General features: G+C 37.1%; 1 protein-coding gene across 1 annotated transcript; it reads right to left on the bottom strand.

Annotated features, from left to right (window-relative positions):
• Positions 1 to 39,383: 39,383 nt before the first annotated feature.
• On the bottom strand, positions 39,384 to 138,055 carry LOC149796061 (uncharacterized). The gene is made up of 10 exons (XM_089964169.1): positions 137,998 to 138,055; positions 135,454 to 135,537; positions 94,563 to 94,584; positions 87,448 to 87,614; positions 72,112 to 72,335; positions 69,596 to 69,726; positions 55,159 to 55,243; positions 53,664 to 53,883; positions 48,010 to 48,145; positions 39,384 to 39,750 (listed from the first exon to the last, which is right to left on the bottom strand). The coding sequence occupies exons 2-10, from the start codon at positions 135,517 to 135,519 to the stop codon at positions 39,671 to 39,673; spliced, it is 1,131 nt and encodes a 376-aa protein (XP_089820295.1). The 5' UTR covers positions 135,520 to 135,537; positions 137,998 to 138,055; the 3' UTR covers positions 39,384 to 39,670.
• Between the last annotated feature and the right edge of the window lie 6,124 nt (positions 138,056 to 144,179).

The following is a 144,179-nucleotide window of genomic DNA, read 5'->3' as shown; positions in this document are numbered from 1 at the left end:
TTATACGTTGATGATTTTCTAATATGTTAGCACATGAATACAATTGAAAGACAACTGCAACAAAATATAAACAAAATTCAAAATTCAAAATTCAAAATTGGGCCAATGCAAACGGTTTCAAATTCTCGAAATCAAAAACGGTATGCATGCATTTCTGTCAGCTACGAAAACATCACGATGAACCGAACCTCACGCTGGATGGAACACCTATTCCAGTTGTTGAGGAAACAACATTTTTAGGTATAATCTTTGACAGAAAAGTGACCTTTATTCCACACCTAAAGAACTTAAAAGCTAAATGCTTAAAAGCACTTAACCTACTTAAAGTAGTAGCGCACACTGACTGGGGTGCTGATAGAAAAGTCATCCTAAATTTATACAGAACGTTTATTCGCTCCAAACTAGACTATGGTTGCGTTGTGTATGGTTCAGCCCGAAAGTCATATCTTAAAATGCTTGATCCAATTCATCATCAGGGAATAAGACTGTCTCTGGGAGCATTTGAAACATCCCCGTGTGAAAGCCTTCTAGCTGAGGCGAATGAACCACCGTTATCGCATCGTAGAGAAATTCTTTCCTCACAGTATGCTCTCAAATTAAAATCAAACCCTCTGAATCCTGCTTTTTCGGCTGTCTTCCAACCCAAATACAAAACTTTATATGAAAATAAACCAAACGCCATACCTTCCTTTGGCATTAGAATATCATCCAGCCTTGACACTACAAATATAGATCTTTCTAAAATTCAGAAAACATCCATCTCCGAAACACCACCCTGGCTAATTAAACAACCAAAAGTTCTTTTTACGCTACACGATGGAAAAAAATCAGAAACAAACCCTTCTGTCTTCCACAACTCTTACCATGAACTCCTCACCGAATTTAAAACCTACACCAGAATTTACAATGATGGATCAAAGGATGAGGAAAAGCTGCTGCAGCCTTTGTTTGTGGAAATTACAAGTTCGCTTACCAAATGGAGCATCAATTTTTACAGCCGAAATCAGAGCAATAGATTTTGCTCTGCAACATATAGAAAAGAAACACATTTTAAACAGTATCATCTTCTCCGACTCGCTATCAGTACTCCAGTCACTACACAATAGAAAACTGGAGAACCCATTATTAAAAAACATATTCGTCAAAAATACCGAGCTGAGTGTCTCCAACAAAATAATATACTGTTGGTTACCTAGCCACATTGGCATTCAAGGTAACGAAAAAGCAGATCGCGCAGCTAAAATGGCCCTTACTCAAGAACCATCTGATTTCAAAATACCATATACTGATTTTAAACCTTGTATCAGAAAGTTCTTTCGTCAGAAGTCGCAGGCATCATGGAATGATGCCGTGAATAACAAACTTCATGCCATCAAGCCAACTCTAGGAGAATGGACTCCTTCCTACAGAACCATTCGTAGGGAGGAGATAGTCATTGCAAGAATCTGAATTGGTCATACTTATGTCACCCACACCCACACACTAAAAGGTGAAGACCCACCAGAGTGCGTTTCTTGCAATGAACCACTCACTGTCAAGCACTTTATGATAGAGTGCTTTGCCCTACAACCAACGCGCGATCGTTATTACATTGTGCATGATATCAAAGAACTTTTTGATACCATAAACATCACTCGTATTATAGAGTTCCTGAAAGCCGTAAATATTTACTCTAAACTCTGACTTTTATGCTATCACCTTGTGCAGTTTTATGCAATATATATACCGTGCCATTTTAATACCTATTCATCTTTTTTACATCTCCCGTTGAATGGGAAGCTTTATTTTGCACCGTTACCATCTTACCGCTTTTAATTTCCACCATTTGTTCGTTTATATCGCTGGTCGATATAGGACCTTTTATCAGTTTTTAAAGACTATACAAATAACACTTTGTTTTGCGCTAAATAGCCTAACAATGCTGATGCGCCGTTGAAAATCAACTAATCAATCAATTAATCATTATAAATATTTACAATCCAATTCACAGTTCACAACATAGCACTTTAAAAAGTTCATAGACTTCTTCTGTCTCTTTGTTCACTCTCTCCGTTTTTTAAATTTCTTCACCGTCACAGTCTTTTTCTCCTCTTCCTCCTCACTTTCTTCCCTTCTTCTTTTCTTCTTCTGTTTATTTTTCTTCACCTGTCTGCTTTCTTCTTCTTCTTCTTCCTCTCTATCACTCTCCTCTTTTTCTTATTCTTGCTCCTGTTGTTTCTTAGGGCAATCTGGAGACCAATGTCCTTTTTCTTGACAATCATAACAGGTATCTTGACTTTTGTCTCTTTTAGCCCCTGCTTTGCTTTTTTGACGGTTTGGACACCCTGGAGACCAATGCCTTTTCTTCTGACAGATATAGCAAGTATCTTGACTTTCATCTCGAAAGGAAGGAGAGTAGTCCGACGACTGGTCTGAAGAAAATTTTCTAATGACCCCTCGCAAAGCTCTGATGAAACGTTCGATTTGTGTGGTCTCTTCCATCGTTGTGCTCGGTTTGAGAGTGAAATGAATAGTGGAAGGACAAGACACATACCATTTATATACGTTGGTCTGCCATGACTATAAAGAAGCGCGTGGTATTTAAATTTTAGTCATTTGACGTTTTGCTATCAAGATGAAACGATCCAATTCATTTGAGAAGAAAGAAGAAGAAATTAAGAGGCAGAAACGTGATCTATCGCCTCGTACCAGACTGAGGTCTTGGCACAAATTCATGTCAGTGATTTTGAAGATAACATGAGTGAACCAGAATCCAAACCACGAGAGTTTTCCTCCAAACAAAGTTCACCACCCTTAGTCAACCCTGAAAAATACTATTCCATTCGAGAGACGGAAAAGCGTACCTCTAGAAAATTTAGAACCACAGCTTACAAATACATGGTGAAGTTTAAAGATTTCAAGTCCTAAGTACCGTTAGAGAAAGCAGAAGGGTTCATTACCGAGATGTGGGATTCTTTGCTCACCTCACTCAAGCGCCAACGTCAACCCAAAGAAGAAGATCGCTTGAGACTTTCCATACAACACGACGGCTTGAAATCTCCTGTGTGGATCGAGATTAGCAGACATGCAGAACTGACCGCTTCCAAAGTCATGGACAAGATTCAACACGTGCAACAATCTAATGACCAGTTTGACATCACAGATGGAAAAGCCACACTGGACATGACCCACGTCTCTCCTCCTCAAAGGACTGGACAATGCAATAAGGTGTTATTGGTGAACGGTCTTCGCAGCACCAAAAAGAGCCTCGTCCAAATTCACAATTCTCAAGACTAGATGTGTTTAGCCAGGGCTATCGTGGTGGGACGAACCTATGCCAACAAAAACGACACGGCAGAATGGAAAAGAGCCTGAAAAACTATTCAACAATCGGACCGAGCAAAACAACGAAACGAAGCAGAACTCCTGTTACAGCAATCCGGCTTGCCCAAAGACAAACCATGTGGCATTCCTGAAATGCAAAAATTTCAGGATGTCCTAGCTCCACGTTACACCTTGAAAGTGCACCCTCAAGAAGTGCGCGGGCCTCTGTTGTTTCGAGGAAAAGACTTTAAGGATGGAAAATACATTCACCTCTATCATCACGATGAACATTTCGATACCATTACCAGTATCACCCCATTCATGGGATACAGTTATTACTGTGAGAAATGTGACTATGGCTATAACAATCGAGAGCAACACAAGCATTGTGGATCGAAATGCTCAGGATGTTTGGACTCTCAACCCTGTATGAATGAAGGGCAAGAACGAGTGCATTGTCCTGCTTGTCTGCGCACGTTTGTCAGCCCTGACTGTTACCAACAATATTTGAAGACACAAGGTTGACAGACGAAATGTGCTTGTCAACTCCTGAGATTGTGCCCTATGTGTGGACAAGGCATACTTACCAATAATACCAAGGCACACGTTTGTCGAGGAAAGAAAAAATGTCACATTTGTCTCCACATCGTCGACTTGGAACACCAGTGCTACGAGCAAAAATACCAATCCCAACCAGAGAAAGAGGACGGTCACAAGAAGAAAGGCAATTTCATCGTTTTTGATTTTGAATGCATGCAAGAGACTGGCATTCACGTTCCTAATTTCTGCGTCGCTCATCGAGCGTGCGAGAAGTGCATTCAAGAACCTATCTTCAGTCATTGCCCTCACTGCAGCAAAATTCCTGGAGGGCGTGAAAAAATCTTTCGAGGACCAAAGAGGCTAGACGATTTTGCCAAATGGGTCTTAGACCCCATCGACAAGACGTGGAGCCAGGAGGACATCGAACGTTACGGAGATTGTCATCGTCATGCCACGGTGATGGCTCACAATTTCTCGGGATACGATGGACAGTTTCTTTTGAGATAATATACGGAACATGGTACCGAGCGTCCTAAAGTCACATTGAACGGAGCCAAAATCATTTTCATGCAAGTGGGACAAGTGCAGTTTAAAGATTCAATGAGTTACTTGGCCATGCCTTTGAGTCAAATGACTAAAACGTTTGGAATGACAGAAATGGCTAAAGGGTACTTTCCACACTTTTTCAATACGGAAGCCAATCAAAATACCGATCTACCCCATTTGCCTGAGGCTCACTATTACGACCCCGACAACATGCGTACCGAACAACGAGAAGCTTTCTGCGCTTGGTACCAGGCCCATGCCTCCGACCCTTTCGACTTTCAGGAAGAAATGTTAAAGTATTGTCGTTCCGACGTGGACATTTTACGGCGATGCTGTGGAAAATTTCGAGTACTGTTCATGGAACATGGAGGGGTCTATCCTTTAAAAGAAGCTTGCACCATTGCCTAAGCGTGTTCCTTAGTCTACCGGCAACGATTCATGCCTGAAAACACCGTGGCTGTCATCAGTCCTCAAACGACCAACTATGTCAAACGTCAATACTCGGTCAAAGCCCTACGCTGGTTACATTACTTGTACGACAAGGAAGACAAATGGAATCAGCATGTCCGCAAGGGAGGGGGCGAAAAGACCATTGGAACGCTTTCGGTCGATGGCTGGGACTTAGAAAACCCCAAGATCGTGTACGAGTTTAACGGTTGCTTATTTCACGGATGTCCCGTCTGTTACCCTGACCGTGGCACTAAAAATCAGCTTTTACAACGAACCATGGAAGACTTGTACAGGCCACTTGTCAGAGACGCCTAAAGTTAGAACAGGAAGGATACCAAGTAGTGGAAATGTGGGAACACGAGTACGATCACAGTTTGAAAACCGATCCTGAGTTTAAACGCATAGTGGAAAGTTACCATTTCATGGACCCCCTGAACCCGAGGGATAGTTTGTACGGAGGAAGGACCAATGCCACCTGTTTGCTGTACCAAGTCGACGAAGAAAGGAGAAGAAATCAAATACTCGGACGTGTGTTCGCTGTATCACTACGTGTGCAAATATTGTCGCTTTCCTGCAGGGCACCCACAATTGTTAACGGAACACATCGACCCGAAAAACATTCGACAGTACGAAGGCTTGATCAAGTGCAAAGTTTTGCCTCCCACCGACTTGTACCATCCCGTCTTACCTCACCATTGCCAAGACAAACTGATGTTCCCTTTGTGCCGTACTTGTGCTGAGACGTGCAAACAAGACCAACCTTGTAAGCACACCCAGGAAGAACGGACCTTGACGGGAACCTGGGTCAGCGTAGAATTGTTCAAAGCTCTGGACATGGGATACCAACTGTTAGAAGTGTACGAAATTTGCCACTTTCCCAAGACACAAAAATACCACAAGGGAGACCCCAGTCAGAGAGGCATTTTCGCAGACTACGTGGATGCCTTTTTGAAACTGAAGCAAGAAGTCAGTGGTTATCCGTCCTGGTGTCACACTCCTGAAGATCAAATACAATTCAAAGAGAAATACTGGGCACAAGAAGGCATCACTTTAGATCACATCTAGAAAAACGAAGGCAGGCGATCGCTTGCCAAAGTGATGTTAAATTGCTTATGGGGGAAAATGGCACAACGACCATGTTTACCCAAGACGGAATATTTGGCACAACCTTCCCGCTACTTCCAGATGATTCACGACAAAACTAAATTCATGAAACACGTGGACGTCGTTCGCGAACATTTGATATTAGTGAATTACGAAGAAGATCTGGACTCTGTAGAAGCCGACCCCTTTGGAAATGTCATCATTGCGGCTTACGTGACAGCTTATGCTCGCTTAAACTTGTGCGAAGCTTTAGAACTGATAGGGGAACGCGTCCTGTACTTTGACACGGACAGTTGCATTTACATCGATCACCCGAGTCAACATCACCCTGACATCGAAGGAGACCGTTTAAGAGCCTGGACAGACGAGCACCCCGATGACAAGATTCTAAGTTTCGTCAGTGGTGGTCCAAAAAATTACGGCTACGAATACCGGGACAAACAAGGAGAAGTGCACACGAAGTGTTAAGTGAAACGATTGACTCTGAATTATCGTACCAGTCGAGTGGTGAACTTTGGGGTATTGAAAGAAGCCTTGCAGTCTAGAGAAGATGAACACTTTAAAGTGACCACCTATCAGCCCAACAAGATTGTACGTTTACCCACTCACCACATCGTCAGTCGACCCTTGGAAAAAGTCTATCAAATCGTGTACCAGAAGCGAGTGCGGCTTCCCAATCACTTTACGTTGCCGTATGGACATGTCGGTATAAAACATTGGTTGTAAGAGGAGAGCCACCCACCAGAAGTATGACTTCGCCACAGCAAGAATCGAGTGAGAAATCCAGTGAGAACTCCAAGTTCAAACCGTACCATTTTCCGGTCTTCTTGCCTGACTATTGTGATTGTGCCCGTCGATTGGACACGTTTCAAGCATGGCCTACGGATAGGGAAGGATTACCTTCTTCGAATGTTTTAGTTAGAACAGGATTTGTCTACTTGGGACCTGAGTCTGGATTGGGATACGAAGTACAGTGTTTCGCTTGCGGACTGAAGTTACCAATGGATCTACGTATCTATAAAGATTCAGCTATTATGGAACATTCTCGATGGTCTCCGCACTGCCCTTACCTTTCTATGTCCTTTCTACCCATTACACTACGGTACAATTATGACGGTACCTTAGAGACGGTACCTTCCAAAAATAGACATAAAAAAGGAACGATGTACAAGCTTGAGACTGCATTGCGACTAGTATAAAAAGGGGCTATGGTCAAGATCGATAGTTCATTGTCACTACAAAGACCAAGCGAACAAGATGAATACTTTCAGAGAAACACAAAAGAAGTTCAGAAAGGCACAATTCAAGTTTAGGGCCTCTGAAGTGGAATGCGATTGTGAGCCTTGAGATGGGGACGATGCTGTACATTGTGACCTTAGCGATGCTGTAAAGCATCATGGGAACTTTGTTCTCACTATCCTTATCATGGAAAGTGATGCTGTGTGTGTCAAGCCTGAGGGATGCGAAAGCGATGCCACTCGTCCTCTTGGACACTTTACTGGGTTTCGTTTTAAATGTGGATGTCCACCTTCACGTCTACCTCCCTACGGATGTCATCCAGCCCTGAGCAATCTCCTGTCCATGTCACCCAACCCTCATCGAAACGAACCTATGAAAGACGAATATTCGTTTCCTGTGCGTTTGTCGGAATACTGCGACTTTGAAAATCGCCTTCAATCGTTCAAAGGAAAATGGCCTAAGTATCTGAGAGGATCAACCCCCGAAGAATTAACCAGAGCCGGATTTTTCTGCTTGGGCGAAGGGGATAAAGTCAAGTGCTTCAGTTGCGGTGTGTCACTTCACCACTGGGAACCACAAGATTCGGCCTACCAAGAACATGCTCGTTGGTCACCGAATTGTAATTACTTACCCTTAGTGGGACCGAGACATTGAAGTAACTTACCATGTCGTTGAAGAAGAAACCAGATTGGTTAGGAGTCAAATGTTGGACATCACCGAGACCAGTATTTAAACTTCATTTCATAAACGATATTGAATCATTACCTAAAGAACTGCAAGAGAAGATTTACAAGGAAGTTTGGCAGGGACTTGCCAGAGTGAAATCTCAATGGGTAACTGTAGAACTTTTGTGCCGAGAAATTCATAAGAGGAAAGTGAAAAAAGTCAACCAGTATGTTAGATTTCTCTGGGTCAAGTGTGTATTCATCCTATTATATCACTCTGGACCGTTTACATCAAAGAGTTCAATGAGATTCTTGGACGTTACCCTGAATGGCAGTGGTCAGAAATTACTTGCTATGTGGATTACTTTTGCTCTAGGAGAAGATTGTGAATTGTACGGACTGACCTATTTATGGATACTTTACAAGAAAACATTCGTGCTTTGCCTGTGGAGTTGAGAGAACGCATTTACCGAGAGCTGGTCAAAATACAAGTCAAACGTAAAGAACAATTTCATCCGTTACGTCACCAGATCTTTAACCACTGGTACCTGAATGGTATAAGAGAACTGATTCGTCAGAAATTGTTTCAGTGGTCAGACCTTGTTCAACACTGTGAGGTAGTGAATCAACGAAATGTTCGTGATTTTGGTTACTTCGAGATTCACCTAGAGCAACGCATTGAGAAAGACGAGTTAAAGGATTTCCAACATATTTTACGTGGAATTTGCCTAGCGGAAGAGGAAACTTCTAAACGAACTTTGAAGTGTAGGTTACAGTATGCAAGATTTAGATTCCCAACTGGAGAACGAAGATCTCTAGTTAGAAAGTACCTTTATTGCTTCCGAAATAAAGAGACTATAAAAACAGGAATCCATGCCACAGCTTATGTCACAAGTGATTGAACAGATTCCGTGGAAGGAACTCAATGACCATATTCAAACCGTGGATGATTATCATCAATTATTACAAGAACTGTATCCAATCAATTTAGGACGACGCATAGTGTGTGTCTTAGTGACTTGCTTTCCGGGATTTCGTTTACCAGCCGATTCCTTGTGGACCCTTTACGAACAGTACTTATGACCCAAACGTCCTTAAATGGTCACGAAAGACTCCTTTTGCTCAAAGCCTTGCGTTTTCATCTGGATACTTCTCGACCTCTACAGGAAAAAAGGATTCGTCAACTTTTAGCTACCGAAGAAGTGTATGACGATGTGTGTGTAGCTTATGACTTACACCCCCATTGGACAGATGTCCGTGCCTGGAAAAAAGGGGGTTTTGAGGTTTGGACCCAAGAAGTGGCCCAGTATGCACGAGAGTTGTTCAAGGAAAAAAGTCACTTTCAAACAGTGTTAGTGACAGTGTCAGAAGAAGAAGAACCCGTCACCCAGGACAGGACTGTAGAGGACATGCCTGAAAGACCCTTTCGTGAGGACACTTGTGTGACCTTACCCCTTATAGAACCGGTCAGAACATTACCTAGAACATGTTGTACAGAAACTTGTTTTTATTCCACGTTAATGGTTTTCCTGTGCCTTTTATCGTTGTACTTAAGCCTTTGGCTTTTATGTATTTTTGTCTTTCGTATTCATGTTTAAAACATTCAATAAACGTGTTCTGAAAAAAGTATATAAACTCTTGTCTTGCTTGTTTTCGTGTCACAAGTGACATTCCTGACACTATGGCTACCTCTCCTGTCTCTGCTCTCTCTTCCTCCACTGTCAAAGTCATCGACGAACACTTAGATCGTGCCAGTTGGAAGGCTTTGTATATTCGCCATCCCTTTAACAAGCTCATTGCTGGACCTAGCGGTTCAGGCAAAACCGAATTCGTCCACCTCATCGCATCGTGTGGTGTTACAAAGATTGGCAATCGGCGTACAGCCTCTTGCGAGAAAGTCAAGGCGATTCCATCATGTTTGTGGAAGGCATTCCTAAAGAAGACGACGGCATCGTCTCTGACTCCCGTCAAACCCATTTCGTCATTTTGGACGACATGTTAGGAGAAGACGAAGAAGAAATTAAACTGTGGTTCACGCGCAAAGGACATCACCGTAATGCCAGTGTCGTTTACATCACCCAAAATTTGTTTCAACAAAGTAAAGCCCATCGCACCATCAGTCTCAATGCGCATTACGTGGTCTTGTTTAGAAGCCCTCGAGATAAATCGCAAGTGCAAGTCTTAGCTAAACAATAAGTAACGCCTTGGCTGACTCAGGCGTACGACGATGCCACACAAAATCCACACGCTTATTTACTCGTCGAATTGAATCCTACTACCCCCGATGATTTGCGATTTCGTACCCAATCGTTTCACCACTGGTGCCAAGATGGAGTGCCTGTCCTGTACACGTCTCCGTCCTCGACTTAATTTCACTCCAAAGAAAAATCTATAAAAACCTCGGACACTTTTCGTTTGTCTCACACAGTTTGAACATGACGTCCCTTCAGTCGCATCTTCCCGTCAAATTGATTCGTGCCTTGTATGGCATCAGTCGAGAAAAAAATCCACAAATACGGGCTCGTATCTTAGAAGCTAGTCTCAAAGATGTCTTACGATGGTTCACGGTGACAGCACATCAATTACTTCAACGGATCATTCAGATTCCTCATCAAAACAAACGCTTTTTTGATCGAAACAAAGTCGCTCTGACCCAACTGGCCGATCCCCGCATCGACACTCAAACCAAAAAACAAATCATTTTGAAGCCTGGAGGGAGCGGTACTCTAGAAGGGGTCATCATTCGCTCTCTCTTAAGATGGGATCCTAATGCTCCCAAAGTTCTCCCCAAGAAAAAAGCCAAACGAAGCTCCAAGAAGAAGAAAAAGAGCCACGGTGGCAAGACCATGTCCCCAAGGAGACCCGTGTTTCCAAGAGCTTCTCCAGTGGCGGGACCCTCCTCTTACCAGTCACCATCCCGGAAAAAGAAAAGCCCCCAGAAAAAGAAGCAGAGAAAAAGTCCCCCAAAAAAGAAAGGTCCACAGAAAACTAGTCGCAAGAGAGGCACTTCGGCCACGACGCAACCTTACACTCGCAAACCACGACCTGCAACGGCGGTGACCGCGTCTCCGGTAGCCTCAGGTTCATTCACTTCTCCGTTGATGACACCAAGAACTGAGAAGTACTTGGAGTCGTTGATCACACCAAGAACTTATCCGTTGATGACCCCAAGAACTTCCCCAGTGGCAGGTCCCTCCAATTTAGTGGCAGTGGCCGCTGCACACAAAGTACCTTCTCCCAAAATCAAAGTTCAAGAAAGATCGGGTATGTTACAAAGTTTACTGGATTTGTCCAAGCAATAACTAGCTCGATTTAGTCCGTTGCGTACCCCTGCACGACGTGTCATGCCTGTCCTGAAGTTAATACGACGTAAAGACAATCAGTGGCGACGCGTTCCAGTATAAAAACGGTGTGCAACCAAGTAGGGGTATCAGTCTTTTGGTGCTCCTGAAGACTCAAAGATGTCACCCTCCAGAAAACATCTCTCTTCTAAACAACCCCAAGGAAAGAAAAGGAAAGGACTGCCTCCTCGTTTAGTCAAACATGGGGACATGTTATCTGTCCTGTCCAAAGCTTCTCCATCCCTACGATAAAACTCATTCAAACAGCCTCCAAAGAGGTCATCATTACCGTGTGCGAATGTTGTTTGAACGTGTTGAAAGGCACGATCCCTTTGTCCAAACACCAGAAACAATGTCCCCCTGCGGGTCCGGGGTTGTAGAACTGGCCCGACGTGCCTCACTACGTGTCGTAAAAGGCGACTAAGTAGAGGCAACCTGTTTGCCGTGGGTTGCGTCCCGTGTCGGAGGAGGAAAGGATCCTGGTAGTTGAGCAGAGGCTTTCCCTGCAACACACTACTTTGGCCTCTACTTCTCTTAGACGGGTGGTCGGGATGGGCCCGGTTCCGACAAATCGGCTGGTCACGCCGAGCCCTAAGAGGCCTTTATTTACTCTCTCGCCTTCTTTATCTGTCTACTTGTATCTCTCTTGATACCACCGTTGCCCCTAAATTCTCTTCCTTTATCTTTCCCTTTTCTAAGTCTTAGAAGACTTCCTAGAAGGCAGTGGCTTAACGGGTCAATCGGGGGGTAATTTTACCGACCTTAGAAATTGGCGACTTCAGGGTCAACCAAAGGTAATTTTATCAACTGAGTATGGCATCTGTGTATCCCTGGCACTTGAAAAGTGTCCCCTTGTTGGGCCTCTTGGTTTGTGGGGAGCACGGGTGCTGAATTTTTATTCAAGCCAAAATGGAAAATCAAAAAAATCAAAATAAGCGTACCAAAACGGGAACTGACTCAGATGATGAACCATGCAGTGTGGAATCGTTTCCTCGCTTCATGGTCATCAAATCAAAAGATGAAACCAAACCCCTAGCCGCATTATCGCCATTTATAATCGAAAAGACTATACTTGGATTAGTCGGCAAACCAAAAAGCGTTAAAAAGATTAAATCAGGTGGTCTGCTTGTGGAGTGCGAACGTAAAGCACACACTGAGAACATTCAAAATATTAAGGTATTTCATGACATCCCAGTGACTTGTTTCGCACACACATCTCTAAATACATCAAAAGGCGTCATTCGTTGCCGTGACTTGGCTGGAGTCAGCGACAAAGACATCGTAGAGGGGATGAAAAGTGAAGGTGTCACTGCAGTTCGTAGGATTCGTATCAAACGAAACAACGATCTGCAAGACACCAACACCATTATACTCACCTTCAACAGACCAACGGTACCTAAAGTTGTCAAAGTTGGGTTCTTACAAGTTAGGGTTGAGGTATACATACCAAATCCCCTCCGATGCTACAAATGTCAAAAATACGGTCATCATGAAAACCGCTGTTCCAGAAACCAAGTATGTGGACGATGTGGAGACCCTTCTCATCGGGAATCCGAGTGCAAAGCCACTCCGCATTGCGTCAACTGCGGCAAGGAACACCATGCAAATTCAAAAGATTGCGATATATGGAAACAGGAGAAGGAAATCCAAAGGATCAAATACGCATCCAACATCCCGTATCCAGAGGCCAGGAAGCTTGTACAAACTAGAACATCACTCCCCGGCCCATCCTTCTCAACCATAGTAAAGAGCAATCAAAAAGCAACGAAAGACGCCCAAACCCAAACAGACCCACCTGAATCCCCTTCCGTCTCGAACATATCGCATTACAAACCCCCAAAAAACTCAACAACGTTCAACAATCCTCCACCATCAAAATCACCAAACAGTAAGAAAAAGTGGACAGCAAATAGGCAGCAAAAAGGGTCTGATGACCCAATAAAACTGCACAATAGGTTTGGAGACTTTGAGGATATGGATGCAGAAGAATCTGTTCCATGTCCTCAAGGTGGCTCCAGACCTAACAACAAAAAATTCACCCCCGTACTTCCTCCAGATAAATAACCAAAGACATTGCCTCCGCGAAAGGTCTAACCTAGCTCCAGAATCTTCAATATAAACTTGTAATGAAGAACACCATCATACAATGGAACTGTAGAGGACTTAAAGCCAACTACAATGATATTCTTTTGCTCTTAAACGAACGTGATCCTGCAGTACTATGTCTTCAGGAAACATTTTTGAAAGATACAGATAACATCAGACTTAAAAACTACTCCCTGTTTAACAACTACTCTCATAATGTTGACAGAGCCTCAGTAGGAGTCTCTGTTATTGTGAACAACAGAGCCCCTCATAGCGTCATCCCTCTAAACACAAATTTACAAGCCACTGCTGTGAGCGTCACTCTGCATCGGGTGATTACCTTTTGTTCTATCTACATACCACCAAACACCAATTTAGTAACAAATGAATTAGACGAACTTGTTCAACAACTCCCCGCACCCTTTATTCTACTCGGTGATTTTAATGCCCATAACATTTTATGGAGTTCAAATCACATAAGTGACAGAGGTCACAAAATAGAAGACTTCATTTCCAGACACGATTTGTGTCTATATAATACCAAATCACCGACATATTTACACCCAGGAACTGGTACATACACGTGTATTGACTTGACAATTTGTACCCCATCGCTGCTTTTGGTCTATGAATGGAAGGTCGCTGATGACCTTCACAGCAGTGATCACTTTCCAATCTCTCTTAACAATAGCAACGTTACAATTGACGAAGCAGTTCCACATTGGAATTTAAAGAAGGCCGACTGGGCCAAATTTGAAACACTTTGTACAACTAGACTTAATAGGGATACTGTCTTAAACGACAATAACCCTTTTCAATATTTTACTTCTGTTTTAATCGACAATGCAGAAGAATCCATTCCCAAGTCCTCACCAAACGGTAAAAAACTCTCAAAACCATGGTTCATAAAAGAATGTAACGAGGCCATTAGACAACGCCGAGAAGCACTGAAAAATTTTAATAATCGTCCAACACCCGAAAATTTAACTAAGTACCGTATTGTTCGGGCCAATGCTCGCCGCACGATTAAACAAAGTAAAAGAACATCATGGAAAAAATACGTTTCAACTCTAAACTCTCGTTCCTCTATAAACAAAGTTTGGGACACGATCCGCAAAATCAATGGAAATAAGAAATACAATTCCTTTCGACATCTCAAAGTAAACAACAAGAATATCAATTCCAAACATGACATTGTTAACATACTTGCTGATAGCTTCTCAAAAAATTCCTCCTCCTCTAATTACTCAGAAGCATTCAGAGGATTAAAAACTCATAAAGAAAAGACACGGTTGAAATTCACATCGAATAACTCAGAAAGTTATAATCAACCGTTTACAATGTATGAGCTGAAGGAATCTCTGAATAAGGCCCACGATACATCCACTGGGCCTGACGAAATACATTACCAGTTTTTGAAACACCTCCCAGAACCTTCATTAACAGCCCTTCTAGAAATTTTCAACAATTTATGGATTACTGGTAATGTACCTAAAATCTGGAAAGAGGCAACAGTAATACTAGTTTCCAAACCCGGTAAAGATAGCGCAGATCCTAACAGCTATCGACCAATTGCACTCACAAGCTGTGTGTGCAAAACAATGGAACGAATGATCAATTCTCGGCTTGTCTGGTACTTGGAAACTAATAATTTAATATCTCCTTTCCATTTTAAACAGTATCATCTTCTCCGACTCGCTATCAGTACTCCAGTCACTACACAATAGAAAACTGGAGAACCCATTATTGAAAAACATACTCGTCAAAAATACCGAGCTGAGTGTCTCTCACAATATAATATACTGTTGGTTACCTAGCCACATTGGTATTAAAGGTAACGAAAAAGCAGATCGCGCTGCTAAAATGGCCCTTTCTCAAGAACCATCTGATTTTAAAATACCATATACTGATTTTAAACCTTGTATCAGAAAGTTCTTACGTCAAAAGTGGCAGGCATCATGGAATGATGCTGTAAATAACAAACTTCATGCAATCAAACCAACTCTAGGAGAATGGACTCCTTCCTACAGAACCATTCGTAGGGAGGAGGTAGTAATTGCAAGAATCCGAATTGGTCATACTTATATCACCCACACCCACATCCTAAAAGGTGAAGACCCACCAGAGTGCGTTTCTTGCAATGAACCATTCACTGTCAAGCACTTTATGATAGAGTGCTTTGACCTACAACCTACGCGCGATCGTTATTACATTGTGCATGACATGAAAGAACTTTTTGATAATATAAACATCACTCGTATTATAGAGTTCTTGAAAGTTGTAAATATTTACTCTAAACTCTGACTTTTATGCTATCACCTTGTGCAGTTTTATGCAATATACATACCGTCCCATTTTAATACCTATTCATCTTTTTTACATCTCCCGTTGATCGGGAAGCTTTATTTTGCACCGTTACCATCTTACCGTTTTTAATTTCAACCATTTGTTCTTTTATATCGCTGGTCGATATAGAACCTTTTATAAGTTTTAAAAGATTATACAAGTAACACCTTGTTTGGCGCTAAATAGCCTAAAAGTGCTGATGCGCCGTTAAAAAACAAACAATCAATCAATCAATCTTTTATATCGCTGGTCGATATAGGACCTCTTATAATTTAAAAAAAAAATATTGTACAAATAACATTTTGTTTGGCGCTAAATAGCCTAACAGTGCTGATGCGCCGTTAAAAAAAAAAAAAACAATCAATCAATCAAGCAAGCGTACAACCAATCTTACCATCGAAGGATTGGACGTGCCCCGCAAGCGGTGACTCCCGAGAACGTAGTGCTGGTGTCTGATCGCCTGTTTGGTACGTCCCCGACGAGGGCTGTCCCCAAGAAAAGTGGAGTGTTGGCCGTAGGAGATTGTGTACGCATTGGCAAAACCAAACGCACTTTCGACAAAGGTTACTTACCTAACTTGACTACCGAATTGTTTCGTGTCACTTTACGAGTGCATGGTCGTCATCCTGCCGTCTATAAATTGGAAGACATGAACGGAGAAGTGCTCAAAGGAACGTTTTATTTGCCCGAGTTACAACGTGTCACCAAAAAAGAAGACGACGTGTACGACATCGAAAGCATTTTCGAACGCAGAGCCCGTAAAGTAGGCAAACGACGTGTCAAAGAAGTCAAAGTACGCTGGAAAGGATTTCTCCCAGTTTTGATTCTTGGATCGACGCTTCGCAAGTCATCGACTATAAAAAGAAGTGACCATCATGCCCTTTCACACAGACTCAGCTACGGCAACCACTCCTTCACCCAGTTCTTCTCTGCACGATTTACAGAAACAACCCTTGTGGGTGTGGTGTGGAGAACGTGTGCCTAAAACGCAAATCTTTGTGGTGTATTGTGTCATTGGGGCAGCCGTTGCCAATTTGAATTTGCAACAAGGAGACAGACAATTGTAGACCATTTTATTAAGCAGTTGCATCGGTTACCTGCTTCCCAATCCCTCCCTGAAATTCTCTTCCAACGGGATCAACGGGAACCTTGTGTCCAGTGCCAGTGTCAGTCACCAGTCCAATAACAACAACAACCCCATTTTGAGCGGAGACACTCCTCTGACTTCCAGTAACCCCTCGGACAGCCACAGAACTCTGGAATTATGAGTCACACTAACAACCAATTTTACTTAACCTTACCCAGTGACAGTTCCATGGAGGTGTTTCCCAACAACACGTTGTGTTGTTACACAGGCAAATTACCCCAGGCCATCCAATTAGATCACGAAGCCCATTGTGAAGTGGCTTTAGTGGAAATCATTCACCCGACCCAAGTCCTCAATGTCCTTCCCAATCAAAATATTTTTACGGTGGAAGTTCATGACGAGCCATTGCAACAGTACTTGAATGCCCACGTCAAATATGATAAGAAAACCCCTGGTACAAAAACTTAAAAGTCGACCACCTATCACTTGTTCATTCCTCCAGGCTATTATTTTAGTGGTCAACATCTGGTGAGCACCATTGCTTCCAGGTGTAATGTCGTGTTTCTTAAAGCTTTGGAGAGTGTCAAAAAAGTGTCACCCTGGAATACCACAAAGTAGCTCGTCGCTTCCTAATGAAATTTCCTGAGGGGGGTAAAATCATGTCCATTTTATTTTGTCCTGAATTGTTTGACATTTTGGGTGGGGACACGGAGACGAGGATGATCATGCTCAAGAAAAACGAATTGCCAGTCATTTCAGACAACGATTCATTTAGCAAGTTATTTCGTTCCCCAGTAGAACTGAACCAAGGACTGAATTTAATCTTTGTGTACTCCGATGTGGTGGAGTACAACGTGGTGGGACACACCTCCGTACCGTTACTGAGTGTCATTCCTTTCAAAGTGGATTATGTCACGAACGCTGACGAGGAAGGTGGAAACACTTATCACGTACACAGCGAATGTGTACATCCTCATTATTTGCCTGTCAGTAAGTCGTATTTGTACAAAGCTTGGGGTCTCATCGAAATAGAATTCGTGTTGAATGAGTGGTATAAAGGCTTGGATAAACATTCCTCCATTACCGTCTCTGGAGTGCCGTCGAATCGAATCTCTCTTTGACCAGAGTAAGAAGTCGGAGTTAAACGCCTTTTACTTGTCAGACATTTTCAAGCAAAAAGTCAGTATCGAATTGATCACTTATCATTACCTGTGAAGAAGAAAAAAACCACACAAATAAATGGATACATGGGAACTTTATTACGCTTTGAACCACAGTTCGTACACTGCTTCTTGGAATCCTGTCGTCTGTGCTAAAGATGAACTCCCTCATCGCAAACCTCAAGACCATCAAGCTTATGTGATCAACACGGACGACAGTCATCTCCCAGGAACCCACTGGGTAGCCGTCTACTTTCCTCAAAAAGGATGTGTGGAATATTTCGATTTGTATGGATTGCCCCCTTTGGAAGACGATATCATTGACTTTATGAGAAGAAATGCTTAGACCACACAATTCAATAATGTGAAATTACAAGGCACATATTCCTTGGTGTGTGGACAATATTGTGTGTATTTTCTGCATCATCGCAGCCTGGGCTATTCCTTAGAACATTTAGTGACTCATTTTGATCCTCGTTCTTCTTCTAGAAACGCACGATGAACCGAACCTCACGCTGGATGGAACACCTATTCCAGTTGTTGAGGCAACAAAATTTTTGGGTATTATCTTTGACAGAAAACTGACTTTTATTCCACACCTAAAACACCTGAAAGCCAAATGCTTAAAAGCACTTGACCTACTTAAAGTAGTAGCGCACACTGACTGGGGTGCTGATAGAAAAGTCATCCTGAATTTATATAGAACGTTTATTCGCTCCAAACTAGACTATGGTTGCGTTGTGTATGGTTCAGCCCGAAAGTCATATCTTAAAATGCTTGATCCAATTCATCATCAGGGAATAAGACTGGCTCTGGGAGCATTTTAAACATCCCCCTGTGAAAGCCTTCTAACTGAGGCGAATGAACCACCGTTATCGCACCGTAGAGAAATGCTTTCCGCACAGTATGCTCTGAAATTAAAATCAAAGCCTCTGAATCCTGCTTTTTCGGCTGTTTTTCAACCCAAATACAAAACTTTATACGGAAATAAACCAAACGTCATACCTTCCTTTGGCATTAGAATATCATCCAGCCTTGACACTACAAATATAGATCTTTCTAAAATTCAGAAAACGTCCATCTCCGAAACACCACCCTGGCTAATTAAACAAACAAAAGTTCTTTTCACGCTACACGATGGCAAAAAATCCGAAACAAACCCTTCTGTCTTCCACAACTCTTACCATGAACTCCTCACCGAATTTAAAAACTACACCAGAATTTATACGGATGGATCAAAGGATGAGGAAAAGGCTGCTGCAGCCTTTGTTTGTGGAAATCACACAACGCAAGTTCGTTTACCAAACGGAGCATCAATTTTTACAGCCGAAATCAGAGCAATAGACCTTGCTCTGCAACATATAGAAAAGAAACACATTTTAAACAGTATCATCTTCTCCGACTCGCTATCAGTACTCCAGTCACTACACAATAGAAAACTGGAGAACCCATTATTAAAAAACATACTCGTCAAAAATACCGAGCTGAGTATCTCCCACAATATAATATACTGTTGGTTACCTAGCCACATTGGTATTAAAGGTAACGAAAAAGCAGATCGCGCTGCTAAAATGGCCCTTACTCAAGAACCATCTGATTTTAAAATACCATATACTGATTTTAAACCTTGTATCAGAAAGTTCTTTCGTCAGAAGTGGCAGGCATCATGGAATGATGCTGTAAATAACAAACTTCATGCCATCAAGCCAACTCTAGGAGAATGGACTCCTTCCTACAGAACCATTCGTAGAGAGGAGACAGTCATTGCAAGAATCCGAATTGGTCATACTTATATCACCCACACCCACATACTAAAAGGTGAAGACCCTCCAGAGTGCGTTTCTTGCAATGAACCATTCACTGTCAAGCACTTTATGATAGAATGCTTTGACCTACAACCTACGCGCGATCGTTAATACATTGTGCATGACATGAAATAACTTTTTGATACTATAAACATCACTCGTATTATAGAGTTCCTGAAAGCCGTAAATATTTACTCTAAACTCTGACTTTTATGCTATCACCTTGTGCAGTTTTATGCAATATATATACCGTCCCATTTTAATACCTATTCACCTTTTTTACTTCTCCCGTTGATCGGGAAGCTTTATTTTGCACCGTTACCATCTTACCGTTTTTAATTTCAACCATTTGTTCTTTTATATCGCTGGTCGATATAGAACCTTTTATAAGTTTAAAAAGATTATACAAGTAACACTTTGTTTGGCGCTAAATAGCCTAAAAGTGCTGATGCGCCGTTAAAAAACAAACAATCAATCAATCAACCTACACAATTTCGTGACATGGACGATGTGGAGACCCTTCTCATCGGCAATCCGAGTGCAAAGCCACTCCGCTTTGCGTCAACTGCGGAAAGGAACACCAGGCTCATTTATAGGAATGCGACACATGGAAACAGGAGAAGGAGATACAGAGGGTTAAATACGCATACAACATCCCCTATCCAGAGCCCATGAATCTTGTACAGGCTAGAACATCACTCTCCGGCCTGTCTTCTAAACTATAGTGAAAATCAGCCAAAAAAGGCAACGAAAGACGCCCAAACCCAAACAAACCCACCTGAATCCCTTTCCGGCTCGAACATTCCGAATAACAAACTCCGGAAAAACTCAATATCTACTCAAACAACATTCAACAATACTGCACCACCAAGATCACCAAACAGTAGAAAAAGTCGCAAACAAATAGGCAGCAAAAGGGGTCTGATGATCCAATAAAACTGCACAATAGGTTTGGAGACTTTGAGGATATGGATGCAGAAGAAACTGTTCCATGTCCTCAAGGTGGCTCCAGACGTAACAACAAAAAATACACCCCGCACTTCCTCCAGATAAATAACCGAACAGATTTCCTCCGCGAAAGGTCTAACCTAGCTCAAGAATCTTCAATATAAAGTTGTAATGAAGAACACCATAATACAATGGAACTTATCGAGGACGAAAAGCCAACTGCCATGATTATCTTCTGCTTTGAAACGAACATGATCCTGCAGTACTATGTCTTCGGGAAACGTTTTGAAAGTTAACATCACACTTAAAAACTACTACCTGTTTAAGACCTTCTCTCAAAATGTTGACAGGGCTTCAAGAGGAGTCTCTGTTATTGTAAACAACAGCGTCCCTCATAGCGTCATCAATTTAACCATAAATTTAAAAGTCATTGCTGCAAGAGTCATTCTACATCCAGTGATTACATTTTGCTCTATTTATTTACCACCAAACACTAACCTAGTACCAAAAGAATTAGACAATCTTGTTCAACAGCTTCCCGCGCCATATATTTTACTCGGAGATTTTAATACCCATACAATTTTTTGGGGATCAAATCATATAAGTGAATGAGGTCACAAAGTTGACGGCTTTATTTCTAGAAACGATCTGTGTCTCTATAAAACCCCAAAAAACGATATATTTACACCCAGGAACGGGTACATACACATGTATTGATTTGAAAATATGTTCTCCTTCGCTGCTTTTGGACTATGAATGAAGGTCGCTGATGACCTTCAAAGCAGTGATCACTTTCCAATATTCCTTGAAAATATTAACTCTACAATTGACGAAGCAATTCCACAATGGAATATAAAGAAGACCGACTGAGATAAGTTTGAAACACTCTGTAAATCTAGGCTGAATGAGGATACAGTTTTCAATGTTAATAACCCTATTCAGCATTTTACATCTATTGTAACCGAGATTGCAGAAGAATCTAACACCAAATCCTCACCAAACAGTGAAAGAAAACCAAACCCTTGGTTCACTAAGGAATGTAAGGAAGCCGGTCGACAACGCCGAGAAGCATTCAAAAAGTATAACAATCATCCGGCGCCCAAAACATTAAGTAAATATCGCATTCTTCGGGCCAAAGGTCGCCGCCCAATCAAAGAAAGTAACCGAGCTTCATGGAAGAAATATGTTTCTTTTCTAAACTCACGATCCTCTATTAAGAAAGTTTGGGACACGATCCGCAAAATAAACGGAATGAGAAAACAATTTTTCCGACTTCTGAAACTTAACAATAATTTTAGTTCAAAACGTGACGTAGCAAATGTTCTTGCTGACACATTCTCTAAAAATTCCTCATCATCTAATTATTCAGAATCCTTCCAAAAACTGAAAAGTCAAAAAGAAAAGTCACGTTTAAAATTCACATCCAACAACTCGAAAAGTTATAACCAACTGTTCTGACTTTCGGAGTTTATGGAGGCTTTGGACAAGGCCCATGATACATCCGCTGGGCCTGACGAAATACATTACCAGTTTTTAAAACACTTTCCAGAATCAAAATTAACATCTATATTGAAACTGTTCAATGATTTATGGATAACTGGTAATCTACCTAAGATCTGGAAAGAAGCAAATGTAATACCAGTTTCCAAACTAGGTAAAGATAGCGAAGATCTACCAACTATCGACCTATTGTACTCACAAGCTGTGTGTGCAAAACAATGGAACGAATGATCAATTCCCGGCTTGTATGGTTCCTGGAAACTAACAATTTAATATCTCATTTCCAAAGTGGCTTTCGATATTGTTGTAGCACCAACGATCACCTGGTTAGACTAGAAACATTCATTCGCGATGCATTTATCAAGAAAGAACACTTAGTAGCGGTTTTCTTTAATTTAGAAAAGGCTTATAACACGAATGGAAGTACGGGATACTAAATGACCTGCACGATGTAGGTTTAAAAGGCCGTCTGCCCTCTTTCATATCCAACTTTCTCTCAGACAGAGAATTCAAAGTACGAGTGGACTCTACCCTCTCCGATCTGCACGAGCAAGAGATGGGTGTGCCCCAGGGCAGTATTTTATCTGTGACGCTCTTTAACATCAAAATTAATAGCATCACCAAGTGTTTGACTCCTGGTGTGGATTGTTCCTTATACGTTGATGATTTTCTAATATGTTATCGGTCAAAGCACATGCATACAATTGAAAGACAACTGCAGCAAAATATAAACAAAATTCAAAATTGGGCCAATGCAAACGGTTTCAAATTCTCGAAATCAAAGACGGTATGCATGCATTTCTGTCAGTTACGAAAACATCACGATGAACCGAACCTCACACTGGATGGAACACCTATTCCAGTTGTTGAGGAAACCAAATTTTTAGGTATAATCTTTGACAGAAAACTGACCTTTATTCCACACCTAAAGAACTTAAAAGCTAAATGCTTAAAAGCACTTAACCTACTTAAAGTAGTAGCGCACACTGACTGGGGTGCTGATAGAAAAGTCATCCTAAATTTATACAGAACGTTTATTCGCTCCAAACTAGACTATGGTTGCGTTGTGTATGGTTCTGCCAGAAAATCGTATCTTAAAATGCTTGATCCAATTCATCATCAGGGAATAAGACTGGCTCTGGGAGCATTTAAAACATCCCCGTGTGAAAGCCTTCTAGCTGAGGCGAATGAACCACCGTTATCACATCGTAGAGAAATGCTTTCCGCACAGTATGCTCTGAAATTAAAATCAAACCCTCTGAATCCTGCTTTTTCGGCTGTTTTTCAACCCAAATACAAAACTTTATACGAAAATAAACCAAACGCCATACCTTCCTTTGGCATTAGAATATCATCCAGCCTTGACACTACAAATATAGATCTTTCTAAAATTCAGAAAACATCCATCTCCGTAACACCACCCTGGCTAATTAAACAACCAAAAGTACGTTTTACGCTACACGATGGAAAAAAATCCGAAACAAACCCTTCTATCTTCCACAACTCTTACCATGAACTCCTCACCGAATTTAAAAACTACACCAGAATTTACAATGATGGATCAAAGGATGAGGAAAAGGCTGCTTCAGCCTTTGTTTGTGGAAATCACACAACGCAAGTTCGCTTACCAAATGGAGCATCAATTTTTACAGCCGAAATCAGAGCAATAGACCTTGCTCTGCAACATATAGAAAAGAATCGTATTTCAAACTGTATCATCTTCTCCGACTCGCTATCAGTACTCCAGTCACTACACAATAGAAAACTGGAGAATCCATTATTGAAAAACATACTTGTAAAAAATACCGAGCTGAGTGTCTCCCACAATATAATATACTGTTGGTTACCTAGCCACATTGGTATTAAAGGTAACGAAAAAGCAGATCGCGCTGCTAAAATGGCCCTTTCTCAAGAACCATCTAATTTTAAAATACCATATACTGATTTTAAACCTTGTATCAGAAAGTTCTTGCGTCAGAAGTGGCAGGCATCATGGAATGATGCTGTAAGTAACAAACTTCACGCAATCAAACCAACTCTAGGAGAATGGACTCCTTCCTACAGAACCATTCGTAGGGAGGAGGTAGTCATTGCAAGAATCCGAATTGGTCATACTTATATCACCCACACCCACATACTAAACGGTGAAGACCCTCCAGAGTGCGTTTCTTGCAATGAACCATTCACTGTCAAGCACTTTATGATAGAGTGCTTTGACTTACAACCTACGCGCGATCGTTATTACATTGTGCATGACATGAAAGAACTTTTTGATAATATAAACATCACTCGTATTATAGAGTTCTTGAAAGCCGTAAATATTTACTCTAAACTCTGACTTTTATGCTATCACCTTGTGCAGTTTTATGCAATATATATACCGTCCCATTTTAATACCTATTCACCTTTTTTACATCTCCCGTTGATCGGGAAGCTTTATTTTGCACCGTTACCATCTTACCGTTTTTAATTTCAACCATTTGTTCTTTTATATCGCTGGTCGATATAGAACCTTTTATAAGTTTTAAAAGATTATACAAATTACACTTTGTTTGGCGCTAAATAGCCTAAAAGTGCTGAAGCGCCGTTAAAAAACAATCAATCAATCAATCACTACCCTCTCCGATATGCACGAGCAAGAGATGGGCGTGCCCCAGGGCAGTATTTTATGTGACTCTTTTCAATATAAAGAGCAATAGCATCACCAAATGTTTGACTCCTGGTGTGGATTCCTTGCTATATGTTGATGATTTTCTCATGTTATCCATCAAAGCACTTGCATTCAATCGAAAGACAACTACAGAAAAATATTAACAAGATTCAAAATTGGGATAGTACGAACGGCTTCAAATTCTCGAAATCAAAAATGGTATGCATGCATTTCTGTTAGTTACGAAGACACCACGATGAACCTAAACTCACGCTGAACGGAACACCTATTCCAGTTGTTGAGGAAACAAAATGTTTAGGTATAATCAGTGACAGAAAACTGACATTTATTCCACACCTAAAGAACTTGAAAGATAAATGCTTAAAAGAACTTAACCTACTTAAAGTAGTAGCGCACACTGACTGGGGTGCTGATAGAAAAGTCATCCTGAATTTGTATAGAACGTTTATTCGCTCCAAACTGGACTATGGTTGCGTTGTGTATGGTTCAGCCCGAAAGTCATATCTTAAAATGCTTGGTCCAATTCATCATCAGGAAATAAGACTCTCTCTGGGAGCATTTAAAACATCCCCGTGTGAAAGCCTACTAGCTGAAGCGAACGAACCACTGTTATCGCATCGTAGAGAAATGCTTTCCGCACAGTATGCTCTCAAATTAAAATCAAATCATCTAAATCCTGCTTTTTCGGCTGTCTTTCAACCCAAATACAAAACTTTATACGAAAATAAACCAAACGCCATACTTTCCTTTGGCATTAGAATATCATCCAGCATTGAGAGTACAAAAATAGATCTTTCTAAATTTCAGAAAACGTCCATCTTCGAAACACCACCCTGGCTACTTAAACAACCCAAAGTACTTAAGAAAAGCGATGAAAGAAAATCCGAAACAAACTCTTCTGTCTTCCACACCCCCTGCGGGTCCGGGGTTTTAGAATTGGCCCGACATGCCCCACTACGTGTCGTAAAAGGCGACTAAGTAGAGAGCAACATGTTTGCCGTGGGTTGCGTCCCGTGTCGGGGGAGAAAAGGATCCTGGTAGTTGAGCAGAGCCTTTCCGATCCAATACACAACTTTTGCCTCTACTTCTCTTAGACGGATGGTCGGGATGGGCCCGGTCCCGACAAATCGGTTGGTCACGCCGAGACCTAGGAAGTCTTTATTTACTCTCTCACCTTCTTTATCTTTCTCCTTGTATCTCTCTTGATACCATCGTTGCCCCACAGTCTATTCTTTATCTTTCCCTTTCCCAAGTCTTAGAAGACTTCCTAGAAGGCGGTGGCTTAACGGGTCAATCGAGAGGTAATTTTACTGACCGCAGAAACTGGCGACTTCACGGGTCAATCAACGGTAATTTTATCAACTGAGTATGGCATCTGTGTATCCATGGCACTTGAAAAGTGTCACTTTGTTGGGCTCCATGGTGGGTGGGGAGCACGGGTGCTGAATTTTAATCAAGCCATCATGGATAATTAAAAAAAGACACAAAAATAAACGTAACAAAACTGGATCAGAGTCGGATGATGAACCATGTAGTGCGGAATCCTTTCCTCGCTTCATGGTCATCCAATCAAAAGACGAATCGAAACCACTTGCTGCTCTATCGCCATTTATAGTCGAAAACTAAAATAAGGCGTCGTACTTGTAGAGCGTGTGCGCAAAGCACATACTGAAAATATCCAAAAAATTAAAACCTTTCACGATATTTTAGCAACCTGTTTCGCCGACTCTACACTTAATATATCAAAAGGAATAATTCGTTGCCGTGACCTAGCTGGAGTCAGCGACAAAGAAATCGTCGAAGGCATGAAAAATGAAGGTGTCACTGCAGTCCGCAGAATTAGTATCAAACGAAAAAACAATCTGCAGGACACCAACACTATTATACTCACCTTCAACTAGCCAACAGCACCTACAGTGGTCAAAGTTGTATTCCAACAATTTAAGGTTGAGATATACATACCAAATCCCTTCCGATGCTACAAATGTCAAAAATACGGTTATCATGAAGACAGATGCTCTAGAAGCCAAATATGCGGCCGATGCGGCGACCCCTCCCATCGGGAATCAGAGTGCAAAGCCACTCCGCATTGCGTCAACTGCGACAAGGAACACCAGGCTAATTCAAAGGAATGCGACACATTGAAACAGGAGAAGGAAATCCAGAGGGTTAAATACACGTCCAACATCCCCTATCCAGAAGCCAGGAAGCTTGTACAAGCTAGAACATCACTCCCGGCCCATCCTTCCAAACTGTAGTGAAAAGCAACCAAATTCAAAACCTTGTACGAAAATAAACCAAACGCCATACCTTCCTTTGACATAAGAATATCATCCAGCCTTGACAGTACAAAAATAGATCTTTCTAAATTTAAAAAAACGTCCATCTCCGAAACACTTCCCTGGATACTTAAACAACCAAAAGTACTTTTTTACGCTACACGATGAAAAAAATCCGAGACAAGTCCTTCTCTCTTCCACAACTCTTACTATGAACTCCTCACCAAATTAAAAACTACACAAGAATTTACACGGATGGATCAAAGGATGAGGAAAAGGCTGCTGCAGGCTTCATTTGTGGAAATAACACAACGCAAGTTCGCTTACCAAATGGAACATCAATTTTTTCAGCCGAAATCAGAATGGACTCCTTCCTACAGAACCATGCGTAGGGAGGAGGTAGTCATTGCAAGAATCCGAATTGGTCATACTTATATCACCCACTCCAATCTACTAAAAGGTGAAGAGACACCAGAGTGCGTTTCTTGCAATGAACCATTCACTGTCAAGCACTTTATGATTGATTGTTTTGATCTGCAACCTACGCGCGGTCGTTATTACATAGTCCATGACATGAAAGAACTTTTTGATACTATAAACATCACTCGTATTATAGAGTTACTGAAAGCAGTAAATATTTACTCTATACTCTGACTTTTATGCTATCACCTTGTGCAGTTTTATGCAATATATATATACCATCCCTGTTTAATAACTTTACATCATTTTTCATTTCCCCCTGCGGGTCCGGGGTTGTAGAATTGGCCCGACGTGCCTCGCTACGTGTCGTAAAGGCGACTAAGTAGAGGCAACCTGTCTGCGTTGGGTTGCGTCCCGTGTCAGAGGAGGAAAGGATCCTGGTAGTTGAGCAGAGGCTTTCCATGCAATACACTACTTTGGCCTCTGCTTCTCTTAGACGGGTGGTCGGGATGGGCCCGGTTCCGACAAATCGGCTGGTCACGCCGAGCCCTCGGAAGTCTTTATTTACTCTCTGACCTTCTTTCTCTTTCTCCTTGTATCTCTCTTGATACCACCGTTGCCCCTATATTATATTCCTTTATCTTTCCCTTTTCCAAGTCTTAGAAGACTTCCTAGAAGGCGGTGGCTTTACTGGTCAATCGGGAGGTAATTTTACCTACCTTAGAAATTGGCGACTTCAGGGTCAATCAAAGGTAATTTTATCAACTGAGTATGGCATCTGTGTATCCCTGGCACTTGAAAAGTGTCCCTTTGTTGGGCTCCTTGGTGGGCGTGGAGCACGGGTGCTGAATTTGTAATCTAGCCAAAATAGAAAATTCCAAAAAAAATCAAAACAAGAAAACCAAACCTTTATCTGACTCTGATGAGGAACCATGTAGTGTGGAGTCATTTCCACGCTGGTCATACAGTCAAAAGATGCCACGAAACCGCTTACCTCACTCTCTCCGTTTGTGATCGAGAAAACAATTACAGGTCTGATTGGAACACCAAAGAGTGTCAAAAAAAAAATGAAATCGGGTTGCCTTCTTGTGGAATGTGAACGAAGAGGTCAGACAGACAATATCAGGAAAATAAAAACTTTCTTCGATATTCCAGTGACCTCATTCGCTCACACCACACTGAATACGTCCAAAGGCGTGATTCGTTGTCGTGACTTGGCTGGAGTCACCGACGCAGATATCATTGAAGGAATGAAAAGTGAAGGTGTCACTGCAGTCTGTCGAATACGTATCAAACGTAAAAATAACCTGCAGGACACCAACACCATTGTACTCACCTTCAACAAACCAACTGTACCCAAAGTGGTCAAAGTTGGCTTCTTGCAAGTGAAGGTTGAGATATACATTCCAAACCCCCTTCGATGCTATAAATGTCAAAAATACGGCCATCACGAAGATCGATGCTCAAAAAGCCAAATATGTGGCCGATGAGGGGACAATTCTCATCAGGAATCTGATTGTAAAGCAACCCCGCATTGTGTCAACTGTGGAAAAGAGCACCACGGGAGTTCCAAGGATTGTGATACCTGGAAAATGGAGAAGGAAATACAGAGGGTAAAATGTACATCCAACATACCCTATACAGAAGCCAGAAAAATCGTTCAGGCCAAAATAGCCCATCCTGGCCCATCCTTCTCCACCGTAGTGAAAATCAATCCTAAAACAACGAAGGACTCTTAAACACAAAAAGAAACACCCGATTCAACACCAAGCTCAAACATCCCTCATTACCAAGCACAGAAAAACACGGCATCTACACAAACTACATTCAATACCCAACCACTGAAATCACCGAAAAGTCAAAAAAAAAGTCTCACTGAAACAGACAATAAAAGGGGTCAGATGACCCCATCAAACTCTATAACAGGTTGGAGACCTAGAGGACATGGATGCAGAAGAATCTGCTCCATGTTCTCAAGGTAGCTCCAGACCTAACAACAAAAATACACCCACGTAATTCCTCCACATAAATAACCAAACAGATTGCCTCCGCGAAAGGTCTAACCTTGCTCCAGAATCTTCAATATAAACTTTTAATGAAAAACACCATCATACAATGGAACTGTAGAGGACTTAAAGCCAACTACCGTGATATTCTTCTGCTTTTAAATGAACATGATCCTGCAGTACTATGTCTTCAGGAAACATTTTTGAAAAATACAGATAACATCACACTTGAACAGTACTCCCTTTTTAACAACTATTCTCAAAATGCTGACAGGGCCTCAGGAGGAGTATCTGTCATTGTGAAAACAGAGCCCCTCATAGCGTCATCCCTTTAAACACAAATTTACAAGCCATTGCTGTAAGCGTCACTCTTCATCGAGTGATTACATTTTGCTCTATTTACTTACCACCAAACACTAACCTAGTTACAAACGTATTAGACACCCTTGTTCAACAACTTCGCCATTTATTTTACTCGGGGATTTTAATGCCCATAACATTTTATGGGGATCAAATCATATAAATGACAGAGGTCACAAAGTTGAAGACTTTATTTCTAGACACGATCTGTGTCGTTGCTTTTGGACTATGAATGGAAGGTCGCTGATGACCTTCATGGCAGCGATCACTTTCCAATCTTCCTTGTAAATCTTAACTCTACAGTTGATGAAGTAATTCCACAATGGAAATTAAAAAAGCCGACTGGGCCAAGTTTGAAACACTCTGTAAAACTAGGCTGAATGAGGATACAGTTTTCAATGTCGACGACCCCATGCAGCATTTTACATCTATTTTAATAGAGATTGCAGAAGAATCCGTTCCCAAGTCCTCGCCGTATTGTAAAAGAACCGAAAAACCTTGGGTCACTAAGGAATGTAAGGAAGGCATTAGACTACGCCGAGAAGCATTCCAAAAAAATTAATAATCATCCGACGCCCGAAAACTTAAATATATATGGCATTGTCCGGGTCAAAGCAGCCGCACAATCACAGAAAGTAAAACAGCATCATGGAAGAAATATTTTTCTTCTTTAAACTCTCGTTCCTCTGTTAAGAAAGTTTGGGACACTATACGCAAAATAAACGGAAAGAGAAAACAAAACCCTCTCCGACATCTGACACTGAACAATAACAACTTTAGTTCAAAACGTGACATTGCAAATATTCTTGCTGACAGTTTTTCAAAAAATTCCTCATCATCAAATTATTCAGAAGCCTTCCGAAAACTTAAAACTCAAAAAGAAAAGTCACGTTTAAAATTCACATCCAACAACTCGGAAAGTTATAATCAATTGTTCTCACTATCGGAGCTTAGGGAGGCTATAGATAGGGCCCATGATACATCCCCTGGGCTTGACGAAATACATTACCAGTTTTTGAAACACCTTCCAGAATCATCATTAACATCTCTTTGAAACTCTTCAATGATTTATGGATTACTGGTAATGTACCAAAAATCTGGAAAGAAGCAACTGTAATACCAGTCCCCAAACCCGGTAAAGATAGCGAACACCCCAACAGCTATCGACCTATTGCACTCACAAGTTGTGTGTGCAAAACAATGGAACGAATGATCAATTCTCGGCTTGTCTGGTATTTGGAAACTAACAATTTAATATCTCCTTTCCAAAGTAGCTTTCGATATGGCCGGAGCACCAATGATCATCTGGTTCGACTGGAAACATTTATTCGCGATGCATTTATTAAGAAAGAACATTTAGTAGCGGTTTTCTTTGATTTAGAAAAAGCCTATGACACGACATGGAAGTACGGGATACTAAATGACCTGAACGATCTAGGTCTAAAAGGCCGTCTGCCCTCTTTCATATCCAACTTTCTCTCCGACAGAGAATTCAAAGTACGAGTGGGCTGTACCCTCTCAGATCTGCACGAGCAAGAGATGGGTGTGCCCCAGGGCAGTATTTTATCTGTGACGCTCTTTAACATCAAAATCAATAGCATCACCAAGTGTTTGACTCCTGATGTGGATTGCTCGTTATACGTTGATGATTTTCTAATATGTTATCGGTCAAAGCACATGCATACAATTGAAAGACAACTGCAGCAAAATAACAAAATTCAAAATTGGGCCAATGCAAACGGTTTCAAATTCTCGAAATCAAAAACGGTATGCATGCATTTCTGTCAGCTACGAAAACATCGCGATGAACCGAACCTCACGCTGGATGGAACACCTATTCCAGTTGTTGAGGAAACCAAATTTTTGGGTATAATCTTTGACAGAAAACTGACCTTTATTCCACACCTAAAGAACTTAAAAGCTAAATGTTTAAAAGCACTTAACCTACTTAAAGTAGTAGGGCACACTGACTGGGGTGCTGATAAAAAAGTCATCCTAAATTTATACAGAACGTTTATTCGCTCCAAACTGGACTATGGTTGCGTTGTGTATGGTTCAGCCAGAAAATCGTATCTTAAAATGCTTGATCCAATTCATCATCAGGGAATAAGGCTGGCTCTGGGAGCATTTAAAACATCCCGTGTGAAAGCCTTCTAGCTGAGGCGAATGAACCACCGTTATCGCATCGTAGAGAAATGCTTTCCGCACAGTATGCTCTCAAATTAAAATCAAAGCCTCTGAATCCTGCTTTTTCGGCTGTTTTTCAACCCAAATACAAAACTTTATACGAAAATAAACCAAACGCCATACCTTCCTTTGGCATTAGAATATCATCCAGCCTTGACACTACAAATATAGATCTTTCAAAAATTCAGAAAACATCCATCTCCGAAACACCACCCTGGCTAATTAAACAACCAAAAGTACGTTTTACGCTGCACGATGGAAAAAAATCCGAAACAAAACCTTCTATCTTCCACAACTCTTACCATGAACTCCTCACCGAATTTAAAAACTACACCAGAATTTACACTGATGAATCAAAGGATGAGGAAAAGACTGCTGCAGCCTTTGTTTGTGGAAATCACAGAACGCAAGTTCGCTTACCAAATGGAGCATCAATTTTTTGCAGCCGAAATCAGAGCAATAGACCTTGCTCTGCAACATATAGAAAAGAACCGTATTTCAAACTGTATCATCTTCTCCGACTCGCTATCAGTACTCCAGTCACTACACAATAGAAAACTGGAGAACCCATTATTGAAAAACATACTTGTAAGAAATACCGAGTTGAGTGTCTCCCACAATATAATATACTGTTGGTTACCTAGCCACATTGGTATTAAAGGTAACGAAAAAGCAGATCGCGCTGCTAAAATAGCCCTTTCTCAAGAACCATCTGATTTTAAAATACCATATACTGATTTTAAACCTTGTATCAGAAAGTTCTTACGTCAGAAGTGGCAGGCATCATGGAATGATGCTGTAAGTAACAAACTTCACGCAATCAAACCATCTCTAGGAGAATGGACTCCTTCCTACAGAACCATTCGTAGGGAGGAGGTAGTCATTGCAAGAATCCGAATTGGTCATACTTATATCACCCACACCCACATCCTAAAAGGTGAAGACCCACCAGAGTGCGTTTCTTGCAATGAACCATTCACTGTCAAGCACTTTATGATAGAGTGCTTTGACCTACAACCTACGCGCGATCGTTATTACATTGTGCATGACATGAAAGAACTTTTTGATAATATAAACATCACTCGTATTATAGAGTTCTTGAAAGCTGTAAATATTTACTCTAAACTCTGACTTTTATGCTATCACCTTGTGCAGTTTTATGCAATATACATACCGTCCCATTTTAATACCTATTCATCTTTTTTACATCTCCCGTTGATCGGGAAGCTTTATTTTGCACCGTTACCATCTTACCGTTTTTAATTTCAACCATTTGTTCTTTTATATCGCTGGTCGATATAGAACCTTTTATAAGTTTTAAAAGATTATACAAGTAACACTTTGTTTGGCGCTAAATAGCCTAAAAGTGCTGATGCGCCGTTAAAAAACAAACAATCAATCAATCGAAATCAAAAACGGTATGCATGCATTTCTGTCAGTTAAGAAAACATCACGATGAACCGAACCTCACGCTGGATGGAACACCTATTCCAGTTGTTGAGGAAACAAAATTTTTTGCTATTATCTTTGACAGAAGACTGACTTTTATTCCACACCTAAAACACTTGAAAGCCAAATGCTTAAAAGCACTTAACCTACTTAAAGTAGTAGCGCACACTGACTGGGGTGCTGATAGAAAAGTCATCCTGAATTTATATAGAACGTTTATTCGCTCCAAACTAGACTATGGTTGCGTTGTGTATGGTTCAGCCCGAAAGTCATATCTTAAAATGCTTGATCCAATTCATCATCAGGGAATAAGACTGGCTCTGGGAGCATTTAAAACATCCCCGTGTGAAAGCCTTCTAGCTGAGGCGAATGAACCACCGTTATCGCATCGCAGAGAAATGCTTTCCGCACAGTATGCTCTGAAATTAAAATCAAACCCTCTGAATCCTGCTTTTTCGGCTGTTTTTCAACCCAAATACAAAACTTTATACGGAAATAAACCAAACGTCATACCTTCCTTTGGCATTAGAATATCATCCAGCCTTGACACTACAAATATAGATCTTTCTAAAATTCAGAAAACGTCCATCTCCGAAATACCACCCTGGCTAATTAAACAAACAAAAGTTCTTTTCACGCTACACGATGGCAAAAAATCCGAAACAAACCCTTCTGTCTTCCACAACTCTTAATATGAACTCCTCACCGAATTTAAAAACTACACCAGAATTTACACTGACGGATCAAAGGATGAGGAAAAGGCTGCTGCAGCCTTTGTTTGTGGAAATCACACAACGCAAGTTCGTTTACCAAACGGAGCATCAATTTTTACAGCCGAAATCAGAGCAATAGACCTTGCTCTGCAACATATAGAAAAGAAACACATTTTAAACAGTATCATCTTCTCCGACTCGCTATCAGTACTCCAGTCACTACACAATAGAAAACTGGAGAACCCATTATTAAAAAACATACTCGTAAAAAATACCGAGCTGAGTGTCTCCCACAATATAATATACTGTTGGTTACCTAGCCACATTGGCATTAAAGGTAACGAAAAAGCAGATCGCGCTGCTAAAATGGCCCTTTCTCAAGAACCATCTGATTTTAAAATACCATATACTGATTTTAAACCTTGTATCAGAAAGTTATTTCGTCAGAAGTGGCAGGCATCATGGAATGATGCTGTAAATAACAAACTTCATGCCATCAAGCCAACTCTAGGAGAATGGACTCCTTCCTACAGAACCATTCGTAGGGAGGAGATAGTCATTGCAAGAATCCGAATTGGTCATACTTATATCACCCACACCCACATACTAAAAGGTGAAGAGCCTCCAGAGTGCGTTTCTTGCAATGAACCATTCACTGTCAGGCACTTTATGATAGAGTGCTTTGACCTACAACCTACGCGCGATCGTTATTACATTGTGCATGACCTGAAAGAACTTTTTGATAGTATAAACATCACTCGTATTATAGAGTTCCTGAAAGCCGTAAATATTTACCCTAAACTCTGACTTTTATGCTATCACCTTGTGCAGTTTTATGCAATATACATATACCGTCCCATTTTAATAACTATTCATCATTTTTACATCTCCTGTTGATCGGGAAGCTTTATTTTGCACCGTTATCATCTTACCGTTATTTCATTTCTACCATTTGTTCTTTTATATCGCTGGTCGATAAAGGACCTTTTATACGTTTTAAAAGATTATAGAAATAACACTTTGTTTGGCGCTAAATAGCCTAACAGTGCCGATGCGCCGTTAAAAATCAATCAATCAATCAATCAATCAATCTTCTAGAAACGATGTGAAAGTAGAACGATGGTTTTGTGACCATTATGCTGGTCTTTTGTGTCAAGCTAGGAAACGTAGTGTCTATCAATGGCCTAATGACTTTCAACAGTGGAAATAACAATTTCATTCACAACGTTGTCAGCCCTGTCCAAAACAATGTGTTAGTTGAAAAAAAATGTTTGTGATTAGAAAAAAAATGTTTGACGTTATATTGTATGATTATTGTTAAAAATGTTAGAGTTGTTTGTTAGTGTTAAGTGATTTTGAATAAAAAATGTTGTGTTTTGAAGAAAAAAAATGCCTTTGTGGTTTGTTTTGCTATAGAATCTTGATTCATGCTCTTTGACATCTCTCTATCCCTCCCATGGCACTCATTAAACGTTCCGACTCGAAAACCGTGTAGAGATGTTTTCCTTCACCTCCGCGCTTTAACTTTAAAAACCGGGGTTAGTCTCCAGTCTAACCATGCATTGTCGACTCATCCTCCTACGAAGATGTGCTCCAGACTAGCTAAGCTAAACGAAGCCTACGTGAATTTGCATAGGGTCAGACACAGTCTGATACCGAAGCCAGAAGAGATAGAGAATGTGAGAATGTTAAAAGTCACTGAAGACCTGATAGAAGAGCTCTTCAGAGAAGAAATTAACAGGGAGAAAGAAGAATGGACAGAGAAGTACAGACTTCAGAAACAGCAGAGAGATCAGCAACAGCAACACCAGCAGCAGCAGCAGTAGCCTGAACCTGACAGAGGCTTTGTTGACTGTCGTATCGACACCAAAGAGTTCTTCTTCTCTTTCCGAAGAAGCAGACCTTATCCTGGGAGAAAGCCTATCGTCAGAGGAGGCCGCAATCTTAGAACCTAAAAAAGATTGCATTAGCAAACAAAAAAAACAGCCCTTTTCAGGGCTACCCCAACCTCTAGAAAAGAAATAACAATAGATTGCCTATAATAAGTTAAACAAATAGAAGTGCGTGTATAAGCACATGAATTGTTTATCTTGCTTAGATAGTGTGTTTGTGATTGTAAACGCTCATGTACGTTTGTGTGGATACTCGATTATGATAATGAGTTTTTGTTGTTTGAGGTGTGGGAATAGTAGATTTGGGTTTGATTTGACTGCTTTGCGTATATGGATGGTATATTATTTGTTTAATGAAAACTTTTTAGAATAGTGATGGGTAATATCAAAAAGTAAGTGAGTTTTTCTTTTAGGTCCGCGCGTTGTTTGGTCATGATCTAGGTAATATAAGTTTTGTCTAACGGGATGTTTTCCTTCACGTCCGCGCGTTTTAAGGGATGATCTAGGTAATATAAGTTTTGGGTTTAGGGGATGTTTTCCTCCACGTCCGCGCTTTTCGTATAAATTGAAAACCGCTAGTCAGTCTAGCTACCCTTGTTGATTGATCAACACTAGAGAATGAACACCAGCCTAGCTAAACTGTTAGAACTCCAGATGCACCTGGAATATGCCAGGCGCATACTAAACGAACTGGCCACGGAGACCATAGTCGAAGGGGGAAGGATAAAGAAGGAAGAGGAGGAGAGAAGACAGGGGGAAGAGGAGGAAAAGAAAATAGGAGAGAGGATGGCTTACAATATTCCAGAGACAGAGGATTGGGGTGCTGAAGCCAATTATCCTCCCTCTGCGCTCCCAGTCAAAACAGTCAACTGGAAAGATTGGAGTAGAAGATGTGTGTGTGGTGCCAGGCCTGGAAGGTGCCATCATTAACTAGGTGTAGTGGAGTTCTTAAAAAAACAGCCCTTGTCAGGGCTAGCCAAAAAACTTGAAAAGAGATAGTAATCCATTTGCCAATGTGTGTATGTAGAGTAGTGTGAATATAAACACTGACTCTTTTTTCCTAGTGTGAGTGTATGTGTTTGTGTTTGTAAGCGCTCACGTACGTTTGTGTGGATAGTAGATTATTAGGTTTTGTAAGTGATAAAGTAAGTGTGTGTGGATAGTAGATTTGTGTTTGATTTTAATGCTTTGAGTGTGTATAGTAGATTTTGGGTTTGTTTATTGCTGCTTCGCGTATGTGGATAGTAGATAATATGAGATGAGAAAAGTCGGGGATGTTTTCCTTCACGTCCGCACATTTTAAGTGATGATCTAGGTAATATAAGATTTGAGTCTTGGGGATGTTTTCCTTCACGTCCGCGCTTTAACTATAAGAACTCATAGCATTCGTCGTTCGCGCCATTCTACGGAATAAGCGAAAAGAAAATGATAGCTGTATCTGACCTGTTCAACAACTTAAAGGAAACATACTATTGGATGATAGACAGTGAATATGTAGTGGAAAGAATTGAAAGAGAATGGACGATAAGAAACAGTCTGGACGTTGCTAACAAACTAAAAGTAGCCATGGAGAAGATAGAGGAGTTAATAGAAGAAGAAGTGAAGAAGTTGAGAGGGTTTATTTATCCTCCCTATGTCAAAATTGGAATGTTAAAAGAGGCCTTGGATAATGTTTTAGAAGTAAGGTGTTTTTTTGGAAGGAATGGTGAAATGGTCAGATTGGCCCTTTGTCAAAAGAGGTCTGGAAAAGCTGAAGAAAGCTGAAGAACTAATCAGAAAAGTAATGGTGGAAGAAGTAAAGAAGATAAAGGAGAAATGGAGTAAAGAAAGAAAGGATAAGGAAAATTTAAAGAAAAAGGAAGAGTTTGAGAGGCTCAATCAGAATTCGATAAAAGTTCAGGAAAAGTTCAGAGCTCTAAGCCATCCTGACTGGATGCCAGAAAAGGAGAAGAAGAAGAAGACAGGAATAGTGGCAAAAGTGAGAAGATGGTTGAAGAAGTGGAGGAGTTAGAAGAAGAAGAAGAAGAAACCCAAAGGCCCTTTTCAGGGCCACTCATAGGTCTCGAAAAGAACTTGACTTTCATTGCCTATCCCTTTTTTATAAAAATGTCTGTTGTTTATAGTGTGTGTGTGTGTGTGTGTGTGTGTGTGTTCTATCCCTCTCTCCTGTTCCATTTCCATAGACCCATAAGGTCGGGACCATATTAAAATAGGGTCCCGACCCTGTTCCATTCCCCTTGACGGTAAACAGGCCCACGATTTATTCCCATGTTCAATTTCCCTTGACGCTAAACAGGCCCACTCTGTTAAATTTCCCTTGACGCTCAACAGGCCCAAGATTATTTTTTTCCCATGTTAAATTCCCTTGACGCTAAAAAGGCCACCGATTTTTCTCCATGTTAAATTTACATAGACGCTAAACAGGACCAGGGTGGTTTTTAATGCTAATTCCCATTGACGCCAAACAGTCCCACTTCACTGCTTCTATATTATCACACTTCTTTTCCAACCCACCCGTGGCCACTATACCACGGGAAACTGCGAGTAAAGGTCCGTTAAACGGAGTATTGTACTTATGATAAGCCTACTGTGTAATGATAATTCACGCTAGATTCCAAACTGATCCAAAAGGTTGTAGATATGGGCTGTGCTGAATAGTAGTATAATTTTATACTGGTCGACAGTAGCTGGGCGTTGGACAGTAACCGGGTACTGGTCATTACAAATGACGTATTGATTATTGATTTCTATTGAAATCATTGAACACTCGATTTCATCCTTTCTAAGAGTAATTAATGTCTCCGCTATTTTTGCATAATCCAAAATTTCTGACAAATTATTTATCTTTCCTCTCTGAGGTCAACGAAGTTCAAATTCTTGTTACAATATAAACACTGTTAGATTATTATATCAATGTTTTATTAAATGCTAACGGAAGGCAGTTAACTAATAGACAATTTAAGAAATCCATTAAAAATACATATATTTATCAACACACCATCACCGTAATAAATAAAATCAATAATCAAAAGAACATGGAACTTCTAATTATCATGTATGAAGATTTATTTCATTGTGAAGAGAATCGATGCAAAATTTCATATACAGGTGTAGGCTTGGTTTCCGGTTAATAACAAGTCGTGTTTTACCTCTTTTAGAAAGCAATGTCTATTCTAAACGTCAGACAAATATAAAAAAGCCGTAATACGAATTTTGTGAGAAAAATATTTTTATACATGCAAACTGAAAGCTGTTTTAGAAAATGCATTGAAACTAAGTCAAACTAACCGCAAAAGATATTTAAAACATGAAACAGCTCTTTAGATAAACTGCATCTACCTTTCCTTTAAATTATATGCAAATAAGTCAATAATGGTATTTATCCAAGTACAATTCGAATAACCGTCTGAGAGAAAAAAAATTGTGAAGCAAATAAGTTTACTCTTGACTGATTACAATGTATGATCCGAACAATGTATAATTTTAATCAGGATATATTATCTTTGATATAATAGTACTTTTTATACAGATTTGTAACTGGAGGTTTTGTTTTCCTTCGTTCGCTTCTTGCCAGCTACATCAACAGATTGTCACAGATAAGACTTCCAACTATCCAAAGAAAAGGCAGACTTAATGCCAGGCGATATGAGGATTCTGAAAAAAGCAAGAGTTATTTATGTTTGAAATGCTACTTTAAATATATTACCCGACTCCTCGGGATATGGTAACACTTACTTTCCTGCACGTTTCAACTCCTATTTCCCCTCCAGATATATCCCCCAGAAAAGGATGGAATGTAGTCGTTGGAATAAGGATTCGTGCATATTGTAAACACCCGCCGCCGGAATACTGAGTTGCACTCCCGGAAGGGAACGAATTTAAAACATTCTCTAACCTGGATGGTAATATTCTTCCTCAGTATCTAGTGATATCACTCTATACTGTCATGCATCTTAATGTAGGATTCAGTCCAGGGATAGGACTTTCCTCTCTCTCTCTCTCTCTCTCTCTCTCTCTCTCTCTCTCTCTCTCTCTCATGCATGCATATATATCCTCTGCTAGAAATCAGAACAAGTAGAAGACCACCGTGTTTGTTTGATAAGATGTATAACAAAACAAGTTTCCGTGAACATTTGAAAATGTAAACAAACTATGTTGTTATAGATTTAACACACACACACACACACACACACACACACACACTTATATGTACTGCATTTGCATGGGAAAATATGAACGAGTTTTTGGATGGAATACTGCACGACCTTGGGAGTGAAGTATATCCATCCGATAAAACGAGTTCATATTTTCCCATACAAATGCAGTAACCTTTTTATTATATGCTCATTTTCTTATTCTACCAAAGGCTTAATTATATAAACAAAATACACTACAAGAAGCAACGTAAATGAATGTATGCCGTATTCCAAACTAAATACACAAGCGCAGATTTATCATTAGACAACATCATTATTAATGCGCACATAACTCCGCCCAGATACATTTGAACTTGTCGCGCGCTAGACATAAGTTTCGAAAGAAATGGCGTGTCTAGTTAAAATTGAAATTTGCAGTCATATTGTGAATGAATGCGCATCGCAACAACTTTTCCATTTGATCTGGAATGAATAGATTTTGGTACTTTGTTTCGATTCGACGAAAGTTTGTGATTTTGGACTTGATTCATCTGTGCAAATTGTACATGAAATGCATCGGATTGAAGCGGCGTGGGAGAAGCGTGTTTACATCTGCATGTGTGTTTGTTCTGTCATTGACTATTTGAAATCATTATGTGGGGAAAATATGAAGTGTTTCAATTGCAATTATCAAAAAGACGCTACTCAATTTAATGTTTATTTCATTTTGAGTACAGTAAGGAAGATGTAATTGCACTTGGAATATAGTCGAAATTACAGTACAGTTTCGAAATGTGTAATTAACTTGATTATCAAGCTTGAGAACTCATGACATGGCTCATGTAATTCGGATTTGCAGAACTAAGAAAGTACATTTTGAGGAAATTCTGGATGTAAAACTGTAAGTATATTTTTTTGCAATTCTTATTATCGGCTAAAGGAGACAGTTTATGCCTTTATAGCTTGCATGTTATTTGTAGGTACCAAGCAATTTTATGAAATCTGGTATCTATCGCAAAATCTGAAACAATGTATCAAAACGTTAACGTGGAATATAGCAAAACAGTTGGTATGTTGCAGTCCACGAAACATCTGCTTTAGTTCATTCAGAAACTAATTTAATCAACCAAAACGTATTGCGTCTACTATGCCAATGTACATGATTTGTTTACAAGGTAGTTCCTAATACACTATTGGGCACACGTGTCGAGCGCGTGGGTGCAATATGAAGGTGTGCAATATCGTAAAATATTGAACGATTCTGATAATGTAAAGTTAACGGAGAAATAAATGAGCATATATATATATATATATATATATATATATATATATATATATATATATATATATATATATATATTAATACAAATAGTACTATCACATAAGTTAGATAATTTTTAAGTCGCACTAAAAGGAGATTCTAACCCAGGTCCGCGGGTGAACGGCACACATCGACTTGCCTGCACAGACGAGCCCATATTCCCGTGAGACTAAGCACACTTCACCAAAATTTCATGTTTCTCAATCAGTGTGATATGCACTCGTGTGTAGCAGACACACTTGCATGACGACCTAGTAATTAATTCTCATGTATCTACACATCCATTCCGGATTCCTATGAAAGAAATTAAGTTATATATAATTAGTTATAGAGAATTATAAATATGCACCAGACAGAACGGAAAGTGCTATGTCTGTATTCTACAGAAGAATGATTAATAATAGCAGGCAAAATTAATGTTTTAATACAAATAATATTATCGTACAGGTTAGAGATTTAATAATAATCAATTCTATATACCTTGATTTCTCTAACCTGTATGATAGTATTATCTGTATTAAAATATTATTTCTGCCGACTATTATCAAGCATTCTTTTGTAGAATCCGGCGTGTCGCGGGAGGAAAGGATCCTGGTAGTTGAGCAGTGGCTTTCCGATGCAATACACTACTTTGGCTTCTACTTCACTTAGACGGGTGGTCGGGATGGACCCAGTCCCGACAAATCGGCTGGTCACGCCGAGCCCTAGGAAGTCTTTATTTACTCTCTCACCTTCTTTATCTTTCTCCTTGTATCTCTCTTGATACGACCGTTGCCCCTATATTCTATTCCTTTATAGTTCCCTTTCCCAAGTCTTAGAAGACTTCCTAGAAGGCGGTGGCTTAACGGGTTAATCGGGAGGTAATTTTACTGCCACTAGAAACTGACGATTTCACGGGTCAATCAAACGTAATTTTATCAACTGAGTATGGCATATGTGTATCCCTGGCACTTGAAAAGTGTCCCCTTCTTGGGCTCCTTTGTAGGCGGGGAGCACGGGTGCTGAATTTTAATCAAGCCATCAAGGATAATTAAAAAAAGACACAAAAATAAACATAACAAAACTGGATCAGAGTCGGATGATGAACCATGTAGTCTGGAATCCTTTCCTCGCTTCATGGTCATCCAATCAAAAGACGAATCGAAACCACTTGCTGCTCTATCGCCATTTATAGTCGAAAAGACTATACTTGGATTAGTCGGCAAACCAAAAAGTGTCAGAAAACTAAAATCAAGGGGTCTACTTGTAGAGTGTGAGCGCAAAGCACATGCTGAAAATATCCAAAAAATTAAAACCTTTCACGATATTCCAGTAACCTGTTTCGCCCACTCTACACTTAATACATCAAAAGGACTCATTCGTTGCCGTGACCTAGCTGGAGTCTGCGACAAAGAAATCGTCGAGGACATGAATAATGAAGGTGTCTCTGCAGTCCGCAGAATTTGTATCAAACGAAACAACAATCTGCAGGACACCAACACTATTATACTCATATTCAAGAAGCCAACAGCACTTAAAGTGGTCAAAAGTTGGATTCCTACAAGTTAAGGTTGAGATATAATACCAAATCTCCTCCGATGCTACAAATGTAAAAAATACGGTCATCATGAAGACAGATGATCTAGAAGCCAAAAATGCGGCCAGTGCGGCGACCGTTCCCATCGGGAATCATAGTGCAAAGCCACTCCGCATTGCGTCAACTGCGGCAAGGAACACCAGGCTAATTCAAAGGAATGCGACACATGGAAACAGGAGATGGAAATCCAGAGGGTTAAATACACGTCCAACATCCCCTATCCAGAGGCCAGGAAGCTTGTACAAGCTAGAACATCACTCCCCGGCCCATCCTTTTCAGCTGTAGTAAAGAGCAACCAAAAAGCAACGAAAGACGCCCAAACCCAAACAAACCCACTTGAATCCCCTTCCGAATCAAACATTCCGCATTACAAACCCCAGAAAAACTCAACATCGACGCAAACAACATTCAACAATACTCCACCAACAACATCACCAAACAGTAAAAAATAGTCGCCAACAAATAGGCAGCAAAAGGGGTCTGATGATCCCATAAAGCTGCACAATAGGTTTGGAGACTTTGAGGATATGGATACAGAAGAAACTGCTCCATGTCCTCAAGCTGGCTCCAGACCTAACAACAAAAAATACACCCCGTACTTCCTCCAGATAAATAACCAAACAGATTGCCTCCGGGAAAGGTCTAACCTAGCTCCAGAATCTTCAATATAAACTTGTAATGAAGAACACCATCATACAATGGAACTGTAGAGGACTTAAAGCCAACTACCATGATATTCTTCTGCTTTTAAACGAACAAGATCCTGCAGTACTATGTCTTCAGGAAACATTTTTGAAAGATACGGATAACATCACACTTAAAATCTACTCCCTGTTTAACAACTACTCTCATAATGTTGACAGGGCCTCAGGAGGAGTCTCTGTTATTGTGAACAACAGAGCCCCTCATAGCGTCATCCCTTTAAACAGAAATTTACATGCCATTGCTGTGAGTGTTACTCTACTTCGAGTGATTACCTTTTGTTCTATTTACATACCACCAAACACCAACCTAGTACCAAACGAATTAGACAACATTGTTCAACAACTCCCCGCACCCATTCTTTTACTCGGGGATTTTAATGCTCATAACATGTTATTGGTTTCAAAACACATAAGTGACAGAGGTCAAAAACTAGCAGAATTCATGTCCAGACACGATTTGTGTCTCTATAATACCAAATCACCGACATATTTACACCCAGGAACGGGTACATAGACATGTATTGATTTGACAATTTGTTCCCCATCGCTGCTTTTGGACTATGAATGGAAGGTCGCTGATGACCTTCACAGCAGTGATCACTTTCCAATCTCTCTTAACAACACCGACGTTACAATTGACGAAGCAATTCCACATTGGAATTTAAAGAAGGCCGACTGGGCCAAATTTTAAACACTTTATACAACTAGACTTAACAGGGATACTGTTTTAAACGACAATAACCCTTTTCAATATTTTACTTCCGTTTTAATTGACATTGCAGAAGAATCCATTCCCAAGTCCTCACCAAACAGTAAAAAACCCTCAAAACCACGGTTCACAAAAGAATGTAAAGAGGTCATTAGATAACGCCGAGAAGGACTGAAAAATTTTAATACTCGTCCAACGCCCGAATACTTGACTAAGTACCGTATTGCCGGGCCAAAGTCCGACGCACGATTAAAGAAAGTAAAAGAGCATCATGGAAAAAATATGTTTCAACTCTAAATTCTCGTTCCTCTATAAAGAAAGTTTGGGACACGATCAGCAAAATCCATGGAAGGGGAAAATACAATTCGTTTCGACATCTCAAACTAAACAACAAGAATATCAATTCCAAACATGACATAGTTAATATATTTGCTGATAGCTTCTCCAAAAAATTCATCATCCTCTAATTATTCAGAAGCCTTCAGAAGATTAAAAACTCACAAACAAAAGACACGGTTGAAATTCACATTGCAAAACTCAGAAAATTATAGTCAACCGTTTACACTGTTTGAGCTGATGGGATCTCTGAATAAAGCCCACGATGAATCCGCTGGACCTGACGAAATACATTGCCAGTTTTTGAAACACCTCCAGCTCTTCTGGAAATTTTCAATGATTTATGGATTACTGGTAATTTACCAAAACTTTGGAAAGTGGCAACAGTAATACTAGTTCCCAAAGCAAGTAAAGATAGCGAAGATCATAACAGATATCGATCAATTGCACTCACAAGCTGTGTGTCCAACACAATGGAACGAATGATCAATTATCGGCTTGTCTAGTACTTGGAAACTAACAATTTAATATCTCCTTTCCAAAGTGGCTTTCGATATGGCCGGAGCACCAACGATCATCTGGTTAGACTAGAAACCTTCTTTCGCGACGCATTTATCAAGAAATAACACTTAGTAGCGGTTTTCTTTGATTTAGAAAAGGCCTATGACACGACATGGAAGTACAGGACACTAAATGACCTGCACGATCTAGGTCTAAAAGGCCGTCTGCCCTCTTTCATATCCAACTTTCTCTCAGACAGAGAATTCAAGGTATGAGTAGGCTCTACTCTCTTAGATCTCCACGAGCAAGAGATGGGTGTGCTCCAGATCAGTATTTTATCAGTGACACTTTTCAATGTCAAAATTAATAACATCACCAAGTGTTTGACTCCTGGTGTGGATTGCTCGCTATATGTTGATGATTTTGTCATATGTTATAGATCAAGGCACATGCATACAATTGAAAGACAACTACAGCAAAATATAAACAAGATACAAAATTGGGCAAGTACGAACGGCTTCAAATTCTCGAAATCAAAAACGGTATGCATGCTTTTTTGTCAAATACGAAGACATGATGATGAACCTAAATTCACGCTGAACGGAAAACCTATTCCAGTTGTTAAGGAAACAATATTTTTAGGTATACTCTTTGACAGAAAACTGACTTTTATTCCACACCTAAAGAACTTGAAAGCTAAATGCTTAAATGCACTTAACCTACTTAAAGTAGTAGCGCACACTGACTGCGGTGCTGATAGATAAGTCATCCTGAATTTATATACAACGTTTATTCGCTCCATACTGGACTATGGTTGCGTTGTGTATGGTTCAGCCAGAAAATCATATCTTAAAGTGCTTGATCCAATTCATCATCAGGGAATAAGACTGTATCTGGGAGCTTTTAAAACATCCCCTTGTGAAAGCCTTCTAGCTGAAGCGAACGAAGAATCGTTATCGCATCGTAGAGAAATGCTTTCTGCACAGTATGCTCTCAAATTAAAATCAAACCCTCTGAATCCTGCTTTTTCGGCTGTTTTTCAATCCAAATACTAAACCTTATACGAAAATAAAGCAAACGCCATACCTTCCTTTGGCATTAGAATATCATCCAGCCTTGACAGTACAAAAATTGATCTTTCTAAAATTCAGAAAACGTCCATCTCCGAAACACCACCCTTGCTACTTAAACAACCAAAGGTACTTTTTATGCTATATGATGGAAAAAAGTCTGAGACAAACCCTTCCGTCTTCCACACCTGTTAGCAAGAACTCTTCAGCGAATTTAAAATCTACACACGGATTTACACTAATGGATCAAAGGATGAGGAAAAGGCTGCTGCAGCCTTTGTTTGTGGAAATCACACAACGCACGTTCGCTTACCAAATGGAACATCAATTTTTTCAGCCGAAATCAGAGCAATACACCTTGCTCTGCAACATATAGAAAAAACGTATTTTAAACAGCATCATCTTTTCCGACTCATTATCAGTGCTTCAACCACTACACAATAGAAAACTGGATAATCCATTATTGAAAAACATACTCGTCAAAAATACCGAGATGGGTGTCTCCCGCAGTATAATATACTGTTGGTTACCTTGCCATATCGGTATTAAAGGTAACGAAAAAGCAGATCGCGCTGCTAAAATGGCCCTTACTCAAGAATCATCTGGTTTTAAAATACCATATACTGATTTTAAACCTAGTGTCAGAAAGTCCTCACGTCAGAGGTACCAGGCATCATGGAATGATGCATTGAATAACAAACTGCATGCAATCAAGCCAACTCTAGGAGAATGGACTCCTTCCTACAGAACCATGCGTAGGTAGGAGGTAGTCATTGCAAGAATCCAAATTTGTCATACTTGTATCACCCAATCCCACATACTAAAATGTGAAGACCCACCAGAGTGCGTTAATTGCAATGAACCATTCACTGTCAAGCACTTTATGATAGAGTGCTTTGACCTGCAACCTACTCGCGATCGTTATTACATTGTGCATGACATGAAAGAACTTGTTGATACTATACACATCACTCGTATCATAGAGTTCCTGAAAGCCGTAAATATTTACTCTAAACTCTGACTTTTATGCTATCACCTTGTGCAGTTTTATGCAATATATATACCGTCCCATTTTAATACCTTTTCATCTTTTTTCATTGACATAGAATATTTACATCTCCCGTTGATCGGGAAGCTTTATTTTGCACCGCTACCATCTTACCGTTACAATTTCAACTATTTGTTTTTATATATCGCTGGTCGATATGAGACATTTTGTAATTATTAAAAGATTATACATATAACATTTTGTATGGCGCTAAATAGCCTAAAACAGTGCTGATGCGGGTGAAAAATAAAATCAATCAATCAATCAATCAGTAGTATCTAGGGATATCACTTTACGTTCTGTCTGGTGTATATTTATAATTCTGTCTATGTCTGTCTGTCTGTCTCTCTCTCTCTCTCGATCTCGATATATATATATATATATATATATATATATATATATATATATATATATATATATATATATATATATACATATATATATATATATATATATATATATATATATATATATATATATATATATATATATATATATATATATATATATACCATGTCTGTCTCCACTGCTTTTCTGATCAACTCTGTTGTTATCCAGATGATCATTTACTAACATCGTTGATTTCAAAACATGCACCGAGTTGCCAGTTTCTCGTCTTCTTCTACCACTAGCAGCTGGTTGGGACCTCTGCTTGAACAGAAAATACAGCACACACAGTGGATACAAGACACAAGTTGCAATCTTTATTTCACTCAGATCACATTATAACAGATGAGGAATACAAATGAGCCTATCAGTGTTAGATGAACATGATTGTAACAAGATTAAACTAATCGTATTTTACAGCTGGCAAGTTATAAAAAATTTAGAGCCACAGAAATGAAAGATAGATATATGCTATATAATTGAACTGTATCATAATAACCCATATAAATGGCATAGAGTCATGAGTTCGTTTCATCTGGGATTTAAAACAAAATTCAAATTTAAAATTTGTGACTTACTATAGCCATGTTTTTTTCTCAACTATCATTATAAGTAAAGACAATTAAATATGTGGTGATACTTATCACTTATGTCATTTCCAATACATACACCACAAAATCGCTCCTCTCTAGGATGGCATCTACATCTTCTTGTCTCTATTAGTAAATGATGTTTTTTAAATTATAAAGAAGACGTGACTCTTAGATCGCATGCGAAGTAAATAATCCTCAAACTTCAAGTATGTTTTAAAAGTTCATAGGTTATATCCATTCTCTAAGAGTTTTTATCGCTATTCCAAAGTTTATAATAAATGTCATATTATTCTTTACTGAACGAGCGTGTATACCGTGTATACTCATATATAACTTTCACATAATTTAATCAACGACACGTATTTGTAATTTTCTCGTATCACATATTACTAGCTCATATATTACATTTACATACATGTTTCTTTTCCTTCACTCTAAACCAAAATTTAACAATATTTGTTTTCACAAGAAGAGTAAATTTGTCTGCATTGGATTTTCGTTCCTTTCCAGGGCCAGGCACACGGTCTATATCTCCCATGACTTTTACTCAATTTGGCAAGCAAGACATACTTTGTGCAACTCGTAGATTATAATCATTACTAATCAACGAAATTGAAGGTTCCCAATGAAGCAATCAGAGTAATACAAAAGTACGCAGTGATGCAAAACAGTAACCGGTAAAACCTACTACGACAGTAGATAAGTCTTTGAGATTATTATAATAATCCGCGTTTTGTGTTTGTTCGCAACTATGATAAAGAAACAATATAAATCAGGTTATTGATTTTTTTACTGAAGTGCGAGCACTACAGAGTATGGCAGGAAAGTGTACTGCCACAGAATATTTTAGTAATGTTTTAAAGGGGTTTAAGGCGGGCGCTAATGTTAAGTTTAAAGTACCAGATGACTGGCATGTAAGGAATGATGCACCAAAACGTAAATAACGGCCTCCTTTCAATACATCATACAGATTTATCAAAGAATGATCTCAAGATGTGTTTGTTTAAAACCACCTATCCGAATCACACTGATACATTGATTAATTTACGAGTAATTTTAGAACAATAATGATACATGCTTAGCAAAACTTATGAGCATAAAAAGATACAAAAATATATGATATTGTGCAAGAACAATGAAGTCCTTGGTGTTGATTAAACCATCTACATCTCCAGCGAGCGAGGCAAAAAATGCAAATCAATCTTTTGATGTTATGAGCGAATATTCTAGCAGAATAAATATATCCAAAAGCCAATACTTTACACAAAGGATTTTTGCATTAAAATAAAACAATGGAATCTGGACTCACCAATCTTAAATTCACTACTACTAAAAACAATGAGGCAAACGCTATTGAGCAAATATACAAAGACTTCGAGACATTTGATGTTATTGGATATAAATGAATAAAGTGCGGTCGAACTGGAGTTGATGTAATCCTTTGTCTTGATGAGTCATTTGAGCTACTTTGTTTGCGAATGAATTCTATGATGATTCCAAAAAGAAAAATCTTGTTGATTTGACAAAGCCTGATTTAAAATTTCGAACTACACTAAAATCACTAAATGGACTCTGTGAAATCTATCCACCTTGTCTAACTATTAGTGTGCAATATGATCCAGAGGAGGAGATAAAAGAGCGACGACGATTATCCTGATCAAATTTATCTATTTCAACCAGCTGGAGAACGTATGTGAATACCAGTTAGATAAATCTTACATGTATAAATAGTGTAATTTATATCTATATTCTCTGTAACTCATGGTACATTATTTTATTTAATTTTTGTAGTTTTTATTCATGATTGTAAATGGTAAAGAACATCTTTTGTTATAAATTATATGAGACTTGGCTCTGTTAAAAACGCAAATAAATAGATGCTCACGTACCTGTTAAAAGTTAGCAATAGTAGTCGTAATAATAAGACTTAAAATGGTGCTTATGGAATAGATTTTCAGTGCCTGAGGAGATACGGAAATTTTGAGAATAATTCTGTTCTTTTCCTTTGGTTGATCGATGTCATGTGAATATGCCGATTTCATCAAGATTAATAGTGTATTCTGTCACATATGGTCTATTGAGATATACAGTGTATATAAGGAGCAAAGTAAGCATTCAGATTCATTCCGAGTTTTTGAGTCATTGTGTTCATGTTTGTAAATCTGCAGATGTGTTTTGTATTGTACTTGGAACGTTTTCGAGAGGAAAAACATTTGTTTGGACTGTTCGTGGGAAGAAAAAGTGCTAATTATTTGTAGCATGATTTTAGTCTGGAACTGTTATAAATTGTTCGAATGAATTATGGACAGTGCCATCTTGACAACGTCACATTTTTTGTAGGACCAGTACATTGCCGCTATTGAAATTTATACGGAACTTTTCATTCGTTTAGGACTTTCAAAGACATTTTCTAAGGAATAATTTGGATTCACTTCATTACATTGTAAGTTCCTCTCTAATTTTTCATTCATGGTGCTTCAGCCAACGACTACATGCACGCAAACACATGTTTGGTCTGAATTCAAATGTAAACATCGTACGTGGCTATCACTATGTGTATCTGGACAACGATGTGCTGTTGCTTGCTCAAGTTTTTAAAAAATTGTGCGACTCTGCCAGGCAGGTTTACAATTTAGAACCCTCGCGTTACTTCACATCATCTGAAACGTTTTGGGATACGTTTACGTCAAAAACTAAAGCCGAGTTGGATTTAGTCACTATATTGACGAAAACGTGTTTTCCAGCTTTCACTTCGTAAAAGCATTTATATGGCGAACCACATATACGAGATTTGCAAAGAAGCCAAACATAGATGGGCGTGACCCCACTGTCCATGAGTTTCAGTGGATTTATGTACCGTGTATTGGCATACAAAAACACAGAAACGATTACAACAGCAATACTGAATAGGCATACTTCTTTGAAGTTGATATAGACAATCCGGAAGATTTACACAGTGCACTCAACGATTGTCCGTTAATGCCAAAAGCGTTTTTGGTGACTTGTGGGTGGTTATTTTCGTATCAGTGTGCAATCGTGAATGAATCAGGACACACATTTACTGAATGTACCAAACTTGCCTTAGGTCTTAGGAACAACCACAAATATGTACTACATGTGAAATCTGGAGTCATACTTGCGACTGGGAATGCATGTAACCAAGATCCATCAAGTTCCTCGATTTCATCAACAAGTTTGGATGGCCCCGTACATACAGATGAACACGTATCTAAGAACAATGACCACAAATGGGTTAGAGAAAGATTTATTTAAACTAATGAACAATATAGTGAACAAAATAAGCTTCGAAGGCTCTCCTCTGACCACTAGACAAGCATTCGAACCTCAGAAGATCTTCAACTGTGGGCTTGTTTTTCGTTCACAGTAAAAACTTGAAACCGAAGTAAAAACCTGAAACCGAAGCTGACAAAAATACCATATGTTGGATCACCTGTATTGGACTTCTTGAAGTTGCTCATGTATGAGCTTTATTACGAGAAGATCAAATCGCTTGCCCGGATGCATGTCAAGATGCTTTATGCCGACACTGGCTTGCTTCTGATGCATATCACCATTGACGACGTGTATGCGGATATAGGATCGAGTACTCTCGCGAACAAATTTGATGACAGCGTTTTTCCAAAGGAACATACCTCGTTCAGCAACGCCAACAAAAAGGTTGTTTGCAACTTCAAAGACGAAGTCTTATGTACGCCAACAGAATAATATCTGGGACTTCAACCGAAATTGTAGTAGATTGAGGTTGGATCTAGAGAAAACTTTACGAAAGCCAAAAGTGTTACACGCGTGGTTATGCAAAAGAATTTCCGACATGGCATATATGTGTGGACTGTCTTCGCTCGCTGAATTCGTGCACAAGGTACATATCATACCGTCTCGAAACGTCCAATAGATATATACCGATATACTAAAGTAAGTTTTGTCAACATTTCATACCTGCACACTCACGGCTTTTCCTTTATAGACACGGGAGCTCTGGAACTTGAAGTCCCGATAAATATCAACTTATTTGCTCCATATAAAACACACGTTCTTGTGATCGTAGTTTTACAATTACGTGCTTGAACAAGCGCTGGATTGCCAATACGTGTATATGTGTAGCATCGGGCATAATGTGAAGACATGATTGCATTATACAACAATTGTCCTGTGCGTTCTCTTGGTTACAGCTCTGCATCACTACGTTTATCTTGAATGAATCTGGCTACTTGTTTGACCCCTTTCACTTTCGTGGACTATTAATGCTAATAATTTATGGGTTGCAGCTTGCTTGCTAAAATAAGCAACATGGAAAATAGAGGCCATAACCAAACAGAGTAACAGCGAACCCAAACAGATAAATCCACTCTACTTCAAATGAACTATAAACGCTTTTCCTCCTGTTTTGCATTGCTCATTTATTAAAGGAACACGTGTTTACATTTTAATATCCGTCTTAAAACAAATATTATGTGTGAACTTCCAATGATATTCTCTTCCTTTCTCGGATGTACACAACATTATTATTCTTATAGTACGGACAGATTGTTTCTGTTTCCTTTGGTAGTTACTTTGTCGGTCAAGCTGTATACTAGATTCAACAAACAATATTGTATTATATATTAAAGTTTGCTAATTGTCCTTAAACTTCCATTTTTGGCTCGTAAGAACTCCAAGATGTTTGCGTTTTTATAATTTGTCTCATTGTAAGCCTTTATCTGAAAATTTAATGAGACATTTAGTATAACACAAACAGTATAATTTTGAAACATCACATTTTCAATATTTTTTCTGTTTATAAGCTTACTGATCTGACTGAGTTCTGAACGAAATATTACGCGCTAAAATTATAATCAAATTGAATATTAATACTTTATATGGTCATAATACGAAATAATATTGGAGATATCGTTCTTCGCAAATTAGAGCAAAGCAAACATTTAAAAAGCACACATTATCTGTTTTTATTTTTATTGTAAATCACTGAATTCTTATATACATAAGACTAAAGTATAACTATGAATGAATAAATTCATCTTATTTATATTTTTATTTTTTTTATAAATACCGAACGTTTATCGTTTACAACGAATTATGCTTTCTTCTGCAGAGCCACTCATTGTCATTAGTTTAGAAACCTAGCGGAAATATAACATTGCGACGTATTACTAAATCTACAAACTTACGAAGCTATTTTCGGTGGTACAATTCATTTGGTCACTGGTTTGACTTTTGCAAACCTCAATGGCACACTCAATAGTTACACTGTTGCTATCTCTAAAGCGAAACGCATGAAGAGTGGATCGTATGTACACCTTGTCGCCGTTCGCATGCCAATTGGTGGACGTAGTATTTACTGCTGTAAAGTCTGTCATCAGTGCCTTTGTCATTTCATCTACCGCCTTACTAACAAGGAGAGGAATGAATAATTATTTTCATTACACATACAGAAAGCAAATTGTGCAGAGAATTTTCGCTTTCACTCGGCATACTGTTCAATACATCATTTGACTGATCATATGAATATTGATCCGTATCTGCGACTCTCTCTCTCTCTCTCTCTCTCTCTCTCTCTCACACACACACACACACACACACACATTCACAGCAATATGTCAAACATTACAAAGACTATTACGATTTCACGATATATGTTCGTCCCTATTAAACTAATGGAATATACATGCTCAAAACTATCATTAAAATAATCCTAAATTGTTTAGTGCACGAGTATACAATGATAAACATACTACCTTTATTCCTTCACTTCATGAACACGTGTTCTAATTTTCCATTTTTCTGTTCTGTTTTATTTACTGATAGTAGTTATAGATATTTTAAAATAAAGCAAGAAGTTAATAGGAAAAACCTTTTGAACAGTTAGATTGGGCTTACTTTTCTTTTCTTCACGATATGCCATGATTGTAAATTTTTCTTCAGGCAGGGCTATTTGTCGATATTTCCTTGATTTATTTAGGGGATATGCAGTCTGAGACAAGCAGGATATATATATATATATATATATATATATATATATATATATATATTAAATCAGCTTTGCACAACTACTTTGTGGTAGTGTGAATTGCATAATAACGAGATTAGCATTCGGTCCTTTGATTCTGGTGAAAGGTTTGTTTTGTTAAAAAGGAAATATACGAGTGTTCTATAGACGTAAGAGTAATTTAGAATTGTTGATTCGTTGCGAATGCTGGTATTTCAATTTCTTTAAATGTTTCAATGCTATAAAAATTATGAATAAATGAAGGCCACTCCGATCGACAGTACTTTGTATGATTTTTGGTGTTTCAATACACTGTATGTATTAACTGGTATGGTCTTATGAGTCATCCACGCAGAACAGTATGCTTATTGAATATCATTTACTTTAATATCCTGTCTTTGAATCATATTGCAATAATGCTACTCGGTAGATGTAACAGAAGAATACAATATTGTATTTTGTATTTGAGCCACACGAGGTGATTCAAATGAAACAAGTATTGGATTCTGAATCCAAAGGAGACAGGTTTGCTAACATTTGTATATCCTGAATTAGCCTTTAACTATTTAGTAATTGTAAGTAGTACAGATCCACAACTTTCACAACAGTATTAACAACAGGTGCGTTTAATATTTCTCACTCGTTACAGTGAATTTTAAAAATATTGAAATTCATACCTATTTTTAACAAGTTTTATAGCGGTTTGGTCGTCTCGAGTTCTTTCGTATGCACTGCATTCTTGTAGACGATACCATGGACCAGCTAAAATTATACATAACGCATGGAAGTTTATTCAAGACATATCTGGTTCCCTCATATAACGGATCAAATCTACAATTACAATATTTCAATCAATTGAAATATTTATTCAATACTAACTTATATTCCTTCATTACTCATAACAAACATATATTTTTCAAACTTACTTATATGTGCACGCATGCATTGAGTCTTTGTCACCATTCATGTACATAAATTTGATAGAATATGTGTATATTTGTGTGTGTATATATATATATATATATATATATATATATATATATATATATATATATATATATATATCAACGTCATCTCCACAAAACACATATCAGACCCGTTTATAAACTGTATACGCAACTGCTTGTTCTACAACTACTAGAGTTATCATACACCTATTACTCTTGTTGCAGCTGACATTTGTAACCTTTAACCTCTGAACACTATCTTAAGTACATGATGGTTATAAAATGAAGGCATCCCAAACATCAAAGGGAGTGTCCTATTTTTTTTAATTGTTTTGGTTGTGATAATCTTATGAGCAAAATGTTTTCATGTGGTTGAAAACTGCATAATTTCTCGACGATAAATTTACAGTTGGTACACAGTAGCATGTATTAATTACATTTTTATAAAACAAAATGCTTTATGGTCATGATGGTTGATTGTCATCCTAATATTGTTACAAGTGTATGCTTTTAAAATAAATAACAGAAAAGAGGAAAGACATCAAGCTTTGTACAATTTAACAAATAATTTTTTTCCCTAGAATACAAAGTGAAATACAAAATGAGATAAAAAGAACACCTACACCTGCAAGACGATTGCTTATAGTGGATGTGCATTAAAAGACCCGGATTCAGCCAATGTGGCTATGTGAGAAAGCTTGTCAGTAGCTTCTCGTGGGTCGATGGTTCTTTCCGGGGGTTTTCCCGGGTTCTTCCTCCACCATTAATAATGGCCGCCATGTATATCTTATCGTGTGCTGAAAAATGGCGTTAAACCGTACAACAACAACAACATTAAAAGACCCTCCGGGAAAGCTCCTTTCAAGTTGCGAGCATCGCCTTGCAAAAGATAACAATAATTAAAATAGTTTTTAATTTAGCAAATCTAAAAAGTGTGTTCTTTTTGTATTTACGTATCCGTGTATAGATTTGACATACTGTAATGATTATTCACTTTTAGCACATAGGATTGGTGTTGGTAGGACACTTGTTAAACATAGTAATTAGCCATTTAGCAGGTTCAGTCGTAGTACTCTATCGTATACGGGATGTATGCGTTAGTTTCGAAACGTTCCTGATATAGGAGAAACATATTGTGGTATTCTCATATATACGTGTTTATTAGTCAAGAAAATAGGACACCTTTTGTGCATGACGTGATCCAGTCTGGTTTGGTAGAATGGGTCATAAAACACCCATCTAAGGATTTAAATTGTATATTGATACAGCTAAACAATGTGAAGTTAGGGAAAATATACATTTTTGTCGTAACTGTTTCGTGTTCAGCTTCAATAGAGAAACATTTTATGGTATTACCGCATTTTGGAATTCTTCACTGATCGTGTATTGTGTATTAATGTCCAGGTAAATAAAGAGAAAACAACGACCTCAAAGCAAATACAAGCAATATGCTTACTGAGTTCTCGTTTATTTCCACTTGAGCTTAAAATATAACTTCTTATAAAAATCTTATTTAATTACTAGTTTTTGTAAGATCCCTAGTTTGTGGCAATACATTTATTTTAAATGCGGTTAGATTTGGATAACGTTTGAATATTATATTTTATTTGTGGATCGTTTTGGAGCGGATAACTTTATTGCAAAGAAACGTAAGGCTCTCCAACATAACAACTAGAGGGAATAAAAATACTCGCAATATAATATAGGCTAATTTAATAGTAAAAATGTATAGTTGTCATTTATTTGTTATTGTTCCGTATACAAGAGGGGCGGCCTCAATTTAAATTAGATCTAATTTAGTCCATTCTAACTGAACACTAATATATTGCGAGTTACGTTATATAATGTTATGGTGGAAATCGTACAGCACATTTGACACAGATCGTTCTTGTTGTCAGCTTATGAAATCTACAAGGCACTTATTTCCTTTCATCAGGTGCATTTAGGTCCATGACTTACTTGTTTTTCCTCTACCCCACCTCACCTCTCCATTCTGCCATCCCTTTATTGTTCGGATATTGACTCTATGCAATATTCTGCTTAGGTTTCATTAAACGCTTCAGTCTAAAATGTCTGAGCACCATTTTGAAACATCTCAATAAACATGTATATAAACGATTATTGTGCAGCAATCAGCAATGTAAATGTTACAGAATCAATAAATAATAAATAAATAAATATGCCTTCAAACGTGAGGAAATTAAGAAAATGTTAACTAAAGACGAAGATATTACCTTCGAAAAACTTTAAACAAACACAAATTTTACATTTGCAACAACGAAGATATGCATTAAATTTTTAATGAAATTGTACACTATTTTAAGAAGATCATCTAACTAAACAATTTGACAGTTTTGTTCTTTAAAAGCTCATCTAGACTTAGCAAGTAAACGTATGAAGAGACTCAAGCCAGGAGAGTTGGGTAAAAATTTTAGTATGACTGAGCTTGTCCACATAACCTTATCAACATAAGGGAAACGCAAGCTGTATAAGGATTATTATTTGCATTACTTCAAACACTAACTGTAAATAAAGTAAGCTAATGTTGATGGCAGATGTCTCTACGACCAGAATATTAAGCATTGCACTTAGGTATGCAAATACTTGTCAGCCGTTTAGATGAAGTATATGCAAAGTTTTTCCTGAAGTGATTTCGATATCAAACCCTGTATTACAGAAATATAGGTATATTAATTTTCTTCTTATAATGTGAAAGTCGTTTTCAATATACACAGAATTCACAGACACCACCAAAATGCAATTGTGACCGATACAATACTTATTTAAAACGTTTCTAGTAAAACAAAGAGCATTAAAACGTGAGTCTCATACATCTATAAACTTGTGTCATATAGGTGAGAAATGTTATATTGATAGAAAAGAAAGAAATACATGTAAACATATATTTGTAAATAAATCATATTAATATAAATATGAAATGTATCAATACCTCAGAAGGAAACTTTTCTCCAAGAGTAATATCATCACAGATACACCTTCAATAATGTTGTTAGCATAATTGTGTAATATATGCTTAACTTTGTTTTCTATACACCAGAAACAATATCAGAATACAAAAGTATGCGTTATAATGTGGATACTTCGATATAAATGAATCTAGAAGACTGTTCAGTTGTAGCATTTAACAACAATTAATATCAGCTAAATGTTCTGTAAGTTATTTATAGTAAGTTTAGAAAATTCATTGTGCCAGAAAAACCTATACCGTGGGTACACTTGTACAATAGGCTCGAAATTGTGCCTACAATTTGCTATATCCCTGAGAATAACAGCAGCAAAGCTCATGCCATTATGGTCATAGTTCCATTTTAAACCAATCGAGAAGCCATTAGCTTACAGAGAAACTATAATAACATATGATATTCACAAATGAACATGGTTTATAAATCTATGATATATCTGTTACAAAATAAAATGGCTGCATATACAGATCGAGACATCAATTTTATTGTGTATTTATAAGGATGGTATTTTAAATTAAACAGATCCAGAACACAGGCTACTGGTCATTTCTAACTCGTCACTTATTTTTGAAGATATTACAAAATGAGCCAGCTGAAGAGGCAAGCATTTAAACCAGAACGATTAGGTATATCTTATATGAAGGAAGGAATTCATTGTTTATTAGTTCATGAAAGAAGGAAAGGAATATATAATTAAAAACTTATGCCGATAAATAATGTTAGATTAATGTAACTTTCTATATAACATCAAAATATTACATAAATAATGTGAATAGAACAATGAAACATTTGAAAGACTTGAAATTAAAACATATTTTAAAAACATATATTTACCCGTACGAATATATGGACGGCATTCAATGGTTTAATACCATCGATATATTCCAGCTATGGCATCAATATAAAATCTTTACACAAAAGTGAATGATTCTGACATATCAGATGATATATATCAGTGTTCAAAAGTTTATAGAACATTTAAAGCTTGAAACATTTTGAGATTTAAATGACCTGTGCCATATATGATACCGTAATATTATGAAACAATTAATAAAAATAACACTAATAATAATAATGAATACTTTGTATAGCGCCTAATCGTTAGAGGCTCTAAGCACTTTACAACATTAGACAACACCTATAACATAAAAACATATACAACGATACGATTACAAAAAACAAACACCGTGAAATTAGAAAACATAAAAAAATGCTGAAAATATTTAACTTAGGTCTTTAAGTTTGTTCTTACAGTCCAAATAAGTGAGTTTTAAGAGCATTCTTGAATGGGATCAATTTGTCTTTGTGTCTAAGTTCAATGGGCATTTCATTCCACGTTGCTGGGCCCTGGTATGCAAAAGAACGTTGTCCATATGACTTCGTTTTCTCGTGGGAATAATGACTATACAACTGTCAGAAGATGAGCGTAAGTATCTTGCTGGTGTGTACACATGAGTGAGGTCGGATAGGTATGTTGGACTGGAGTCCGTCAGTGAATCGTAGCACAGAGAACACATTTTGTGTTTGATTCTGGATCGAATGGATAGCCAGTGTAGGGTATACAGCAGCGGGGAGGTGGGCTCTGATCGTGGTATGACCCGAGCAGCTGTGTTTTGAAATTTTTTAAGTTTCTTGGAGTAGATATTGAGATGAACCAGACATAATTGAGTTACAATAGTCAAGTCTTGAAAGTACTAATGAACACACAAGTATTTTAGTGGCATCAACTGAAAGATATTTGCGAATGGAGCTGATGCGTCTCAGCTCAAGATATGGATTCTTGCTTATGTTCATGACAGAGTAACACCAAGGTTTCGTACTGACTGTGTGAATTTAATTATGGTGTGGCTAATATTTATTGTTTGAGGTAAAAGATGTGAATGAGAAAGTCTTTGTGTTGTGATCGGAATGGCCTCAGTTTAATCATCATTCGTCTGCAGCTTGTTACATGTCAAACATGATTTCACACCAAAAATGGACTTCTCTACACCTTGGATGGTAGCATCAACTTCAGTTGGGTGGCTAGATTTGTATATTTTGGGTGTCATCAGCGTACAAATGGTGAGACACTGGATAAAGGAATTTGTAAAGTTTGCAATTAAACTAGATATAGCTTATTACTGATGTGCACTAGGCAAATCTGGGTGTTGAATTCAAACCGTTGACATATTATGACATATTTCTGATAAAAGGGTTGGGAATAAGTGGAACAAGTAGCATGATAGCACATATCAATACACGACAAAACAATGAATAGTATTGTGACAACGATTGTGTTAATGAGAAATGTTATGATGCAGATATTTTTTAGTACATATTTCATAACGTCCTCTTTGTCCGGCCAAGACCCAAAACAGTGACAAATTAGTTCTTTACAGCAATATTTGCTTTTTAAAATGCCAGACAGCAGTGAAGTTGTTTACGTTTTGAAAGGGTAGTCTTGACATTACAATTTCAAGGACTAAGTGTAATCTTCAAAGAAATTAATTAAAGATATCAGCGATTTATCATACTTATGCATGAAGATGTTGAATGATTAAAATGGCACAAACCAAATTGCATCATAACTTTATTATCTTTGCTGCAAAAGTAAAAGTTTCCGTTATTGCAATATATATATATATATATATATATATATATATATATATATATATATATATATATAGAATACAGAGTCTGTTGAACAATTTCACTTACAACATTTGATTTTATGCGTAGCTTAGTATAATTCATACAGTCAAGATGAGCCTTTGTCTTACACCTCGATGAATTGGTTTCATTAATTTAATTATCTTGTTTCGTTTTGGTTGAATCGGATTCACATTGGGAACGATGTTAAATAATCACAATATGATTCTTTCATAAAATGATATCCTCCGAATCCGTTTTATCTTTAAGTAGAAGATACATGAATGTCGCTATTATTTTAGAATAACTCTTAAAACAACACAACCGTATCTTCCATCGGACATGATCTATATTTTAGCCGAAGCTCTTGTATACATATATCTTGCAAACTTGATGACCAAAACCGTGTTAATATTATTACAATAAGTTATGAACAATTGCTCCAATATCATTTTATTTTGCTTTTGCTGTGTTAGATTATTTCAAATTTTATTTTGCTTTTGCTGTGTTAGATTATTTCAAATATAAAAAATTAGAGGATATAAAATATCGTCTCCTTAATGTTTTGTAGTATCCTTGTATTTTAGAAATTAATAATAATAATAATCATCATCATCATCATCATCATCATTATCATCATCATCATCATCATCATCAACTTGACCAAATACATGATCATCATTTACAAGATTTTTTAAGCATGTTTTCATTTCAAACTCTCCTCCAGTGGTACCCATTGAATATGCTTGTAAATACTTAATAAGGTGTGTTTCTTTACGCAACGAACATTTGTTTGCAGTTTAAATGAACAAAGTATTCAAACCATTGGAGAAATTCACTGTTCATGCCACTAGACAACACAAAAACGTTCGCATTCAAAAGTTTCTGATAGTCTACTAACTTAAGAACTTCAGAATACAAAGACGAATTGAACTTACCTATTATGCACGAAACATACAAACGGAAAATATGTATAAACGGGATTTGAAAAACGACATCACGAAGATATGTCCAATCTATATAATGCTAGAACTAGTATAATTTCCTGACCGTTGTTAGATGTGATAAGTTTCATTGTGGTGTCATATATATATATATATATATATATATATATATATATATATATATATATATATATATATATACATACATAGCGAGAGAGAGATGTCAAAAGGACAACAGTAAGAAATCTGAAAATATAAATGTTTCGGGTTTAAAAAAGATGTAGACTAGTAGCTATGTTTTGGATACATTTGTGTTGCATTTAGTATAATTAATAAGGACTGTTGACAGTATGCAGTAAAGTCTCAAATGAGAATTAGATTGGGCTGTTCTATCCAATTATAAAGTTAGCCATTAGGAATAATACAACTCATTTCCAGTGCTCTTTAATTCCATTTGTTAATAAAATATCATTTTGTTTTGAATGTTAATGTTGTCTACGATATACCAAGTCTTACCCAGTTTTTTTTCCAACTGCTATTAGTATAGCATGTGTCAAATAATGAACATGTAATATTATGATAACTAAGACGATGCTCATTTCTAATACTATCAGATGTGTGATGTTGAGGCATTTATGATACAACTCAAGAAATGTAACACAAAGTATCTTCTACGTACTGTCTTTCTTTTTTTTTCTCACTTAAACATAATGTATGTCCCTGTGGTATCTTCTCGTCCTATATTATGTATGGTATTAGTCCTCTGTGTTAATGTTCGTTGATTTGTTATATCCATTTGCCTTCATTAATATATTTGCATTGTTTGATAACATTTAAAATCCTCTCCGCATGAAAAGAAGACAGCGAAGACATAATATAAGAGAATTCTAGCTTTAGTAACGTAAATGTAAAGGTAACTTCACCAAAACCAAAACATTCACGCACCGTTTAACTTGGTAGATTTATGGTACATGTACGTTCACACGAATTGGCAAATGCAAAAGGGGGAGTCAGCAGATCACATAATGCTGATATTGATATAGCTCGAAATAAATAAATAAATGCCACTATTAGCCGAAGTGAAGTGGAACATCTGGTTTTGGTCTCTTGTTCATTTGAACCATAGATGGAAAAATTTTACACGCTGTGAGAAAAGGTAAAACCAAATATTTATCGATAAATGTTATTAATTTAGGGCTAAGTTATAGACTACAAAGGTAGACTCAGACGGTAAATAAGACGAGCACAAATTACGATGCAACATTTAGTTATATTAATACTCTTGCCAACACAAGTTTTTTGAGATAGATACTGAAGTTTACACTTGGTCCTCAATCCACAAAGAAGTTTAAACTGTATTACTTATAGTTTTATTTACACAAATGACAATCATCTACACGTTGCAAATTGGCTTTCAGTTGACAAAGCTGCTACTCGGTATTGTTTTGCAAAGCAAACGGACACAAAATAAATACAACATAACACGTGGCAACATCAGCAGTTTATTTCTGTAATATCAAATTGCAAAGCATTATCTATTCAAGTCATTTCAGCCCAATAGAGGTACTGAAGAGAAATATTTGTGCACAGAGGCGGCGTTTGGAGTACGCGGGGCCTAGGGCCGACCATGGCCACGCGTGGCCGGAGTATCGGTATCTCGATTGGTATGTTACTGCAAACATTCATTATGTCTAAACTAGATCAACGTTCGCGATTTCGCGGCGAATTTTTTTTTTTTTTCATTGTTATACTGGAGATAGACGGGACATCGCCCGCCTAGCCCAATGGCTCCCGCGCAACCCTGCGAACATTTGAAAAACTGAGATCCAAGTTATCGGACTGCCGTTGCCCGTTGACTGCATCTATGTGCATCTGTGCTGCCACCTGTTAATTCCGTTACGAAGTTGACTAAGTTGACTTCACAACTTTGCGTGCATTACGTGCGGCCTGTATCATCGTTTCCAATTAACCGAAGAATATAGCTTGACAAACTCATAAGGACGACCTTATGCCTGAAGCACGGGTCCCCCTCAAGAGCGGGGCCTGGGGCGGTCGCCCCACTTGCCACCCCCAAACGCCGTTCATGTTTGTGCACGACAAAAGGTTCCAGAGGAAGAAAAGATGATTAAATGCCAATAGATCATAAACACGAATTATGGACTCTTTAACCAAGCAACATGGACGATAATTATTCTATATCCCTCAATTTTTTTCTCCAAGCCAATGATATAGTCATTCGGCTAGTGAAAAATTGTTTCCATCCGTACATACTTTTACTGTTCTTCTTTTTTCAATCCATCTATCTGTTCACACAATAGAAGTTATTTATTAATTTATATTTTCAGTTGTTAAAAAATTACTCTCAAATCTTTAAGTTTCTGCAAATCAATCACGTAGTTTTCTTGTTTTTTTGTAAATGTATAAAACAGTTTCTTTTGTCACGGAAACGTGTATATTTTTGTTTAAATGGATCTGAGAAAAGATCTACGTACAGCATTGACCGAGATTTTTTAAAATAATTTTATCATACATTATTTCGATGTAGTGAGTTCGGTTCAATCCAAGCTGCACAAGCAAAGTGCTTGCGATGAGAAAACCGATATACCTGGAGCGCACGGGCCGTGCATTGCAACATAGCCTGCTTACATATAGGCTCAAGGTATATGATAACGTTACATTACGAGAAGTCTTGTTAGTAAGCGCCCAGTTTAAGGCGCATATATCCAGCTCTAGAATTCAGTTATGTGAACTGTTTTTCCTATCAATGTTATAGGATATAATAGATTTCTTTGCTGTTCTAACATGTATTGTGTATTTGTAGATAGTAACGAACTACTTAATGCTATGTAAGACTTATTAGTCTATTTTCTAGTTTACCAGTATATAACTCGACAGAAAGGTTGCTGTCACATCCATGGTTGATGTACTGAGGGACGAGAGGATGTTCCTTAAAGTTCTGAAAGACGGTAACTGTCGGGCGCAGATACGCATAAGAACCTGATAATTGTTTACAGTAGTCCTGTTGGAATACATTACTATGAAGTAAATAACTGAACGTACGCGCATGCGTAACGTATGTCATTGTATTTTATACATTATCGTGTCACATGCATTACACTTCTTTAGGATTTACATTTTTCCGCTGTTCGAGTTTTGTTTTGGGGGCAGCCATCGTTTTGACTGTGAGGAGTGATGATGTGTTTGTCAAAGTCAACCCCGGCTGTTTATGCTGCCAGTGTTGGACAGTGTGACGGCTGTTGAGCTGTCGATACTGTCCCTCTTTATTATTGAGCTGTGTCTGTGATGTGATGTGATGGAGCTGATGCAGGGCTGACAAGAGGGGAGGGGGTAACGGGGATATCCTCGGGGCCCAGGCCCGTAAGAGGGCCCGGGCCGAACAATACATTTTTTAAATTTCATAAAAGAATGTTTTAACAAAAACTAGGAGAGCCCCGGATTTTTCTTACCACAGGGCCCGTGATCAATCTCTACGGCCCTGAGCTGATGTAAAAGCCAGTGACTGTCCGTGTTTTAAGTGTGCGTCGGGCCACTGTAGAGCTGTTGGTTTGTCAACTCTGCATCTATGCGTTAGAGTTGTGTTCTTAGCCGTAGTACTGGTTTGGATGTAGAGTGGTGGTTCTTGTGACATGATACATACCTAGTGTGATGCTGTCGGTGGTGACGTTGGTTCGTAGATTAGGGTTATCTCATGTCAAGGAAACCAAGCTCCGGGACCAAGAGGCCTGCATAAAACAAGAGATGCCTGGGCAGGCAGGGATGGGCGGGCCATTCATGTTGGCTCCTTGACCATTCGATTGCGGTGGGACTGAAGATACCAGGTGCTAGTTATCTGGACACCAGAGGTTATCTCCCACCTTTGGGTTACATATTGTCACTACTCGGTCATACAAACCAGCCTCATTGCTATAAGATCAATACTGTCATCATCGCAATTTAAGCGAACATCATTTTTGTTATCTGAGCTAACATCATTATCGCTTTCTGAGCGAAAATCGTCTTTGTTACTTGTGTGCGGAAGTTTTTGTTGTTTTTGTTGAACATGGTTATCATTATATTGGAAGAATCATTATCGTTATTGAATTTGCACAGATTTATCACTATTTCAGCGAGAACTTGTGTTGATCTTTGCAAAACTTCACTATCTGGGTTAAAGCTTGTGATTAGCAATATGAATCTTTCATCATTATTTGGGTGAAACTTATTGTTACTATGACTCGTCTCATCATTTTTAAGTGGAATCGTATTGTTGGAGTCGTAAATCTTTGTTGGTTTTTTTTTTTTTTTTTGTTTAATTCTTCTCAGTTAATTTTTCGTTTAAGTTATAATTCGTTCTGGTTAGGAACAGTTTTATTTATGTTATTTGAATAGTATGCATCATTATGTTAAATATCCAATATTTCGAAAGTTGGATTTTCTACCTTAAAAACATTTATAAATAAATATTGGATTTCCATTACCATTCTTAGTGTCTTCGTTTTAAAATGGCCCCAACCCGGTCTATCTTGTGACATCGTTACAATTAGTTATATTCCATTGTAATTATAAACTGATTTCCTTTCCAAGAGAAATATCCCATTTTTACATTTGTGACAGGTGTTTTGTGTGTTACATTGTTCTCGTATTCCAAATATACAACTAATAATCAGGCCATAAATTATCTTTCCGTAGACATCAATGTAAACTTGTAAAAATTGTTTTGTTTTGAGTAAGTATTACATGTAATCGGGATAATTTTATTTCTATCGGAAAATTCAACGTTCCACAAATCGACCTAGCTTGCATTAGTGTCGTATGTACGCTTGTATAAAGAGCTAGTAAGAATACGGGTATCACTCTCCTGGCATATCACTATGATCTCTTAAGGAGACGCATACCTCCCCATAGGCAGTTCTATCCACCGTGTCGCACCTAAGTAATATTGTTGTTGTTGTTGTTGTAGGGTTTAACGCCATTTTTCATCACACGATAGGCAATACATGGCGGCCAGTATTAATGGTGGTAGAAGAACCCGAGAAATCCCCGAAAAGAACCACCGATCCTCGAGAAGCTACTGGTAAGCTTTCTTACATACCCACATTGGCCGAATCCAAGACTCGAACCCATGCAGACAGAGGTGAGATGGCAGTGATCCATTACGGAGAGCGCTTTAGACCACTCAGCAACTCGAGGCCCCACCTAAGTAATGACATTTTAAGGTATTATTTATTAAATGAGCTATATTCTATAATATGTAGCGGCACCTATGACAATATGGATATCGATCAACCCGTAAACAAACTGAAGATAGATAAGGCTTCATAAAAGGTGTGAAATTGTCGATCAATCTATATTTAAATTACACGATATGTTTTACCACTGAGTTTGTAATTTTGAGTGCATAGTTATTCATAAATCTAATGTTTTGTCGCAAATTCCGAATATATCCACGTCTAATTACATGCCGCTGAAAATGCCTTTTATTTCGAGTTGAATGAGCCATTTTCATCCCTTTCAAAAAAGTTTGTTTTTGTACGGTGAACGTGTTAGAAAAAAAGGATTTGAATATGTATGTTTTCCTTACATTTATGAAAGCTAGCTCTGATAGAAAAGTTGAATTAATAATTCCTCATCTATTATGTAATACACTAGTATGCATGCATTTTTGTTGCATGTGCAGGGTGATTACTTTCCCGCTATAGCAAAATCATATTATAGGCAAGTACTAATAAATGAGATATTTTGTAAGGTATTTCTAGATAAATGTACCATTATAGACATTCCAAAATTTGTATCAGCAGTTGTGTCTTCAGCATCTAGGATGTAATTGATGGCAAGTATCTTCTCTTGAAGAATTAGACCTCCATTTCATTATTGTAGACCTCAACGTTAACATCTGAGAGTATAAAACTGTTTTATGCACGATACGAAGTAGTACAGAACACTTGCTCTTTCTGCCCGGAGCACATAATACATTTTTCTGAACAATAAAAATGTTCCTTGCGGCATTTTCTCGAGATAAATATATGTAATTACCGATAAAGCTCATGTACTCATCACTTCTTCATCGGTGAGCCGGACTATATATACTTTTCATGCGTAAATATTATCGAAATCGTGTACGTACAGACTGAACTAGTTTTAAGCAGTGATTCAAGTCTCTGAAGATTTTAGGAAAGATACTAAAGCCTGATTTGCACGTCTTAAATACGGTACCATTGATTCCCAACTTTATTACCGGTACAATCACTCAGTAATTGGTGGTCCGATTCAAACATGAACGTTGTTTTCTTCTATATGATGTCGTAGATCACCCAAGATTGAAGGATCTATTGTGACATCACGTCATGTATCTAACAGTAGCTGTCATTCGATGCGGCAGTTATCAGTAAAACTATCTACTCATATGGGCAAAGCATATTTTCTCAGTATTGTGGAATTGTCACTAATATATTTCACTATTTCTATGAATTTAAGTCACTTATTTGTGTAGCCTGCAGTTCTCTTGACTCCCTCATGTACATTTTATTTACTTATCTGGCAATATCAAAATATATATTTCACTACTGAAGGTTTACAAATGCGAAGACAAATGATATAATTTTCATAGAATTCTTCAAAAACTCCATTGCTATATCATGTCAATCGTACACTGCAAATATATATGGAGCTTTGGTGCATCTGACCCAACTGACAATATGTCTTTAAATATCGTAGATTAAGAGGGTTGTAGCCATGGGTTACTGCATCACGTGGGCAGAGAAGGTGCTGAATCAATTTTATTACACTGTTGAATTTAAGCCCCGTTGGAACCGTGAGTTGAAAGGCTATCAGCTTAGAGGAGATTGAATTTAGATTTATGGCTGTATTCATTCATTAATTTGCTTATTTATGTATTGCAAAGAAACTAATAAACCAATGACAAATAATAAAAATGATTGTTTTTCCTGACCGAGCATTCTCAATTACTAAACTGTTAGTATATGCTCATGTCTTGTATAACGATATGCCTTTGAATATTCATCAACTTTAAGTCAAAGGCTCAAATTGTTTCTTTTCTTCTTTTTTTTTTTAAGGGTGGTGTTGTCATATTTTTGTTTCACGTGGATTACATTTAGTATTACTTTTATTGATTTCATCTAGCTATAATATTTCAAACACATAGAAAATCCAAAACGAAAAAAAAAGCGCAGTATAGTTAAACAAAACTTATAATACCTCCAAATTCCAAGTATATTCTTGAAAGAGACTGAAGTTGTCAAAGTATTTTATTTCTGCATTTATTTTCTTTCTTAATTTTCTATACAATGCCGCTACGATCATACAATGCATTAACCAAAACATGGCAATCAAAGTATAGTTACTGAATATATATTTTCAAGTTGGCAGCTGTGGTGGGCATACCGGTTATTCGAACGATACAATTGTAGTTTTGAACCAGACATTGTAATTGATTCGTGTGCAAAGGGTCCTGGCCATCAAAGACAGTGCTATAGGAGGAGTAGAAATAACACACCTTTACTAATGGATGGACGATGGTCAACATCTGTCACATAAGTTCTTGTAGTTAATGATTAGTGGCGCTAAAGGGATTTAAATGTACATTTTACATACCGGGCCCGCTGATGACTACCAGCAGCGTTTGTCCTATCGTCACTGCACCAGTGAGTTGGCTGTAATCTTCTTTGACAATGATCATATCTAAAATAGCACCATATTCGTCTGCTTGTACAGTATTTGGTGATCTGTAAATTTTCAAAAACAATAAATCCACTCCTGCGAATCGGGTATCTAGGACTGATCCTCTATAATTGATTAGTTACAAAAACAGACTGACGATAACAACCACTAAACAAATAGATGCAAGGCAGTGATTGAATATATCATATAATGCTATTTAAAGCGTTGCAAATTCTCATATAAGACCAGGATACATACAAAACATTGAACAACGATTAAACAGTAAGACCTAGCTTAACAGGCCCTGAGACGGAAATAATTTAAACAATTTAGATTATATTTTTACCATCTATTCTTGCACCAATCCTCAGTTAACAGACATATTTTGTTCGACCCATGTTATTTTTGCTTATTTGCAAAGGTTGTGTTGATTCCCATTCTAAATTTCGGACATTCCAAATGATTCTGTCCAGTCGCTTGGTTCTGGCCTTGACTTAACCTCATTCATCAGTTTTATTTATTTGTGGTAATAATTATGATTTCCTTCAGTATATATATATATATATATATATATATATATATATATATATATATATATATAAATATATATATATATATAGCATTATGCCAAATAATATTCTAAGTCTAAACTTAATCATTAAAAATCATGTTAGCAATTACAATACTACCTTGATCCCAGCTAACATGATCGATATAGATTATATTTGGTCATGTATAAATTTTGAAACTCTTTTAGAAACATTACGTACCGTTAGAGTAACTTTCTTTATTTCGTATTCATGTAGGTCTCCTCGATAATTCAGTTTGAAATCGGTCAAGAATTCATTAATGTGTAGTACTTATCTTAGCTAATTTATTGTTCCTCAGAGGGTTAGGGAAATGAATTTATTGGTGGTCATTTAATTGTTTCAAACACATCATATTATTGGTAAGGACAAATATCTTTCTCAGATATGCTCAATCCGCGTTGCTCAAATGTTTAAGTGTTTCTATGCATTGTCATTTTGTATTTTGTTTCTAGCGATTCACCCATAATTAATAAGTTTTGGAAATCTGACTGTTTTGTGACATAACCGTTGTTCTCTGTAGCAATTAAATCTACTATAAACCCGTTACTCATTTTGTTCTAACATATTTTCATACTACCAGTCATAACCATTTAGCCACCGCGACTCAACGCACAAAATTGAATTGGATATTTTAAATTAACGCCATTGAGTCTTATATCTCAGCCTGATTCTATGTACTCAATATGTGTGACTACATGTATATATCTCTCTAAACATTGTTATGCAAATCTTATAAAGCTGTTCATTTTATAAAAATATGTCACGCAACAGAACTTACACTATACCATTGGGTACGCTATATCGATTATATAGAAATGAAGTGGCAACATGGAAGAGAAAGTCTGGATAATTTCATATCAAAGGCAAACAACTTCCATCATTCAATAAAATTCACGACAGAAAAAGCTCAAGGACATCCTAGTCATGGAGAAGCTAACGCCAGTCAGAAATCAAGACCACCCAAGTCAATCTGGTCACTGTGGCGATACAAGGTGCAAAACCTGTCAACATATGATAGAGATCAGGACATTTTCTAGCACAGTGACTAGAGAAAGACTAAACATACATGGTCCAAACAAAACGTGCAAAACAGAGAATGTTATTTATCTCATCACATTTAAGATTTGTAGCAATCAGTATATAGGAGAAACTGAAAAGTTACTCAAAAGGATCAACTTTCGTAGATCTGACTGAATGACAAAGAAGCTGTACAGAAGCTCGGTCGCAGCAAACTTCTCCTCCACTGGCCACACTTTCAGTGATGTAACACTTAACGCAATTACTCACATATTTGCTTAATACCCTATAATTATTACCATGACAATGAAATATCCAGGATATAATTTATTATTACATAAATTTACATAAAACAATAGATGTTGTTATGGCTCATCCATTTCTAGGTCAATAAAATATTTTCCAGCATCTCCAACAAGTTGAAATAAACTAGTTGAAACATAATTCATTTAAAGGTTTAATTCCTGTAGAATAAGCCGTGAAAGGTTTTGCAAACACAACGGTTTTTGTGTTTTATTTGTTTGTATTGTATATGTTTTGTATTTGCCTTTGAAGAAGACTCATTGATACTCGAAATCGCTTAGGCTAGTTAGATACTAGTTTAGCACTGTTCGTTGTCAGTTTATTGCATTTATCTTAATCAATCCTTGACACACGTGATCTCTTGCTGGATCCAGTGCACTGGAAAGGATTGTTATTCGCCATATATATATATATATATATATATATATATATATATATATATATATATATATATATATATATATAGATAGATAGATAGATAGATAGATGCACGTGTATGAGTTTGTGTATGTGTGACAGCTAGATGCATTAGATACTTACTGGGTGGTTAAACTTAACATCTTTGTAACCACAAAATTATGGGGTATCTTCCCATTGTCGTCAACCGCCGTTTCCTTAAAGCATTTTAAAGTATATGAAAGAACATCCTGCCCGCCAACTATAAATCCCTTTGGTGGTTTAGATGCACTTTCGTGTTGATCTGTCCTTCCTCTCTCCTGGTTTTGATTTGAAATCTTCATTAGAGTAATTGTGACTAGCTTGTCCTGAAATCATTTTTATACATGTGCTTACCACATATCATGTTAACTGAGCGTGGAACAAAATGGAAAATAAAGTTAACTTCACACTTTATAATGATTACCAAAAATAATATCGAACTATAAGACGTGCAAACATTAACGACGAGTGCTATGTATATGTATATAACATGCATTATTTTCATAGCAACAATTTATATCTGAGTCATGAAGTTAATGGCAGTTTTAATATTAATATCCTATGGTCCTTGTATTAAATTTAAAGATGAGTCACGTGTGTAGTGCGTAGTTCCATGCATAAGGTTCCATGCTGAAAGGTACAGTAATAAAAGTAAGCATCAGATGATCTGTTTTTCAGGACACGAGTTCTGAAATGCCTAAATGACCTAAATTATTATTAGTCATTGTAAAACATGTTCTTTACTAGATCAGGTTATTCTGGAATGTTTGTACGTTGCTCCATAATTACTTATTAGCTTTGTATGTAAGAGAATTATTACGTGGAATTTGACATTCTTAGTAGTAAGTCAGTGCTGGAAGATTTATATTGGGAATTATGATTGATTTTTTTTAGTTTAATTTATCGTTGGAATTACAATGATCTTTCATTTAAGGACTATTTGAACATATAACAGCTGTACAAAATTAACGTCAATTCATTTAAAGAGTACTTGGATTTATTGCTGTCACGGAATAACTCACTTAAAGATATTTTTCTGTATTTTGATACATCATACAATTTTGAATACATTTGGAACTCGTTCGGATTACTCAAAACGTTTGGAATTGAGAGAATAGTTAGGACCTTAGGAATTCATTCGACATAACTGAAATGTATTTTTAATTCTTTCACGTTGTAATTTAGGGAAATAAATTATACTTTCAATTAGACCAAGCTTAACTGTGTTTTTGCTTTTCTTGTTGCTTGTTTTAAGACCATACAGTATTAACAATAAGGAAATATTACTGTTTGCGCCCTTTCAAATAATTTTCCATCTGAGACCAACTCTCGTCTGCAATTAGCGTTGATACCGTTTTGATCTCAACCAAAGTGTGGAAAAGGTGTATGTAGCATGTTCTCAAGATCAGATATACGGTTTAAGACGTTATATTAATAACGTGCAGAATGTATGTTTCTGTTTAATGTGGCATCCGTTGCGTTTGCAGGATTGTGCTTCAAATATTGTATAGCTCTGTAATCTTATCATTGTCAAAATGTAATTATACTCGTTATTTTCCTGCTGGTATGACTACGTTAACGACGTCTGAATGCCGCTGTAAATAGACTCGGTGTCATCAACAGTTGTTGCACGTATCTTGTAATCTATAATCTTTAGGCAATGTACAGGCAAATTATTGAATAAATCAGTCTTTCAGCTCATCGTATTTAATCGTCTGTCTATATTATTTGACTTGCTGCCCTAAATGCCATACACAAACCATGCTTTAGAACTTTCGTGACCATACTGTAAATGCATAAGCTATTTTTCCTCTCATTTATATTAAGGTTGTTGTTGCATTCTAAATAGCTATGTTATGCAAATTTAATCAGGTGTTTTCAAATGTTAACGAACATTTCTTGGTTGTAACAGCTAGAAAACGATGTAAGTAAATGAAAGTTTCATTTTCATTTTAGCTAAGAGTGGGTAAAAGTATATTAGTGAGAATATAAAAGAGAATGCAACTTTCGAAAACAGTATCATGAAAAATGTATAGTTTTCCGGCTTTTTATAAATAACCCGATAATTTTTATAATGTAAATGGTCACTGCATTTATATCAGTAGTTCTTTTAATATACCCAGAAAGCCAAGCACTTATGGTTAAGCTAACGTACGAAATATGTATAAATTTCACATTTAATAGAAATATTCGTCTATACGTATTTAAATATTGCATATTGTAAATGCTAAAGGGGTAAAAGATAAATGAAAGAGTTTTATATGCAATAGATCATGACGGTGGCTTTGTTTTCTTCATGTCGAAGTGCTCGATCAATTGTATTATTCCAGCCGTTTTTAATTTTTTGATATTGTAACCTTTCGTCTTTCCTTAAAATCCAAGTTACACAACTAAGAGAGCACTAATTATTGAATATTTTTTTTTAAAACCTATTCAGCCATGCATTAGTGATTGCCTTTCATCAAATATTGAAATAAAATTAGTTTTGATGGTGTATGGCAGATAAGCAACTTTAAAATCGTGTTTCTGTTGTTCTTGTTTTGTTAACCTTTAGCTTTTGTTTCATTGTCATTAAACTTTAATAATTTAACACGCGTGGATATATATTATGAAGAATATATCAATTTCGTAAGAATTGCAGATAAACCGGGAATACATCTACATTATTAATCTTATTAGACGATAAGGAATCTTTCGAACATTAATGAAAACCAGAAACAAAAAAACAAAAAAAAAGTAATTCAGATGAAAAATTGTAGTTTATGAAGATAGTCTATAACATCAACGGAACAGGAAGTAAAGGACTTACCATTTGAATAATATGTAGTTTTCTCTACGATAATATGTCTCTAAAATCTTGTGATTTATTTGTAATCATACCATATTTGAAGCAGTTGCATTTTACTATATCTTGATAGCCGAAGTGATAAGATATGTGGTAGTTGTGAGAAATTACAATATTTGGTGATTAAGAGTCACTTTCCACAAGGAATGGACAAATACCCGGCCCTGGCATCGATATCCATGAAGATAAAAACTTCCATTAGGCAGTAATTAATGAAATATATAACAAAAACAGAACAATTGTTTTATAGTTGACAAAACGAAAACGGTGAGAGATACGAAGTGGGGAAAACCGGACAAAATGGGAGTATAAAAACACAGCCCAGTAAAAACCGACCTGGCCGATCACGTCCATGCCAAGTATCCGGAGCCGACAATATTTCCTATACGTTGATTTTTACGCTCCACTGACATGTCTTATTTTAAGTCTGCCAAAACACTCGTGGGTTCCTGACAAGCATTAAGCATTGTACTACTATCTACTAATATCTATGTGCATGCATAGATTAAGTATGTACAATTGTGTGTATGTGTTTCTGTTAAAAATGCATACCTAACATATTGACTGTCAATAAATTTACTTCCTTTAAATAATATACTTGCGGTAGAATCTGAACGACTTAATAAATGATACAGATGTCACTACCTTAAACAAAATATGGAGTATTATTTCATAAAACATATCTGAGATTCTTTACTACGGCGAATTTGACAGCTTTTGCGAGGAGATTGAAGTATTTCATGAACTCAGTATGAAAGCAGCAATGCGTGTTTCTGGAGATAATGCTAATACATTTGCAAGATTTACTAGTTACATTTACTTATGATAGCGATACAATTATTGTACACGCGGAACTGACTGCCAAAAGCAGGATTACCCTAGACAATAATGGGAGTAAAAACGTATCGTATAATGCTGGCATAAATTGCATATTAGGTGGCAGTACATTTACAGTGCAAGTGAGGAACCCACTGAATTTGCAGGGCACATCTACAATGATTCGACAAAATTAAAGATCGAATTAAGGCATGACAAACTTACAGAACTGCAAGTGGAGAATAAGGATACCTCTATTTCATTCAACTTTAGAAAGAGCAAGAAACACATAGATGTAAAATGATTTAAGAACCGTTAGAAACTGTTACACAGAAAGGGTTACAAACTGTTACAGTTTAAAACATAGCCGTTGCTAATGACACCCAAATATAATAATCAGGCGTCATTATTATCGTATGCTTTATAGCGCCAGTTTAAATAAATAACAATATTTATCATATATTGACAGTGACTTTGACAGCCCACTTGCCTATACAGATATTTAAATTCGACAACAATTGCGTATTTTCATTCCAACCTGGCACAAGTGGAAGCTATGCGACGCTGACAACAGCCTCTTCCGTTAGAAGATCGTCTTCTCTAAGAAGGCTGCCTAAATATTTTCCGATTTATACTAGCGGCAGCCGAAAGAAGTAGAACGCTTTACTATCAGCATTGTATAGGACTCTAAGTGAGTTCCAGACTATATTTCTAGACAATTCTTGAGGGGCGAAACGACGATATCCAGCTTCGAAGCATCCTGCCATAAGCAAGAATAGCATAAGAACAAACATATTGGTGTCTTAAGCGAGGGTATAACGACATATGTGTAGAACTGCATCGAGGCTTTGGTAGACAATACTGTGTGGTCCGCCAATGTTGCTAAGAAGATAACCCGGTTTCCACAGCGGAAGCTGTCGCCTTTTTAATGTGCTGAAAGATGTTTTCTTGCCACAAGACACGCTTGTTCTTACTCCTGGACAAGCGTAGCTAGTTTGTTAGTAATTTTATCCTAGGGAGTCGTTTAGATCAACCTATATCTCTGTACATAATAAGTCATATGGATCTCCGATTGTAGTTTCAATATTTATTTTTTCATAGCATCTTGTACATGCTGATATCGATTAAACTAGATGTTAACCATTTTTCCTGGCAATATAACTAATTCGTCAAACATTTCAGGCATGTTTTGGTTTTCATAGCTGTAGATATCATTTCTCAGATACTTTGAAAAGAAGTTAGAAACAGTTGTTAAATGTTTGGGAAATATTTGAATATGTTTGGTTCATTAAATTTGCTATAATTCTAAAGTTGTCAAAACAAAAACTAATTGTCATTGTATGTTCTTTTTCTTTTTAGTTTTAAAAATAATGTTAAAAGCTAAATATTTCTCATCGTTCTATTTAATCATCTGTTTTGCGGAATGGACTGTCATAACCAGGATAATATCTAAACTGTGGTATGCATTTTGCATATAGGTGATATAGATTGCATTCGTTATTTGCTGGGCCTTTACACTTAGCGATCATGTTGTCATAATTTCTTTTCAACTAACTATCTCTCTTACAGGTACAACACAAGTTTTGAGTCACGCATGTTTTTTCATCTTCTTTTTTAAACACCTTTGTTTTTATCTTCATCCTTTATATACTAGAGTGGCAATTTACGTCACAACAATTACCAAGTAGACTCTACACCACTGAAACATTTTCATTGCTTTCATTTTGCTGTCAGGTATAAAATAAATCTAATGGGATATGTTTATCTACTGGGATTGTTCGCGGCATTTGGTGTTCAATATCTTTATTCCCATGTGCCTGCGTTCTTTCAAAATATCAATAATAATAATTCCTTTATAATATTGACGCTAACGTAAAAATTTGTAACATATTTTGGTGATTAGGTGTCATCTTGATCTTGTTGGCATAAAAACTGTTTTTAAACTTATGCTATTAATTATGTTCCATTCATCGACTTTTTCTTTCTGCCTATGTAAAACCTTAAATAAAGCAAACATATTTTATTCCTTTACTTTATTTTTGCCACTATTTTATCAACTTTGTAACTCACATTCTGTTAGTATCAGTTTGTTACCATATCATTTTTCTCTTTAATGCAATTTCACATTTCACTTAATATTTATAACACATCCCTTATCAAGACCGTCATAAATATCCATATATGTATACATACATACATACATATATATATATATATATATATATATATATATATATATATATATATATATATATATATATATATATATATATATATATTCTCAAAACACAGCATAGTTCATTGACAGATTGTTATATTTATAATATCTTAAATAATCTGATGCACGCAACCCTTCTTGCTTTGCCCGTGCACTTGACTCAGTGTATATTTGTATATATATATATATATATATATATATATATATATATATATATATATATATATATATATATATATATATATATCACCCATACGACAGAAAAAGTTAGCTGTTTTGCTAATCTTTCTTTTCTTATCCCATTTGTATTGTCTCAGACAGGTGGTATCGGTCAAGGTATCCACGCGCTCATAAATTCATTTTGAAAAAAGAAACCCTTGCTGTCATCTGTTGTGCCGGACGAAGTTGTTCTAAAATCAAACAACAGCAACACCAAATACATAACACAAAAAAGCAGAGTAACTTAAGGTCCCGCCATCTTGGAGAACACACAATACAAATCATTTTGAGAGAGACAGACACATACACACACACGATCTCGATCGATTTAATCTAAACTCTCTCTCAAGAGGGGGTCCGAGTGGTCTAAAGCGCTCTCCGTTACGGATCAGTGCCATCTCACCTCTTTCTGCGTGGTTTCGAGTCTATGATTCGGCCAATGTGGGTATGTGAGAAAGCTTGCCAGTAGCTTCTAGTGGGTCGGTGGTTTTTCCCGGGTTCTTCATTCGCCATTAATACTGGCCGCCATGCAGAGCCTATCGTGTGCTGAAAAATGGCGTTAAACCCCACAACAACAACAAAAACTCTCTCCATAAAGGCAGCAAAAACTTGAAATGTGTTTTGTCAGACCTGCATTCTCCAAAAATTGTCAACCCTCCCCCCCCCCCCGATATAGCCCAGTTAAATCAAACACTAAACAAATGAAAATTTCTGCACTTACCAGACCGAGTAGTTCATTCATCAGTCCACACAATATTCCATAAGATTTGTAACGTATCATTGCACCAGTAATAGCAGTTATGCCATATTTTCACGAAAGAAAATATTATTTTCCAATAATATAATGAATATGATAGCTCCGTCCTGACACGCTTAAAACTAACTGTCCGGCAGTCTGTACCCAGTAATGTATCGCACCGTTGCCTACCATAGAACTTACTTTAAATCAGAGTTGATGAAAGTTATACGATTGAAAGATTTTAATTATTATTTCATACGACATCCACCAATTAAATGTGATAGTACATTTATAATATCAAATTGTTTCTCCCCCTTCGGGTCCGGGGCTGTAGAATTGGCCCGACGTGCCTCGCTACGTGTCGCAAAAGGCGACTAAGTAGAGGCAACCTGTTTGCCGTGGGTTGCGTCCCGTGTCGGGGGAGGAAAGGATCCTGGTAGTTGAGCAGAGGCTTTACGAAGCAATACACTACTTTGGCCTCTACTTCTCTTAGATGGGTGGTCGGGATGGGCCCCGTCCCTACAAATCGGCTGGTCACTCCCAGCCCTAGGAAGTCTTTATTTACTCTCTCGCCTTCTTTATCTTTCTCCTTGTATCTCTCTTGATACCACCGTTGCCCCTATAGTCTATTCTTTTATCTTTCCCTTTCCCAAGTCTTAGAAGACTTCCTAGAAGGCGGTGGCTTAACGGGTTAATCGGGAGGTAGTTTTACTGACCCTAGAAACTGGCGACTGTAGGGTCAATCAAAGGTAATTTTATCAACTGAGTATGGCATATGTTTATCCCTGGAACTTGAAAAGTGTCCCATTGCTGTGCTCCATGGAGGGCGTAGAGCACGGGTCCTGGATTCTAATGAAGCCGTCATGGATAATTCCAAAAAAGCCCAAAATAAACGTACCAAAACTGGATCAGAGTCGGATGATGAACCATGTAGTGTGGAATCCTTTCCTCTCTTCATGGTCATCCAATCAAAAGAAGAATCGAAACCACTTGCTGCTCTATCGCCATTTATAGTCGAAATAACTATAGTTGGATTAGTCGGCACGCCAAAAAGGGTCAAAAAACTAAAATCAGGGGCCTACTTGTAGAGTGTGAGCGCAAAGCACATACTGAAAATATCCAAAAAAATAAAACCTTTCACGATATTCCAGTAACCTGTTTCGCCCACTCTACACTTAACACATCAAAAGGCGTAATTCGTTGCCGTGACCTAGCTGGAGTCAGCGACAAAGAAATCGTCGAGGAGATGAAAAATGAAGGTGTCACTGCAGTCCGCAGAATTCGTATCAAACGAAACAACAATATGCATGACACCAACACTATTATACTCACCTTCAACAAGCCAACAGTACCTAAAGTGGTCAGGGTTGGATACCTACAAGTTAAGGTTGAAATATACATACTAAATCCCCTCTGATGTTACAAATGTCAAAAATGCAGCCATCATGAAGATAGATGCTCTATAAGCCAGATATGAGCCGATGCGGCGACCCCTCCCATCGGGAATCATAGTGCAAAGCCACTCCGTATTACATCAACTGTGGCAAGGAACACCATGCTAATTCAAAGGAATGCGACACATGGAAACAGGAGAAGGAAATCCAGAGGGTTAAATACACGTTCAACATCCCCTATCCAGAGGCCAGGAAGCTTGTACACGCTAGAACATCACTCCCCGGTCCATCCTTCTCAACTGTAGTGAAGAGCAACCAAAAAGCAACGAAAGACGCCCAAACCCAAACAAACCCACCTGAATCCCCTTACGATTCGAACATTCAACAATACTCCACCACCAAGATCACCAAACAGTAAAAGATAGTAGCAAACAAATAGGCAGCAAAATGGGTCTGATTACCACATAAAGCTGCACAATAGGTTTGGAGACTTTGAGGATATGGATGCAGAAGAAACTGCTCCATGTCCTCAAGTTGGCTCCAGACCTAACAACTAAAAATACACCCCCGTACTTCCTCCAGATAAACAACCAAATAGATTGCCGACGGGAAAGGTCTAACCTAGCTCCAGAATCTTCAATATAAACTTGTAATGAAGAAAACCATCATACAATGGAACTGTAGAGGCCTTAAAGCCAACTGCCATGATATGCTTATGCTTTTAAACGAACATGATCCTGCTGTACCATGTCTTCAGGAAACATTTTTGAAAGATACGGATAACATCACACTTAAAAACTACTCCCTGTTTAACAACTACTCAAAGTGTTATTGTGAACAACAGAGCCTCTCATAGCGTCATCCCTTTGGACACAAATTTACAAGCCGTTGCTGTAGGCGTCACTCTAAATCAAGTGATTACCTTTTGTTCTATTTACATACCACGAAACACCAACCTAGTACCAAACGAATTTGACAATCTTGTTCAACAACTCTCCGCACCCTTTGTTTTATTCGGGGATTTTAATGCCCATAACATTTTATGGGGATCAAATCACACAAGTGACAGAGGTCACAAAATATAAGACTTTATTTCTAGACATGAATTGTGTCTATATAACACCAAATCACCGACATATTTACACCCAGGAACGGGTGCATACACATGTATCGATTTGACAATTTGTTCCCCATCGCTGCTTTTGGAATATGAATGGAAGGTCGCTGATGACCTTCACAACAGTGATAACTTTCCAATCTCTCTTAACAACACCGACGTTACAATTGACGAAGCAAATCCACATTGGAATTTAATGAAGGTCGACTGAGCCAAATCTGAAACACTTTGTCCAATTAGACTTAACAGGGATACTGTTTTAAACGACAATAACCCTTTTCAATATTTCACTTCTGTTTTAATCGAGATTGCAGAAAAATCTATTCCCAAGTCCTCTCCAAACAGAAAAAATCCCTCAAAACCGCGGTTCACAAAAGAATGCAAAGAGGCCATTAGACAACGAAGAGAAGCACTGAAAAATTTTAATAATCGTCCAACGCCCGAAAATTTAACTAAGAATTTCAATTCCAAACATGACATAGTTAATATACTTGCTGATAGCTTCTCAAAAAATTCCTCATCCTGTAATTATTCAGAAGCCTTCAGAAGATTAAAACCTCAAAAAGAAAAGACACGGCTGAAATTCACATCGATTATCTCTGAAAGTTATAATCAACCGTTTACATTGTTTGAGCTGATGGAATCTCTGAATAAGGCCCACGATACAGCCCTTCTGGAAATTTTCAATGATTTATGGTTTACAGGTAATGTACCAAACATTTGGAAATAATACCAGTTCCCAAACCCGGTAAAGATAGCGCAGATCCTAACGGCTATCGACCAATTGCACTCACAAGCTGTGTGTGCAAAACAATGGAACGAATGATCAATTCTTGGCTTGTATGGTACTTGAAAACTAACAATTTAATATCTCCTTTCCAAAGTGGCTTTAGATATGGCCGGAGCACCAACGATTGTCTGGTTAGACTGTAAACATTCATTCGCGATGCATTTATCAAGAAAGAACACTTTGTAGGGGTTTTCTTTGATTTAGAAAAGGCCTATGACACGACATGGAAGTACGGGATACTAAATGACCTGCACGATCTAGGTCTAAAAGGCCGTCTGCCCTCTTTCATATCCAACTTCCTCACAGACAAAGAATTCAAGGTACGAGTGGGCTCTACTCTCTCAGATCTGCACGAGCAAGAGATGGGTGTGCACCAGATCAGTATTTTATCAGTGACACTTTTCAATATTACAATTAATAGCACCACCAAGTGTTTGACTCCTGGTGTGGATTGCTCGTTATACGTTGATGATTTTCTCATATGTTATCGATCAAAGCACATGCATACAACTGAAAGACAACTACAGCAAAATATAAACAAGATACAAAATTGGGCAAGTACGAACGGCTTCAAATTCACGAAATCAAAAACGGTATGCTTGCATTTCTGTCAAATACGAAGACACCACGATGAACCTAAACTCACGCTGGACGGAACACCTATTACAGTTGTTGAGGAAACAATATTTTTAGGTATAATCTTTGACAGAAAACTGACTTTTATGCCTCACCGAAGGAACTTGAAAGCTACATGCTTAAAAACACTTAACCTACTTAAGTAGTAGCGCACACTGACTAGGGTGCTGATAGAAAAGTCATCCTGAATTTATATAGAACGTTTATTCGCTCCAAACTGGACTATGGTTGCGTTGTGTATGGTTCAGCCAGAAAATCGTATCTTAAAATGCTTGATCCAATTCATCATCGGGGAATAAGACTGGCTCTGGGAGCATGTTAAATATGCCCGTGTGAAAGACTGCTAGCTGAAGCGAACGAACCACCGTTATCGCATCGTAGAGAGGAGGTAGTCATTGCAAGAATCCGAATTGGTCATACTTGTATTACCCACTCCCACATACTAAAAGGTGAAGACCCACCAGAGTGCGTTTCTTGCAATGAACCATTCACTGTCAAGCACTTTATGAGAGAGTGTTTTGACCTGCTACCTACGCGCGATCAGTATTACAATGTGCATGATATGAAGGAACTGTTTGATACTATCAACATGTCTGTTATTATAGAGTACCTGAAAGCAGTGAATATTTACTCTAAGCTCTAAGTTTTATGCTATCACCTTGTGCAGTTTTATGCAACATATGTACCGTCCCTTTTTAATACCTTTTCATTATTTTTCATTAACATACAACATTTACATCCCCGTTGATCGGGAAGCTTTATTTTGCACCGTTACCATCTTACTGTTTTAATTTCAACTATTTGTTTTTTATATCGCTGGTCGATATGAGACTTTTTTTTAAAATAAATTTACATATCACATTTTGTTTGGCGCTAAATAGCCTTACAGTGCTGATGCGCCGTTAAAATTAAATCAATCAATCAACCAATCCTCATTTTGTCAAGTGCATTATGTCTCTGTGAAGAAGAAGTAGCAATATTTCTCCTGTTTTAAAAAGGAATGAATAATAATTATAAACGTATTTTACATTTAATTTTATAGGGCTCTATCATGGGGGTCAATATCAATACTTCCGCTTGATATTAGAGCAGTGATCATCAAATTGTTATCTGCTGAAATCATCCTAATGAGTTATTTATATTGAGAAGGGAATGCACTTTAATCAGTTTTGTGATCGGCATCACTTGTTCCGACATGTATGATTATTTTGTTAAAGTTAACTAGATTCATTTTTGATGACATTATTTTAACAACAGTATAGTTGTTCCCGCTACAGTTGGTACATATACAGAAGGCTTTAAGTCGGAAACATTAATAAGCATATAAATGGAACGACCAATGCAATAATTTTATGCAGTGAGAGTGGTAGTTTGTGACACTATTGGTGTTGATCAAATCCATTTTCAATTTCCTTTTCCATATGGTTTTATAATTGAAATTTATTCATCCAACGACTAGTGCTCATCTAATGTTCAAATGTGTTATCTTAATACAAAAGGATACATCTATTTAACCATGATCCGATTAACTCTCGTCAGCCTGAATGGTGAGCTAAACGTAGGTGATACGTTGGTATATATTAACTGCGCTGAATTATTTCTGCAAACGATTTGATCGAGCTATAACTCAATGCATAATCAGTAAGGGAGTCATACCCTTATGTTAATGGAAAATGATATTGAAAATACGTTTTCATAATGTTATTATCAATTTTTATTTTATTAGATTAGGTTAACAAAATATACGAGATATTAAGTAATGGAAATATGTTATTTACATCGGCAGGAATAGTGCAAGTCTGTACAATTAATGGGTTCTGTTTCATTTGATGTTTTAAACATTGATTTTTAATGGTTCATTCTAATATCCGAAAGTATTGACATGCGCGTCTTGGAGAACCCTATAACAATTTTATACTAAACTGATATTGCACAATATGCATTTAATTACATCAGAGAACATTTCGAAATTCCACAGATACCGAATAGATGAGATTTTACTGCCTGGTATATCCTCAATATATGCGGTGTTTGTATCAACATTTGAACAGGAGAATGCAAATGATGTGGCAAATATTATATCCTTCCATCCAGCAAAATCTCTGGTCACCACAGAAGAAACCAACAACTTATTAATTCTTTTTGTCCAATTTTTCATATAGCAATCATGCATATCATAATTAAATATGAATTCGAATGAGCGGATCAGAGTCATTAAATCGAAGAAAATTTCCATTCGCATGACAATTAATTTGTTTCATTTACACTTGGGAGGCAATTTATATAATAAGGGATACATAGAACACGAATATTTTCTCATACTTCAACAGTGTATCTGTGAATTTTATAACGTAATGTATTATTACTTTTAGACTTATCTTTTAAAGCACATCATTTGCAAGATATTTAGGGTTAAATTTTGTGTATATATATATATATATATATATATATATATATATGTGTGTGTGTGTGTGTGTGTATATATATAGGTATATAGATATACATACATACATATATATATATATATATATATATATATAAGTAGATAGATAGATAGATATACATACATACATACACACACATATATATATATATATATATATATATATATATATATATATATATATATATATATATATATATATATATATATATACACATACTTTTGTCCATAATTGCGTGTAGAAGTTGGGCTACTTGACTACTGTCTTGTTATTTTGTACACATAGCACAGCTAATGTTTATCTATAATTTTGTATCATAGTTTAAAATCATTATTACTTTAAGTAAACATGTTTGCTTGGATCTGAGTTTAGGACATCAGTTTTTCACTCGAAAATAATTACTGACCTTATTTTTAACATAGAACGTTCTGGAAATGAATTTAATGGGAAAATAACCCTCATACTGGTGTGTTATTGTGTCTTAGCATAGAAAGCAGAAGACAGAATATCTTTATCCCAACAGTCTTTATGGGATCATTTTAATTTGTATTTCGTTGGAATAACAAAGTGCTCATTACTACTTTTCGATCTAAATCACTATTTTGGTATTATTATGAATTCGTTCAAGGACATTTTGGATAACATCGCCACATCCCAGGCTACCTGTACATAAGTACACTGAAGACTGGAATTCATTCGGAACATCAGAGAAATCCATTCTGAATGATCTAATGTTTGGAACTGTGATTGACCTTTTAGAATTATTTGCGACTTAATTCGCAATACTATAAGTTTTTGAAATGTTCACTTCGTATTCGTGGGAAAGAAATTATGTGTTGAATATTACAAAAATTGTTGGTTTCGCTTTTTTTCTGTTTAAAACCAAAGAGACGTAACATAAATATAAACGTCAATTCAGCGTAGATGGCATTGAGGCAGTATATCCTCATTTATTTCGTCCCCATCTGGCCTGTATTTCCATGAGTATGAAATTCTTAATGAACCAAAACTTGTCAAAATATATTTGGTATGGAGTTTATTATAGAATTATGCAGAGAAAAGGACAAAGCAGATTCCAACTTGGTATAATCAACTTTTGTGCTAGACAGTTCTTCTAAATATCTCGAACAATATATGTTGTTTGGGCAACATAATTCACGGCTAGATGGAGGATGGAGCAATACAGATCCAGCATGGTACATTTCAATAAAGAAAATTAAATGATATATACTTGTGAAGGATATTCAGACTGACTGGTTACACAAATACGAGAAGTAAATTGTTCTTTCAATTTTTATCAATGATGTTTGGAATGGAGCGCTTATTAAATGTATAAATACCAGCAAGGAAAATATGGCCAGATGATTTGCGTGTCCTGCACGTCATTATATTTGCTTTTTACATACGTAAGGACCAAAAAGTACAAAGATAGATGTTTATCATACTGTTATATTTCATTGACCTTTCTGTGAAATAGTCATAATATGCCCAGTTCAGTCAATAAATAGGTATTGAAAGCACGTCATAAGACAGAAAAAAAAATCGCTCACGTATACCATTCTAAGTGTAAACAAAACGCTATCCCTTTAAGTCTTTGGTTCAGGTCTTAATAATTATTCCAATGAAATATCAAACAGATATGTCTTAATGGTCTAGCAACAATATGCACTGACACACTCGTTAAGCACGTAAACAATGTTGTCAATATAAAAACTAATTTTGGCGAATATTGCATTTTGGAGCAAATAAGTGAATAAATAAAACAGGCATGTCAGACTATTTTGGGATGTACATTAATGTGTTTATAAAAATAACGATCATGTGAACCCAAAATACTGACTTACACGAGGAGCAAGTATTTCGACACCTCACTAATACTTTGGGCATTAAATTTGTATTTAAAAGATTCTTACGGACATATCTAGTTTGTATTTTCACAATTCTTTGTCTTGTTTCTCTATCATTTTTTTTTTGCACTGTCCATATTTATAACGTCTATCTATCGCGCACTTCCCAAGCATATTTATATGGACCTATTGCGGACGAGGAAGGGTGTTCTTGGGTGAATAAATTTGACGAGAAACAAATTTGATTTAATATATAATATACATAAGTCTTTAATTCACTTCTATCTTGTAAGACGTTATCGTTTTTGTCAGCATATATGATAGGAACATATGTCGGTATAAAAAAAAAAAACAGTTGGCTGTACAGACTTACCGCTTGACAACCTGTAATTTCGTATGTTCCTTGCTTATCAACGCGTAGATCAGTGACATTGCATAGCGTCCCATCACCTTGCAAAGTAGTTCCCACAGCGTAGAGCGACTTGTACGGCGTATTGTGATCAAGATAAACAGTAATTTTCCCATCCCCATTGTCACAAGCTGAAAATTGAGGTATGTTCTTTAATGACCAAAACCATAATACATTAAATGAAGGCAGGGACATTAACCTTAAGGTTGGACAGCGCAAACGTTTTTCAAACAAACAAGCTAGTTCTTCTATATTTTATCCAGCCAGACATCAACGAAAATTAAAGGAGAAACTTTATTTTAACAAACCAGCAATGGATCAGAACAAGACCAATATCTGTATTCATATGGTAAAATACTGGAAGTCCCCACAGAGTTGAAACGATGTGTGAATTCCAAATATTTCCTTATTTTCTTCAGATCTCTAACGATCATCGCATGTCTAGAAAAGTAATGTAAGCAGTAGACAAAGAGATGGAACAAAACGAATTAATATATTATCTTTTCTCCCAAAATTCTTCTTTCTCTCTGAAGATGACAGAGATTACTCCTGCACTGAAAAAGGTTATAGTTCTTCTTAAAATTACGTCAGTGCAATGTGTATGGCAATCTATATCACCCTTGTTTGTGTGCATGAGAGAGATTGCTTTAACCGGGGGCAGAAATGGGGAGGGGGATACAAGAGGAAGTTGTTTATATATATATATATATATATATATATATATATATATATATATATATATATATATATATGATTCTCTTTCTCTGAGTAATAGGTATTATGATCCCGTCACGGAATTGTATAAATCTATCTTTTTATTTGTATTAATTACATGTAATCGGGTTTCGTTTTTTGTGTATAGCGTTACTGTTAATTGGAGAAGAACCAGGGCTTACGGACCAACGGGTTTGAGAGCACAAAAGATTATATGGATCTTGAGGCAAACAAGGAGGGGCGGACCATTGGTGGTGGCTCCTCAACCTCCCGACATAGCGTTACAACTGAGAAGATATTTCGCATTTCATTATTTGAATGAAAAGCTCATGCATTTCACTATTTAAGTGAAAAGCAAAATTTTACTATTTTAGTAAAGCATATCAAACTGAATTAAACCATATCATTTATTATTAGTTGTGTGAAAATTGTCGACGGTTAAATTAATCATTTGTGAGTCACTTTAAATCATAAATCTCTGAACTATTTAAAGTTTTCTTGCGTATCAATTCACATTTCATTTACATCGCATTACATTATCAAGTTCGTGCATAGTATGTTGATTGTCCAACATTTGGATCTTGTATGTGCACGAATCGAACATATTACCATACAACTTTGTTGGCGGCATAAAATACTTTACCCGTTTTACGACAACTTTAGCTAATTTTTCTTCTTACATTTTTTTTACTTTTTATCGTTTGTTTTTATAGTTACCCGTCACTCAAACATGTAGGAGCAAGGAAATGAACGTATTATTTTTCTAACCGGTTCAGATCCAGATTTTATCTTATTTAATAACAACTGTTAGTATAATCGAAAAAGATTTTAAAACAATTTTAGTTATAACTTGGTTACATTAGACCATCATGTTGGTGAAATTATTTTGTCTCTAATTAAACAAACCCAACTATAATTGTCAGAGCTTTTACATAAATAAAGATTATACAATAATATTATCATGCCTGGAACTTCAGCATGGTTAAAGATTCGAAATTTGATTCATATAATTATCAGAACTTAAATAAAGCTCATGCCAGGATGTTATTATCATGTATGAAAAAAGAACTTTGGTCTCTTTGATCATTTTAACGAATTAGCCAAGATTTAAGGAATGTACACACATGAGATGAACACTTTCTCTCAAGCACCTTTGAAATCTTTTTGCATGTATGTGTCCCATAAACCAAAGGTGGAAACAGTGACAATTGAAGCAATTTACGCGTCTAAATTCAAGATAATGATGATAAATTTATAGGAAGATGAATAATACATTGATCAAGCCATGCCTTTCAAATATAATATAATTGTTTTATGCACGAATTGACTAAGATGGAAGTATGGATAGCGTGGTAAATTCAGATGAGAGACTTACTATATCAGATTCTGTGTAGTTTGATACTCTTTCGATTAAATTGTATTGGGTAAAGATAAGTAAATAAAAAATGAAGAAAACGTTTCATATGCTTTATATGACACAGAACTTTATTCTAAGACAACAAAATATACGTTTTAAACAATTTATTCTTTAGAGAATAGTTCCACAAAACCTAGCAATATAGAAATAAAAGAGGCTGAAAGAAAGATAGGCCTCCAAAGTTAAATGAGTTGTAGAGAGAAACCTATAAGATATTTTCCTCTCGATAAACGAGGAACGATGTGAATGCAACAGTTGTAATAGTCATTAAATATGCAGTTTAACATATTAGAAGACAGTTGGATTTTCTATGGGGAGTTACTGAGCAATTTCTTCATGCAGTAACGAAATGTGATAGGAAGCAGAATTATAGATTGTTTGAAACACTTTAGACTTACCAGGCCTTGTCCAAGAACAATCTTTGAGATTATGGGCAATGCTACTCAAAACAATATATTAGTTTGGTTTAAATGTGTGTAAAATTACTATAGTGAAAGATTAAATGGTAGCACATGATACTATTTGAAATAGTTCGACCGAAATAGTTGAAACATAAAACATGATTTTATTGAGAAAGACATAATGCTTTCCTTATTTATGATGTTACTATTATTAAATTAGAGTCCATCTTCTTTGCTTAAATTATTTTCAATCTAGCATGAAGATCTGTTGCTAAAAGAATTAAGACCATTTTGAGTGTTATACGACAGGTTATTGAACTTTCAAATATACCAGAGGACATTCAGCACAGACTCCCTAGCTTTTGGGGTCATTTTATTGTGTTATATGAATAAGCCAATAAAATAAATATTAACGTTTAATTGAACATTTTGCACGTCGTTAAATTAAGGAAAAGAACGGTCAACACCACGCATTAATATACTGCTATGAACGCGAGCGTTTACATGGTATATTCTCATGCAACACTGAATGAAACTATGTTTGTTAAAGGGGATGGAATGTCATGTAGCCAAAGAAATTAAACGGAATATTAATATTAAGAAAGAATTCCACAGTTCATCAGTGAAAATTCAAGATACCACTCCACACAGTTGAGCTTTTAAACATTCAGTCTAAGGCGACGGAATTACTGGAATTGTATCAATCTTGTTATCATGGTGGAGGGTTAATTTGAAGTGCAGTTTGCGTCACGATTATTGGGAGGGTGTGGTCCATTGGTTTTGGGTAATATCTCCTAAGAGGATAAAGATTCATGTTGGAGTAGCTTGTTTTGTAAGAGGATTATATATTGCAAAAATACTAAGATTGTTATAACGCATATGACAGAGAACATTGCCTACCAAGTATATTAATATTATACATTTTGAAACAAAGCATTTAAAATTATTTAATGTATAGTTATTACTAAATACAAACTGACTTAATATTAAAATCTCTTAATGTTGCCAAATGATGCAGACAAGGTGATTCACCGTATCTTGTGCGCAGGAAATATTCAATTTGAATCTGGATTATTTAATTTAAATATATTTTTTTGTGTCTTTATTTTCATTTTGTTGGGGTGAGGGTTGAGTGGATGTGGGGTAAAATAGCATATAAAACTTCAAAATTAAAATAGTCTATATTGACGTATTCATAAATATTTGCCAATCAGTTGAGAAAAAAAATTGATACACATCGATGCTCCTTGCCAACAGTCTTTCTGAAACAATACTGTATTTGTTTCGAGAATGTATTGTTAAAAGCAAGTTATGACATCTCCAAATATACTAAACACATACGTCTAACAGTGTCAAACGGATTTTTTTAGGCGATATAGACCATATATATATATGAAAACATTTTCACTGCAATTATCATCTTACAACGTGCAGTATAAACACGTTAACTGAAAAGGATATGCATAGATTCAATGGGTTGAACAAGTTTCCAATAAACCAAGATACAGTGGAGAATAAAGCTCCAAGTAAATCAGACCAAATATTAACATTTTACGCTGATTATGGAAGAATGGGAAATATTAGTCCAGTTTAAATAAAGAAAACTGTTTTCCTTTCTTCACCCGCAAGGTGTAAACTGGCTTTATAGATGATAAGTCGTAGTTCTATTTTGATCATACGATATTTTTTATTATTTGCAAATTCTTCTCTGTCGCTGTCTGTCTGTCTGTCTTTCTCTCTCTCTCTTTCTCTGATATGCATAATATTCTGATATGCATAATATAAGACAATGTTTGGTTAGAAAGGCCCATAATCTGAGTCTGGCAATGGAGGGATGGAGATATCCATAGCTTATTGAAAGTATCACATACACGATAAAACTACCTAACACGTTTGCATATTTAATTATACACGTGCTTTAATGCTTTCTAAAGCCCACTTGAGACACTTCTAAAATGCTATTACTTTAGACCCAGGAACACAAAGTTTTATTGTAGCTTTAATTAGTTAAAACAATGTCTTTTTTGAAGAAATTCCATATATTTGATGTGTTAATAAATGCCATAGCTCTTGTAAATCCAAAATTAAGCACGTATTACCACTCATTTCAAAATTCACCGGTGCCAAAATATTATTGAAACGTGGATTCAGAACTGTCCTTGAGGTGCGACGGTCCATTTGTAGCAAATAATATAGATTTTAACTGGGCTCGGTTTCTTTTTCTTATTCTTTAAAGATCTAATACTATTTTCTATTTTCTTTGTCTGTGCTAAGAACGTTCCGTATTCATATTGATTAATATTTGGATACAATTGTCTGTCTTCTTCGTGTTATTTATTATTAATGAAACTGCAATAATGACGGGAAATGAGCATTACATTGCTTAATTTTCAGTTCCGATTTTGTACGTATACATTATTTCGTTCTCTTTTATCCTTTTCGACTTGCCGAAACTTCGTTGCATCAGCTCTTACTTTTACTAGCTTTTCTGATAATGAGACTCATGCAATGAGCTTGACTTCAGAAACTCATTATCAATAAATCATCTGGTCTTTTCAGCACATGTACGTATTAGCTGAAACAATGCAACCAGTTTTATTGATTCCTTTTTTAAGCATGTGTAGAAAACCCTAGATGGTTAAGAGTCCATTGAATTTTAAAGCATTCCATTGAATTCACGATTGGACAATACAGGGATGTGTTATTTGTTACGTTGTATTCTCACTTTTGACAATGATTTAGTTTAAACGCTACGTGACAGGCTAATATTTAGCAATACAGATATTTTTGCACATTCATCTTTGTGATAAGTTTAAATTAGCTGAAACCTGGCAATATAATCTAACATTGGAACGCTATTAACTTTTGTGTAATAAAACTGGGATGGAAAGTAATTCGCAGACAAAATATATTGAATAAGTGTCTTTTAATAATTTATGGATTTGATTTTACCTCAAATTCATTTTTATAAAATGTCGACTCCTCAACCCTTAAAAGCAGTTTGAATACTTTTCATGTATTAAACTATTTAGACGATTTATATTTAACTATTTTATGAAGCTTTTGTGAAACAATGTATTAGTATGGATCTGCTATTTAGGGCAGTGGACATGCGAAAGAAAAAGAAGCAGTTTAGCACGAATTTGCGAAAGATTTATGAATGCGCCTTTAACAATAAAGAGTTATCAACTCTTGCTGGGCTAAAAGGTAACTATTTATTTTTTGACATGTTTAAATGAGTTGGAGCAAATTTCTAAATACTTGTTCTACATATATATTCCTGATCATGATGGTAAATGTATATGGGCAAGTCAAATGAGAATATTAATATTCTCAAATAAAGTATTTTATTGTACGGATACACCAAGTTAAAGGTGATGTAAATAAGTTTCTGACGACAGAGTGTCTCAATCTGCTATAACAGTCAGTATAAATAGTAATCGGAAATACCAATTTTTTCCGTTAAGTTTACCGAATTATGTTAATTTACCTCACTAACATGTGGGTGTTCCAGACCCAATTAAATGATTGGCAGATATTCAGTAAGTTATGCATGACACGAAATTTGAAATTCAATGAAAACATATCTTTTCCAACGCATCTGCATGCCATATACTGGATTAAACGACACTGACTTCGTCCATTTTATTGTATCAACCTTTAAGCAGAAAATTCATGGAGTTAGATATCGAATAAAAAAGTGCTTTCTCATTTTTCAAGATTTGTATATTGTGCCTTTGAATTAAGAGATCGGCTGTTTATTAAATTTCACTATTATATACATGAGGTGCTTGATTGTTATTTATGTTTAATTCGTATTGTTCGAGCCCTTTCTATTACCATTGAACAGTCCAAAATAAATATTGTTCCTCACGATTAATATCTAAGTACAACATAAAAGACGTTGACAGACTTACAACATGAATACAGTAAGTGAGAATGAATCCAAACATAGGAATGAATCTGATTGCTGTATTCTCTCCTTACATAGACCGTCTACTGCGACTGTTTTTCGCAACAGACAACACTACTCAATTTGCGAAGTTTTTCGCCATTCACTTGCCCCAGCCCAACCAATGAGAATTAATTGAATATTTCTAGAAACTTCGAAATTCCATCCGCCAATGAGAAATTAAGCCTATGGCGCCATTAAAACGTATGATTAAGATCATTATAAATGCTTGTCAATACATACGTAAGCATCTATTCATAGATTCTTTGTAATTTGCGTTCTTAATAAAGTCAGGTAGGATACACAAATTTACAATAAAATATAATCTAAACAATTTACAACCATGAATAAAAATTACGAAAATCACTTGCGCATAATTGGACCCACTCTACTTTTAAATGAGCCTAAAAGTAGAGTAACGGTGCAAGACATTAATAAATTTATTCCTATTTATTATTATTATTTCAATTAACTTTTAAGGTAGAATTTACGGGCATGAAATAATACGTTAAAGGTAAAAATATCTGTATAACTTGATAGTAGTAAGGCATATGTAAATATAGCTCATCACTAGTCAGTAAAACATTTTACTTACTGAATTCAATTAGCTTTGGTGTCTGCAAAAGAAAAATGTTGATGATCAATATGAGACATACAGAGGCAAAATAGAAGTAACACAAACTTTAGGACACCTATTTCGAATAAGACAGATAAAAAAGAACTTGCACAGAGAATGTTTTATGATGATAAGAGCTTCCATCCGATTTATATATGTTACGTAATGCGATTACACATTACAAGTTCATATGACAAGTACTGTCTTCAGAAGTATTTCATACAAAAGCACAGCTTGTGCTAAAACACTATGGTGTTTAAACTTCCACACGTACACTTGTTTAGGAAACGTGAAACTGTCAAAATATACTAAAAGAAAAATGGAAATATGTTCATAATTTTCATTCCTTGCTGAGAATTAAATTGTGATAATATGAGGCTTTGAAGAAGAAAGGCTGGGATTCTTAAAAGCGCTAAGATCTGCAGTACTAAAGATATAGTACTTTTAGGATCCAATATTTGAACGAAATAGATTTTATAAGTTCGACAAGGAACTGAATTCCGTGGACCTGTCGAAATACCATTATTTTAAAAGTATAGAGTGAACACAGTAGTTAAGGAGTTGCAAATTTGACATCGCACAGATTGTATTGTTCACGAAACTATAGGTGCAAACGAAAATACATACAAAACCCGCACAGTTAAACAACAAAACTGTAAACATGAAGAGGCAACGTCCTAGCTGGTTATAAAAAGCAATAACACAAGGAATTACCAGGTAATGTTAAACAAAATAAAGCTGATTGAAATTCAACAAACTGAAAACCCATACAATTTAAAAGACGTTAAGCTGATGAAAGAGATTTTAAACAAAGTTAATGGCGATGAAGATCCCAAAGATGTTAAGGTCATCTTTAGGACATTAAAACTTATTGATTGATTACAATTTGCAGCTTACCCTATTCTATACACGTTAGAAACATATTTCATGCTGCAACTAAATGCCAGAAGATAAAATGTGAATCACTAAAATAAACTCACAAACAAATTACTAAATGAAAATGAGATACCGTTTCAATAGCAGACTTAAGGACCAATCAAAAGAGTTTAGAAAGAAAAGTCAGATTAAGTATTCTGAACAAAGTTGCATGGCGTTTATTACACCATTTTTTTCTCTGGAATATTTTTATAGCAATTATGAAAACAGATAAAGTTTATCTAAAACTTGTAGTAAAATGCACTGATTACACAAAGATGGTATCTATTACTAATAATTTCAAACTTCGAGAAAATGAAAATCTATGCCAATTATTGCATACGAATAGTTAGCATGATTTCTTTTTTCGCTTATTTATCAATATGCATTGCTTCAACCTACTTCCAAAAAATATACCACCACCACCACCAACAACAACAACAACAACAATAGCAATAATAATAATAATAATAATAATAATAATAATAATCATACTTTGGTATGTTCAGAAGAGTGCATATTTTGTTTTGAGCAATTATTCATTTGGCTCTATATAAAAAAACTAAACTGTATATTTTAAAAAGTTTACTACCAGTATAAAATATTAAAACCAGTATACATAACATTGTGTAACACAATTTTTGTTCCTTGGTAGTAAGTACTTTTGTAATTCCTTATGCCTAAAATGTATAGAAGATGGCTTTTACTTCCCATAAAGTTCGCTTGTCGACCAGGACAGTGATATTTTTAATGTACCTATTTCCAATGAGAAAACGGGCGAAATTGTGTCATTTCGTTAACATAAAGTCAGAAAAAACACATGAATCAAAATTATTAACATGTATTTATAATAAAGTAATACAAAAATGATCACAAAAGATTTAGAAGTGAGTAGTTTTTTTACATTTACAATTATACTGTAAATCACTTTCACGAATCAGCCCCCAAATGTAGACTCCCATTATGTTCTCCTTATATTGATATTGGTAAGGGAATTCAAAGTCCAGTATATCCTGGTGTAAGCCCTCGCCCTGTTCCTTCGAGTGTGCTCCGATGTTCTCCTTGAATTTATCAAGATGAGCATTAAGGATATGGACTTTGAGGGACATCCGGCAGCCCATTTTGCCGTAGTTTTTCACCAGAGTCTCAACCAGCTCCACATAGTTTTCGGCCTTGGGATTGCACAGGAAGTCACCAACCAGTGAGACCAAGCTGTTCCAAGCCGCTTTCTCCTTGCTGGGGAATTCATTGCACTAAAGGATCTACTTTATATGTGGTCCGACGAGGACACCGGCTTTGACCTTTTCCTCCGACAGCTTAGGGAAGAAGTCTTGAAGGTACTTAAAGGCTGGCGACTCTTCATTTAGTGCTTTGACGAATTATTTCATTAGAACCAATTTTGATGTGCAGTTGTAGCATAACCACCTTCCGAGGGTCAAACAGTGACTATCACTTGACGTTGATCCTCCCCACAGAGAGCTCGGTCCGCTGTGGCCATTCCTGCCTGTGGTAGTGCGCCTTGGTGTCCCTGCTGTCCAAAAGGCAAAGATAGCAGGGAAACATGGTAAAACCTCCTTTGAGACCCATCAGGAATGCCACCTCTTTGAAGTTTCCCATGACCTCTCAGCCGTACTCATCATACTTCAAGACGTCCAGCAAGGTCTTGATGCTGCTGTAATCCTCTTTGAGGTGCACCGAGTGAGCCATGGCAAGAGACGGATACATGTTCCCATTATGGAACAGCACGACTTTGAGGCTCCTGGATGAGCTGTTAATGAAGAGACGTCACTCATTATGGTTACAGGTTATTTCAGTTGCCTCGAACAGACTGGTCACATTGTGGCAGAAGCAGAGTCCATCCTGACGAGTAAGAAACTGGAAAGAGCTTGGTGACGCTCCCTCTGATCTTGCACACTTTTATCCAACAAATTCCATTGATTGAGCCTATACGTTGAAAGCTCGACATTGGACATGATGAGACCAAGATCTCTGATCAAGTCGTCGATGTCTTGCTAGTTATGGTAGTATGGGTTTCTCTCCTCAACTCCACCTATGAAATTGTCATCTGGATCGACAATGTCTTCCTCGCTCTCTGACTTTTTGGTCTCTTCTAAATACGGCTGATTTTTTCTCCAGAGAAGTGGGTCTGGGGAGGTCCAGGCAGTGTGGCACCAGGGAAGGGTCCACCATGCAGACTTAGCAGTTGCTTGAGTGGTCAGTGAGTTTCCGATAAATTCTTAGGATAGCGAACTTCATGGCTCTCTTTTCTCCTCTGTACCATCCTACGCAAATACATTTATTTCACCCATGGCTAATGTGTAAGAGATTAGCGCAACATTTTTTGTATATGATATGTTTTTCAATAACATTGAAAGTTGTAAAACATTTTGAAAAAAAGTTTTTACAATTTTTAAATTTTTAACAAATTTTATAATATAAAATTCCGAGCAATAATTGTCCATGTTACCTCTCAGAGATTTGTTTGTTTGTTGCATTGCTCGCATGTGAAATAAAGTGCGCAGAGTTTTTCTTGATCCCCGACAGACATGCCGAAATATGCCTTGTAGGCCTAACACATCTTAGCAGATGCTTCCACGGAGTACCTTTTCTCTCTTGTCTTGATAAATTGGCCGCAGACATAGCAACATGTGTATGCTGGATGATTGCAAACTCTTGATGCCATCTCAGAAAAATGCAGATATGCATCCACTCAGGCAGCTGTGACTAAACTGAACTAGTGTGCTTAAGGTCCCTGTAATTAAATTACTATTTATAGTACTGGAAAATTCTGGAAAGTTCTAGAAGTTACACCAAGTTTACTCAGCACTGGATCTATCTGGAATGTTCTTGAAAGTAGGTAAATTTCAAAATATCACTGTCCTGGTCACAAAAGCAAAGTTTGTGAGAATAATAGCCATTTCATATACGTTTGATGCATAAACAACTAGGACATAACATTTAATACCCAGGAACAAAATATGAAAACATTGTTACACGGTGTAATCACTGCGAAACTATTACAAATACATCCGTTGCATGAAATGGTGAAAACACATCTATTACATGAAATGATGGATAAGAATACAGAAAAATATATAGGAAAAATGAAAGCATGCACGTAATTCAATCAACCAGAGCAACCTGCACATACTATTTCATTGGTAAAACATACTACATTGTAGGAATTGTCATTATTTAAATGACATTAAATACTTGACTGATTATGATAAGCGTTTAAACGTTTCCTAACTCTTCTTTATATTAGTATTGGGAGAAAAATGTCATGTATCAACAAACGTCCTTAAGGTGTGTTAGTAACATCCACTACTGGGGTAAACAAAATGACATACATGTGCCTGTTTAACTGATAGCTGAATATCATAATGGTTGAGTAATTATAAGAATTTGATATGTTAATATGACTCGGCTTTGAAAATATGTATCAAGAGCTATTGATCTTCTATAATGTCTTCTTACCATTGATATAGCATTTGAAAATATTAGTATTAAAAGATGTATAGGTATTCCCTACAATTTCGAGAATAGGATCACTTAGACACTGGCGGTGTGTTCAACTTTGCAAAGTGAACAACTCGTCTCATTTTCAGAGTAAATGCAGTGGATCAGAGCCTCTCATAGGGGTTTCACGTCCAAGAATACAAAGATGGAGGCAAGGATGAACCTGCCATTGCAACGACCCGGACACCATATCAGATAACCTCGTAAATACTCTTTGCATGCCTCTGATATTACAACTATACGCAAATCCTTGAACTACACTGGAACCCCCTTAACACAAATGTTGTCATGTTCTCGATTTACATGTCCATACTGAGCACAATGAAAAGGCAAAAGCATTCAATCATTTATTTTTGAACAGTCAGCAATAAAGCCCGAACGTAGACTTCAAATTCCGAAGCTCTTGATAACATTATTATAACTGATGGCGATATGTTTACAGTCTTAGAAGTGCTAAATGCATCGAAAGCATGAGGCACTGATTTACTGCATCCTAAATTGCGGAAAAAATTGCACAATCAATTTAGTGCCAATCGTGTTGCATATTGTATACATGAGCAGACTTGCAGATCACTGGATAAAGGCAAACTGGTACCCTTAAATAAAAGAAGATTTTGACAGTGTTGGGCACACAGGGTAGCTAGTAAAACTAAGCGTTTATTGTTGTTCAAGGAAATCGATTATTATGGTTTAAAATTTGTTTATTGTCATGAAAACAAGCAATAACTATACATTCTAAAAGTTCATATGCTTGATGCTTGATGCATCACCGCGCAAGTCCCGGGATTCCTCTTGGGATCCCTATGAATTTTTAATTTTCGATGCTATTGCACAGACTATAGAATCATTTACTAGATTCTTTGCTAATGATACAGTGTTAAATATAATAATTGATAACTTGATCTTAGCTGTTGAAACCTAAACTCAGATATTGAAAATATAAATTAATTGTACCGATGATGGTTAGTAACATTTATTCCGGATAAGACTGAATCAATGTTAACATCACATAAACGGAACCATAACCACTACTGAATACTTACCCATGGCCGAAACAAACCTGCAACATGTTATCCTACAGAAACATGCGGCAGTATACTAGACAGTGATGCCACTTGTCGCATACATATACAAATATTGCTGATAAAACCTGAGAAAAAAATTATGTCGTTTGACACCCTAAGGATATCGATGGGAGAGTGTGTGGCTTCACTCAGTATAATTGACATTGATCGGTTACACATTGGTGTAGTTCGTAAAAATAATGTATACAACATGCTAATTATGGCATGCGTGTCTGTAATCACAAGAGATACCATTAACTAAGCGTATGAGCACTACTATGTCATCTTGTAAAAAAATCAATAATTCTTAATTAAATGAATACACTATCAACTCATTGATACCGATGATCTAGGTAGACTCTTTGATGAAATAACTAAACTCGATGATAGATATACGTTGATTTATACACTGCTAACTATATCCTAAATCGATGAGAAGTTTAACGAGCTATCCCGGTTAGGTAGTTGCGGATATTGTACGTTGTCAAAAGAAGTTAGACTCGTCAAGGAAATTGAACAGGCTCTGTCAGACACATATGTGGAGGAGCTAATGCTGCTTCCTTGTGTCTTTGAAGAGATTCGAGTCAAAGTGGATCGGCAATAGGAACGACGAGTTATAATGGGCAACGAGTAAACTCTATATAGAAATTTGTCATTGAGACAAAAATGGGCACGACCGTGTAGGCAAGCAAGAAAAGCTTGCTAACAAAAATTACTGATCAGTATGTTTTTATTGCCAAGCGTAGCTTGACCACTCACTGGCAAGCAACGGCCTGCTGAAGTTTCACTTTTTGCATGTTAAAAGTTTCACGTTCAGACAGGCACTACACTCTTCTGCAGTCAGAAAGGCGTCGTCAATCCCCCCCCCCCGCCCTAACATAATTTTGAGATCTTTGCCTTGGTTCCTTCCGCAGCTGTCAGCTGTATCAGGCGTTTTCATTGGCGCCACTGACTCTTTTACTGGTTTGATGATGTGATAAATGTCATATGCAACAACGAGTAAGTAATCCTGTTTTTGACTTCTACATTAGTGTAACAACTGGTATTTCAGCGACTGTTATAACGGCTGTTAGGGCGAAAGAGCCAAGGTTTTTTTCTTTCTGTATGGTAATCGCGTATTCAGATACTAGATAATCTAGAATATATATTGCCCTATGATGCGAGTTTACCTTGCTGCGCATGTCATCGAGTTCAGGAGAGTTTTCATTTCTCGCGCTCAGCTTAGAACGTTCATACCATTGAGCGTATATTACTTTTCGACTGCCATGTGAGGCACTTAAATATATTTTTCTCGAACGCCAATATTACATACTTCACATAGAAGGGGGCCACCTACCTCTTTTATTATATCAGCGTATATCCAACAGTACTCATTGACTTATTGCTGTCCACGATGTTCCTTTTCCCCAATAAGGAGCTATTTACACTCATTTTTTGAAACGATTATTATTAGAATTATAACCGTTTTAATTACATTTTACTTTTTCAATAACTACTGCATAGCTTCATTTTTGTTCAGTTTTATGGTCGGCTGTAGACCGAAATCTAGTCTTCAGCAGAGGATACTTTGAAGTTTTAAACTTTACTAATTCAACAAATTGGAGAGATACAATATTTTAGTATCATGTCATTATCGGTTAGACCCCGTTAGTAAAATAATACATTATCCGCATGTTGTTGTTGTTGTAGTGGATTGACATCATTCAGGCGCATCTTCTAGATTTAACTTACCCATGTACCAAACTTTAGACAACCAAAACGTCACGGGAGTACGATCAGAAAAATAAATATAATACAAATGAAAGACGACCGTTGAGTGTCAATTTGTTTTAAAAAAGAAGAAAGAGAACAAGATATTGTGTGCCACTTTGTACTGGATATGTATTACTGATATGGTGAGGGATATAAGGGGTGAGCCAATAATATAGTTTGTCTAATTTGTTGTTGTTGTTTTTTTTCGTTCAGGAGCGGAAATGAGAACACGTTTGAAATTTGCAATATGTGCTATAATTTATTTCAAAGTGTTTTCTGCACAAACATAAAACATGCTCTCAATTCAGTTTGTAGATTGAAGGGTCTTTTGAAGATGCAGACAATATGGAGAAATTTGCGGTTTTTCCCAACATAGGAACAAAATAATGTGTTAACTTCATATTTTCGCTAAACCATATGTATTGTAGTAATTCGAAAGTGAACATATACTCGTGTTGATATATGTCAACATTATCTGATGCGTTAATTGCAGCATAAACGTCAGTTTAGATGATGTAAATAATTGACAATTGTAAAGAAGCAATCTATCATTGAACATAGACCTACTCAAATTTGATTGTTTTTGGCATGGCCAATATGCAGAAACCAAAGCGATGTTCAAGTGGAAGATTGTTCACTCATATCTTTATAGTTGCTGCAAATATTACTTTTTTGTTGCCCCCTGTGGACCTCCTTATTTCTCAAAAAGAATCAAATTTTAGCACAAAATGGGCATTTACAGCCTATGTGACATCATGCGCACGAACCTATGACGTCATATTGAATATTTTGGATATATAAATAAATTGCAATTTTAAGTTTTCGAATGTTCAGACATATATTGGCCTGATATTATCAGATCAATAACGTTTTTCCATTAAGTTGACAACATTTCCAGAAAATGGTTATTACAACCTAGGTCAAGTGGGGGGTATATAATCTTGTTTACCTAAAAATTATTCATTATTTCCTTAACATCTGAAGAAGAATTAGTCTTATTGTTGTTTTTTTTTAATTTGAGTTGATTTATTTATTCAAAGTATTATTCACTGTAATTACAAAGTGCTGAATAATATTCTTTGAATAAAACATTACTTTGGAATGATGGTTAAATCTGGATAAAAACAGTTTGGATTTTATTATCATGATGCATTAAAATACCGTCAACACATCGCCTGATTCCAAGCCATTGACACATTAGCACATTCAATACTACAGGTACGTGAACACATTCAATATTGGAATTTATTTTTAATACCAGGATAATTCAATTGGAACTTCATACATTTGGACCTGTGATAGAACGTTTAGAGCTTTTGGAGATCTAATTTACGATTTCGTAAATTCTTTTAGAATTTTCGTTCTGTATTCTAGGAAAATACATTATTTGTTGAATTTGACAAAACTTGTAATATAAAAAACTTGTAAAAATAATCTACAGTTTTGACTCCTCGAACCGTATAGCAAAACACTGCTACTATGAACAAGAATATGTAGATTTTACAACTGATCGAAAATACCTCACAACATTGCACTTCGACTGTTCATTAACGCACTTTCATGACAGCTATTTGATTCTAAACATTTGCCAGTTTATCGCATTAGTTATTCCAAGTCCTCACATTTGATGCAAGCAATTGCCTAACATGATGATAATAAAGTAGGTGTGAGAGCTTTACAGTTAAATTTCTCTCATTATTGTTAATTTAATTTTATTTATTTATATGCAAAGCATTAGATCTGCGTCACACATAATGACGGCTGAATACTATATGAACTAATCGTAAACAAAACAACCTGGATAATTCTGGAAGATTATGGGCAAACTTGCAGAAAAAAGTTTTCTTCATTGAATCCTGTACCTGTAATACTTTATCATGCATACTGCATCTGAGGTGTGAAGATTTGTGTGTGGACATAATTGTGCGCCCTGGCCGATTATTTCATATGATGAAATAGTATCATAATCAATAAGTCAGCATTAGAGAAACAAAATATATGTCAAGTTGACTAAACTGTATACGTCATAGTTAAATTTAACCGCATTAATTTAGAGGCAACGTAATATAAATTTACATGCGAATAATATCAGTGTCAGAAGATAGGTGCAGTACTAATGATTCGACATAGACTCTCTTTCCTCCAAAAGAACACAACAAAAGATTATAATTCAATGACTTATTATTAATCGACAAATTGCATTAATTTACTATCATACAGTTTTCCAAAACGCCAAGTAGTATATCCCGAAGCTTATGACAACTTATAGTTACAATTTTCTGTTAATGAGAACTCACAATTTAGTTTCCATAACGGGGTTATATTGGAGAAAAAAAATCAAGATTTCTTCTCGTTTACTTCGTTTACATGTCCAGATGAAAAGAGATGAAAATACGAAAAGGTGTTCAGGTTGAATCGATCCTCCATAAGATTGGGTGCCGTTATCAATATAAATATATTCCAGTAAACGTTTTGAAGAATAATTTTCTAACTTCTATAGTTTGTCTTCTTATTCTCAGTTTATAATTACTTAGTTCATTATATTTCATTTATAACTCCCTGCGGGTCCGGGGTTGTAGAATTGGCTCGAGGTGCCTCGCTACGTGTTGTAAAAGGCGACTAAGTAAAGGCAACCTGTTTGCCGTGGGTTGCGTCCCGTGTCGGGGGAGGAAAGGATCCTGGTAGTTGAGCAGAGGCTTTCGATGCAATGCACTACTTTGGCCTCTACTTCTCTTAGACGGGTGGTCGGGATGGGCCCGGTTCCGACAAATCGGCTGGTCACGCCGAGCCCTAGGAAGTCTTTATTTACTCTCTCACCTTCTTTATCTTTCTCCTTGCATCTCTCTTGATACCACCGTTGCCCCTATATTATATTCCTTTATCTTTCCCTTTCCCAAGTCTTACAAGACTTCCTAGAAGGCGGTGGCTTAACGGGTCAATCGGGAGGTAATTTTACCGACCCTAGAAACTGGCGACTGTAGGGTCAATCAAAGGTAATTTTATCAACTGAGTATGGCATCTGTGTATCCCTGGCACTTGAAAAGTGTCCCCTTGTTGGCTCCTTGGTGGGTGGGGAGCACGGGTGCTGAATTTTAATTAAGCCAAGATGGAAAATTCAAACAAAAATCAAAATAAACGATCCAAAACTCTATCTGACTCTGAAGACGAACCATGTAGTGTGGAGTCATTTCCACGCTTCATTATTATACAGTCTAAAGATGCCACGAAACCGCTTGCCTCAGTCTCTCCGTTTGTGATCGAGAAAACAATTACAGGATTGATTGGAACACCAAAGAGCGTCAAAAAAATGAGATCGGGTTACCTTCTTGTGGAGTGTGAGCGACGAGGTCAGACAGACAATATCAAGAAAATAAAAACTTTCTTCGATATTCCAGTGACCTCATTCGCTCACACCACACTCAATACATCCAAAGGTGTAATTCGTTGTCGCGAATTGGCTGGAGTCAGCGACACTGATATCATTGAAGGAATGAAAAATGAAGGTGTCACTGCAGTACGCAGAATGCGTATTAAACGTAATAACAACCTACAGGAAACAAACACCATTGTAATAAACTTCAACAGGCCAACAGTACCCAAAGTGGTCAAAGTTGGCTTCTTGCAAGTGAAGGATGAGTTCTACATCCCAAACCCCCTTCGATGTTGTAAGTGTCAAAAATACGGCCATCACGAAGACCGCTGCTCAAAAAGCCAAATATGTGGCCGATGCGGGGACAATTCTCATCAGGAATCTGACTGCAGAGCAACTCCGCATTGTGTCAACTGTGGAAAAGAGTACCATGCAAATTCCAAGGATTGCGATACCTGGAAACAGGAGAAGGAAATTCAGAGGGTAAAATACACAACTAATATTCCCTATCCAGAAGCCAGAAAACTTGTACAGGCGAAAACAGACCATCCTGGCCAATCCTTCTCCACTGTAGTGAAGAGCAATCTTAAAACAACGAAGGACGCTCAAACACAGACATATCTACCGATTCAACACCAAGCTCTAATACCCCCCATTATCAAGCACAGAAAAACACGGCATCTACACAAACTACTTTCAACAATACCGAACCACCGAAATCACCAAAAAACAAAAACAAATCTCATGGAAACAGGCAACAAAAGGGGTCCGATGACCCCATCAAACTATTTAACAGGTTTGGAGACATCGAGAGCATGGATGCAGAAGAAACTGCTTCATGCGCTCAAGGTAGCTCCAGACTACAAACAAATTATTTACCCCTTACTTCCTCCAAAGCAATAAGCACACAAATTGCCTCCGCGAAGAGTCTAACCTCGATCCACAATCTTCAGTTGAAAAGGATAATGAAGAACACCATCATACAATGGAACTGTCGAGGACTTAAAGGAAATTACAATGATATTCTCCTACTTTTAAACGAACATGATCCAGCAGTACTATGCCTTCAAGAAACATTCTTGAAAGATACGGACAACATCACATTTAAAACTACAACCTGTTTAACACCTACTCCCAAAATGTTGACAGGGCCTCAGGAGGAGATTATGTTATTGTGAACAACAGAGCCCCTCATAGCGTCATCCCTTTAACCACAAATTTTGCAAGCCATTGCTGTAAACGTCACTCTTCATCGAGTGATTACAGTTTGCTCTATTTACTTACCACCAAACACTAACCTAGTTACAAACTAATTAGACAACCATGTTCAACAGCTTCCCGCGCCGTCTATTTTACTCGGGGATTTTAATGCCCATAACATTTTATGGGGATCAAATCATATAAGTGACAGAGGTCACAAAGTTGAAGACTTTATTTCTAGACATGATCTGTGTCTATATAACACCAAAACACCAACATATTTACACCCAGGAAGGGGTACATACACGTGCATCGATTTGACAATTTGTTCTCCTTCGCCGTTTTTGGACTACGACTGGAAGGTCGCTGAGGACCTTTCACAGCAGTGATCACTTTCCAATATTCCTTGAAAATATTAACTCTACAATTGATGACGTAATTCCACAATGGAATATAAAGAAGGCCAACTGGCCTAAATTTGAAACACTCTGTAAAACTAGGCTGAATGCAGATACAGTTTTCAATGTTAATGACCCAATTCAACATTTTACAGCTATTTTATTAGAGATTGCAGAAGAATCCATTCCCAAGTCCTCGCCGAATTGTTAAAGAACCCCAAAACTTTGGGTGACTAAGGTATGTAAGGAAGCCATTACACTACGCCGAGAAGCATTGAAAAATTTAATAATCATCCTACGCCCGAAAACTTAAATATATATATCGTATTGTCCGGGCCAAAGCTCGCCGCACAATCAAAGAAAGTAAAAGAGCATCATGGAAGCAATATGTTTCCTCTGTAAACTCTCGTTCCTCTGTTAAGAAAGTTTGGGACACTATACGCAAAATAAACGGAAGGAGAAAACAAAACCCTCTCCGTCATCTGACACTAAACAATAGCAACCTTAGTTCAAAACGTGACATTGCAAATGCCCTTGCGACAGCTTCTCCAAAAAATCGTCATCATCTAATTATTCAGAAGCCTTCCGTAAACTTAAAACTCTAAAAGAAAAGTCACGTTTAAAATTCACATCCAACAAGTCGGAAAGTTAAATCAACTGTTCTCATCATCGGAGCTTAGGGAGGCTTTATATATGGCCCATGATACATCCGCTGTGCCTGACGAAATACATTACCAGTTTTTAAAACACCTTCCAGAATCATCATTAACATCACTTTTGAAACTCTTCAATGATTTATGGATTACTGGTAATGTACCAAAAATCTGGAAAGAAGCAACTGTAATACCAGTTCCCAAACCCGGTAAAAATAGCGAAGATCCCAACAGCTACCGACCTATTGCACCCACCAGCTGTGTGTGCAAAACAATGGAACGAATGATCAATTCTCGGCTTGTCTGGTACTTGGAAACCAATAATTTAATATCTCCTTTCCAAAGTGGCTTTCGATATGGCCGTAGCACCAATGATCATCTGGTTCGACTGGAAACATTTATTCGCGATGCATTTATTAAGAAAGAACATTTAGTAGCGGTTTTCTTTGATTTAGAAAAGGCCTATGTCACGACATGGAAGTACGGGATACTAAATGACCTGCACGATCTAGGTCTAAAAGGCCGTCTGACCAATTTCATATCCAACTTTCTCTCCGACAGAGAATTCAAAGTACGAGTGGGCTCTACCCTCTCAGATTTGCACGAGCAAGAGATGGGTGTGACCCAGGGCAGTATTTTATCTGCGACGCTCTTTGACATCAAAATTAATAACATCACCAAGTGTTTGGCTCCTAGTGTGGATTGCTCGTTATCCGTTGATGATTTTCTAATATGTTATCGATCAAAGCACATGCATACAATTGAAAGACAACTGTAGCAAAATATAAACAAGATTCAAAATTGGGCGAATGCAAACGGTTTCAAATTCTCGAAATCAAAAACAGTATGCGTGCATTTCTGTCAGTTACGAAGACATCACGATGAACCGAACCTCACGCTGGATGGAACACCTATTCCAGTTGTTGAGGAAACAAAACTTTTAGGTATAATCCTTGACAGAAAACTGACCTTTATTCCACACCTAAAGAACTTGAAAGCTAAATGCTTAAAAGCACTTAACCTACTTAAAGTAGCAGCGCACACTGTCTGGGGTGCTGATAGAAAAGTCATCCTGAATTTATACAGAACGTTTATTCGCTCCCAACTGGACTATGGTTGCGTTGTGTATGGTTCAGCCAGAGAATCGTACCTTAAAATGCTTGATGCAATTCATCATCAGGGAATAAGACTGGCTCTGGGAGCATTTAAACCATCCCCGTATGAAAGCCTGCTAGTTGAAGCGAACGAACCACCGTTATCGCATCGGAGAGAAATGCTTTCCGCACAGTATGCTCTCAAATTAAAATCAAACCCTCAGAATCCTGCTTTTTCGGCTGTTTTTCAACCCAAATACTAAACCTTATACGAAAACAAACCAAACGCCATACCTTCCTTTGGCATTAGAATATCATCCAGCCTTGACAGTTCAAAAATTGATCTTTCTGCAATTCAGAAAACGTCCATCTCCGAAATACCACCCTGGCTACTTAAACAACCAAAAGTACTTTTTAAGCTACACGATGGAAAAAAAATCGGAGACAAACCCTTCCGTCTTCCACAACTGTTATTAAGAACTTCTCACCGAATATAAAAACTACACAAGAATTTATACCGACGGCTCAAAGGATGAGGAAAAGGCTGCTGCAGCCTTCGTTTGTGGCAATCACGTAACGCAAGTTCGCTTACCAAATGGAACATCAATTTTTTCAGCCGAAATCAGAGCAATAGACCTTGCTCTGCAACATATAGCAAGCAAACGTATTTTAAACAGTATCATCTTCTCCGACTCATTATCAGTGTTTCAGTCACTACACAATAGAAAACTGGAGAATCCATTATTGAAAAACATACTCGTCAAAAATACCGAGATGAGTGTCTCCCACGATATAATATACTGTTGGTTACCTAGCCATATTGGTATTAAAGGTAACGAAAAAGTTGATCGCGCTGCTAAAATGGCCCTTACTCTAGAACCATCTGATTTTAAAATACCGTATACTGATTTTAAACCTAGTCCTTATGGCAGAAGTGGCAGGCATCATGGAATGATGCTGTTAATAACAAACTTCATGTAATCAAGCCAACTCTTGAAGAATGGACTCCTTCCCACAGAACCATTCGTAGGGAGGAGATAATCATTGCAAGAATCCGAATTGGTCATACTTATATCACCCACACCAACATTCTAAAAGGTGAAGACCCAAAGGAGTGCGTTTCTTGCAATGAACCATTCACTGTCAAGCACTTTATGAGTGCTTTGACCTGCAACCTACGCGCGATCGTTATTACATTGTGCATGACATGAAAGAACTTTTTGATGCTATAAACATCACTCGTATTATAGAGTTCCTGAAAGCCGTAAATATTTACTCTAAACTCTGACTTTTATGCTATCATGTTGTGCAGTTTTATGCAATATATATACCGTCCCATTTTAATACCTTTTCATCTTTTTTCATTAACATAGAACATTTACATCTCCCGTTGATCGGGAAGCTTTATTTTGCACCGTTACCATCTTACCGTTTTTAATTTCAACCATTTGTTCTTTTATATCTCTGGTCGATATAGGACCTTTTATAAATTTTTAAAAGATTATACAAATAATATTTTGTTTTGCTCTAAATAGCTTAACAGTGCTGATGCGCGGTTAAAAATAAAATCAATCAATCAATCAATATTTCATTTATATATTAGTCTTATTGGAATGAAAATGTAAGTTTCATTAAAATGATTTAAAGTTGGATATCAGTAATGGTAAAAAATGTTTACTACTGTACAATGATATAATTTAGTCAGTTTTTATGCTCGGAAAAATATTTCTGTATCTTTAAAGGGAAGAACTGTAAAAGTAAATGGCTTCCATCCTAATCCTTAATTCTTATGAACATATTGCAATTTTAAGGATACCAATTACTCGTCCGCATCTAGCAGACTGTAATGGGTTAAGTTAAAACACATTCGGAAAGTTTGGAATATTTCAAGATCTTATTTGCAATAGTACTCAGTAAACAACAATAACGACAACAGTAATGCCAATGGTCAATTAAATGCGTCTGGACCATATAGTTATATTAATCCTTCTATATCACCTTCTGCTGTTATTGGACAATTTTACCAAGAGGTTTTTATCACCTAACAACATAAAGACCTGCTAATGGATGAAACAATTACATCTCTTGTTTTTGTAGAAGATACCGTAAGGTATGCTATCAGCCACTTCTAATTTTGTGAAATCCATTTTTAGACACAAAAATATTTTACAGTTATTGAATAAATCTATACGCATCCTAATATTGCAGAAAATTATATCCGAATTAGGAAAAAGCATATACACTCGATGTCATGCGCACAGTGAAGTTATTGCACTGCTAAAAGGTGAGATGTTTTGGTGACAAACTTATAAACAAATCAATAGATTTAGCAACCAGTTAGAGTTAGCTGCCTGAAAACCGCTGCCTGGCATGTATGGAGTCATTATTCTTCTAAAACATAACTTGATAAATATAATACACATTTGTCCAATAAAAGAGACTCGTTTTGCATGGTAAGTTATACACTTATAATCATGATTTTTATAATATAATAGGTTTTGGTTTTTCCACATTTTTCTTTAGAGAATGACTAAAAGGATGGTATAGAAGTATTTGACGGGACGTCAGTATAACGCCATATCAAAAGTATAGTTTTGAATACAGATGACGACATTGAAAAGGTGCAAATAAGAGTACAAAACTGTAATGCTCCCAACCCGAAAAATATATTACCTATATAATATCATTTATGGCTTCGTGCTGCCTGCTTTCATTATTGACATAGTATACACAGGCCAGTTTTGCCGGTTTTTAAATAGGTCTGTGGTCTGTAAAGGAGACATAATTTAGAGGACGTGGCATGTTACACAAACTAAAATTCTTTTTTGGTCATTGAGGAAATATTTTATTTGCCCATCTACATATGAGCAGTTATGTAAGATTATGGCCTGCAAGAAAATGTGTAGATTCTAAGAATACCTTTGATTTATCGAGAAAACAAAATAATAAGGGTATTTGTTTGGGCTTTAATCACTTGATTGTCTTCATTCTATTCAGTTATTAGAATTTACACCGTCCTAAACAAAATGTATAACAAATAAGTGATTAAAGTCATTGTTTTATTTACATCTTTGAAATATCATTTCTCTCTGAAAACTAAAAGGCTGAAATTAGTAGAATACTGTTTCACTGTAACTTTTCCCGTAGTGTGTGTGAGTGTGTGTGTGTGTGTCTGTGTGTGTGTGTGTCTGTGTGTGTGTGTGTGTGTGTGTGTGTGTGTGTGCGTGGGTGAGTGTGTGTGTGAGAACAGGCCTTTATGGGGTCGACCTACCTGGGTCCCTTTAAGGCCCCTGATGTAGAATCGGGGTCTAGGAAAATGCTAAGGTCTTAATTGCCAAAATGCTTCTCCGAACCCTGTACGTAAGCCTGGTTAGCAAGATCTTGAAGGTGTTTTGAAATCGAGGGGTGAACCAACCATTTTTTAAACCGAAAGGCCACAATGACCCGCAACAAAATATTACAAGAGTTAAAATAAGGCCCACTACATCAACATGATAAGTACTGATCAATCTTAATTTGTGCATGTACACCATTTTAAACTCAATGGAAAAATTTTGGCACTAATTAGTCCTGATTGAGACCCACCTGGAATTTACTAGCTTTAACCACTCCAGGTCAATCGATAACATATTGTGACTATACACTTGTTTATACATTATATTGCCAAATCAATAATACTAGCGTCTGTCACAATTGTTTATTCAATAAATTTGATCTATCTGTCAGAGACTCATTAAAACTAAATCAAAAATGTAGCTAAGCGTTTTGATAAATATGAACTTATCAATAATATTCATGAAAATGTATATGTACAATTACGGTACGGTCAAGTATAACAGACCATTGAACGCAAATGCGTCACAGGAATTCCATGTTATTGTAAGCAGCGCAAAATAAATGACACACGGTGGGTCCGGCGTTGCAGTTCGAGGGTTAAAAAAAACGGTGCAATTTATTTTTTTAATCATTCATATATATATATATATATATATATATATATATATATATATATATATATATGTGTGTGTGTGTGTGTGTGTATATATTCTTTTCTCTTAATCTCATATTGCTAAAAAAATATGATCATCAATAGTTTTCAATCAAGGATTTTCTGTCGAGACAATCTTTATCATCTTTATTGTGAACATTCCACCCACCTCGTCACGGTTTATTTTGTTAGAGAGTCGTTTTAACACTCTATATTTTCTCCCACCACATTGAGCACATAACTCAACTTTACCTCTTGACACCCACCCCGCATTTCGCCATGGTTTAGCCCTAAACGTCCCTGTCAGACACTTGAAGAATGATATCCACAATACTCGTAGTAACATGAATTTATTTCACATGGGTTGTTGATCCAGTCATAAGCCACTTAATCCATGATGATCTTTAATTCTAGAAAATATGTTGCATTAATTGTATATAAAAAAGGTTTTGTGTTGCAAAACAATTGCGTGAGAAATATTTTCAGCTAACTGATATCAAGGTTAAGTTTCCAAAATCAAAAGTTACTTAAGAAAGTTTGCGAAATCAGATCAATTCGTTATAAAGTACGAGATAGTTTGCACGATTTTTCTATAATTCAACCAGTTACCACTACAAATTATACAGAGTAGCCGATAATAAATAAACTCCACTATATTATTTACAATTACATGAAAACATCAGAATGGCAGCGAATGTTTGGTCAACGTTCTGGATAGATCACGTCAGTAATTTCATCGACGCTACAATGAATGACCAACTGGCAAGGATGATCATTGATCGTCTAGCTGGTGATAAAAGTATAAACTCAGTCCTTTAGGAATAACGAGCACGTGGCCTGCATTTCACCGTTTTTGATTAAAAATCTAAATCGGGAATGCTGACGGGCATAGAAATTCCCTATTATGAAAAACCATATCCTGTGACTGTGTTTGTTTACGCACTTTAAAAATTAAAAAAGCATAACATTAATGCTCCTTTACCATTGCAAATTGGTATCTTAAATTATGTTGCTCAGCGGGCCACAGAATATTTAATGAACGCCCGACGAGGAAATGAAATAAAAGAATCACGAATATAAAATACGAAAGGGCAGAGCGTGTTAGAGAGAATGGATTCCGCAAAGAAGACTTCGCAGTGTTGGAAAAAAATTAAAGTTTCCATAGTAGTAAAACAACAATCGAGGAGATTTTGCACAATTCCAACAAATATAAAACAGGATGCGCCACTGTAGTAATAGATGAACACTGCGCCCATGCGCGGACTGCAAGTGTAACAAAATTTCAGCCTAGAAAACTACTAGATTTTACCACTTTAATATTGTTTTAAGAAATTTATTATATTAGTACAAACGATCTTGTTTCAGTCTGGCTGTTTCAGAGTGATCCTGGATACGATGGTGGATCCATTGGTGGATCCGATGGATTTCACTTGGAATCTAGGTCTGATCAATTTGTGTTACCGTCTGGTAAACTTTATCGTGAAGACTTTTTTCATACTCAGATGTAACAGGTGAATTAGAGAAAATAAGAACAGTGCTGTCTCGAGAATATGAAACTCGAAAAACAGTTGGTGTGCTTGCGAGACAGCTAAGAAAACTTATGATTGCAAGCAATCTGAATGCGAAACATTCAATCCTAATCCAAGGATTCCAATAGCAAATCTACTGATGATGAATCAGATTCGGTCCAATCAAAGCACGTGGTTGCTCAGGCAGTGACACTCCTCCGTCCACGTGGAAGGGGCGACACTGTCGCCAGCACCGAAGAAAAATAACATACTGTTTTGTTGCTCACGGTGGACCGTTCTGTACGCTAGTGTTCATGGTCCATCACGCACATACAAACTCATAATTAATTCTTAACTGCAAGAGTCTAATAAATGCCCGACTTGGTTGATCAGACGAAATCGTATTCGTGACAAAGACGGATAATGACATCGTAAATAAACGGAATTAGTAGACACTGATACAATCAAATGACCTGAGGGGGGAGCTCTGAAGAAAAGCTATGAAGAACATATCTTAGCTTTGCTTGCAATTAGTTGATGAAAAACCGCATGATAACTACCATCCACAGCGTCACAGATAAGATTTACAGAAATCGGTCACGTGATGATAACTATACCTGGCGATATATGAAGACTACCACCATCTGGATTGTTATTAGGTCTGAGAGTAATTTTTTCCATGCTTCACTGATCTTCGAAAATATTTGTCAATTATATCATTAAAATCTTTATGCATTTTATTGATATCCAGCTCAGGTAGTTTGAAAGTGATTAATTGGGATTCGGTGATCGTCAAAAGGTCAAGAAATAACTTGTTGTATGTATTGCCTTTCCTACTGTACTTACATTGCCCTTGTGGATTAATATTTATATCACAGACTTTTGAAAGATATCTGCATCAGATTTCAGCAGGTTTAGATATTGTACACTCTTCCTGATTCTTTGTTTAATATCATCATTCGGATCATCAGATATATACTGCTTATCTTGAACTATTTCAGCGATAAGTGTTTTAACAGAAAAACCCGTATGTGCGCTTCCATTAATATTTTATCCCTACTTTGTTTCATCACCTTGGAACCATACCAGGTGTTTTTTACCATCACTTTCGGTAACTCCTCCAATATGATCCCATATATCACTGTTCGCCTCAATCCATTTTCGGTCTCTCATATACTCTGGAATTCTATGTGTATATGTGTCTGATAAATAATCAGATCGTTGGGGTAATGGTGGTGCGACATAAGTTGGTTCTACCAGATGACATATCAACACAGTTCTGATTGACGAGTGGTATATGTCAACAGCTTAATAGGGATCCGCATATTCCGGTGCTGATATTTAAATGGTGGCACTCAGCGTTGCCTCAAGTAACGTGATAGTGATCTTTGATTCTTTTTCTGTCAAAGATTTGATTTTACTCTGAAGTTCGTCATTGATTTGATCGATTGGATATGATTCTGTTGGGATTCCCAAGACTATTCAATTAGGAAACAATGGTTCTCCTATATTATTATTTGCGAATACCAGTGAACTGTTAGCAGATAATCCACCTAATGGTTTTGATATGATATTTTGCGAACTACTCGTGCAATATCAAGTGACCGACTAGTATAAGCTTTGGTCGGTGTAGGACGTCACTGATATCATTGTGATCGTCGGCGGAGTTGTGTTAAAGATAACCTGTTCCAGTCGTGTAGTTATTTCTATGGTCATTATTATCTATGCAGATTCTAAATGTAGCGTTGACACGCTTTCAATCTACGTGGCGATTCGCAAAGGATTGTTAAGGCTGGATGCTGACGTCGGGGGACGCTTGAGTCCTTCCGATATGTTATCGAGTGTTACCGATAATATATATATCATTAATTGCAAAAATTCACTATCTGATAATACACCTTCGTTTAACCCCACTGACATTATTGATGATGTATATATATATATGCATTTGTTGCCGCCCACGCTATTTATGTGTGTTCATCTCATATCTTACTCTCACATGTGATAATCTTTTTTGCAATAATATTAAAGATACCATCAACGACGACAACAAAAGCGACACTGATTCCTATCACGGGTTATATCACATACGTCGCTGATAATGAGCCGATTAACGTCGTTCTTTCAGCAACCAGCGTGAACAACGTATCTACAAGATTATCGATGTCGATGATACGTCTGCGGTCTCGCCGCTGTTTTGTCATATGCTCGTCGATGATGTTTTTCAGCAATACCCTCCACGAACATGCTTGATTTTATCTGTAAGATTGTATGGGATTCCTTATCTCTATCTCTCATACTAAGTAATCAATTGAGATGTCAACGCAACGAATTACAGACACCTCCAATACATCATTGCGGTTAATTTTTTTATCTGCAGAACCGAGCAAGAATATTTCATCGGTATTTTGATTTATCGGGATCGACAGTGTTCCAGAAAATTCATCGCATCTCGTAAATATTATAAATGTTGCAGCGCTAAACACTGAGAAGATATACACGCCGGTGACCAGAGCAGTATGTATGATGGTGTTACTTTGACTTCACCATGTTGCTGATCCAGACCCCACCGTGTATACGGCGGTTATGAGGCCGTATGAATTACACCGTCGCCAATATTTTTTATTTTTTCGGAAATATCATCGATTCGAGTGGTTATTGCAGTGAGCGTAACGTCGACGACCATTGGATTTGCAAAGATATCGACAGGTACTTGATAAGGTCTTTGAAAGCTTCTGCGAGATTCGTAAACGCGCCTCCATGCATCATACTCCGATTGCAACATGGTTAATGTATCACTCATTATCGGTACCCCCGGCGGGTCCGGGGTTGTAGAATTGGCCCGACGTGCCTCGCTACGTGTCGTAAAAGGCGACTAAGTAGAGGCAACCTGTTTGCCGTGGGTTGCGTCCCGTGTCGGGGGAGGAAAGGATCCTGGTAGTTGAGCAGTGGCTTTCCATGCAATACACTACTTTGGCCTCTACTTCTCTTAGACGGGTGGTCGGGATGGGCCCGGTTCCGACAAATCGGCTGGTCACGCCGAGCCCTAGGAGGTCTTTATTTACTCTCTCACCTTCTTTATCTGTCTCCTTGTATCTCTCTTGACACCAGCGTTGCCCCTAAATTCTCTTCCTTTATCTTTCCCTTTTCCAAGTCTTAGAAGACTTCCTAGAAGGCGGTGGCTTAACGGGTCAATCGGGGGGTAATTTTACCGACCTTAGAAATTGGCGACTTCAGGGTCATTCAAAGGTAATTTTATCAACTGAGTATGGCATCTGTGTATCCCTGACACTTGAAAAGTGTCCCCTTGTTGGGCTCCTTGGTGGGTGGGGAGCACGGGTGCTGAATTTTTAATCTAGCCAAAATGGATATTTCCCAAAAAAATCAAAATAAACGTACCAAAACTTTATCTGACTCGGACGACGAACCATGTAGTGTGGACACATTTCCACGCTTCATGGTAATACAATCTAAAGATGCCGCAAAATCCCTTGCTTCACTCTCTCCGTTTGTGATTGAGAAAACAATTACAGGTTTGATTGGTACGCCAAAGAGCGTCAAAAAAATGAAATCGGGTTGCCTTCTCGTGGAATGTGAGCGACGAGGTCAGTCAGACAATATCGGGAAAATAAAAACTTTCTTCGATATTCCAGTGACCTCATTCGCTCACACCACACTGAATACGTCCAAAGGCGTGATTCGCTGTCGTGACTTGGCTGGAGTCACCGACGCAGATATCATCGAAGGAATGCAAAGTGAAGGTGTCACTGCAGTCCGTCGAATACGTATCAAACGTAATAATAACCTGCAGGACACCAACACCATTGTACTCACCTTCAACAAGCCAATTGTACCCAAAATGGTCAAAGTTGGCTTCTTGCAAGTGAAGGTTGACATCTACATTCCAAACCCCCTTCGATGTTACAAATGTCAAAAATACGGCCATCACGAAGACCGCTGCTCTAAAACCCAAATATGTGGCCGATGCGGAGAAAATTCACATCAGGAAGCTGACTGTAGAGCAACTCCGCATTGTGTAAACTGTGGAAAAGAGCACCACGCAAATGCCAAGGATTGCGATACCTGGAAACAGGAGAAGGAAAGTCAGAGGGTAAAATACACAAATAATATTCCCTATCCAGAAGCCAGAAAACTTGTACAGGCGAAAACAGCCCATCCTGGCCCATCCTTCTCCACTGTAGTGAAGAGCAATCCTAAAACAACGAAGGACGCTCAAACACAAACAGAAGCACCCGATTTAAGACCAAGCTCAAACACCCCTCATTACCAATCACAGAGAAACACGGCATCTACACAAACTACATTCAGCAATACCCAACAAACTAAATCACCCAAAAACAAAAATAAATCTCATGGAAACAGGCAACAAAAGGGGTCAGATGACCCCATCAAACTTTATAACAGGTTTGGAGACATCGAGAGCATGGATGCAGAAGAATCTGCTCCATGCGCTCAAGGGAACTCCAGACCTACAAACAAAAAATTCACCCCCGTACTTCCTCCAGAGAAATAACCAAACAAATTCCCTCTGCGAAAGGTCTAACCTAGCTCCACAATCTTTAATTTAAATTTATAATGAAAAACACTATCATACAATGGAATTGTCGAGGACTTAAAGCAAATTACAATGATCTTCTCCTGCTTTTAAACGAACATGATCCTGCGGTACTATGCCTTCAAGAAACCTTCTTGAAAGATACGGACAACATCACATTTAAAAACTACTCCCTGTTTAACACCTGCTCTCCAAATGTTGATAGGGCATCAGGAGGAGTTTCTGTTATTGTGAACAACAGAACTCCTCATAGTTTCATTCCTTTAAACACCAATTTACAAGCCATTGCTGTAAGCGTCACTCTACATCGAGTGATTACATTTTGCTCTATTTATTTACCACCAAACACTAACCTAGTACCAAACGAACTCGATAATCTTGTTCAACAGCTTCCCGCACCCTTTGTTTTACTCGGGGATTTTAATGCCCATAACATTTTATGGGGATCGAATCATGTAAGTGACAGAGGTCACAAAGTTGAAGACTTTATTTCTAGACACGATCTGTGTCTGTATAATACCAAAACACCTACATATTTACACCCAGGCACGGGTACATACACAAGCATCGATTTGACAATTTGTTCTCCTTCTCTGCTTTTGGACTATGAATGGAAGGTCGCTGATGACCTTCACAGCAGCGATCATTTCCCAATCTCCCTTGTAAATCATAACTCTACAATTGATGAAGTAATTCCACAATGGAATTTAAAGAAGGCCGACTGGGCCAAATTCGAAACACTCTGAATGAGGATACAGTTTTCAATGTTAACGACCCCATTCAGCATTTTACATCTATTTTAGCCGACATTGCAGAAGAATCTATCCCCAAGTCCTCAGCAAACTGTAAAAGAACCCTAAAACCTTGGCTCACTAAGGAATGTAAGGAAGCCGTACGGCAACGCCGAGAAGCCTTGAAAAAATTTAACAATCATCCGACGCCCGAGAATTTAAGTAAATATCGTATTCTCCGGGCCAAATCTCGCCGCACAATCAAAGAAAGTATACGAGCATCATGGATGAAATATATTTCCTCTTTAAACTCTCGTTCCTCAATTAAGAAAGTTTGGGACACGATCCGAAAAATAAATGGAAAGAGAAAACACAATTCTTTCCGACATCTAAAAGTGAACAATAACAATCTTAGCTCAAAACGTGACATAGCAAATGTTCTTGCTGATACATTCTCTAAAAATTCGTCATCATCTAATTATTCCGAAGCCTTCCAAAAATTGAAAACTCAAAAAGAAAAGTCACGTTTAAAATTCACATCCAACAACTCGGAAAGCTACAACCAGCTGTTTTCACTATTAGAACTTATGGAGGCTTTAGACATGGCCCATGATACTTCCGCTGGGCCTGACAAAATACATTACCAGTTTTTAAAACATCTTCCAGAATCATTTTTAACATCTCTTTTAAAACTCTTCAATGATTTATGGATTACTGGTAACCTACCTAAAATATGGAAAGAAGCAACAGTAATACCAGTTCCCAAACCCGGTAAAGATAGTGAAGATCCTACCAACTATCGACCTATTACACTCACAAGCTGCATGTGCAAAACAATGGAACGAATGATCAATTCTCGGCTTGTATGGTACCTGGAAACTAACAATTTAATATCTCCTTTCCAAAGTGGCTTTCGTTATGGACGGAGCACCAACGATCATCTGGTTAGACTAGAAACATTCATTCGCGATGCATTTATCAAGAAAGAACATTTAGTAGCGGTTTTCTTTGATTTAGAAAAGGCCTATGACACAACATGGAAGTACGGGATACTAAAAGACCTGCACGATCTAGGTCTTAAAGGCCGTCTGCCCTCTTTCATATCCAACTTCCTCTCCGACAGAGAATTCAAGGTACGAGTGGGCTGTACTCTCTCAGATTTGCACGAGCATACAATTGAAAGACAACTACAGCAAAATATCAACAAGATTCAAAATTGGGCTAGTACGAACGGTTTCAAATTCTCGAAATCAAAAACGGTATGTATGCATTTCTGTCAATTACGACGACACCACGATGAACCTAAACTCACGCTGGACGGAACACCTATTCCAGTTGTTGAGGAAACAAAATTTTTGGGTATTATCTTTGACAGAAAACTGACTTTTATTCCACACCTAAAAAACTTGAAAGCCAAATGCTTAAAAGCACTTGACCTACTTAAAGTAGTAGCGCACACTGACTGGGGTGCTGATAGAAAAGTCATCCTGAATTTATATAGAACGTTTATTCGCTCCAAACTAGACTATGGTTGCGTTGTGTATGGTTCTGCCAGAAAATCGTATCTTAAAATGCTTGATCCAATTCATCATCATGGAATAAGACTGGCTCTGGGAGCATTTAAAACATCCCCGTGTGAAAGCCTTCTAGCTGAGGCGAATGAACCACCGTTATCGCATCGGAGAGAAATGCTTTCCGCACAGTATGCTCTCAAATTAAAATCAAACCCTCTGAATCCTGCTTTTTCGGCTGTTTTTCAACCCAAATACAAAACTTTATACGAAAATAAACCAAACGCCATATCTTCCTTTGGCATTAGAATACCATCCAGCCTTGACACTACAAATATAGATCTTTCAAAAATTCAGAAAACATCCATCTCCGAAAAACCACCCTGGCTAATTAAACAAACAAAAGTACGTTTTACGCTACACGATGGAAAAAAATCCGAAACAAACCCTTCTATCTTCCACAACTCTTACCATGAACTCCTCACCGAATTTAAAAACTACACCAGAATTTACACTGATGGATCAAAGGATGAGGAAAAGGCTGCTGCAGCCTTTGTTTGTGGAAATCACACAACGCAAGTTCGCTTACCAAATGGAGCATCAATTTTTACAGCCGAAATCAGAGCAATAGACCTTGCTCTGCAACATATAGAAAAGAAACACATTTTAAACAGTATCATCTTCTCCGACTCGCTATCAGTACTCCAGTCACTACACAATAAAAAACTGGAGAACCCATTATTGAAAAACATACTCGTCAAAAATACCGAGCTGAGTGTCTCCCACAATATAATATACTGTTGGTTACCTAGCCACATTGGTATTAAAGGTAACGAAAAAGCAGATCGCGCTGCTAAAATGGCCCTTTCTCAAGAACCTTCTGATTTTAAAATACCATATACTGATTTGAAACCTTGTATCAGAAAGTTCTTACGTCAGAAGTGGCAGGCATCATGGAATGATGCTGTAAATAACAAACTTCACGCAATCAAACCAACTCTAGGAGAATGGACTCCTTCCTACAGAACCATTCGTAGGGAGGAGGTAGTCATTGCAAGAATCCGAATTGGTCATACTTATATCACCCACACCCACATACTAAAAGGTGAAGACCCACCAGAGTGCGTTTCTTGCAATGAACCATTCACTGTCAAGCACTTTATGATAGAGTGCTTTGACCTACAACCTACGCGAGATCGTTATTACATTGTGCATGACATGAAAGAACTTTTTGATAATATAAACATCACTCGTATTATCGAGTTCTTGAAAGCCGTAAATATTTACTCTAAACTCTGACTTTTATGCTATCACCTTGTGCAGTTTTATGCAATATATATACCGTCCCATTTTAATACCTATTCATCTTTTTTACATCTCCCGTTGATCGGGAAGCTTTATTTTGCACCGTTACCATCTTACCGTTTTTATTTTCAACCATTTGTTCTTTTATATCGCTGGTCGATATAGAACCTTTTATAAGTTTTAAAAGATTATACAAGTAACACTTTGTTTGGCGCTAAATAGCCTAAAAGTGCTGATGCGCCGTTAAAAAACAAACAATCAATCAATCAATCATTATCGGTAACATGGTATCTATCGCGGCTTCGCTGTCATCCACGTATTTATTCTTCGCAAAGTCATCGTCTGATGTCGGTCCTCTCAGAATAACAATTATATTTCCGTTCTTGTTGAGTTCACCGGTCATTATATCGCCAGTTTTAGTAACACATCTTCGGATCTCATTTCTGATCGCTGCGATTGACATGTCTGAGTCTTTGATTTTTCCACTATCAATAAATACCGGGATGTTATCGTTGTTAGCACCTACAACTGGCACGATGATATCGACCTCCTTAACCTTCCATGTTGACCCTGAAAACATCAACCACATCCCAGTCAACCCCGATGAGACTCATAAGATCAGCAAGTTTATTCTTAGTAGCATGCACTGAAAAATCAATGTATACCATTGTATATTTTAACCTGTTTGAAACGAAGGACAATATGCTCTCTACAAGTGTACTCATGCACATCTTTATGCAACGGTGCTGATGACCTCGATATAGCGCTAAGTAGGGCAAATACTTCTGGACCGCATATAGGTGGATCTGTTAATATCCGCGTTGGTAATGTTGAATACCAGATTGGGATGGCAAATCCTCTGATGTATTTTTCAAAATTATTTTGGTGGCGCCAATCCATGCGAATCAAAATAAATGCCACCACACAGATCAATAATATATTCAACTCAATGAGTACCTGTATCTAAACTTTCATCGAGATTAATGATACCAGTTTAAGCACGATGTCATAACACATAAAAGCGCCTATACAGATTTTGATGCTTAGTCGCCGAGCAGCTTTATCAGCGGCATTACCAACAGTACCTATAGCTTTATCGCAAACATCGTCGATGGCTTTCATTTCTAATTGTTTTACAATCGGGATCGCTTTTTTGCCTATCGTTCTGAACAAATCGTGAACACCATTACCAATCCCATCTCCGTAGATAACTTGACACACTGGTAATCGTGTCTTTATCACCCTGACCATGATAGTTCCCATTGGGCTTTGTGTATAATCAATTTATTTTGTTATCTACGATCTAATTGATCAATCGCTGTATTGATCGTTGGTGATTTCATCGATTAGTGCCCAATATAAGCTGCTGTCCACTACACCACCTATAAATAAACGCTGACAAATAACGCCTGCTTCATTGACAATTTCGGAGGAATTATTGCCGGCTCGTCTTCCCACCAATAAGAATTTCAAGTCGATCAACGTCAGCTAGGATGTTATTGGGACACAGTGTATCGTAAATCACCAGCAATTCATAGATTATATTTTCTTTCTTACGACCACCATGTGTTTGCACATGGCCAGCGGCAAGGCCACTTCCGGTTGTTTCTCAGGTGACGATTCTTGATGTAGTTTCAGAGCATGCTGCTTGGGCGCCCTTAACTCAGCTTCTTCCTTTTCTGTCCTCATTTCTGATCTAGTTTTTAGATCGGATTTTCTCCTTTATTTTGCCTCTTCAAGCTTACACTTCATTTCATTTTTTTTGTCATACCATGTTTTACTATTATATCATGTACCTTTGATTTTGGGTAAAAGATTTCAAAATTATTATTATCTTCCTCAGATCGGTCTGCTTGCCATTACTAGTAACGAAATCATGCATCTATAACCTAATCACCAACTTGTAGAGTTTTAATATATTCGGGTTTGACATATTTTCCTCTATCAACCCATCCAGACCCGACAATACTATGTATTTGTTTTGGATCCCTGATAGCTGCGATACCTTCCTCAGTACATTTCTCTATTATGTTAGTTCTAACTTTTGGTGGTGTTTGAAGAGGTTGCTGACGTTGATGAACGTTGGGTTGTGGTTGAGGAAGTTGATGGGCTGGTGAAGCTTATTGAAGATGACCAGCACTATCTTCGGGTAACGTCTTAATGTGTTGCCTCGGTTGTTGTTAAAATATTTTGATTGGTTAGACAATTGGTTTAAATAACTGCTCTGTACTTTCTATAAGTTCCACTTGAGCTTCCAGACGTTGTTGTAGCTGTTGTTCGACAGAATCAAGAACAGGTAGATATTTCTTAATTGATTCTAGTCAGTGTCGAGCTGGTTTAGCTGTATGAGATTCCACAGTTAGCGTAGAATCACTCATTATTATTCTTATTATTCTTCCTATTATTAGTAGTATTTTTATTATTATCATTGCTTATTATTATTATTATTATTATTATTATTATTATTATTATTATTAATGTAATGATTCAAGTACATATAACCCGTCAGCGGATATACTAAACTCAAACACAAACAGCCAAATATCAATAAGCGTAGCAGCTGCACAACCCATAATTATTTTCGCACCTGGTGGGGGCCGCATCTGGGCGTACTGGGGCTCATTATTGTAATATTTTGTCGCTGGTCATTGTGGCTTTTTGGTTTCAAAAATGGTTGGTTCACCCCTCGATTTCAAAACACCACCAATATCTTGCTAACCAGGCGTACCTACAATGCTCGGATTAGCATTATTGCAATTAAGAAATGAGCATTTTCTAAGACCCCGATTCCACATCCGGGGCCTTAAACGGGCTTAGGTAGGTCACCCACAAAAGGTCTGTTCACCTCACCCCACCCCTGCTGCTGGAGCACGAAGGGTGACTTTGAAATATATGTTAGTGTTAAGCGACGTACTGGTTATTAATGGATCAAGTTAATGTAATCTCGTTCCAGGTAATGGCAAGGCGCGAGTTAGAAAAAAAAAACAAGTCAGATTACTAGATCAGCCGACCTCTGTCTTTCTATATTTGCTTCCCAACGAACAGATGAAACGGACGTTGAAAGGCTTTGCAAGGATATCTGTCAAGAGTTACATGCCTTAAACATAAATTATTCAAATCTTAGTCAAGTACACAGAAAGAAAAACGAGACGAAAACTAGACGTTTGTGCAGTAGCGGAGAGACCTGGGATATGTCAGAGAAAAGATTGAGAGCTTTCCTTAACATACACAATGAAAAGGAGACACAGATTGAGAGATAGCACACAAACCTCCTAGCGTTGTTACTTGCCTTATTATTGTTAATTTCAGCCGATACAATAATCAAGAGCAAGTATGTTTTATAGCCCAGAAAGAACTACGCCAGTATGATATAACTCAACATTCACCAAATTCGTCTGAGTTGAGCAGAAATCTCACTATGATTACATGACAGAATATAAACTTGCGGTGAAATATAAAGTGATTCTATACAATAAATTCTTTCTGCGAAACCGCACATAGGTGTAAGGTTTGGGCACTAATGAAATCACCTAAGTGGAAACATTCGTTCCTGCATATACAGCTCACAACTCCAGACATGTGCCCAGACCGTGATAACAAAACCCACAAAACTCTTTCCCTACACAAGACTAATTTTCCTCAGATTTTGTGTTGCTTCTTTCATGCGGCTCTTCATCCAAGTTATATATTGGACCTGCATCTTCCAAGCGTCATTCTGGGCTGCAGATGTGACCTTTTGCTTGCTTGATTGTATCGCAAGGCTCTGATCTATTTTACTTTGCACCAGACCAGCGTCTTCCCAGTCCCATTTTTTGGGTTGGTCTGCTTCATTTACATAGCAAATTAAAAACAATTTAAGTTAGCGTTATAGTGTTTTCTTCTCATGAAATTAAGGCGGTGCTCCGCTATTGTCACATGATGAAGCCGGGTTGGACTGGATTAGGGAAGACACCAAAAGCAACTGCGTTTACAAAATGTTTATTTATAAACGCAATTTAAATATTACCAAATCTGACACCATTATAAACAAAAAGGTTATAAAGTTCCTAACATGGAACTATCAACAACAATTAACTCAACGAGAAAAATCTCAAACATGAATTTAACAAATGGAATTTCAAACAAACGTGAATTATGTACTATCACCGATCAACAAAATAAAATTATATGATCTACACCCCCAATATAAACAAACTTGAATGTATGGTTCATACAACGATATTGAAATGCAGGTAAATTTGAATGTATCGTTCAAATAACGATTTAGAAAAAGGATGTAAATTTGGATGTATTGTTCATAAAACCATATTGAAAAGCAGTGTAAATTTGAATTATCGTTCATATAACGATATTGAAAAGAATGTAAATTTGAATGTATCGTTCATAAAACGATATTGAAAAGCAGTGTAACTTACGAACCTATCGATCGTTCACATAACGATATAGCAATAGGAATGAATGAAATTACGAACCTATCGAGCGTTCACATAACTATAGGAATGAATGAATGAAATTACGAACCTATCGATCGTTCACATAACGATATTGCAATAGAAATGAATGAAATTATGAACCTATCGATCGTTCACATAACGATATAGCAATAGGAATGAATGAAATTATGAAATGCAATAGTGGAAATAACATGGAACACTATATATCACTATCATGGCGCCCATTTGACGACCAAGATGTAACTCCGGTTCCACGCGCTCTAGTCAATGGCCAGAGAAGCACCCAAGCATGGTCCGCTCCTCTCAGTCTGTTGAAGGATCCCTCGAGAGCCCTCACATCACAGACCCGATGGTCGCGAAGCCCTGGTCCCTCGCATCGAGAAAACCAGTCCACTCTTCCGATCCAACGTCACCATAACACAGCGTATACGTCACACGAAACCCCACAGAGTTCTGTGACTCCACATCAAACAATTTACAAGGCATGGCAGGCATGTATAAAGCAGCTCTACAGCTGGTGACTCCACATGAAACCATATACAAGGCATGGCATAAGGCAGCTGTACAGCTGGAGATTTGCTTCCGTAAAGGGGTAAGCTTCCTGACAAGACTGTGCGTAATGTTTGGTTAAAGATAATTTGCTCTAGATGTACACTAGCTGTGACAGATATACGCAGCTAGGTACTTAGATATCCCGCTGCAGGCAATTTGCACGTGCAGGGGTCTGAGTTTCACTCAGGATTTCGAAATAACTAGAGCCGAAAAAATATACCTCACTCGGGTGACGCTGTATGCGGCAACGAAACCCGAGTACATTTTTGACAACATATACATATTGATATAACTCGTACACAATTTCGTGACAGCTATATATGCCAAATAGTAAAGGTTTAGTTTCGAGCCAGTAACTGTTGTTTTATAAACATGACTATGATACAATTACACTATTTCAGTCAGTTACATATATATGCGAACTATTACAATAATTGTTTATAACTCAGTAGTTATAGGGTATAAATTCTTAGCTATACATCAATAGATTAGCAAGCGATTTATTAGATTACAATTTTCTCAAACAGCACATAAGTATATAATTGGGGTAATGGTAAAGTAACTCTAAATGAAAAATCTGTGTGAGTATCTGTGTGTGTGTGTGTGTGTGTGTGTGTGTGTGATTGTGATTTTTAACGAAGCTGTAAATAACTTTTAGTGATATTGCTACGATGACTGCAGTGTGGTAGCTTACAGTGATGTCTAGCACTGACGCATCATGCCGCAGACATTTAGCATCATGCCCCATCCAGTCACATTTTCCTGACGCCAGGCCGACCAGACCTAAGGCTAACCTCATAATGTTAGGCGTCAAGTGAGGCAGCTTCTAAAACCATTTGTATAACTCTTTGCTATGATTTGGGCTGGGTTCGAAGCTGCGACCCAAGCGCTTTAACCATTTAGGCCACCAGAGCGGTCGCTGACGCGTTGTAGAATCGTTGACCTGAGCTAATAACCATATTAATGGTGCCTTTGTATATATGAGAATGTCGCAGTATTGGACTAAATTATCTGATATATTTTAAACTAATATTTGATCAGTACAATTCCTAATGAATGTTAGCTACAGTTTATGTTCTATATACAGTTTGATGTACATTAACACACATCTGCATTATTTAGTTTTATATTTTACGCTACCAGCCATTGTGGTCTGACATATTGTTGTATTAGAACAGTGGTTAAATATTAATCTGATGATATCACGGATAGAACCTAACCCTCAACACCGGCCTTAGCAAACGCGGCACCCCATTTGGATAATTTTTGCTGGGCTCCCTGGATTTACACGCGGGGTCCCCTGTGAGCACGCATTTTGGAAGTAAACTTTTAAACCAGTTTTAAGTGATATTGAACTTAAAATGTTTTTTTCCATCGCTTTAAAATAACTTTCTCTTGCTATATATATATTTTAAAAAGAGAGTATTCTTAAACATGAATTAGCTATATGGAACTTCTAGGAACAGCTCAGGATGAATAGGGCTACACTGTTCGGCAGTCTTACGGTCCGACGTGGACATTCGTGGCCTTAAATATATCTTGATAGAAATGCACATTAAAGGGAAAACATTGTTAATCGTAGGAATATAACGACCGCACAGTCGCGATATAACTGTTTGGGAGATTCCAAATTTCAGTTTATAGAGATCCTAATCGACTAATCCTGTCTATTAAATTTAAATGGGATATTTTAACGAAAATTGCCTTCCTCAAAATAACAGATTTTACTGCTGTATCAGTCAAGTAATACTGAACAAATAATAACCACCACTGCGAATTTCACAGAGTATTCTGAGATCCCAATTGACCTTAGTTTGGTGTCAAACCCTGATTTAGTGCACTGTGCTGGCGATTTGCATCCATTTTACGCTGAAGATGTCTTGCAAAGCTTTGATTGTAAATGATATACTTGAAGAAAAGACAAAAGCTTTCAGTGATTTATTTGTGAACAGTGAACTACTAAGAACCGAAAGATCATTCCAAACTGGTCCTACGATATTTATCCTATCTTACTTTTGACATCATTACATTAAGCGATAACGATGTTTATAATGCCCTAACAGATCTAAACCCATCCAACGGATGTGGCCCTGACATTTTGCACCCTACCTTGCTGAAACAATTGCAAAATCAATTAAGTATCCACTGTACTCAATATTAAAACTCCTTGTAAATTTCACTGTTTCCAGATTACAGGAGAGTAATAAACATAGTACATGCGCACAAAAACTGTTCCAAATCTCCCATCATAAATCTTTATTTTGTGTTTCATCAAAACGTTTTGAGAAACAGATGTCTTTGGGACGCCAAGACCCGTAAATGTCATCATTGTCACCCTGGCGCCATTTACCCTTAGTACGTAACTGTTTGTACAACATGATATAATTTCACATAAACAGTCAGACGTTTCGTCAGGCGATTGGACGAATATCAGTTAAAATACATTTATAACACATTTGTTTTTGCGCCAGACCAAGGCAAGGACATGATGAGAGCAATTTCTTTGATGGTGTATGGGTGTGTGTGTGTTTTGGATTTTTAATGTAGCTTTGACAATTATTCAGTCATATTGCTATGATGCCCGAAGTGTTGCAGTTTATGGAGATTCTAGCACTGGGGCATCATGCCGCAGACATGATGCATCATGTACCACCCAGTCACATTATCCTGATATCAGGCCGACCAATTCTAATACCATCTTCTTATTGCTGAGCGCCAAGCGAGGCATCAGCTAGCATTATTTTATTAGTCTTGGTACGATTCAGCCGGAGATGGAACCCGCGACCTCCCGCATCTTTGCATAATTTCACAGCATACTTTAATCGAGAAAAAGAAACCAATTGATGGTAGTATTATGTTGATGATAGAATGGTACAGGGTTTGCGTGCTAAGCTAAGAACAAAGTATTGCAGTTTAAATCACCATTTATATATTAAACATGTATTGAATTATAAGTATTGGTCCTGCAGTGACATAAAGAATGGTGAACACTTTATTCTAGACTGTCCAAAATATTCCAATCTTAGAGATCGTATCTTATATACAATCCCTTTTGCTATTACAAATGAATTTTGTTTTCCGGCAACCCTATGTGCTGGATGAAAAATAACACGCAAAAAAAGTATTCTGTGGAAAATGCTAAAACTTAAAATAGATTAAACAAGTTTGTTTTTTCATGGAATTTTCCTTAAACGTTTCACGATCGGCTTAAATTGTCAAAAAAAGCTTGATGATAGTGATGCTTAACTATGACTAAGCAAGATCATAACACCTCTTATGAGATTAAAAAACATATTAGTAGTGTTAATGATTTGAACAACAGAGCCAATTGTCCCTTCAAATGTTTGGAAATGTACTAGTTACTTTATGGTGAAAATCGATGGATTTGTTTTCTCTCTCTCCGTCTCAGACACACACAGAAATAGAAAATTCAAAGAATATCAGAAGCTGGGTTTTACGATTATGTTATCAAGTTTCTGTATTATATTTGTTATCCAAAACACCAATAATCCAAATGTTAAACGTGGATGCTTACAAAACATCTGAGTGAATATGTATGTATGTATGTATGTATATATGTATGTATGTATGTATGGTCAGACATAAGGTCTGTTCTGTGAAGCAACCACTTGTATTTTACATTCAGTATTTATTATTTTTTATTATTTTCTTTTTTCTGAACCAAATGATTTTATTAATTTAATTGTCTTCATGATTGTTTATCTATACAGATTTGTAATGTTACTAAGATTCGCAGATTAAACAATGACATGTTGAATCATTGAGGAATTTCTCTTGTTTTTAAGATGAAATATATCCACTAGTGTGGCCATTTACTTCTCTTCTTCATGGTACAGTTTATATCAAAGTTTACAAAAGTACGTAATCTATACAGAACTGAACACCTTTAGCTCAAACCATAACGGTATACCCATAATTCATCTGACCAAGGATGAAAAACCCAATCAGTTTATATTCCATATGTTTCATGACTGTGAGAGTATGAACCACCGGGTTTGCAGAATATAAATTACAAGAAAATGTTCAATAGATCAAAAATATCTCGTAAGTGAATAATGTACCCATTAATCCTTGATTTAACTAATTCAGTTGTTTTTCCGTAGAGATAATTTTACCTTTTCCAATGACTTCTTTTAAACCGTTAGTACATTGACTTACTCTATCAAGGCTTAATCACATAGCTGGAGGCATTGTCTATTGAGCTCGAAATAAAACGTTTTTTACATCAATAAATATCCTTCAATTGCCATATAAAGGGATTAGATTTTAGATAATACATTATGAGGTTAGGGTGGTATAGGATCGGATTTTTATTAATTTTGGTGGGATAGTGAGCAAGAATTTTACAAAATCAATTTGCGGATGGTGAACCAGGTAATGTTCACAAGATCTTTTAAGGGCGGGGAGGGGGGGTGGGGCGCAGAAGGGCATTCTTTTTTAATTTTGCGGAAGTCAAACAGAATTTTGTTTTCAACAATGCATTTATTTTGGCCTGCCTGGAAATTTTCACAAACAAAATTGTTAATGGTAGGCCATACAATTTCTACAAAATATTGTTGTGAATGGTGAGCAGGAAATTTTCTTATATTTTCTATGGGTGAGTGAAATGGTGGTCATACGTTGTATTCAGTGTAGGCTGCAGTGAACCATGAGTTTGCTTCTTATTTAACGCGTATGGTGGGCTAAAAAATTTAAAACAAGTTTATTATACGGTGCGCCATAATTTTTATTAAATATGGTGAAGGAAAGTATCAGTAAAACCCTTTTTCCTTTCTGGGCGAAGGTTAATTTTCTTTTAAAACTGAGGAAATGATAGGTAGGTGGAAGAGCCAGGACAAACGAATATATAGCTTTTACAGCGCTGAAATAAGAAAAGAGGAAATTGTGACTCTAATACACATTTATATCCATTAAATGTTAGTTTCTCTTGTAATAATGAGCTTTTCATTGAAATCTCTAGTAAAATGTGAACACACAAATTAATTTCAGTGATATCAAGCAATATATTGCAAACAGTTAAACAAAAGACATTGACGAATTTGTGTCTATTCCCTTAGTTTGCTTTTTAAGATTTTAGCAGTCATGTAACTCTCTTGTTGTTAATGTGAATATGACAAATTTGAATTGGTTTGGTAATATTCCGGTAGAGATAACTTAATGTGCATATTTGACCGTCATGTACTTGCCTTTCGCTAAATAAGATGATATTTCATGTAGGTATATGTCATTCTGAACAACAAAGTTTAAATACTGATTAGCCAAACGTCACTATCTATTAAGTATATATAATTCAAGTTCTTTTCGGTACTATTCAGATATTATACGAGTTTAATATCCACCAGAACCTTCATTTAACATGTATAATCATAGCTTAGTATTGTTGTCAAATTATTAAGATCATCTCTGAGTATATGACATTCAAACGTGAATCGGGAATTGCGCAAAATTTCTTAATTGTTCAGTTTTTCCATGAAACCCTGATTTCACAATATTACTGCAACAGTATATGCATATATAAACAAAAGTTTAAACTCGTCAGTTAGACAAGAAAGTAGCTAGAACTAATCTGTGCAATGAATATATACTGAATACTAGTATACCCGGTGATAGAAAGCTGTTTCATCACGACTCTACTATTGTAGAAAATGGTTCTCAAATTTGGAAATAAAAATTGATACTCATTAACGTGTGCTTCATGACGTTTCATAATGCCCACACACCATTTTATTGCACTCATTATTTATATATTATATTACAAAAGTCATCACACGATAGCTGGAAAACACACTGCAACAAATGTTGCAATAGGGAATGAAAGGTTTTCCAATCTGTGCTCATTTCGTTCATGAAAAAAACCACACCAAAAAAAATTAATTTTAAGATTAATTACAATTTCCAGCATGTCATATTCTATATACGTTTTGTGATGTGATGTGATGTGATATTGATTTTTAACGTAGCTTTAACATTTTTTCAGCCATATCGCTACGATGTCTGCAATGTGGCAGTTTATAGTGATGTCTAGCACTGGGGCATCATGCCGCAGACATGTAGCATGATGTCCCACCCAGTCACATTATCCTGACACCAGGCCGACCAGTCCTAACACTAACCTCTTAATGCTGAACGCCAAGCGAGGCAGCTGTTAGTACCATTTTTAAGTCTCTGGTATGACTCGGCCGGGGATCGAACCCACGACCTCCCGCATCCGAGGCGGACGCTCTAACCACTAGGCCACCGGAGCGGTCATATACGTTTTGTGAAGAGAAGAATGTTTATGATAAAATTTATTGAGCACGGTCAAGAATGAAATGTTGTGTGTAAATCAAAAATTTTTAAACTGCTAAATTAGGGACATTTTAGTCACAAACTTAAAAACCAGTAAATAAATTTCAGAAGCCAGACAGATTTGGCAATGTGGAAACAGCTATCCGCCACCTATTGGAACATTATTCCTCAGAAGCAATGCTAAAATGAAATGTAAAAATATATAAATAATATATAAATATAGTATGAAATAACCATATTAATGTGGATCGTTTTGCATGTGTTAAGTCATTCACTTACAACAACAAGGGCCCTTTCTGTTTTAAGCAAATACTGTTTTATCGACTTTCTTTATGGTAAAAGAACCAAACAGATTTCGTAGAGGTATCTGAGAGGAAATACATTACCTAAGGATATGGTATCATATGAAAAGTATATACTTTATACAGATGCTATTTTAAAAGTGCAAATAACGGAGAACATTCTTAAATTATTTTTTATTAGTTTAACTATTTCTTAATTTCTTTCTGCTTTTGCCAATTTTTATAACGATTGAAGTTTTTCAGTTTTCTTTCAAACATCTTCGTCAATTTTATCTTTCTATCCAGAATGTATTTTGTATTTATTTTTTTCGATTAATTTGAAGAAACTTGTATAATAAAGTTGCATTCAACTGTTTGTATTGCCTGGTTACTATCTCTCTCCCTATCTCTCTCCAAATCTCTCTCTCTTTCTCTCTCTCTCTCTCCTTAAAAATGCAGAATATTATTTAATTTGCCTGCCAGCTATCGCATAAGCACGCAAAGGGATTTCTCGAATCCAGTCACTTGATATTTAATAAAATTGCAACAAACTATTTAACTGTTATGTACTCTTTATTACCTATATTTTAAAACAATAAAGTGCTCTTCAGCGTGATGGCGCAACGTATCACAGCCAAAACTGTCGCTGAATGAAAGTATCTTCTAAATGTTAGACGTTATGAGACATACGGCTTAGTTTCATAATAGTAAATGTAATTAACTGGTATTTAATATTCAATCGAATGACATATGGTTTGCAGTAATGCATGTTATTTATTTATTTAATTTTTAGTTACAAATGTTGCTTCTGTTTAGATTCTAGTAGGAGGAAATGCATTATAATATGATCGTAGTAACAGAGACGAAAAGACATTTCTTACATACGAAGGCGCATTTTTCAAAGTATATTTTTGATCGAACATATGCTCGTGTTTTCTGAGAGAGCAAAACTTGTTGAAACTTGATAAAATAACAAATAACACTTTTTATTCTCCGACTTCCGGATTGAGATATATTATGGATTTATCAGTTTCACAACTCTATAAGGAGTCGCGGTTGCTCAGTGGTTAAGAGTGTTGGACTTGCGACAGAAATGGTACTTTTCGAATTCTACCAGAATGAGTCGGCTACCATGGCGTTTCCTTAGGTAAGGAATTTCATTTTAGTTGCCTTGGCACTAAATAACCTACCTTCTTGTCTAGCCGTAAAATACCAAATAACATACATATTATGAACGAATCGAATGGGGTTTTTGGAATTATTTAAAGGGCCCCGGATGGTCTATAGCGATCGCCTTTACTGATTTACTGATCACTGCCTTCTCACTGCTGTTTGAGTCGCAAGCTCTGCCAGTGCTAGCCAGTAGGCAAAGACGTATCCTTTCAGTTTATAAAATTTATATGGGTCTTATAGCAATATGCATTTCCTGTAATTTCTGCTCCTTTATTATAATCCTGAACGTCCTTTCTGCTCCATCTCCAACTCCACATCACTGCGCATGACGTGGAGTTTTGTGCAATCTGTATTGCCATATCTATTTTTCAATTCCTTTGAACTACAAAATATGGTATATGAAATGCTAAATTGCTTCTACAATGCAGTCGTCAAGAAGCTCTTGACCAGATTCACACATTTGTTTAGAATCGATTATGAACAACAGAATATATTTGGTTTACGTAACAATACTTACAGCTTGTCCAGTTACCGAGTGAACCCCAATCGCGATACACAGCAGAAATTCAACTCGAAACATCATTGCGTGTCTAGTCTATTTCTGCAATAATAATAATAATAATAATAATAATAATAATCATAATAATAATAATAAATTAACTAATGAAATGAAAATAGGGCGTCCTTTACCATCAGAATAAAGCAAACAAAAATAATCTAGGGCGAAAAAATGTCAACATATACCTAAGCAGTATTTTTCCCCTTACCCCGAGACGGTTCAACAGGTTTCGATTCACGATCTCAACCATTAGACTTTCAGCCTTGCTCTTCTGGATCGTTTAGTTTAGTGGTATGCGAGCTTGACTGCTATACAAATGAAAATGGTTCGATTCAAGATCGTAATAATTAGACTTTGTCTGCCCTCCCATTACTAGTTGGAGTTCGTTCGACTCGTCAAGGTAAGGGCGAAGTAGTGTAGCAGTCTAGGTAAACGAGTCCATTTCTAATCAGTCTAACTGGTTTTAAACTTAACAGTCTGGTGGCATGTAGCATCTACTGCGTGTCAGACTAACAGTGTCCGACTCAAGACCGCGAGAGTGAAACTTTGTCGTCCTTCTTTTACAATACCAAGCCTTTAAAATCCGGGATATCGTGAAAAGTTTAAAGGTTAAGGTCACGAGAAGGGGCCCCACTGGAAGGAAGAATACAGATAATATGGCGAGTCTTCCCCACTACTACTACTCCTACTACTACTATTACTACTACTACTACTACTACTACTACTAATACTACTAATAATAATAATAATACCGATACTATTAAATGAATGAATAAATAAATTGTCATTTATAATGTTTAATATCAAAAATATCCTTGGCCTAATAATATAAAGCACATTAAAATATTATGTAATATTATACCCGCGAAAATAAATATTAGATACACCATCTCCTAGAAAACTCTAACCGCCTAACCTTTATTGCTAGATAATCTACGGGAAATCAAATCACGAATATTTACATACATCATCTGCGTATACTGACATTATGTACATATTTAGAATTGCAGTTTCCGTATTATTAATTAAATAGTAGGATTCACAGAGCTTCATTAAAGGTGGCCACTTTGTGAAAGCCTATCGTGTTACCAAGGCATTGCATTTTGTCAAAGCAGACAGAGAGAGAAAGAGACAGAGTTATACGAACAGACCAATTGTTTCACGTGTTTTAGACACCTAATTCAGACCAGGCAAGAAAAGATTTAAGGGCAAAACGTCAAGTTGTATTACTGTGGTGAAGATAAATGTTTTTGGATGCAGATGCAACAAAACTACGAAATCAGACCGGACCGCTCAGGTGGCCAAGTGGTTAGAGCGTCCGCCTCAAATGCTGGAAGTCGTGGGTTCGATCCCCGGCCGAGTCATACCAAAGATTTATAAAAATGATACTAACAGATGCCTCGCTCTGCACTCAGCATTAAGAGGTTAGTGTTTGAACTGATCGGTCTGGTGTCAGGATAATGTGACTGGGTGGGACATCATGCTACATGTCTGCGGCATGATGCCCCAGTGCTAGACATCACTATAAACTGCCACATTGCAGACATGGTAGCGATATGATTGAAATATTGTTAAAGCTACGTTAAAAATCCAAATCACATACACACACAAAACAGACCATGTTACTAGTGATAGACATGTTCACAACATTATCAGAATGACCACATTGTACAATTTTTAAGTCTGAAACGAAAGTGTAGAAAATTCTAGAAGATAATGCAATACCAGAAAAGGTTATTAGTCGAAAAAGACAATTAAATAAAGAAAAGCACACTGTATGACTTAAATATAACATATTCATCAATATATAGCGCCTTTTCAGGAATTCATGCAATCCCAGTCCTCCAGCCCAGACCTATCCACCCTAGAACCATCTAAGAGCATCAAACGCATGTATACATTTGGTTTATATATGATCAAACCTTTAAAACATCGATCCCAGAATGATCTTGGAAGAATTATGCCTTACACGGCCCGTTCACAAGCAAACAGATGAAAAGGCGGTATGATGAGGTTGATGACTATATGTAGAGAGCTTGACTACCAGTTTTGAAACTTGTCCTAACAATAAAAATATTTAATTTTCCACCAAAGTATAATTGCAAACAGTATAAAAACACTCAAACTGTATTATGAGATTATATTACTATGAGGTAAGGACTTCCTCACAAGCAGTCATTTTATTTACATAGGTGAAGTACTATTTTCAAATCATTGTATATGCAACAATTATTAAAAATTACTTGTGACGAGTATTACACGCAAACAGCAATATATTTGGTTTTGTCAGGACACATTTGTGCAATTGAAAATTTAAACACTAACATTGACATTAACAAAGAAAAAAGAAAAAAGATAAGACTTCAAACACTCGTTAGCTTTTCAAGAAAAAACAATAGCAGTCTATATGGAAACCGTCTCTTGTACAGACTTATAGATCACGAGGTCCGCATATTAAAATATCACTCAATCAAAAAGACAGACAGAGAGATAATAATTTACCTTTCCAGCCAGACATGTTATTCACTCAAAGTCAAGTGATGTTGTGTCTATATTACTCTAGCAATCGGGTCTTGAATAGACCAGTCAGTTACACGTGACATGATATATATCACCATATTGTATTCCATTGGTGGCCTGGTAGCATAAGGGTCTTGCTCGTTGTACGCATCTAACTATCGCTGTAATGTCATCACAATATCTGAAGATACCGTATTCATTTCGCTTTGCACAATTTGATTTTAAAGAAAGAAAACTTAAAAGAGAAGGTTTATAACAAACGAGCATGAATCAAGGAAGTAACATCAGTGTATTAGTTAGACATATATGTGTAGAACTCTAAAACATTAACAACAATAAAAAACAATAATCTCTATTTAAATGGAGACGGCGAAAAAAATTGGTACGTCACAAAAAATTATTCTGCTGACATAGGCAATGTTCACATTAAGCGTCTGGATGCACTGTATTCATACTACAACTCACATCAAAATTATAACTCTTTCTCGCTAGGTTGCAATTGCTATGATTAAAAGTACCATTTATAAAATCCAAAATTTAGTGAAACATTGTCGTTTTTGAACTTGTTTATTATCAGTTAATGTTCTTCTAATGCTTTGTTTTTCTTTGTTATATATATATATATATATATATATATATATATATATATATATATATATATATATATATATATGTGTGTGTGTGTGTGTGTGTGTGTGTGTGTGTGTACCGCTCCGGTGACTTTGTGGTTAGAGCGTCCGCCTCGGATGCGGGAGGTCGTGTGTTCTATCCCCGACCGAGTCATACCAGAGACTTACAGAAATGTTACTAACAAGCTGCCTCGCTTTGCGTTTAGAATTAAGAGGTTAGTGTTAGGACCGGTCGGACTGGTGTCAGAATAATGTGACTGGGTTGGAACATCATGCTACATGTCTGCGGCATGATGCCCCAGTGCTAGACATCACTATAAACTGCCACTTTGCAGACAACGTAGCGATATGATTGAAAAATTGTTAAAGCTACGTTAAAAATAAAAAATCACACATCACACACACAAACATATATATATATATATATATATATATATATATATATATATATATATATATATATATATATATATATATTTGTGTGCCTTTCCTCATGTCATATGTGTTTTCTGACTGGGTTCATCTACATTCATGGTTTAGTCATGTACTGGCTCTTATGCTTGATTGTATTTTCTCATTTCATTGGGGAGGTTTGCGTGGGAATCGTTAGACGTTTGTCATTTTACTCACTTACACTACAATCATTTGTGGCTTTTAACTTGATGTCATCACGTTATATTCGCCAGTCGACCCGTTTATGTTACGATGGACCCTCATTAATTTCATTAAATAACGGGTCCTTATCGCTAGACGCTACATTTTGCACGAGATTTAACAACCTGGGACTACATTTAGCTTTACTATAATGTAAAAGTGCATGGTCCTATCACATATGCACGGAAATGTGTAATCATCAAATTATGCAGTGATGTAATAATACGCTATTGATCTCCCCCAATTTCGCTGCTTCCGAAATGATCAGTTTCTGCAGTTATGGTATTAAGTATTCCTCCGTTCAATGTCAATTAGTGATTTATAAACAAATGTAACTCCTTACCCAAAACCATTTAAACTTGTAAATTAAATTTCAAACATCGATTTCCTATGATATTTTTTTTCAGTAGTAAATGGAAGTGGAGTTCTGGAGAACATTTCAGAAAAACCAATAGTAAGAATACTAAGGTCTATGAACATGGTGGTGGGTTTTTGTATGCAACAGTTAAAGAAATGGTCCAGTGATATGGGGTCTTTGAATATGGGTGTGTTTTATGCAACAGTAAGGAAAGTGGTAAAGTAATGAATAAACAATATTCGAAATAGCTGCCATTTAAATTAATAAGTCATATCATTTTTGCTTCATTTGTGATCAGCAACCTCCAAATCCAATAAAAGCATTAAAAATATGTCCATTTTAATTTAACTAATGGTCTAGAGCTGGAGGGTTACATACTTAGGAAGGTCACACCTAGGCTATGTTATTCTCTCGGGTAGGTTTTCAAGATGTGACGAGGCATCCTTATTCCAAGAACACATTTCTAGTTGGGGTTTAATGCTCGAGCCATTCAATCTCGTCAATGACCGAGTTCTGCCACATTTCATTTCATTTTCGGATATTTAGACAAAGTAAATAAAAATCCAATAAATGCCAAGTTAATCCTCGAATACAAGAAACTTACATCTCGACGCGTGTCGCTCAGACAAATGGGAGGTTAAGAATGAAAGAAACTCAGCTGGAACGGAACTTTGATGAATAATTTTTCAATCGATGAACATCATCTCACAATATGATCAATAGACAACTATACAGTTTGTTACATCTCAACGCACTAATCATGAAAAATTGATATCGCATTAGTATATTAATATTTGTGTAATACAGATCTGACTGGTGTGAAACAATGTAAAACTATTAATATTAAAAGTCTATAAAGCGTCTTCTTTAGTTATTAATCCATATCTATCCGATTAGGATGGTGTAAGTCCAGTATACCCGACTCTGAGCATACTAAAAGATGGCATGCCTCGCGGACTATAGTATATTTTGGATAATGGCCGGGTCATTCCATCCATTGTTTGTTTGTTTGTTTATATCAGTATCATTTTGCTTTTAATGATAGCCACAGAAGACAGAGTCTTCAAGTGCAGTCTTGGCTTTAATACCTCCGTTGACGACCAGTTCGTTCTCCTAATGTTGGATTAATAGCATTCAAGTCACGAATGAGATCCATGTTCGCTTGTAGACGTCCACGGATACCATTGGATGCTTTATGAGCAAGGTCATGTCGGTAACACCAACTGCGCCAATTTAACTATAAAAAACAATCATATAAACACACTTTTGCGCTGCTGATAAAACACACAAGAGAAATTGCCGAACATGCTGTAAATATTAAAAAGAAACAAATGCCAAAACAGAAAAATTGGCGGTACTTACTTGAACCATAGAAAAAGTTGATCCAGTAAGATAGCCAAATGTACTAAAGTTTGAAAAAAATCTACAAGAGCAACTGCGGATTCTATAACGCGTTTGCCAGAGGCGATCTAAGAAGTCAATGAAGACATTGGTGAAAATACAAACAAGTCGTTACTGTGCTAACCAAACGCAGCCTTGCACTTGATGAGGACGTTAGAGAGGCGGTTGTCAAAATTCCAACAGTACCATCTAAACACAAGTCGCAGATGCAAACACAGAACCTGATTAACATAAAATTAATCTAGGTCAGAAGTGACACAAATGAAATAGACCGGTGGTTTATTTTCATTCCTTGCAGCGTTTCCAGCATTGTTGGTAGCAGCTGTTCCAGCGGTTGCAAAAGCTTCAGCGCTAGGGTATGTCGGAACTGCATCAGGAATGGAGTTGAAAAAGGGCAGTTGGTTTGCATGTGAAAAATGTCGAGGCATTTGATTACCAGACTGGAGCCGTCGACCGACTTCGGACAATTTTGACACAGTTGTATTAATAAAATAATTTAGTGCTGAGATGACATTCCATTCGAAGCATTCAAGGTTTATCCGGAAGAATACTTAACTTAACCTCTTTTGTGTTTATGTTTAAGATTTTGATTGTATATATAAGTAATGGATTCAGACTGCTGTGATGAGGTTACAGATCAGCTGACATCGATAACAATTTTGCTCCACTTGATGAGGAATATCGGAGTCAGACTGGTGTTAACGAACCGTCGTATGAAATGTCATATAATTTTGTTAAGGGTCAATTATAATTTGCTGGCTGGAACCACCCTGATGTACTACTACCAACTAGAGCACAGCTTTGGACTATAGCAGACGCAAACACCCAAATGTGGACTTAACGACCAGATCCACACACTCTCCGGGATTCTTTCTACAATGACCAGGTGGTATTTACCAACGTATCCAGCCCAAACAAGTTCACCAACGAATATGTTACACCAGCCCAAACAAGTTCACCAACGAATATGTTACACCAGCGTTGACTGAACTGATAATAAAAGTGATTCCAAATGGCATTCAGCAGGGACGGACTTGTTTGCGTATAAGTTATCGGGCAAAGACAGTCGTTAGAAGTCAATGATACTGGTGTAATTGGTATGTTTTTAAGGGTGTTAGATCCCAATAAACAATCGCCGGAGATTTATATAATCCCGAGGGCGAAGATTTTTATCATTTCTGGAAGCACGTGTGCCAATTCCATTTGGGCAAGTACTGTATATCGTGCAGATAAAAAACGCAATTTAATAAAAGAACTATGATGACACTTAAGTCTTACCGACGAGAGAAATATTTGAAGAGGAACAGTATCTGTGAAATTCAATTAGCAAGAGATGCAAACGCGAGTATTTGGTCGTAGATGATACTTGCGAGCTTGCTACGGCAGCGACTGTTGGTCTTGGTGTTCACCAATTGGAATTATTATCGGAGCTATATCAATAGTAGCTGGTGTCTCAGGCAGCGCTAGCAGATTAATTTTGATGCGACTGCATTCACGAATATGCGTTTATTCCAAAATAACTTGGGAACACACTCAGTAATCTGAATACCATCAGCGACAATAAAGTAATCGGTGTGTCTGATTTTGAGTTTGTTTTATCAGAAAAGAAAAATCACAGACAATTACGACCACAAACATGAAACAGCGCGGATTCACAAAAGGTCAAAGCCAAGTAAAATAAACAATAATTACGCACAAGCTGGGGATCAGAGTGTTTGTCATACACACAGTCGTTAGAAGTCAATGGTACTGGTGTAATTGGTACGATCGGTACCATATGCTTGCCTTAATATGTACGCTGCGTGGATTTCTTTCCTCCATAATCACAGATTGGTATCAAAGGCTGGCGTTTTCCACAATTTGGAAAGCCTTTGGAGTACTTCGATCCGTACGAAACTCTTCTCCCATGACTGGAACATTCACATAACGTGCATGTGTGCATACAAACTAAATTTATGAACATACAACGGCCACTTATGGGCTAATTTGTCATGGGTATGTAGAGGCAAAGAATGGTGCAAGGGCAATAAAGGGAACAATGCACAACAGGTAAGTTGATACAACTCAAGGTAGACCTATCAGTTTCTTCATTAATGTTTCGACACGAAACACTCCAGTAAGACCAGCCACAATTCTCCATGCTTCTATTTACAATTTTTCTAATTTAATAATCTCCAGCTGAACAACCATCCCATACAATATCATAATATTCTAGTAAGAGGCAGCTTTCATCGTATTTCAAGGTGATTATCATGTATAAGGTAGACATAAATATGTTATTAGTATGAATATAAGATTAGTTATGTATAAGTGATTCCAGGAGTGCTTAAAAATATTTTCCATCAACGTTTGGGATACCAACACAATTCAATAATGAAATAGGCACGTAATTTTGAAGATTAGTGGTATGTCCATTATATGCACTGGATTTACATTTGCGATTTTCTGTAAAGATTTAAACACCCTTTGGACAAGGGACATGTTGAATAGAATAAAAATTGGTTGAACTATTGATGCGAACGTTCCTCTGAGTAGAAGGTGATTTACTTTTTACACGTCACCTATTCGTGGGTGGGTAAGGTATTCATCATATCAAAACCGTCTTGTTTTAGTATATTATATTAGCTAGCTTTTTCTATGTTTTCAAGTGCACATCCAGTATATTTTCAACACCTAAAAATGCTGCATGTAACAAAGCATTAGCATTTATGCTCCTTATTGGAAGTATTGAAGTTGTAAAGCTTTCTCAGACGTAAGTGAAGTATTGAAGTTGAAAAGGTTCCTCAGACTTAAGTGAAGTATTGAAGTTGAAAAGTTTTTCTCAGATGTAAGTGAAGTATTGAAGTTGAAAAGCTTTTCTCAGACGTAAGTGAAGTATTGAACACCATTTATGAACACTATATTTGAAAAGCTATTTCATATTAGATCAATTTTATCATATCCCATAATATTCCTGATATGTAGCAAAAATTGAATTCAACTTTACAGCATAAAAACTGTACATGAAGAAGGCAATTAAAAATTATTATAAACAGCATATTTATCCAATTTAATCATGAGATCGACCAATACAACATACAGTTTAACGTTTTCTTCATTTGTAAAATTCTAGCTCGAATGAG

This window comes from Sinohyriopsis cumingii, chromosome 7, assembly GCF_028554795.1.
Source record: "Sinohyriopsis cumingii isolate HCF-2022 chromosome 7, ASM2855479v2, whole genome shotgun sequence".
In the NCBI taxonomy this organism is placed as follows: Eukaryota; Metazoa; Mollusca; class Bivalvia; order Unionida; family Unionidae; genus Sinohyriopsis; species Sinohyriopsis cumingii.
The sequence above is the reverse complement of the archived record's forward strand: the minus strand, read 5'-3'. Positions and strand labels throughout refer to the sequence as shown.

Excerpts from the sequence above, each read along its gene's own strand:
- LOC149796061 (XM_089964169.1), bottom strand. The coding sequence starts at position 135,519 with ATGATGTTTCGAGTTGAATTTCTGCTGTGTATCGCGATTGGGGTTCAC. Across the intron at positions 72,336-87,447 it reads AAATTACAGGTTGTCAAGCG|GACAAGCTAGTCACAATTAC; the intron begins GTAAGTCTGTAC and ends AAATGATTTCAG. Across the intron at positions 48,146-53,663 it reads GTACCACCGAAAATAGCTTC|AGGTCCCAACCAGCTGCTAG; the intron begins GTAAGTTTGTAG and ends CTGTTCAAGCAG.